Source organism: Balaenoptera acutorostrata, chromosome 20, assembly GCF_949987535.1.
Source record: "Balaenoptera acutorostrata chromosome 20, mBalAcu1.1, whole genome shotgun sequence".
Lineage (NCBI taxonomy): Eukaryota > Metazoa > Chordata > Mammalia > Artiodactyla > Balaenopteridae > Balaenoptera > Balaenoptera acutorostrata.
Window position 1 is genome coordinate 42,148,048 of NC_080083.1, and position 136,835 is coordinate 42,284,882.

The window sequence follows — 136,835 nt, forward strand, 5'->3', positions numbered from 1 at the left end:
GACCGGAAGGGAGTCTCTTCCTGCACGTTTCCTGGAGCTGGGTTTGGATAGACGCAGGAAAGGCCTGGCCTTGGGAGAAGGAAGTATAGGGGTGTGGCCTTCGGGTGGGGGAAGGGGTGGTGGGGGGCAGGTAAGTGAACAAAACAGTGGGCCTATCCAGATTCTTCCAGCTCTGCTGCTCAGAACGGAGGGCCTGTGGGAATGGCAGAGACTCTGGGAAGGACACAGACCCCACTGGGATGGGGAGAGGAACAGTGTACAAAAAAACAGTTTTATTTTGAAGATTACAGAACTTGAGCCTTGACCCCACCCAGCTTCCATTTCCACCGATCTAAGGATCTGCAGTTGGGGTAGGAGTGAGACAAGGAAGTAGGGAGGGGAGAGACCTGCAGAAGAAAGGAGTAAGATGGCGGCTGAAGAGCTCACGCCACCCTAGGTCTGGGCTTCACTGTCTTTACTCCTCCACACCACAAGGGTGACGAGGAAGGGGATGAGGCAGATGGGGGCTATGATCATGGCCAAGAGCACATCCTCTGGGGGGTCTGAGAAGGGGGGCTGCCCCAGGGAGCAGTTGGCAAAGTGGATCTGGTGAGTCTCAAAGATGATCTGTTCCGCCCAGGGATTGGGGAAGCCCAGGCCAAACTCTTCTGCATTCCTTTCCAAGCAGTCTCGAAGGATGCTGTAAGGCCTGCGGACAGGAGAGGACTAGAGTGAGGGAAGGGTTGGGCCCAAAAAGAGGACTGTCCCACACTCACTCAAGGCCCACAAGGAGCAAGCCCCAGCCCTGGCCCAAGCCGCCCTCCAGCACTGCCCCTACCTGCTAATGAGGGCCCAGTCACACCAATCCTTTTCGATAGAGTCCATTTGAACTTTATAATCATCCCAGCAACGTAGGACATTTGTCTCATACTTCTCCTCCACTGTTTTTCCTGTGGGCAGAGATGCTGCACATTGACCACACCCCTACGCCACCTTCCAAGCCCTCTGGTCCAGGTACTTCCATTGAGGAACCATTGTTCCTGTCTTCAAATATGGGAACTACCCGGACAGCCTCAGAAACCTTCCCAAGCAAGACAGTCCTGGCTGAGAAGAGAGTCTCAGCTCAGGAAAAACTTAATGTCTTCCATGTGCCCAGCACTACCCAGCCTGGCAAGAACTTCCACATACACTTTTTCTGGGATCTTCTAGTCCACCTGTGAGGTGGGCCAGCTCAGAGTTGGCTGGAGGCTTTGTGGGATGAGAGGTAGACCACAAGGAACCTCAAGAGAGAACAGAGCAGAACTTAGGGGCACCAGTTGGGTTTGGGGCCTGGCTTGTGAGAAAGGGACACTCCCCACTGACCTCTCTTCTCCTTGCCTTGGGCCACCCTCCCACAGCTGCTGGGTACTCACCTTCTGACTTGAAGCCGTCTGGGGTGGGAAGTTGAGCCAGGGACTCCTGGGGCTTCAGGACAGCTGTGGGCAGAAAAGGGGCAGGGAGATGGGATGATGGGGATCTGGAGACTGGAGGAAGGGGTGTGTGGGTTGGGGGCTGAGACCCTTGGAAGTCAGGGCTACTCTCAGAAGAAAAAGAGAAGCAATCCAGGCCCCCACGGGATGCCTCAGCGCCCGGAAGAGAGGGGCTGCACCAATTCATTCCCACTCACATCCAAACCCCTCCCTCCTCGCCAACTCCAGACCTCCCAAGACCTCTCTGTGGGACCCGGGAACGCCAGCTTTTCCCCAGTGGGAAGCAGCTCGCGCTGCGCCCTCACCGTGGTGGGGCCAGGGACCGTCCAAAGAGCAGCGCTGTCCGCACCCGCACCCCGGGGCCCGTTCCGGTCTTGGCCGTCCAGCCCCTCTCCCCTCCAGGGCCTCCCGCGCCTCCCGCCCGGGCCTCGGAGCGCTGCGCTTACCGCCCAGCAGCAGGAGGAGGCGGAGCGCTGCCGGTCGCCCGGCGCCGGTCGCGGGGAGCCGCGGGCCGCCGGCAGCGCGCTCCGCCCGGAGCGAGGCCATCGCGCGGCGAACAGGCGAGGAGGAGCGGCGGCGCTGAGCCGGGCCCGGGCGGGGGCGCCTATATCCCCGTCCCAAGCCGCAGGAAGCCGCGCCGCTTCCTCGCAGGGGCTGGGACGGCTGCGGCCACGTGGGGGGCGGGGGCGACGCCCGGGGCCGGCGGGCTGAAGGGGGAGTCGCTGCCCCACCCGGCCCTGGCGCCCGCCGCTCCCTCCGCCTGGCCGACGTTGGCTCACCCTTTCTGCTAGCTCACCCTGCGGGGCTGGACAGCTCCCCTCGTAACCCCAGAACCGGGATCCATTTCCTGGGCTCGGCTGCGTGGCGCCCAGGACTCGTCGGGGTCTCTGAGCCTCCGCTCCCCGGACTCTAGCAGCCCCTTCTCTTCCTCCGCGAGGGGGCGGGGGCATGGGGGGGCGGGTAGCGAAAAGGGGGAGGGGTTTGGGAGCTCAGAGGGCCTCTGAACGCTGCCGTATCTAAGGCTGGGGGTTGTGGCTGGCCGGGGCCGTGGGGGAAGGGGCCCGTGGAGCTGGGCTCAGAGTTCCCTTTCCTTGGGAACACCCACTGATGTCAGCCCGCCTGCCAAAATCGAGGAGGAGGAGGAGAAGAGGGAGCCAGACCTTCGGAGTCTGGAGAAGGCCTGAGGATAGAGGTAGAGGGGAAAGCAAAGTCCGAATACCCTGCCTTCGAGGCACCCTCTGGGGCCTAGACCCACAAACCAGATTGAGTGCAGGGGCAAAAGTAAGACTGCTCCATTCCCAAGAAGAAGGTGGCCACAACTCCTCAGGGCCAAGATTGTGAAAAGGAAAGGTTTAGAACCTACAATGTGTGACTTCATTCATGAGGTGGGTACATTATTTACAGAGGAAGAAGCTAAAGCTCAGGGGAAAAAGCCCAGGACTTGAGCTCAGAAGCTCTGAGTCCTAATTCTGCCTTCCCATTTTCCAGCTATATAGCCTGGAATGACCTCAGTTACCTTCATGAATTCTCAGATTCCTCCCATGTGAAAGAGGGACGTTACCCTCCTCACTAATCTGTAGTGAGAGTGACACTTGTGAAAGGGCACTGCACTCACTAGGCAGATGCTGGTTTCCTTTCCTCCTTTCCTAAGGACTTGCCTAAAGCCACACAGCTGAGAAACAGCGAGGCTGAGCCTGGGGCCCCAGCGGCCCTGACTTCTGCCACACCACAGCTGTCTCTGTGTCCTGAGCCAAAGCTTCGTAGGCCTGAAGCAGCCGAGGATCCCAGGAGCTGATTTGGCCATGACGTTCAACTCCAGACACAGCTGTCAGCACCGAACTTTCCTAAATTACTCCCAGACACTGACCCTTGGACTCAGCTGCTGCTGTTGTCCCAGTTTACGGATTCCTTCCCACCACAAATTATCTTGCACCATCTCTCTTCAAATCTTCATCTCGAGGTCTTAGGCTCTTAAATCATGGCCACTGATAACCTGTTGTTCCTCCATAGCTAGGATCAAGAGGTTGCTTTAGCAAGGCATCCAGAGGGAGAAGGGAATTGGCCCACTTGGCATGAACCCCAAAGCCCTCCTGGTGAGGGTCATCTTCTGCAATGGGCAGAAAAGAGCCAGGCTGCCTTGGAGTCACTTCAGGCCAGGGACAAACTCCGTTCCTTCCCTCCCACATGTGATTGCCCTTTTCAAGAAGGAAACATGGTCAAGAGGGAGATTTCTAGGTGATAATATGGGAGGAGGAAGCAAGGAGGGGCAGAAAGCAAAATAGCCATTTCCACTGGCCAGAGGCACCTGAGCCCGCTGTGGGTAAAGGCACAGAAACGAAGACCCAACACAGCCAAAAATAATAAAAAATAAATAAATTAATAAACGCTTGACATATTAAAAAAAAAAAAGACTAGGGTTGGGATCAAGATTAAAGTTGACAAAAACAAATGTTGGGTTTTAAATAAGGCAGTATGGTATAATGGATAAAAACAAACAAACATTGGTTAGGATTCTGAAGGCAGGTTTTTTGTGTTTTTTTTTTAAATTAATTAATTTATTTTTGGCTGTGTTGGGTCTTCGTTTCTGCGCGAGGGCTTTCTCCAGTTGCGGCGAGCGGGGGCCACTCTTCATCGTGGTGTGCGGGCCTCTCACTATCGCGGCTTCTCTTGTTGTGGAGCACAGGCTCCAGACGCACAGGCTCAGTAGTTGTGGCTCACGGGCCTAGTTGCTCCGCGGCATGTGGGATCTTCCCAGACCAGGGCTCGAACCCGTGTCCCCTGCATTGGCAGGCAGATTCTCAACCACTGTGCCACCAGGGAAGCCCCCTGAAGGCAGGTTTTGCCTCTGTCTTGCTGTGTAACCTTAGGTAGGCCATTTCACATCTTTGGAGCTCAACATTTTCATATATAAAATGACCTTAGTAGCAAAAGGGAAAATACAAGTGACTTGGTAGAAAGCGGTATTTTAGCCTAGAGTTGGAGTTAAGCTTGCATCATGATGTGGAGACCTCCAAAGGAGAGCTTGTTGTAGTCCTCCCTGAACTTGGGAGTTCAAACCTGTTGGAGAATCTGGAAATTTCCTCTCCTCCTGATTTTCCTCTTCTCATTTTTCCTAGCCAGTTGGATGTTTGGCTGTTTTCATTTGACCCCTGGGGGCATCCTGGTAACTGGGAGTCTGCTGCTATGGGGGTCCTTTGGGACTGAATGGGGACTAGAGACCTCACCTTTTCCAAGTTGTCATAGGAAATAGTCCCATGATCTGCAGCAAGGGGCCAGAGAAGGGCTTCATTAGGGACAGAGGCTGGCTTTTCCATGGGAAGTCGTATTTTCCACCCCTAGGGGCCCTTACCTTTCCTTTCTAAGCCCATTTCTGCTTTAAAATATATACTTTTTGCTATAAAGACATACTTTTTAATTGCAAGTAATACATAAGTATATACTCATTGCAGAATACTTAAACACAGAAAACGTTATAACCCCATTCCTTTCTCACCTCCCCCAGGTATTTTGGACCTAAAAAAAGCATAAATGGGAATTAATATCCTTGTTGTTCAGCGACTTTTTAAAAATTAGTAATATGTCTTGGGTCATCTTTCCATGATACCATATACAGATGTGCCTCTTTCCTTTTTTTTTTTAATTTTATAGCTACTTTATTTATTTATTTATTTATTTTTGGCTGTGTTGGGTCTTCGGTTCGTGCGAGGGCTTTCTCCGGCTACGGCAAGCGGGGGCCACTCTTCATCGCGGTGCGGGGACCGCTCTTCATCGCGGTGCGCGGGCCTTTCACTATCGCGGCCCCTCCCGTTGCGGGGCACAGGCTCCAGACGCGCAGGCTCAGTAGTTGTGGCTCACGGGCCCAGCTGCTCCGCGGCATGTGGGATCTTCCCAGACCAGGGCTCGAACCCGTGTCCCCCGCATTAGCAGGCAGATTCTCAACCACTGCGCCACCAGGGAAGCCCCGCCTCTTTCCTTTTAACTGCAGTGTAGTATTGTCTTCAGTCTTTTTTAGTTATATCTAATAGAGTCTAGGCTTTGAGTTCCCTACACAATCCCTTATTCCTCTGTCCCTACCGCACTCCCACCCCCAGTGCTTGGGAAGAGAGGGATCTGGTTCTGATCCAGCTGGACATTGACCTGAGATTTCTGGCCTCAACCTATATTGACTTCTCCTGGGCAGGGATCTTACTGCCATGTAAGTTTCCCTTCTTATTAGGGGCCAAGGGTCATCCTGCCTGGAGCAGGGGGAGAGGTAACTTGATCCTAAGAAGGAGTGCCATTTCTAAACCTCAGCCTTACCCCTACGCACACAGACAAGTCCAGAACAACATAGGGGGAGTCAAAAGCACTGGGGGCCTCCTACACAATGAAATTACATGCAGAACATCCAGGAATTAGCTTTTCTACTGCATAGAGACAATCATACATGCTGGCCTCTTCCCCAGCTGTCTGCAAAATAAAGAGCAGAGCACAGGAGAAGGTGTGGGGGAGAGCCAGGGTCAGGGAAGCCCGAAGTTCTGGCTGGGGGGAGCTAATCTTTCCAAGCTGGAGAGAGGAGACAGGCTTCTTCAGAGGGCAGGGAGGCAGCAGGGAGAACCAGAAGAGCTACAGCCAGGGAGCCAGCTGGCTAAGGGAGGGAAGACAAAGGGGTAGGGACACAACTACTCCGTCTCTCCCCCGCCTCCTCATCTCCAGGGTACTGGCGTGAGGAGCATGACCACCTCTCACAGGGAAGAATGGTTATTGGAGAAAACGCTGGCTCTCTTATAATATCTATAAGTTATACGTAAAAAGCAGAGAAAATTGTCAAGCCATATTCCTCATCAACTGCTGGGGACTTAATAGTAGCTACATTTATTGAACAATTACTATGTGCTGCAGAGTGTGTTTCCTGACACATATGCTGAGTGATTTCCAAGCATTTCTTAAAACTTCACCACCATAACATCAGAATTATCTTGTCTGTGGGTGAAACGGGGAAAACAGGAGTGATTTGCTCAAGGTCCCAGAGGAAGTAATTGGCAAAGCCAGAATATGAACCCAGGACCGTTTGATGCTAAGCTTCATGTCTTAACCATTAGATTTATCATCTCCCTCTCACTCCAGATCAGAATATTGATTCTTTACTGAGTCTTGAGGGGAGGGGAGAAGGGTAGAGAGTTTCTTCCAGGACCAGATGGTCCCCTCCAGAAATAAGAAGATCCTGTTTCACCCAACTGTGTACGCACAACCTCCTCCCTGCTTCCTTCCCTCACCAAGGCTGGACCATGACGTCACATGGTGGAGGCTGTTTTTCTGAAAAAAACCCAGGCCAGATTTATAAGAACGACGTTCAGACAGTGTGACTGAAGAGGACCATGGCCAAGAGACCACGGCACACACCCAGCAGTGCTGAGAACACTGCTGGTCCCTCGGCACCTGGGGCTGACTCATGGTTGCTGTCAGGACCCAATGCCAGATGCCAGGATTGCTTTCACCCTTCTTCCATTCCTTAGGACTGTCCTCTGAAACCATCCCCAGGAATCCTTCTACCCCTTCCCAGCACCCCAGAAGTCTAGGTGTTGTATAACACGGGGATGCCCTGAGGGAGCCAAGCAGCGTGCTCAGTGCTTCATACAAATTGTTTCACTTAAAAATCACAACTCAGGGAATTCCCTGGTGGTCCAGTGGTTAAGGCTACGCGTTTCCACCGCAGGGGGCACGGGTTCGATCCCTGGTTGGGGAGCTAAGATCTCCCATGCCTCGTGGCGTGGCCAAAACAAACAAACAAATAACAACAAAAACCACCACCACCACCATCAAAAAAAACCCTCACAACTCCATTATAGTAGGTACCATAGCAACCCACTTTACAAAGGAGGAAACTGAGGCTAAGAAAGGTTAACACCTGATGGAAGTCAACCTGTTATCCAAACTGTAGACAGAAGGTCACTTATGTGACCTTGTGCAAGTTACTTAACTCCTTTGAGCTTGCTTGTTTTCTTATCTGCAGAAATGGGGTTACTAGCATGTATCTCACTGAGCAGTAGCGATGAAGCGTGTTAAAGCATTTGGCCCGATGCCCGGCACTAGTAAGCATGCAATAAATGGTAGTTACTATCATAATGTGTACCACATATAGTTATGAAACTCTATTTCCAAGATATTCTGGGATCCTTCCCATTTCATAATTTTGGTTGTTTTCATGACACAACACTCTTTATTGAAAAGAATACAGGCTTTGGAGTCAGATAGTCCTAGCCTGGTTTTGAATTCCAGCCCTCCTACTTACCAGTCATGTGGCCATGGCCAATGTTGTTAGTCTCCCTGAGCCTCAATATTCTTCTCTGTAAAACAGGGATAAAAGTACCTACCCCCAGGCATCTTGCAAGGATTGTACGAGATGATGTAGGTTCACCTACAATCCAATAGCTAGTGAATATGTGAATGCTAAAAGCAATTTGTTAAATGTATAAAGAAATGTGATTTGGGGCTTCCCTGGTGGCGCAGTGGTTGAGAATCTGCCTGCCAATGCAGGGGACACGGGTTCTAGCCCTGGTCTGGGAAGATCCCACATGCCGCGGAGCAACTAGGCCCGTGAGCCACAATTACTGAGCCTGCGTGTCTGGAGCCTGTGCTCCGCAATAAGAGAGGCCGCAATGATGAAAGGCCCGCGCACCGCGATGAAGAGTGGCCCCCACTTGCCGCAACTAGAGAAAGCCCTCGCACAGAAACGAAGACCCAACACAGCCATAAATAAATAAATAAATAAATAAATAAATAAAAGAAATGTGATTTATTTTTGGTTCTTTCCATACAGTGTCATGCATGGAATCTGTAGATTATGTATTATACTTTTCTTTCTCCAAAAGAGTTTCCATAGCCTTGTATCTCATCCTAGCTGCAGTGGGGTGCAAAGGGCCGTAGTATCAGCAGCATAGGACCCTGCGGATAAGCCAGGGAAGAAAGAAGGGGGAGTCACAGAACAAAGGGGAACTCCCCTTTCCTGTCTGGCTAGGATTTGTTTGTCTTTCACACAGGCTGTGCCCTGCTGATATGGGGGTCTGTCCAGTGTCCAGCTTTGATTGGCATCTCTAGTACAGAGGAAGTAAGGAGCCCCTTGTCTATTAGGAACTGTTTTCCTCTGAACTTGCAGAGGAGAGTCCCAAACACATTTCTCTTCCTGGCGCCACCAGTGAAAGGAAAAAGCCATGGAGAAAATCCAGACTGGTGATTCAGAGCTAGAAGACCTCAGAGAAAAGAGGAGGTAGAGTGGAATGGTTTAGAGGGTAGGTTTGGAGTCAGAATGATGGGGCCCAAATCCTGGCCCCGCCATTTACCAGCTGGCTGACCCTGGCCAAGTTCCAGAATCTCTTTAAGCCCTGGTTTCCTCAGTTGTAAAATGAGTGTAAGAATATTGCTGACTTCATATGGAACAAGATGACCTACTGTAAAGCACTTAGCACAATGCCAGGCACATACTGAGTGGTCAGTATTTGAAGGCTATTATTGTCTTTCTACTTCTGCAGTTTTACAGCTGAGGACCCTGATGGCCAGGAAGGAAGCACAGCTCATTAGCTGTCCACCTGATCAGAGCTACTTTCCAGGCAGCGCCGTGCCAAAAGCGTGTCCCGTGGGATCAAGGCCCTGCATTAACTGTGCCAAGAGAGTGAGAATGGGTAGCACCACCCTAGCTGTGGGGTTGGAGCTTTCCGAGTATGTGCAAAGCAAGGCCTGAATCCCCCCAAATAATCCCCCAAAGTAATTCTCCTTCCTGCTGGAATTATTTATTTTGTAATTAACAAAAGCTAAGGAGGCCCTTTCTAATATTTTGGCTTGGAGGTTCAGAGTTTAAACTTCTAAGAGCCATGGACAAGGGTTTATTGTGGGCCTGTTCTTACTTGCTGAATTGAATGCATTATTATGATCCCTAAGCAACTAGGGGTCAGGAGATAAGTACCTGAGGCGGAAAGCTGGGTTTTTGAGATTAGAGGACAAAATGTCCAGGAGTAGGGAGGTTTCAAAAATCGAGCCATGTTTCCAGGCTCAATAATGTCCAGACCTCAACTTGCTTTGGAGCTGCCTTTGCTCTAAGTGTTCAGGGAGGGGTCTGGCACTTCAGCTGGCCCCATCAAGGCCTGGGCAGCAGCTTGTTTCTGGTGACCTTCATGCAGGCTTTTAGGCTGTGCTTTGTTTTGTTTGCTTGTTTGTTTCTCCACAGCAGGGTGGCCTTTCCCTGCTTCTGGGTGGGAAATGGGAGAGGAGGGAGGATGGGTTGCTCCCATCTCCACAGCTGTGTTTACATTTCCCTGTCAGGGACTGTCTGGGGCCCAACCGTTCCTCAATCCTCTGTGTCCCCTCAGAGAAACGCTATTTGATATCCCTGTGGGCTTTACAAGGGAGGGGCAGAATGAGCAGAGGGGTTACCGTGGAAGGGAGGAAAGTTGGAAGGGAGGAAGGAATAGTGCAGAAAGTCCTGTTTGAATTCTGGGAAGCATCAGCTCCCTCCCTTTCTACCAGTGGCCTGAAGACCAGCAGGGGACAAAAGTACACTTAGAACTTGCGTGCCCCAGAAGAAACAGAACATGTGACATGTCATTTCTAATCACTGGGTGGAACAAAATCTTGCTTGTGATGGGGTTGTGAGTGCACAGAGCAGAACAGTCTTCCCTGAGGCTTCTTTGGGGCCAGTGGTCAGAGATACAGCATGTTAAAGCCAATAAGATCATGCTAAAGTACATGCAAATTAAAAAGGATTTAAGAAAATGGTCAAGTAAATAATGCTCTTCTTCTCCAGGGAACAAGTTGAGCTGGTATTCATCAGTATATTAGTGTTGCTGGACTCTCGGCCAAGCCCAGGAGAATGGCTGCCAAGGCAAATCAGGCATCAGGTTTCAGAAATTAAACACATTATTTTATTTTTCCACAATAGGGAACTTTCAGGGAAAAAAAAGCCCTATTAGGCTACTCAGCACACTTTGTCCAGTTTCTTTCAGCCCCAGAGGCCTCCAATTTAAGAGCAAGATGAGCAACTGGAAGCCAGGAGTGACACAGTTATTCCTTTCTCCTATTAACTGCCTAGGGGTGGGGCTGGGAGGAGTGGGGCAGGGGTGATGGTACTGTTTTTCAAAGGTCCAGTAGCTGACCACTTGCCAACAGTTTTTCTACGAATTTATAGGGCAAAGACCTAAAGGGTTGGAAAAGAAAAAGTTAGAGGAAGAGCTGGCCAAAGATTGGCTGATAGCGTCTCATGGACCATGGTCAGCTAAGAAGGAGCCTGGTCTCAGGAAAATCTCTCTCCCATCAGAGAGGGAGAGAAGAACCAGTTGGCAGACAAATTTTCCCCAAGAACCCCACACTTGCTGGTGATGTGGAAAGTTGTTTTTATAATCCTCTAGTGAACCAGGATTACTAAACCCTGGGTTTAGTCCTATGCCAAACGTTGTGATGGATATGAGAGAGGTAGACAGCCTGGTAGCGAGTGTAAAGTGGTAATGGAGTTGAAGCTGGGGGAGATCCTGGCGGGCTGGCAGGTTTAATGAGGAGGTGGAGCTTGAGCTGCGTTGTACACTCTGATATGTACAGATATATCCCCGCTCCTTCCTTCCTTTCCACCTCAAAATATTTTTGTAACCATATTTTCTCTGTTATCACAAAATGTCTTTGTATCTCTCCTCTTGTCACTTGGCATACTTCCTGAAAACCAAGTGGTCCACTTCCATGGTGTTAGTTAACAACAATAAGTTGATGGTTCTCAAACTGCTCTCCAGTCTCAGTCCTGACATTCAGATCTTCTGAACATCTCTCCTTAGATAACCCAGATTCATTTTTTTTAACCTGCTGCCTGTCCCCTTCCCCCCCTTTTAAACCCATATTCTTTATTTCAACAATTATTTATGTAGTGTAATGGTTCTCAAACTTGGTTACATAGTGGAGTCACCTGGGATGCTCTGAGAATTCTTGAAGCCCAAGCCAAATCCCAGACCAATGTATCAGGCTCTCTGAAGGTGGGAGGAAGAAATCAGTAGTTATTAAAACTCCCCAGGTGATTTCAATGTGAACCAAATTTGAGAACCACTGGTCTAGAAAGCATTTGGAATGGAAAGGAACATCATTGCAAATTGCCAAGTATTAAGGAATATTTGCCTTGATTTGCTTGTGAATTGGATATAAGCAAGAGGAAAACAGCGAAGTCAAAGCTTCTGATATAAGGAAAAGAACACTAAATCTGCAATCCAGAGACCCGAGTTTAAGATCTGACAGAGCAGTTTTTCATCTGTGTGAGGCAAGTCTTTTAACTCCTTTACACCAGAAGAGCCTCGTGTGTAAAACTGAAATCCTTCCTACCTACTTCATAGAGTTGTTATGAAGATTATTTGAAAAAAAAAAGATTATAGGCTTTTAAATTATGTCTGTGGAGACAAATTTAAGGTAATGTTATTTTGTATTTTAAGTTTTAATTTGTAACTTTATATTTTGAAATAATTTCAGTTTTACAAAAGAGTTACAAGTGGTAGAGAGTTCCTCTATGCCCTGGAGCCAACTTCCTCAAATGTTGAAAAAGTGTGATTGCCGAAACCAATAATTAAGATGGACAAAATACTATTAACTAATCTACAGACCTTATTCTAATGTCATCAGTTATCCCACTGGTGTGCTTTTTCTGGACGAGGATCCAAGCCAGGATCACACATTACGTTTAGTTGTCATGTCTGCTCAGTCTCCTCTAATCTGGACAGTTCCTCACCCTTTGTCTTTTTTAACCTTGGCATTTTTGAAGATACTGGCTAGTTATTGTGTAAACTGCCCCTTATTTTGGATTTGTCTGATGCTTCCTCATGATTAATTCAGCTTATGCATTTTTTTCAAGACAACTATGTAAGTGATTTTGTGCCCTTCTCATTGCATCATCTTGAGAGGTACCTAGTAAGAATATCTCTCAGCACTAGTGACGTTAACTTTGATCACTTGGTTGAGGTGATGTCTGCCAGATTTCTCTCCTGTGAAGTTACTCTTTTTCCTTTGGTAACTTATAGGTATCTTGTGAGAAGATACTTTGACTCAAGGCAACTGATTTGAATCTAAGTGACTGAGAAAACTATTGACGGAAATAGGGAAGTCCGGTGTAAATAAAGCAAGAATGATAACTTAGAGCCCACAGACGGGTGTTTGGGGGTATTTGTAGATGTGAAGGATCCGTATGAAGGGGTTCCAGGTTGGTTTCAAATTATGAAGTGAGACATGGCACTAGCGTGTGGGGATGATGCAACTACTGGATAAAGTCTTAAAGAAGATATTAGTGGCTCCGGGAGGTTTCCCAAGAGCCCTTCCTGTCCCCTGACAGCGCCGCCTTGGAAACCGTCGGGCTCGGGTTGCACCACCTCGGACTCCCGAGTTTGGGGTATTGGCGCCAAACCGCAGAAGTGCGAAGAAGGAAGCCCAGGGAGCCTGACCAGCGGGGCGCGGGCGACGCAGTGCGCACGCGCCGGGAGGAGGCGCGGGGCGGGGCCGCGGCGTGGGGGCGGGGCCGCGGCGCGCAGGCGCCCTAGCGGCAGGTCCCTGCGGCTCAGGATGGAGGATGAGTGAGTAAACAATCCTGGGCCCGGCGGTGGGGTCGGGCCTCCGCACCTTGCTACCCGGGGCCTGAGGGAAGGGGAGTCGAAGGGGTCAGAGAACTGGAAGGAAGCGGAGGAGCACACTATCTGCCTGGCGGGGGGTAGCGGGGCGCCCACTCCCCGTTCCGAAGGCTGGGGGAAAAGGGGTAGCGGGGCGAGAGAGCCCCCGGCGAGGACCGCGTCTGCGGCGGGGAGGGCGGTGTGTCGGGGAGGAGGAGCGGCGGGGGCGGGCCCGGGGACGGGGAATCCCGTTGGAGGGCGGGGTGGGGTGGGCGGGAGCCCCAGCGCCGGGAGGGCGTGGGTGGGCGGTGGCACCTGCGGGGGCCCTTAGCGAGGTGGACTCCCGGGGACCTAGGGCAGTGCACGGGGAGGACCAGACAAGGGGGCGCAGCTTGCGATGACTTTGGGGGTGTTGAGGAAGCGGTGGCAATAAAAACAGGGTGAGGCGAGTGAGGCTTCTAAGGAGCAAAATGGAAAGGGGCGCTCACTGTTGGGGTCGAGCCGGTGCCGCGTGCCTCCTTCGGGTTTGCGCGCTAGGCGCCCAGCTAGCCTCCCCCTAGTCCCAGCCCTGAGTAAGAGGCTTCTCTCCAAATTTGGTCTCGCGCCAATCCCTGCCCACCCCAGAATTCTCTTGGGGATCAAATAATGTAAGTGAAAGAGCTTTGAAGCAAAGGCAAGGTGGTGTATTTGGGACATGCCTGTTAGGAAATGTGGAACAAACTTATTTCGGTAAAAAGCGACTACTGAGAAATTGTTTCGGGGGCGGGGAGGGGAAGGGAGGTGGAAGGATGTTCGTGCCGCCGATGGAAATATTGAGAGTGGGCTTTTCATAGGTGAAATATGGGATTGTTAATAGAGTCGCCTAGGTATCGAGTCTAGGGCTAGAGGGGTGAGGATGGGGGCTAAGAGCCGAGGTAGCCGGACCACTGGGTGCGTGCGAAGATGGCCTTGAAAGTGTGGGTCTTTTCTTCCGCTTTTGCTGCCATGACGCCTTTGAAGAGAAAAATCCCCCACCCGGTGCTTTTAAGTTTAGGAAACTTGAAAGACGTTTCCAGCCGGAGAAGGTGCTAACTCCATCAGAGGTTTCTGTGAGAGCTTGTCTATTTTAAGCCTTGGAAACCCCAGGGCTGGGATGTGTGGCATTGATAAAGGAGATTACTTAATTGCGTAGAAGAAATTATTAGGAGATAAAGTACTTAAAAACACACGCAAACATTTATAATAGAGGAAAGGATCATCTGTAAAGATGTAATAATACTGTTATTGTCAGGGTGTATGCTGAGTGTGTACAGACAGCGTGAATTAATTCTCCCAGGGCAGAGATGTTGGTTTGTTTTATTCACTGATGCACTTTAAGCACTAAAACACTGCGAGGCACAGAGTAGGTGCTCAGTACATGTTTGTGGAATAAATAAGTAGTGGGACGATCTCTGGAACTGGGAGTTGGGAGATCTGGATCCTAGTTCTTCCACTAACTGGCAGAGTACTTATAGGCCAATCACGGAGCTTGATGCCAAGGCACAGCTTTAAAACTTACTGAGGTGGAAATGACTTTTTCATTATGTTGTTACTTTATTTATTATTATTTTTAAAATAAATTTATTTATTTATTATTTATTTTTGGCTGCGTTGGGTCTTCGTTGCTGCGTGCCGGCTTTCTCTAGTTGCGGCGAGCGGGGGCTACTCTTTGTTGCGGTGCTCGGGCTTCTCATTGCGGTGGCTTCTCTTGTTGCAGAACACCAGCTCTAGGCACGCAGGCTTCAGTAGTTGTGGCACGTGGGCTCAGTAGTTGTGGCTCGCGGGCTCTAGAGCGCAGGCTCAGTAGTTGTGACACCTGGGCTTAGTTGCTCCGTGGCATGTGGGATCTTCCCGGACCAGGGCTCGAACCCGTGTCCCATGCTTTAGCAGGCGGATTCTTTTTTCTTTAATTTTTAAAAAATTAATTTATTTTATTTTTGGCTGCCTTGGGTCTTCATTGCTGCGCGCAGGCTTTCTCTAGTTGTGGTGAGCGGGGGCTACTCTTCATTGTGGTGCGCAGGCTTCTCATTGCGGTGGCTTCTCTTGTTGCGGATCACAGGCTCTAGGTGAACAGGCTTCAGTAGTTGTGGCTCACGGGTTCTAGAGAGCAGGCTCAGAAGTTGTGGTGCACGGGCTTAGTTGCTCCGCGGCATGTGAGATCTTCCCCGACCAGGGCTCAAACCCGTGTCCCCTGCATTGGCAGGTGGATTCTTAACCACTGCACCACCAGAGAAGTCCGGTGTTACTTTAATTCTCTTTGAAACAGCACTAGAATAAGGAGCCTAGGATTAAAAATGAAATTTTATTCCCAAGAAGACTTTCGTGAGAAGGGAAAAGGGGAGAAAATGTAGTTGGACTTGTTTCTCTTATACTTGCCTTTGAATTAGCATGCCTTTTAAAACTATTTAAAATATTATTTATGTCTCTTTAATTCTTGAGATCTGAAACCTGGCTTCCTTAGTTCTCCAGGTAACAATTCCTGCCCTTGATTTGTGCCTAATGTGAAAATTGTAACAATTTATTTTGCTAAGTATATCTTTTTCCTGTCTTGTAGTAAGTTTAAAAGTTTCTACTTTGTTGACTAGCTACTTCCCAAAGAAGGTTTGAGGCAGCAATACTAAAAACACATTATATCTCTACAAAGGATAGTTAACTACAGAGAAAAGAGAAAAAAACAGGACAGAGGAGCTGAATAGGCATTTTCCCAATGGAGACATACTGATGGCCAACAGGCACGTGAAAAGATGCTGGTCATCACTAATCATCAGGGAAATGCAAGTCAAAACCACAGTGAGGTATCACCTCACACCTGTTAGAATGACTATTACCAAAAAAGACAAGAGATAACAAATGCTGGTGAGAATGTGGAGAAAAGGGAACCTTGGTGCACTGTTGGTGGGAATGTACATTGGTACAGTCACTATGGAAAATAGTATGGAGGTTCCTCAAAAAATTAAAAATAAAACTGCCATACAATCCATCAATTCCGCTTCTGGGTATTTATCCGAAGAAAATGAAAACACTTCAAGAAGATATTTGCCTCCAATGTTCAAAGCAGCATTATTTACAATAGCCAAGATATAGGAACAACCTAAGTGTCCATCAACAGATGAATGGATAACATATGAGATACACACACACTCACACACACATACACAGAAGAATATTACTCAGCCATAAAATTTTTGCCATTTGGGGACTTCCCTGGTGGTCCAGTGGTTAAGAATTCACCTTCCAGGGGCTTCCCTGGTGGTGCAGTGGTTGAGAATCTGCCTGCTAATGCAGGGGACACGGGTTCGAGCCCTGGTCTGGGAAGATCCCACATGCCACGGAGCAGCTGGGCCCGTGAGCCACAATTGCTGAGCCTGCGCGTCTGGAGCCTGTGCCCCGCGACGGGAGGGGCCGCGATAGAGAAAGGCCCGCGCACCGCGATGAAGAGCGGTCCCCGCACCGCAATGAAGAGTGGCCCCCGCTTGCCGCAACTGGAGAAAGCCCTCGCACGAACCGAAGACCCAACACAGCCAAAAATAAATAAATAAATAAATTAATAAATAAATAAATAAGAAAATCCTTTAAAAAAAAAAAAAAAAAAAAAGAATCCGCCTGCCAATGCAGGGGACACGGGTTCGAGCCCTGGCCCGGGAAGATCCCACATGCCGTGGAGCAACTAAACCTGTGCGCCACAACTACTGAGCCTGCGCCTAGAGCCCCTGCTCTGCAACAAGACAAGAAACCACAGTGAGAAGCCCGCGCACCACAACGAAGAGTAGCTCCCGCTCGCCGCAACTAGAGAAAGCCCGCTCACAGCAACGAAGACCCAACACAGGCAAAAATAAAAACAAATAAGTAAATTTAAAAAAAAAAAGAATCCTCATTCCAATGCAGGGGACGTAGGTTTGATCCCTGGTCAGGGAACTAAGATCCCACATGCTGAGGAGCAGCTAAGTACACACGCCGCAGCTACTGAGCCCTCGTGCCACAACTAGAGAGAAGCCCATGCACTGCAATAAAAGATCCCACGTTCTGCAACTAAGACCTGACACAGCCATAAATAAATAAATAAATAAATATTTTTAAAAAATATTTTTTTTTTGCCATTTGCAACAACATGGATGGACCTGGAGGACATTATGCTTCTTGAAGTCAGACAGAAAAAGACAAATACTATATGTTTTCTTTTATATGTGAAATCTAAAAGATAAAAGAACAAAATTTTTAAAAATAAAAATATGTTGAGAAAAGTGAAGAGAATTATATCAGATTAAGATTGAGGGAGAGGGTTTTAAAGGAAAAACTGCTTTTAGAGAACACCTCCATTCCAGAAAGTCCCTAGTTTTGTTTGTTTGTTTTTAATTTGTCCAAACTGTGTATTGGGCTCTTTCCTGGCCTCTTTAGTCTAACAGACTATCAGTGGGGACTTCAGTGCTCCAAAACTTAAAGCCATGAGTTCCTTAATGGGTAGAGTTTAGTGCCTCTGATGTGTTGTGTTCTCTGACACACTTGCCCTAATATTTTGATTCAAAATGGAATAACTAAAAAGTCTTGTTTTACTGAATGATAATGAGCAGTCTCTCTCTCCCTCTCCCTCTCTCTCTCTCTCTCTCTCTCTCTCTATATATATATATATATATATATATATACACATATGTATATGTGTATATATATATATATTTTGTTGTTGTTGTTTTGGCCAAGCCATGCGGCTTATGGGATTTTAGTTCCCCAACCAGGGATCGAACCCGGGCCCTCGGCAGTGAGAGCATGGAGTCCTAACCACTGGAATTCCCAGCAGTCAGTAAATATTAAGCTTTATGCTAGTGTAATGCAGAACCAGCCAAGGTAGGACTCTAGCCTATTAGGAAGTTCCTTTAACTCTTCTGAATCAGTGTTGTACATCCTAAGAGCCAACATTTGGGTCTCATAAAAACTAATCCTGCTTTGATTTTTATCACCATTGTCTCCAGTGCACGTGACCTGATTCTTTTAATAAAGCAACACTGGAAAATATTAATGCTATAATTTTATTTTAAATAAGAATTCAGTGTCACAACTTCTTGTTAGTAAGGTTCTTTCTACGTGTATAGTGCCCAGAAACTCAGTGAGTTTTCATAAAAGTACATAATCATACAACCTTCACCACAACCAAGGTATAGAACATTTTCATCATCTCAAAAATCTCCTTTATGCTTCTTTCCATTTAATCCCTTTCAAGAAACATTCTAGTAGAATGTCATATAAGTGGAATCATGAAGTATGAAGTTTTTTGTGTCTGAATTCTTTCACTTAGCATAATGCTTTTGCGATATGTTTTGCATATACAGGAACTATTTGTTCCATTTTATTGCTGAGTAGTATTCCATTGTATGTATACACTGCACTTTGTATACATTCACCAATCCATAGATATTTGTGTTATTTCCACTTTTTGGCTATTATGAATAAAGAAGCTCTGAACATTTGTGTACAGGTCTTTATGTACATATGTTTTCATTTCCCTTGGATAAATAATTAGAAATTGTGTGCCAGGTTTTACGGTAAGTATATATTTAACTTTATTAAAAAAAAAACAACTGGCGGGACTTCCCTGGTGGTCCAGTGGTTAAGAATCCACCTTCCGGGGCTTCCCTGGTGGCACAGTGGTTGAGAATCTGCCTGCCAATGCAGGGGACACGGGTTCGAGCCCTGGTCTGGGAAGATCCCACATGCCGTGGAACAACTAGGCCCGTGAGCCACAATTACTGAGCCTGCGCGTCTGGAGCCTGTGCTCCGCAACAAGAGAGGCCGCGATAGTGAGAGGCCTGCGCACCGCGATGAAGAGTGGCCCCCACTTGCCGCAACTAGAGAAAGCCCTCGCACAGAAACGAAGACCCAACACAGCCATAAATAAATAAATAAAATTAAAAGTATGTGTCACATTTAAAAAAAAAAAAAATCCACCTTCCAACGCAGGGGATGCGGGTTCGATCCCTGGTCGGGGAACTAAGATCCCACATGCCACGGGGCAACTAAGCCCACATGCTGCAACTACTGAGCCCATGCAACAATAATACTAGAGAGGCCATGCACTCTGGAGCCTGCGCACCACAACTAGAGAGAAACTGGAGAGAAGCCCGCGTGCTGCAACAAAAGATCCCGCATGCCGCAACTAAGACCCGACGCAGCCAAAAAAATTAAAAATAATAATAATAATAAAAAAAAACTGGCAAACTTTTCCAAAGAGGCTGTACCAGGGAATTCCCCAGTACAGCCAAGTCCAGTCGTTAAGACTCTGTGCTTTCATTGCTGAGGATGCGGGTTTGATCCCTGGTCTGGGAACTAAGATCCCACAAGCCACGCGGTATGGCCAAAAAAATCATAATAATAAAAATAAAGTAAAAAAAATAATGTTGCAAAGTAAAAAAAATAATGTTGCAAAGTGGCTGTACCACTTTGCATTCCCACCAGCAATGTATGAGGATTCCAGTTGTTCCACATCCTTACCAGCAATTGGTATTATAACTCTTTTTAATATTAGCCATTCTTGTTGTTGTATAATAGTTATGTCAATGTGGTTTTAATTTGCATTTCCCTAATGACTAATGATATTGAGCATCTTTTTGTGTGCTTATCTGCCATTTCTGTATCTTTTTTTGGTGAAGTATCTGTTCAAATTTTAATTTTTTATTATTTTTTAAATTTATGGCTGTGTTGGGTCTTCGTTGCTGTGCGCAAGCTTTCTCTAGTTGGTGCGAGTGGGGGCTACTCTTCGTTGCGGCGCACGGGCTTCTCATTGCGGTGGCTTCTCTTGTTGCGGAGCACCGGCTCTAGGCGCATGGGCTTCAGTAGTTGTGGCTCGTGGGCTTTAGAGCGCAGGCTCAGTAGTTGTGGCACACGGGCTTAGTTGCTCCACGGCATGTGGGATCTTCCCAGACCAGGGCTCGAACCTGTGTCCCCTGCATTGGCAGGCAGATTCTTAACCACTGCGCAACCAGGGAAGCCCTCTGTTCAAATTTTTTGCCCACTTTTTATTGGGTTCTTTATTTTATTGAGTTGCAGAAGTTATTTAGATAAAGACTTATTTTTAAACTTCTTGACCATAATAGCATATTTTGGAGTTTATTCTCAATGCATAGGTGAATGTAATGAAAAGCTCTTAGCTTAGTACTTAACTGGAATATAAATAGTGTTTTGTGTATATAAGTAACTAAATAACAGATCTAGTAAAATTTAAAGTATTTTTTGTGTGCCACTTCCTTTGCCTAAGATGAATGGACCCACTTCTCCAAATCTGTTCTAGTGAATGCTGAGTTTTTTGTTTGTTTGCTTTTTTTTTATATGTAATCTTTTTTTAAAAAATTAATTAATTTATTTTATTTATGGCTGTGTTGGGTCTTCATTTCTGTGCGAGGGCTTTCTCTAGTTGTGGTGAGCGGGGGCCACTCTTCATCGCGGTGCGCAGGCCTCTCACTATCGCGGCCTCTCTTGCTGCGGAGCACAGGCTCCAGACATGCAGGCTCAGTAATTGTGGCTCACGGGCCCAGCTGCTCCGCAGCATGTGGGATCCTCCCAGACCAGGGCTCGAACCCGTGTCCCCTGCATTGGCAGGCAGATTCTCAACCACTGCGCCACCAGGGAAGCCCCTATATGTAATCTTTGAAGTGATAGTTGTTGTTAATGTCCAGATGCTATGAAAACCCATCTTATGGCTGTGTTTCAGGTGTTTATTTTAATCAAACCTATGTGTTCCAAACAGTATGTTTCATCTTCCTCATTCACTTTGTGGGGATTGGCCAACTGCCAAATAAACTTTTTGAGACACGGAAAACCCATTAAAAAGCCAAGCAAAATAAATATTGGCTCATGGTCACATGAGATTCAAATATCACTTTAATTGTAAAAGGAGGAAGCATGGCTTATTATACATTATGATTGGTTAAAACTCAGTGACATTTTCATGTACATGTGTGTACTGCTCTGGCCAAATAAAGCACTTGAGTAAAATTAGAAATAGTGGGGCTTCCCTGGTGGCGCAGTGGTTAAGAATCCACCTGCTAATGCAGGGACATGAGTTCAAGTCCTGGTCCGGGAAGATCCCACATGCCACGGAGCAACTAAGCCCGTGTGCCACAACTACTGAGCCTGCGCTCTGGAGCCCGCAAGCCACAACTACTGAGTCCACGTGCCACAACTACTGAAGCCCGCGTGCCTAGAGCCCGTGCTCCGCACCAAGAAGCCACCGCAATGAGAAGCCCGCGCACCGCAACGAAGAGTAGCCCCCGCTCGACGCAACTAAAGAAAGCCTGCGTGCAGCAACGAAGACCCAATGCAGCCAAATTAATAAATAAATAAACAAAGAAATAAATAAATAGAAATAGTGCCATTAATTATTAGACTGTTGTGGTGTGCTTACAGTCATCTCTTTTGGCAGACTGTAGGAGATCACATTTCAGCTCTAACTCCTTTTTTTTTTTTTTTTTTTTTAAAGGATTTTCTTATTTATTTATTTATTTATTTATTTTTTTGGCTGTGTTGGGTCTTCGGTTCGTGCGAGGGCTTTCTCCAGTTGCGGCAAGCGGGGGCCACTCTTCATCGCGGTGCGGGGACCGCTCTTCATCGCGGTGCGCGGGGCTTTCTCTATCGCGGCCCCTCCCGTCGCGGGGCACAGGCTCCAGACGCGCAGGCTCAGCAATTGTGGCTCACGGGCCCAGCTGCTCCGTGGCATGTGGGATCCTCCCAGACCAGGGCTCGAACCCGTGTCCCCTGCATTAGCAGGCAGATTCTCAACCACTGCGCCACCAGGGAAGCCCCTCTAACTCCTTTTTTAATAAAAATAGTGATGTTTTTCTGTGGCCATCTCCTCTAGGAAATCTACACACACACACACACACAGCCACACCCACCCACCCACCCACCCTAGCAGCTGTGGATTCTTTTCTTTTCCATTACTTGGCCTCCATTTTTACCTCTTTTCTTTGTTTTTCTTTTTTTATTGTTTCTGAAAAGTTTTATTTAAATACATTACATAACATTAAAACTGAAGAAAAAAAACCAGTTTGTTACTTCACATGGCATTGGGCAGCTGTTTCTAGTAAGTTGTGAGCTCTACAGCTACATGACTAATACATCGGTTCGAAATTTGTTCCCTTGTCAAAAGTTTAACTCTGATAGAAGGTTGGCCTCACATTCTAGCTTGGCCATCGATCAGCTAGGATATGTCTGGGCAAAAAGACGTTGGTGGCAAGCCAGCTGTCCTGTCACCTCAATAGAAGGAAGGTGGCTGCTCTAAGCTCTGCCCACCTGGTCGCGTTGGAGATACCAGGGGATCTTTCCCCTGATGATCAAAGACTCCCTCTAGCAGTACAGCTGCCGTCGCTGCCTCACCCCATCCTCCACTCTCAGCTTCACCGAGGGCTGTTCAGGTGGCGACATTCTCTTAGGGCAGGGAACTCTGTAGAGGGATTGCTGAGGAGCTTTGGGCCAGACATAGCCGTCTGTGATCTTGGGGCTCTGGACTTGGCTGAAACATCACTGTTACTGCTTTGTTTTGGGCTGGACACTGCCAGGTGCCTACTGCTTGACCTCTGTTTAAATGAAGGACTTCAAGACTAGACAGCATGGCTCTTTTCAGTTATTACATGAAGGAGTTACACTAGTCCAAGTTAAAAGCTGACCCCAAATGGTTACATTACACAAGCTGTGACATTTTTAAACTTGTGACAAGGGACAGAAGGAAAATTCTACTCATTGCAAGGAAATCCTCACTTAAGCTTCAGTGAGCCAGGAGCACTAAAACCCATGAACCTTCAGCTGATCGTCCTTAGCCAGTCTAATCTCTACGAGGAACTGGCATATGTTCTTGTGCTCATCACCCTGTAGCTGAATTACTTCTCCATATTCTGGACGCTCAATTACAGTTCCATTGCAGGCAAATTTCTTCAGAAATGCCTTCACTAGTTTCTTTTTATCGTAATCATCAGCCATCCCTGGACAGTAGTAAGGGTCTTCCTGCCGTTTCTCTGTTGAATTCTTAGATGGCTGTAATCCTCAGCGACAGCAGGAAGCAGATCATCACCCGTACTGGCATCAGCAAAGGGATCGAAAGAGTGGAGGTTCTGGATAGTGGACGTACCATACGATTCCTTTTCCTTGGTGGAAACGGCCTGCGCCTGCGGAAGACGGAAGACGGCGGGTGGGGGGGACCGGAAGATGGCGGGTTGGGGGGACAGAGCGTCAGGAAGCGAGGGTTCGAGGGGGAGGCTGCTGAGTCCTCGGCTGCGGCTCAGTGACTGGGGCCCTTCCTTCCTTCCTTCCTTTCTTTCTTTTTCTTTCTTTCTCTCTCTCTCCCTCTCTCTCTCTTTCCTTTTCTTTTCTTTTTTTTGGCTGTGCTGCATGGCTTGCAGGATCTTAGCTCCCTGACCAGGGATTGAACCCCAGGCCCTTGGCAGTGAAAATGCAGAGTCCTAACCACTGACCACCTGGGAATTCCTGGTCTCCAGTTTTAAATGGATGGAGCAACCTACCTTAAGCTTACTGTTTCAAAAAGGGAAATGAGTGGGACTTCCCTGGTGGTCCAGCGGTTAAGACTCCACGCACCCAGTGCAGGGGACCTGGGTTCGATCTCTGGTTAGGGAACTAGATCCCGCATGCCTCAGCTAAGGCCCGGCACAGCCAAACAAACAAATAAATAAATTTTTTTTTTTTTAAAAAAAGGGGAAAATGAGTTCCAAAAGGAATGGGAGAGGGATTGCAGTTCAAAACCAATTTTTTGGGTCATTTGGGTCTCGATAAGGGTAACCTAAGGTTTCTTAGGGAGGCAGTTTTGTCCTAGATTTGAATCATTTTTTCATTTCCTAAAGCAGATTATTATTAAGCTTGTTCTGGGCAGAAATTATGTGAGCAACTACTTAATATTACATGTGAGCAGGGTGTTCTTAAATGGTTTTTTCATTCTAAAAAAGAGCCCCTCTTTTGGCCCCCATTCCATAGAGGAGTGAGAAGTACTTAAAAGATGTAGGGAAAAAAAAGGAAAAAAAAAAAGATGTAGGAAGAAGAGAGATGCTGTAATTTATAGGAAAGAAATTCAGAGCTGCTTAATTTTTGTTATAACCCAGTACCGTAGTACCTTAGCTTCTGGGATTCAAATTCTTAGGTTATGGTATTGTCGTTTCATTCCCTTCCCCCAGAGAGATAATATTTAACTCACAGAGAATTCTGTTTTTAAGAGCTTGAATCGCTTGATTGCTTTAACAGTAAACACAGTGAGTCTGTCTGCTTCTTTGCTATTCTGTCCTTACTTTATTTATCCTTTAAGCTTAACATAGCATTACACCAATCTGTTTGGTTCTTCAAATGAAACATTCAGATATAGTCCTCTTAAAGCCCAGTAGCATGAGATATTATAACTATGATCTGATCGTGGCATATGTGTGACAGTGGGTTAAATTTTGCTGTTTTCTTGTCTGTGCTGTCATTTCTTATGGGTGAAAACAGGTAATTTAAAAATGCTTCTAGGGGACTTCCCTGGCGGTCCAGTGGTTAAACCTCTGCACTTCCACTGCAAGGGACACAAGTTCAATCCCTGCTCGGGGAACTAACATCCCACATGCAGCATGATGCGGCCAAATAAATAAATAAATAAAATGCTTCTAAACTTTAATTTCTCTTTCAAATTTTGGCTCTTCATAGCTCCTTGTAATGTTTTTAGAAATGTAGAAGGTTAGGTGAAATAAATAGACTTAGTTCTCCAGGAAACCTAAGTAGTTGATATAGAATAAAAACATAACCTTGCAGATTTTATTGAATTTTTATATGCACTTAATATTTGTTCTTTCTCTAAAATATTAATTGATGGGCCTGCTGGCTGAGCCTAGAAATTGGTGCAGAAAAGCAGAAAGTGCACTTGGTAATTGTGAGAATATATTTGTATGTATGACTGGAAGGACAGAATTCAATAAAATAAAGCACGCTTCTCAAATGGCATCAAGTATTATTAGGACCTGACTTATATGCAGATATAGTGTTAGCAGAGACCTCAAAGTCTTCGTAGTTCTTAGGGAGCATCCTACTGAGGGAATCAGGGTCTAAATATGCTCCACTGACTTGAAACCACTGTCTGTTCTCTTTTGAAAAGCTGAACATTTGTTTGGCCTTTGTGTCTTGCCATTCCTCTGAAGAACAGAAGACACCTGTAAAACTATACCCTTTGCCTTGCATTCTACGAGGTAGGTAGAGTGTGGTACAATAAGTACTTCTTTAAAACTGTGAACCTTAATTCAAACACCACCCCCCCCCCCCAAAAAAAGTGATTTGCAATGTTATATATTTCCATGTGTCTTGATTTGGAGATAAGATTATGCTGTTGTCATATCCAACCTCTATTGCTAGGCATGTGGTAGATTTAGGCAGTTTGGCAGGTGTAGTTTTATCCTGTGGGTGGATCTTTCCACGAAGCTCTTTGATATTAACTTAGTTCTTGCTAAACATTTCTCTTAATAAGGTAGTGGGTAGGCTTCCAAATTTCCAAGTAATCCAAGTTCCTAAATATCTGTGAAAGAACTTCTTGAGAGCTAAATTAAAAACAAGGTACTACAGGAGGACAGAGGCTAAGCTTGTGGGTAATCAGACCAGAAATTGCTGGTATGAAATCTTTTCTTAATTGGAACTTTCTGTTGAACTCATAGATTTGGGTTCTTTAAGCTTATGTTTTCATGAATAAATGTAACGGGAATGAAAGCATAACTGACCATGTTTATTTGAATTTGAGGAATGCTTCATTTCCAGGCAGTTGAATGCTATTTGTCATCTCTGCCTCTCTTTGATTACAGCAAAATGGATATACCAAACCCCCCAACTTCCAAATGTATCACTTACTGGAAGAGGAAGGTTAAATCTGAATACATGCGACTTCGGCAACTTAAACGGCTTCAGGCGAATATGGGTGCAAAGGTAAAAAATACTTTCCAAGTGAAAGGTTATGTATTTTAACATATTGATCCAATATGGAGGGGTTGGATTTCTTTTTTCTTACTCTTCTCTTGAAATCCTAACAGTTTTTTATTCGGCTCTGCTAGGCTCTGTATGTAGCAAATTTTGCAAAAGTTCAAGAAAAAACCCAGATCCTCAATGAAGAATGGAAGAAGCTTCGTGTCCAGCCTGTTCAGTTGATGAAGCCTGTGAGTGGGCATCCTTTTCTCAAAAAGGTACTTCCAGTGTCTAAGCTCAGCCTTCCTCTCTTCCTTGAACTTAAGGGTTTTTTTCTGTATTTGTGATATTAGAAAGTAAGGATAATGGATACAGCTACTGTAGTCATCTTTGAATAACTAGGATGGTAATTGTTCTCCTCAGTTAATGAGTATAATCATGAGTTTTTCATAGAAAAATAAGACATTTACTGTCTACCTTCCTGGGCTCTGTATACAAGCTTCAAAGCAACCTTTTTTGTGCCTTGTTTGGCACCTCCGCTACTTTGAAATTGGGAAAGGAATGCCATGGATAATGGATAGGAGTATATTGATCAAAGGGACATCCCTTTCTGTAAACTAAAAAATCATCCTAGTTTCTTATAGAGATAATATTTTTAAAATATAAAAAGCAGATAGTTTATTGAGAGCAACTTTCTTTCCCAAAGCAGAATGTGACTGTAATCTCTATACTACTTTGCTTCCCCCTGTACTGTCCCCATCAGCTATGCAGCTAAGTTGATGTCCACTGTCTTAAAGATTAAGTCTTCAGGAAATCTTCCTTGTCTTCCTCCATATCTCCTAGGACTCTCAGAGGCCCTTTGCTGTTGGGTTCAGCCTAAGGAGACCAGCAGTTTTAGATTGAGATAAACATCAGTTGAGTGTGGGAGGCACTGTGCTGGACTCTGTAGAGGATGCACAGGTGAATAAGAGAGAGTTCCTGCTTTCCACAGGTTTACACTTGAGTGGTTCCTTTTAGGAGCTGATTGTTACAAAACCCTCAGCTTATTAATTTGTAAGAATTAGAAGGCTACTGGGATCATTTTGGAAGGAAACTCCAGTTCTCTCTTGGGTTGTGTGCTTGCCCTTCCCTTTCCATGTCATTGCTTATATTTCAGTGTACCATAGAGAGCATTTTCCCGGGATTTGCAAGCCAGCATATGTTAATGAGGTCTCTGAACACGGTTGCGTTGGTTCCCATCATGTATTCCTGGTCCCCTCTCCAGCAGAACTTTATGGTACGTATTGAAAGCACCGTGGTGATTGTTTAAACTTAATGATTTTTTTTTTTTAAATGTTGATATGCTGGCACTTCTCTCAGGGTAAAGATTGTCAGAATATACTTAACAAGGCTTGGACCTGCAGAGCAGAACGTTTTTGTAATTTATTGACTCCAAAAAACACATATTGCAAGTTGTTCTAACTTGTTAGATTTTGTGCTCTCTGAAGTGTACCTCAGAATTGATGCTCGTTCTTTTTTGAATGAAAGAGACTGGGCAAGAGTCCAATTTTCCTTTACTACCTTGGCCCAATTTTATAACGTTATGTGCAGTTAAATGCAGTATAAATCAGATACTTCATTCAGCAGGTTGACAACTCCCTGCTGATGGAGCAAATCCTTTCTTTCTTTTTTTTTTTTTATTATTTGTGGCTGTGTTGGATCTTCGTTTCTGTGCGAGGGCTTTCTCTAGTTGCAACAAGTGGGGGCCACTCTTCATCGCGGTGCGCGGGCCTTTCACTATCGCGGCCTCTCTTGTTGCGGGGCACAGGCTCCAGACGCACAGGCTCAGTAGTTGTGGCTCACGGCCCTAGTTGCTCCGCGGCATGTGGGATCTTCCCAGACCAGGGCTCGAACCCGTGTCCCCTGCATTGGCAGGCAGATTCTTAACCACTGCGCCACCAGGGAAGCCCCGGAGCAATCCTTTCTTAATCCCCTAAAGGCAAGATGCTATAAAAGCAACTAAGATAACAGAGGTTCACATGGATCTACAATCCTTTAATCTGGGTCTTTATGCTGACTCCTACTAGGATTATTTGTGGTTCTGATAATCAGTCCTCTCTAAATATGATGGCAATCGCTTATCATGCCTGGTGACAGATAGCAGTTCTGCTGACTGGAATAGTGTATAGGTTTACAGAAGGAAATAATCTCTTAGAAGAAAACTTCAGAGTAATTTTACTTGATAGTTGGAGAACTAAGAATGACCGTTCTCTGCTGAACCAAAAAATAAAATAAGATGAAATAAAATAAAATAGAATAAAATAAAAATGATCCATTAGTATTGTTTATTGCCAGAAAATATACATAGCTTGTACTGCAATTGACTTTAGATTCCCACTGAGTGTGAGTAATATGAATTGTAATCATAATTTTTTATTATGTTTATCCGAGGTTGGTCTTAGTCTATATAATAGAATACACAAATACTTTATGGTTGCCAGTTTCTGTTATAAACATTCCAGTTATACTGCAGATTATACTCTTGGAAGCCTTCCTTTCATCTGCCTCTCTACTTATGAGAAGAATTAGAATTGAAGACCTTTTAGACTTTTGTTTATGTGATATTTGTACCTATTTCACAGTGATGTTTAGTGGATAAAATGAAGTAATAGATGGAATCACTGTGAAAAAGAAATGTGCTGTCAAATTCTAGGTGTTGGTGGAAATATCATTGTTAATATCCAGCTTAACATTTGGTAGTTAATATTCTCAAAGAGTAAAACTGACTTCTTTTTTTCTTCCAAGAGTAGCATTACCCCCTTCCATTTGAGGTTTTGTTGGCAAAACAAAATGGCCAGTCTTTAAAATGTAGTTAACTTTGTAACCAAAGGCATTTTCAGGGGCTTTAAAGCAGCAAAAAACGTTTGGCAAAGGTTCCTTTAAACAGGAAAGAGGAGCTTCACAGTGGATTCATGGAATGAATCACATCTGGTTTGATTTCAGGTAGAAGATGAGACGGTTTTGTGCAATATTCCCTACATGGGAGATGAGGTGAAAGAAGAAGATGAGACTTTCATTGAGGAGCTGATCAATAACTACGATGGCAAAGTCCATGGTGAAGAAGGTAGTGGTACTGGGCTCCTGGACTTTGTTAGGATGGTGCCTCTTATTTGGTGCATCATTGTCTTGCTTTTATCTGCTGCCTCATGGTGTATACACTGAAGATATTTCAATGTCACCACATGGCTGGGAGTAAACATTTTATACTACAAACACCCCTGTTAAATTTTAAAAGGAGTTGGGGGAATTCCCTTTTGGTCCAGTGGTTAGGACTCCGAGCTCTCACTGCCAGGGGCCCGGGTTCAATCCCTGGTTGGAGAACTAAGATCCCGCAAGACACGTGGCACGGCCAAAAAAAAAAAAAAAAGGAGTTGGGACATATAAAAGGATTGTATAGTAATCAGTGGCTAGAGAGAAAGTTTAGCGAACAAATAAGTTTGATCTTAGGAGTTTTCCATAAATCCATCCAAGGCTATGTTGTTCTTTGTTTCCCTTTCTGTGAGACTGGCAATGAGTATAACCTCTCTTCTTAGATCCAGATACCCCCTGGATCTCCCAGAAGTTGGTTATAATATTCTGACTTTCCTAAAAGTGTTACCAAACCAAACTTGGGTCTGCTCGCCCACGTGTAGTAAAGCCAATCTTCTGACACCAGGTTGGGGTGAAGGAAAGTACAGCATTTATTGTAGGGTGCCAAGCAAGGAGAAAAGACAGGTCATGCTCAAAGGACTGGAACTCCCTGATGGCTTTCACGGAAGGGGTTTTAAAGGCAGTGTGAGGAAGGGGGCCACGGGGTGCATGATCAGCTTGTGCCCAATTCTTGGATTGGTTGGCATCAGGGTGAAATTTCAAGCGTCATCAACTTTCTGGTTTCAACCAGTCTAGGGTCCACATACTTGTGGTCAGCAGTTTTCCTCTGGTGGGGGTCTGCTTCTTGTAAGACAACTTAGGAACATGTGTCAGGCCTGTATCTGTATCTTTCAGGGAACTGGGAGTACGGTGATTCTCCTACGTTGTAGGTTTATAGTCTAAACTGTTACCAGTTTCCCGGCCCAACAGCTATTCTTTGTTTCTACATCTTCACATTTCCTAATCGTTACCTCTTGAGCCAGCCTTTTGGTGACTCAGGGAAGACCTGGGAGACTAAAGCAAAAGCCTTTTACTTCAAAGGACAGGGACACAGTGGCTTGTATACGATTTCAAAAGCAAGTCATTCGTATTTAGTTGTAGTTCTAGAAAAGGCTGTTAGTGTGTAAGAAGGGGAGATAGGGAGAGACTCTCCATGGATTTGCAAACCAATAGCCTCACCTGCTCTTTTGACAGTTGTGGGTGCTGCTGTGATGCTGTTGAAATGCATTATTTATACACAGTGCCCCCTAGTGTTCAGAGGCTTTATTCTAAGTTGTAGTATAACGCCATATATTGATAGTATGATTTTTTTTAAAAATATGCTGTCTTTTGATTCAAAGAAGTCACTACCGACCCATCAGCAGCAAAACCAAGTACATTTTCATTTTATCATTCCTTCTCTGTCCCATTTGTATTGTTGGAACACTTTTGTGATATTTTGGACCATAAATACAGGTTGATATTACTGAGGAAGTGAAGACCCCAGTAAAAAGAAAGCCCATAACTGGAGTTCCCACTCTAGCTAGCTGAACTGTTGCAGTTGTATGAGCCAATCCAATTATTGTAATTCCCTGGTCGTCCACATAAAAATGTACATATATTATCCATCTGGGCCTCAGGAGTGAACACAGGAAAATCTTCCTAGGAGGACTAATGGAGTATAAAATGACCACTGCTCATCCATCTAAATCTTATATTTCAGAGATGATTCCCGGGTCTGTCCTGATTAGTGATGCTGTTTTCTTGGAGTTGGTAGATGCTCTGAATCAATACTCAGATGAGGAGGAAGAAGGGCACAATGACACCTCAGATGGAAAGCAAGATGACAGCAAAGAGGATCTGCCAGTAACAAGAAAGAGAAAACGACATGCTATTGAAGGTGAATAGCACGACTTCCTGATTCCACTCTGAAAGTGACAGTGAGAGGGAGGAAGGCAAAAACAGAAGTTTATTGCTTATTAAAGGCTGTTGGTGCTTCTCACTGGTCCACTTAAAAGGAAAATGTGTTCACTGACTAATGGTTTAAGATAGCTGTGATCTAGCTGAAGAAGAAAGTAGGAGAACTTAGTAATCATTGTGCATTTCTAATTACAAAAATAGTGTGTTTGGAAAATACAGAAAATTATAAAGAAAATAAAATTACCCTGTTATACTGCTACCTAGAAATAACCAGTATTAATATTTCCTTCTAGACTTAAAAAATGTATATATATAAATATACATATGTACACCTAAAATGGGTACTGTATTATATATCAATTATACCTCAATTTTTAAAAAATACATATGTAAATTAGCATGCATATATGGTATGTGAAATTGGTGTCACGCCACATATGTGTGTATTCACATACATAATTTTATACCCCTTTTTTAATCTTATACATCATGAGCATTTCCCCATGTTATTCAATATTTAATTATTTAATTTCACATTTAATTATACTTTATGTTATCTACTTATACTGTATGTCTAGACACGTAGTGTCTCTCTCTTGTTATAACGAAGTTATAGTATCCATCTTGTTCTTCAGCATCAGTATTATGGTAGAGTTCTTCTGTACTCAGGTCTCTCCACAGACACTTCTGTTTTCACCTCCAGATTCTGTCTGGGACTGTGGATTTTTTTTTTTTTGGCCACACCACACAGCTTGTGGGTTATTAGTTCCCCGACCAGGCCCTCGGCGTGAAAGCTCAGAGTCGTAACCACTAGAGCGCCAGGGAATTCCCCTGGACTGTGGATTTTGTTGTTAACATGTAGGTGAACCTGATTTCCTTATTTACTGGTGGCCTATTAGATAGGTCCAGGTAACATTGACCTTCTTTATTCCTAAACCATCAATGGTTAGGTTAACAGAGCAACTCTAATCAAAATGCTGTGACAAAAGGAAAAACGATTGAATAGCTTTGTTTGCATATTCTGATTATGGCACTCAGGAACTTTTTGTCATTTCTAATTCAGGCAACAAAAAGAGTTCCAAGAAACAGTTCCCAAATGACATGATCTTCAGTGCGATTGCCTCAATGTTCCCTGAGAATGGTGTCCCAGATGACATGAAGGAGAGGTAGGGAAAGCTGCCCCCTGCAGGCCATGTAGAGCACTTGGGAAAAACTTTCATACAGGCTTGTTTTTGGTTAATAAAAAGCCCCATTTCTGGTAAGTGCATTATGATTTGCCTACACTTCTGATTACCTCTGAATGCCCATTCCATATTAAGGGACATCGTTTGCTGGCTTTTCAGTAAGTCTGGGCAGAGAAGTTTAAAGATCTTGCCACTTTTCTGGAGAGTTACTCCAGCACCATATTTATCAAATCTTTCCCTCCCCTTACTTTCAGACACACGCCGAGCCCAGCATAATTACAGTGGTGAACCCACTTGGTTATACATCAAGACCTATAAAAAAAACGCCCGTTCTCCCTTGGCGGACCACTCGCGGATGACTCAGTACTCAGTCTGCATTTTCTCAGTGCAAACATTCCCTTGGAAGGAACTCTCACCTCTCTTTTCTTAACTAGGTATCGCGAGCTCACAGAGATGTCAGACCCCAATGCGCTCCCCCCTCAGTGCACACCCAACATCGATGGCCCCAATGCTAAGTCTGTGCAACGGGAACAGTCCCTGCACTCCTTCCACACGCTCTTCTGCCGGCGCTGCTTTAAATACGACTGCTTCCTTCACCGTGAGTGGGGCGGCCCTGAAATGCTCTCCTGTTTTCCATCCCCAGCCACCATTTATTTCAGTTTATCCGATAGAGTTCCCGGCTTCTGATCTGATGATGGTTTTACAAAGGGCCCATTCTCTTTTCTCTGGTTCAGTTATAGTGCAGTGCGCTTTGCATGGTCAGGACAGAACAACCAGCAACACAGTTGTCCCCAAGTACCCCCTAGCTTTGGAAGAAGTGTGTTGATGTCAGAAATGATTTGGTTTTGTGCACCTTGATGATAGCTGTTTATATCTAAATTCTCCTGCAGTAGCTCCCGAATTCAATTTTGTTCCTCCCCCTCCTGTCAAGTGGATGAACCATTGGCAACAGGACAGTTTTGTGTTTTCCAGCTTTTCATGCCACCCCTAATGTATATAAACGCAAGAACAAAGAAATCAAGATTGAGCCAGAACCATGTGGCACAGACTGCTTCCTTTTGCTGGTACGTTTTTAAGCTGTTCTGCCATTGTTAAACTTTGTTGAAAACTGAGCAGGAAATGGTCCTTGGGCTTTCCATCCCAGGAAACACAAACCAAGTGAGCTGGTACATAGCACCCTGGGGGTCACACAGTACAGATGAAACATGGCTTCTGCTCTTAAGGAGCTCCCAGTTACTGTAGCAGTAGGACTGTGAAGTTAGTCTTATGGAGTGAGGTTTGAAGAACATTGAAGGCTTTCTTGCTCTAGATATCAGCTACTCAGATTTCAGAGTCTGAAACTGTGTTGTTTGAATTGGAGCTGTATGTGTGTGTGAGACACCATTTTCTTTGCTGTCTCCCTTTAAATGCGTATAAATGTAGGAGGAATAAGACGTGAAGGTGCTGATGTCTCATGTGAGTTAATCAACCAGATGGACCCTTCCCCGATGGACAGACCTCATGCAGCGGCATAAAGTCTCCTGCATTCATGTGGGGAGGCAGTACACTGAGAGCTCGAAGGGAATAGGTTCAGTTGGACTTGCCAAAGACACAGTTCTGCTTTCTACACAACAGGGTGAGCTTAGGTAAAGAATAAAATACCTTGATAAAATTTCTGCTACCAATTAAAATGAGGTTATACAGCCAAGTGCCTCTGGGACCATCTTTAGTGGGATAATAGAAGGAAAGATGGTAGAGAGTGCCACTGGATAAAAATCTGGAAAATGTCCCATATGGTAATAGCAAAAGAATAAACAGACTTTATCTGATTTATTTTTTCCATAATATGTATTAATGCTTTCCTATGTGTCAAGCAGTATGCTGGCCCTTAACATATATTATCTTATTGTCATGCTTATAACAACATCTTGAGGTGGAGAAACTATAGGTTATAAAAGTTACATATTTTGCCTAAAGAGTGTTACTATGTCAGGGGTGTGGCAGTGAGGAAATTCAAGCTCTGGTCTAACTCCACAGTCCATGCTTTTTTTTTTTAACACCATGTCAACATACCAGCATTTATATAACTCAGAAGGGCATTGCCCTCTCCACAGTAGTTTTCCTGGAATCCTGTGTATGTCACATTGTAGCATAGGCCCATAATATCAGATTCAATTAAATTCAAAACTTCTCTCTTGGAATTTCTTTTAGGGCCTTCTGAATATCCTTAGTAATGGTAAACCTGTATCCTTTACTTGTAGATTTAGTTTTCAGAAACAGCTAGAAATCTTTGGAAACCAAGTCTGGTGAGAAGATAGATGATCAAGCTGAATGATGTTATTTGGTCTTTAAAAAAAACAAACAAAAAAACCAAAATAAACATAGCTATAAAGTAATGAAACAGTATTCTTCCAAGTTTAAAATACTGACTTGGAGGGAAGTTCCAAAATTAAGTAGTAATATTATACAAATTCAGGGATTATACATTTTCTTATTGAAACAGAGACAGTGTGGTAAAATGTAAAGAACAGTGAGGCCTGGAGACCAAGAGCCCTGATTCTTGTACCTACTCTGGAATAATTAACTACATGGTCTCAGCAGGTCCCTTCCCCTCTCTGAACCTCATTTTCTTTCTTTCTTTCTTTTTTTTTGGTTGCTTTGGGTCTTTGTTGCTGCACGCGGGCTTTTCTCTAGTTGCAGCGAGCGGGGGCTACTCTTCTTTGTTGCAGTGCCCGGGCTTCTCATTGCGGTGGCTTCCCTTGTTGCAGAGCATGGGCTCTAGGCACGTGCTTCAGTAGTTGCAGCACGGGGGCTCAGTAGTTGCGGCATGCGGGCCCTAAAGAGCGCGGGCTTCAGTATCTGCGGCGCGTGGGCTCAGTAGTTGTGGTGCACGGGCTTAGTTGCTCCGCGGCATGTGAGATCTTCCCGGACCAGGGATCGAACCCATATCCCCTGCATTGGCAGGCGGATTCTCAACCACTGCACCACCAGGGAAGTCCCTGAACCTCATTTTCTCATCTACAGGAGAATGTGTTCTCAAATTCCAGACAGCTAGCATGCAAATGAACGTAAGATACAACTCACTGGACAGTTGAAGATGCATAGATGCATCGATTATATCTTTATAAAGGTTATTTTATAGGGCAGCTCTTTTGTGAAGAGGTATAAGTTTGTAAGCTTTGGAATGTTTGTTAAGAACCTATCATGTGTTCATACTTATATGGTACAGAGAAAAGAAGGAAAAAGAAAAAGCATTGTTGCAAGTAAGCCCAGATATCGAAGATGGTTTGTGATGACGGGACCAATGTGGTGGCTCTGGGCCTGGTCCTGTTTCCTAACTGTGACACGGCCATTTCAGGAAGGAGCAAAGGAGTATGCCATGCTCCACAACCCTCGCTCCAAGTGCTCCGGGCGTCGCCGGCGAAGGCACCACGTGGTCAGTGCTTCCTGTTCCAACACTTCAGCCTCTGCTGTGGCTGAGACCAAAGAAGGGGACAGTGACAGGGACACTGGCAATGACTGGGCCTCCAGTTCTTCAGGTACAGTGAACAGAAAATGATCTCTTCTCTCCACACAAGGTAAACCCAGGATCATTGCCTAACGCCTAACATCACTACCTTTCTAAATTGTTCATTCTTTCCACATGTTCACCTGGAAGCAGCAAGGACAGGGAACATTTTTGTTCCTAACGATTCTGCCTTTAGAATGCAGTACTGAGTCTGTGGCGTACCACCGGTGACAGCTGCACTCCACCTTCTTCTGTTTCTCTTATTTCTTCCTCTCTTAGAGGCTAACTCTCGCTGTCAGACCCCCACGAAACAGAAGGCTAGTCCGGCCCCACCTCAGCTCTGTGTAGTGGAAGCACCCTCGGAGCCCGTGGAGTGGACCGGGGCTGAAGAATCTCTTTTTCGAGTCTTTCATGGCACCTACTTCAACAACTTCTGTTCAATAGCCAGGCTTCTGGGGACTAAGACGTGCAAGCAGGTACTGTCTGAAAGGAACAAGAACAAGCCACTCCTCTGGTGGCCCTTTTGCCTTTTTTTTTTTTTTTTTTTTGGCTGCCTTGGGTCTTCGTTGCTGTGCGCGGGCTTCTCATTGCGGTAGCTTCCCTTGTTGCGGAGCGTGGACTCTAGGCACGCAGGCTTCAGCAGCTGTGGCGTGTGGGCTCAGTAGTTTGTAGCTTGTGGGCTCTAGAGCGCAGGCTCAGCAGTTGTGGCGCACGGTGTTAGTTGCTCTGCGGCATGTGGGATCTTCCTGGACCAGGGATCGAACCTGTGTCCCCTGCATTGGCAAGTGGATTCTTAACCACTGCGACACCAGGGAAGTCCCCTTTTTGCCATTTTGTAAGACTGCCTGTCTGGACAAAAGCTGTCTAAGGCTCAGTCCTTCATGAGCCTGTGCTTCTGGGCCATGAGGTGGGTTTCCCAAACATGGGGCCTCCTGCAAATGCCAGGCCTAGCAAGGTTTGGGGATCTGCTCTCCTTGCTGAATTCTTATTTCTGTCTCTAGCCACTCTCTATGTCTTCTGGATGTTTCTACCCTCTTCAGCTTTTTTTTTTTTGGTTCTTGACTTTCTTTCTAAATGTGGACCCATTTCCTAGAAGGGACTCCTGGGTCTTTCTGGGGATCTTATCTTGCACTTCCGCTCCTGCTCCTGCTTCTGTAGCTGCAGCTGCCATTGCCCCCACCCCACCCCCCATCAGTCTTCTCAGTTGCTTTATTCTTCAAATGTTGAATCATCAGATTTTCTAATTATGACCCCTAATAGCTGGGCCTGGAACTTGTCCATCTCACTCACATCATCACTAGAATCACAATTTGATAGCAGCTACTGATACTCTGGAGGCAGGAAAAGCCTGCAGTGAGAAGACAGACTGAAGCACCGGGACAGGGAGTCAGGTGTTAGGGCCAAACTATCCAAAAAGAGAGGAACACCAGAGCTTGAGCCCTGCTCGCTTAGCTAGCTCCCTACCATCTGAAAGTGTCTCTGTGACGTGTTCTTCATGCTCCCTCTACTTAGAACAAATAGAATCATGAGCTGAAGTGCCGTTTGCTTTCATTTTGGAGCTCATATCTATTTCCCCAAGGCACAGGTTTTCTTGACCTAAAAATCTGCAGAAATGTGTGCAACACAATTTTAATGTGTATTTTCCCGAGAAGAAGATTCATAGTTTTCATGGAATCTCAAGAGGGCCTATAACCAAAAAGGAGAAGAAAAAGCTGAAAACGAATGCTCTAAGGGAAGCAGCACATTGAAAGGGAACCAGCCTTCCTGAAATGCTGTCCTACTGAAATAGTCAAGGCTCTGATATCTTTACGCCAACAGAGGGAGCTAGTGCTTAGCCGGGTGGTACCTCTGGTCACGTCGGACTCAGTCACACAAGGTACACAGTGCTGCCCTTCCTAAGAAGAGGCAGATACTGTTGGTAAGAATCGGCCCACTCAGGGCTTGGTAGGCAGAGCAGTAGATGAAAGCTACTGACCAGGAAAGCTGTACCTGTACTCAGTATTTCTCCTTCTCGAATCAGGATAAACACTTAAGAATTAACTTCAGAGCCAGTAACCCAATGTCCCAGGGCCACTCTATCTCTCGCTACTGAAGACGCTCAGTCATCTGCCTGTGAGCTCTCCAGAACTCTACCAAGCCCAGCACCTGGCTGGATCACTTATCTGACCGCTCAGGTCAAGGAGAAGTGACAGGTCCTGTTGGATTTCTCTTCCAGGTCTTCCAGTTCGCCGTCAAAGAATCACTTATCCTGAAGCTGCCAACAGATGAGCTCATGAACCCGTCACAGAAGAAGAAGAGAAAGCACAGGCAAGGGTCGGACGGGGGGCTTTCTGTGGCCGGGCTGTCCCTGTGCTCTGACCTCCCCTGGGACTTCCCTGCTGCCTCCCTCTTCAGCCACTGCCCATCAGTTCAGCGTCACCCAGCAGGGGGCCAGCCTTCTCAATGCTCCCTGTGGGTCTGTGCCTTGGACCAGCCCTTTCCTTGTCCCTCGATGCTGTGGATCATGAAATAACTGGTTTTCCATCTAAGCTCCCAGCCAGTAGGACGTGAGCTGGGCTCGTGGCTGAGGCCATTTCTTCTCACCGGGCTGTTAGTTACCACTGTGCCCACTTCTCAGCTCTGACCAGAGTTTTTTTTTGTCTTTGGTTTTTTTGTTTTTGGCATTTGTGTTGTTTTTCTAAGTTGCATAACAGCACTGTCTTCTAGCTAGTCTTTGCTTAGGGTTGGAAGGTTTTATTTGTCTTTTGGTTTTTTGTGTGTGTGTCTGGCACTCTGCCTGGCTTTATTCCCCGAGGAACTGACACCAGTTCTAGATGTAGAAGGAAATCCCTGTGGCTTCTCCCTTTCAACCTCCCCATCCAGAAATGCCCCCACATCTCCACCTCCCCAAAGAGAGGGAGGGCAGGGGAGAGGAGACAGGGAGAAACAATAGCATTTTAATAGACATAGAGGGTTGGGTTTTGTTTTGCATCTGGTTTTTGTTCTTTTACGTATGTTTGTTTATTGAGAGGGGTGTTGTTCGTGTCTAAATCTTGAGGCAGAGGCCAGCTGCAGGTAGGATGCACCCCAGCTTCCATGGACCAACGTCCAGGCCTCCTGTGAAGGGATTTGGGGAAGATCCCCAGTCATCAGACCGCAGTCCCTCAGAGCAGGTCATGTTATCACTTACCCGAATCTGCAGAGTTCCCCAGGGCCATGACCCTGAGCCGTACCATCTCTTGCAGGCTATGGGCTGCGCACTGCAGGAAAATTCAGCTGAAGAAAGGTAAGTTCCACCAGGGCGATCCGCTCAGGTCGCAGCCTGTGGCCGCCCCTCCCGCTGCCCCACCCATGGCTGCACTTGTTTACCCGGCACGGCCTCCGCGCACATTGCAGGTCCCCCTGCAGCAGCTGAGAGCAGCTCAGCTCCTCACTGCAGCCGAGAAGACCGCTTAGGAGGTAGAGTCACAGGCCTGTGGTCTCTGACTTTCATCGTGGGCCATTTGCCAGGTTCTAGGCTTCGTTTAGTGTTTCAAATAGCTGCCCTGTGATTGGACCATTTCCACACTCCCCACAAGGCAGATCACCCCATTGTAGCTTATGAACCATCACCTGTGATTGCTTCTCACTTCAGGTGCTAAATGTGTGTCCAAGGTTATGGTCAGAACAAGCCTCCTTTGAATGGGGGCAACTGGACCCTTGGGAGGGAGGGCAGCTCGGGAGTACGGGCACAGCAGTGTCCCGTCTGTTCTTTTCTCTCCTAGATAACTCCTCCACCCAAGTGTACAACTACCAGCCCTGTGACCACCCGGACCGCCCCTGTGACAGCACCTGCCCCTGCATCATGACTCAGAATTTCTGTGAGAAGTTCTGCCAGTGCAACCCCGACTGTAAGAGTTCTCTGTTTGCTGCAGTAGTCGGCCTCAGCATCCTAGGTTTCCCTCCCCTCTGGCCCCCACCCCCCAGGCCCTTTGCTGCTTACGGGCCTTCTCATATTCTCCTTGCTGTGTTTGAAGCATTCTCCAGGGGAAACAAGATACTTAAGATCTGGAAAAACCATTTTTTAAAAACCCTGATGTGTATGATTTAAAAAGCAACAATTACACAGAAATCAGCTGCTTTTCCAACTTCACCTTTCAGGGCAACATTAAGAAACATGGGAATCTTTTCCCTTAAAGTGCAAAAACACAGCCTCCCTTTCCAGGATCTTGTTTTACAGCATATACAGGTTACAATTCCATGTGTGTCTGTTTTAGTCTCATATCTGGAGTTTTAGCATCAGGTCAGTCTGGATGTCAGCAGAGCGTGGAACAGAGGCTCAGAGTGCTTCTCTCTCACGTCTTATCCCCGCGTGCCCTCCTCCACTCAAGGCTGAGCAGTATGACGGCAGCCCCCAGAGCTTGCAGACCTTGGTGCCCAGGCAGTGGTGCTGGAAGCACCTCCTAACCCAGAGCAGATATCAGTCTTAACCACAGTGGAGGGGTGGGTGTTCATGCTGGGAGGGCAGTGGGTGGAGGAGGATGATATAGAACGGATGCATTCTGAAATGATTCTTGTTTTGTTAGTGAGGATTTACCAGTGAAAAGCACTGATTTCTTCTTCTCTGGGGCACTCTCCACCTCCCTTCCAAATTCTACTAACAAAGCAGGGGAGAGCATTGTTAGGGAATCTCTAGGAAACGCATCTCCAGAGTTAAAGCTGCTTTTCTGACTTTCAGGCATGAATGTTGGTAGGCACTCCATTTTCTCTGAAAAACGCTTGAGTATGTGATTATTGGGAAGGCAGCTTCTCTCCTCTGTTGCCACATACCCTTGAACCCGTAACATGGACTTCCCCGCTGTCCCTTGAGTCAAACCCGAGCCCCAGCACTAGTCTGCTTCTCTCTCTACCCTTCCCTGCACCCCGCACAGGTCAGAATCGCTTTCCCGGCTGTCGCTGTAAGACCCAGTGCAACACCAAGCAGTGCCCGTGCTACCTGGCGGTGCGAGAGTGCGACCCCGACCTGTGTCTCACCTGTGGGGCCTCGGAGCACTGGGACTGCAAGGTGGTCTCTTGTAAGAACTGCAGCATCCAGCGTGGCCTCAAGAAGGTGAGGGCTTTTCCCAGGACTCGGGGCCAGATGGAGTGGGAAGGACCAACGATCCAAGTGACCCCTTTCTACTGGTTCCTTAGGCAGTTTTTACACCAGTGTCGGTAAATCCTAACAGACACACGCTTTCTGAGTTAACCAAGCGTTTGGTCCCCTTGAAGGATTAGAAAAATGATCCCCTGACCTGGCCAGGCTGAGAGGAGCAGAGAGGAGGGCCATGTCGTTGACATTGTCTGTTTTTACTGGACACCCACCGTGGGTTCCACAGGCTCAGGCCCAGGAGGTCCCCAGGGCTAGAGGAAGGGGTGTCACATCTCCTTTCACCACCTCCCACCAGAACACAATGGCTTAGACCCTTTTCTGTTTTCAGATCCTCTTACAGTTACTAGCTCTTTCCACCCTGCTCCCCGCAGCACACGTGCACGTCCAGCACACATCCCCCACTGGTTCGCACACGCCCTGTAGTCTGAGGTTTGACTCCCTCTTCCCCAGCACCTGCTGCTGGCCCCCTCAGATGTGGCCGGATGGGGTACCTTCATTAAGGAGTCTGTGCAGAAGAACGAATTCATTTCTGAATACTGTGGTGAGGTGAGTGCTATCGGTTTGGCCCACATTCTTATCTGGGGAGATACTGATGAGAAACCCTGATTTTCTGTGGGCCAGACTTCTGTGAATTAATCTCTAAATAACTCAGCTGAGTTCTCATGTGGCCTCTCGGGGGATGCCACAGAACGGTTTGCAGTCCTGAAACAAACCACTCTTTCTTGGACTTTTTGGCAAGTCAGGCTACACAAGGGGTACGGGCAGGAGATGCTGGTCAGCCTTAGTGCTGGTCAGCCTGGGCGGGTAGGGATTGGGAGGAAAGAAGCCGAGCTGTCCGTCCGACGATTCTCATCGTGGTCCTCAGTAAGCCCCCTCCCAGCCCTTTCTAGAGGCGGGGTGCGGTGCCCTGAGCAGACAGCCACTTCCGCTGTTTGTTCCTTGTCTGTCTCTGCAGCTCATCTCTCAGGATGAGGCTGATCGACGAGGGAAGGTCTATGACAAGTACATGTCCAGCTTCCTCTTCAATCTCAACAACGGTAGGGAGGCTCTCTCTCGTCCCCAGGTGGTCTCGGGCAGGTCTTCCTACCAGATTCCCCTGGTCGTAGTACAGGTTCAGGTCAGCTCTGAGTCTTCCAGCAGATGCTCAGAGCACAGTGGTGAGACTGAACTCAGAGACTCCATGAGCCACAGTTCACTTGCTTTGGGGGAACCTCCGTTTTCCGGGTTGTGTTTGTATTCAGAGCACCGAGCACTTACACCTCAGAAATCTCCCTCCCCGGTAGATGGGAGGGGAGGTATGTGCTTCCAGCAAGAAGAGGGGTACCCGTGGGGAGTGCTTCCACACGAGGCTGGTTTCTAGCTCCTGTGGGTGTTCTGGCTTCAGAGGCCCCCCTGCATTGTATTGTTTCTGTTACAGTTTAGTTGATTTCAGATTCAGGCTCAGGAAGCTGTAGAGTTGCCTGGTGAGCTCATGGTCTTCCTTGGTTTTACTTTATACAGATTTTGTAGTGGATGCTACCCGGAAAGGAAACAAAATTCGATTTGCAAACCATTCAGTGAACCCCAACTGTTACGCCAAAGGTGAGTTCCCAGTAACCTGGGAGGTGGGGTGGGAGTTGGATGCTTCATTTACTATGATTTCTATCCATTATTCAGTTTTTTTGATAGCTGAGTTATTTCTTTGTCCAAAGATAATCATGATTAACGTCTGGTATCATTCTGAGCCCCTCTCTCTCAGTTTTTTAATCTTTTTTCACTGAATACCTTATAAACATTTTCCCCAAAACATGAGTCTTTTAAAGATAATTCTTTCCCCCTGTCGCTAGCCAGAATAACAGATCTAAAAGCATGGAGACAACTACCTTCATGGAGTACTTTCTAATTCCACTTCATTTATGTTTTCACTGGGAATTTGGAGAAAATCAGCCCAGACTCACTACTGACTGTTGACTTGGAGTTAAGTAGGAATCTAGCCTTGGGTTTATCCTGTTTCAGTGGTCATGGTGAATGGGGATCATCGGATTGGGATCTTCGCCAAGAGGGCAATTCAAGCTGGCGAAGAGCTCTTCTTTGATTACAGGTGAGGCAGCCAGGAATAGTCCTAGGGAAGTGACCCTAGAGGTATAAGGGGTGGCTGTTGAAATTGATTTGGGGGCTTAAGGTGAGTGATATGGCTGAAGGAGAAGATCTCATGGTGGGCAAGGCTTTTTCTTTGTTCTGATCTCTGATGCCTTGCCTCAGAAGTGGGAGCCTTGTAAACTGCTGGTAGGGAGTGGGAGGGGAAGTGAAACGGGAGGGGACTCCATATTTTCAATCACAAAAGCCTTGGTAGTAACCTGGTTCCTCCTCCTGCTTTGGGACAGGTACAGCCAAGCTGATGCCCTCAAGTACGTGGGGATCGAGAGGGAGACCGATGTCCTTTAGGCCTCCTGGGCCCCTCGCCAGCACTTATGGTAGCGGCACTGTCCTGCTTTCATGCACACACCACTGCTGCCCCAGTTTCCTGCACTATGTGTCTCCCACACCGAGAAACCCCTACCCGCTCCCTCTGTAGTGAGGCCTCAGCTGTGTCCAGCGGGCACAAAACTGTCTCAGTGAGAGGAGAGACAGAGGCAGCTAGGGCTTGAGCTCCCAGGAGAGAGTTGCACAAGTGGGAGACTGATCTCAGGCCTCGGAGGAAGGAGAGCACAGGCTGGGGGCGGGTGACTTACGCTTGAGTTCTTATCAGCTACCCAGGCTGTGGGCCTCGGGAGTCAACTTGGATGGTTCCTAACAAGCATTAGCCTAACTTTCCAAATCAAGGGTCCTTCTGTAGTTGGGTTGCCAGCATATCTCTCTGTGGTCCTAAGACCTGGAGAGGACAGGCTAAGTGAAGTTTGGTACCTGGAATTTATGAGTGGTCAGGGTTAAAGGCGAGCCTGGCGGGCAGCACAGACCGAACTCAGAGGGGAGATGGGTCACCTTACTACCTCTTTCCTCCTGACAGGCTTCAAACTGAAAGAGTGTGGGTTCTAAGTAAAGATATTCAATGCTGGGAGAAGGAAAGCTGAGTGCCATCCTTCCACAGGCAGAGAGTGAGAACCAGCCTGACGACAGTAATTAAACTGCTAAGCTTGGGGCCCAGCAGGCTTTGAGAAGCCTTCTGTGTATACTCTGGAGATGGATAGACACGTTTTCAGATTCCCGGGAGCAGGTACCAGTGCCCTGTCAGCCCCTTCCAAAGTTCTGGCTTAGCGACTGCAGGCAGGCATTACGCCACCATTGAAGAACTGGAGGGGGTCGTGCAGCCTGGGTGTGATGCTCTGGTTCCCTGCAGATGTAGTTGTTTTCAGGCCTTTCATTCCCCTTAGAGGCTGGGCCCACAGGGTACTCTTCCGGGTACAGGGGTGCAGGCCTGGACTAGAGAGGGGGGAGGTTACTGGTTGATTACTTTCCTGTCTGTAGCCCCTGCTGTTGGAAAGGATGAGTCGACAGTATGTGTTTGGAGGTGGGCAAGGAGCTCCCAAATTGCGCGTGTTTGGGATGGCATCACGCATGCGGTGCAGACTGGCAGAGGGTATTTGAAGTGTCGAGAAGCAGGCCGGCCACCTGTGCCAGTTCGTGGTGCCCTTCTTTCTGGGATTCATGCAAAGCACTTTATTTCCTTAGATGGTCTGTAGATTGAGGTGGAGTTTGAGCTAAGGTCTCGGGGGTCCCTGCCCAAATCTCGTTCCTGAGGGAGGAGGGGGAAGGAGACAGTGGAAGACTCTCCTTCAGTTCCGTCTCATGTCGTGGTGGAGGCAGGAGGAGCTGCCTTGAAACAGAAGAACTGAGTGAGGATGGCACCGGCTCTAAGAGCTGCCCCTGTGTCTACGGCTGGTGCTGAGCTGCAGGGAATAAGGAGCATTGTGCTGGGGAAAAAGACATGGGCAGGTACAGACCGGCCTAGGGAGTGTTAGGTAAGGGAGCGGGCCTCTCCCTTCTCTCTGGGGAATTAGAGCCTCTCTTCCCCAGTCTGTGCTGACCACCCCCTTCCTGTAACCCCACTGGCTGTCCCGTGAAGCAAGGAGTAGGGTTCCCTCTGGCCAAACTGTCACCTAGGGATTTTTGTGGGACGTGCATGCGCGCACGCGCGTGCACACACACACACACACACACTCACATCCTCTCACTCACCACACTTGTGGGCACACATGCACTCAGCACTGAGCACACGCCTAGCTAGTTCCTGACAGAAGCCTCTTCCCACCAGACTGGGCCAGCCCCCACTCTGATTCTGAAATCTACATCTGCTGTGGTTTGTATGCATTGTGTATAGGGGACACCCTCTAGCTGGACTGTGGGCTCCAAATTACTCATAAATTATAGGGAAAAACCAGAGACAGATGAAGGAGGAAGAGTTAGGGCTGTCTGAAATGCCGGGGGCTGGCTATAAGGAGCAGATGGGGGAAAAATTACATCCAGCCTTTGAGAGGCTAGGCTGACCCCACCCTTCCCCCGGTGTACAGAATCACTGTGGTTGATCCCCTCCTTCCCCAGTGTCAGACCACTACTACTGCTGTTCCTCCAGCATTCCCATCCTTATCCCCTGCTATCCCCCACCTTTGAATGACGGGTCTTAACCCCTCCCCCTCAGACATGTAATGATGGATGGAGCAAGGTGGTGGGGACCGGCGGGGGAGGCTGGTATATGTGCGGCTCTATTGCCAGTGAATTTCACGCACTTTAAAGTCCTGTGGCTTGTGACCTCTTATCTGAATAAAGTGGTAGAATCCATTCTGGCAAGTTGTGTACTGTGTGCTTTGGGGTCCAGGGATGGACCCTGGAGGGATCCAGCGATGGTGGTACAGGGGCAGCTCGGGCTAAAGCTGTAGCATTCTGATCTCCACTTGTCCACGGAGATCTGGGGTTGGGGGAGATCTGGGGTAGGGGGTTGGCAAGAGCCAAGCAGGCTTCCAGTAGGTGATGCAAGGATTTTGAGTGCTCCCCATAGAGTTTCTGGAGCCGTCAGATTAGCTCCCTTAAAATCATCCCACTGTGCCCTAACCACGACGCCAGCTACCACACACAGCACTTAGGCTCTGTCACTCTGCTTTATTAGAACAGCTCCGAGTCTGAGAGCACAGCTTCAGAGTGGAGGCCGGATCAGGCTTGGGTGAATGACCAGCCGACCTCATGAGACTTCCAGCACAGGAGAAGCACAGTACAGACCGTGGGCACAGCACAGGACAGGACAGTCGATTGATTTTTTCTTTTATATATAAACTGATAATTTAAAAAATTAGAGTAATATATAGAGTTTCTCTAGAGAGAGACTTTGCAACAAAAAATATATATAAAGAACATGACCTCCTGGGCAAACGAAGCAGCATCTCTGAGCGGAGGAAAGAGGGCTCCTCATGCATTGGAGAGGGGGGCCAAGCCTTTGGACAGGCACCAGGGCTACTGCATATCTTGGAAGAGGGAGGAAGAGTAGAGGGCTGGCTAGTCAGTGTGTCTGCGTTATTCTCTCTACATTGCAAGTTTCTTATGGCTTTGGCTAAAGCATGTAAAGCAGTGGAGGTACTAAGGTGCTAAACTGAGGCCTCTCGGTCTCTGTAAAAAACAAAAAACCGGGGGTGGGAGACATCAGTGAAGCCCTCCCTAATCCCCAGTTGAGTGGAAGCAGATGGAAGATGTTCTGCAGGGGAGGGGGAAGGCTGGGGGGTATGATTTAGCAGCCTCCTCCCCCCATACCCCGTGCATCCCTGCAATCCCACACATCTGTCCCTGCTGAGATTGAATATTTGAAGGGAGGCAGTTAATCTCCCCTGCACGCTGTTGTTAATCCCTGGCAGCAGCTGGGACAGGGATGGTAGGAAGGGCCTGTCTCAACCCCATGAGGCTTCTTTGGGGCAGGCAAACAACCAGGAGCCTGGGGAGATGGGGATGGGCAGGGCATTGGTTTAGGCAGTGAGGCTCAGCCACTCCCTTTGGTCCCATCTGTAGCTCTGCCCACCAAACTTGGCAGGAGGGAAATCCTCTGGATGAGCAGAGCCAGCTAAGAGGAGCCAAATGTCCCTGACAGGGTGGGGTAGAGGCAGGAATTGGGGAATTTGGAGGAGATGGACTTGGTCCCTGAAACCCTTCTCCTGATTCATTCAGACCTGGACTCCTCCAGGATCTGGGGTAGGTTTTGGTCCCGGGGGCCAGGGGCTGGGGCTGGAACTTGGGTAGAAGCTGGTGTTGGGGCCGGGGCTGGGGCTTGGGCTGGGCCTGAAGTAGGTAGGGGAGGTTTGCTGCCAGGGTGGTAATCGTGAGTGGCCTTGGGCTCATTGGTGTGGTAGGAGCCCTTGTAGCGATGATTTTGCAGATAGAAGAGCACCAACATTCCCACCAACCCCAGCAGCAAGAAGGCCACCAAAACTGAAAGAGAAAAAAAGGAACAATTCAGGGCAGATCTTTGGGGCTTCACCTATATACATACACATGTGTATGCTTTTGGCCTAAAGTATACGTGTACAAGAGCATCAGCTGTATGGCCACATCAAGCCATTCTTAAGTATCTGGTAGGTCTAAATTCCTGGCTTATCCCCTGCCGTCTTCTGTTTCTAACATTCTCTTTCCACATCCCTGGTACTTACCCCAATTTCTCATCTCTCTGGATGTTACTGCACCCCCATTTCCTCATCCCTTAGCTTTAGCCTCATTTATAACAGTTTTATTGAGATACAGTTGACGTACCATAAAATTTACCTTTTTATAGTGCGGTAAAGCTCCTTTTAATAAACAGTTCCTGCCTAATTCTGGGACCTTTTAGATATTGAACACCTGACTTTGGTGGAACATAATGACCATGATCCAACAGATAAGCATGTGACTTAAGCTGCTCATCAGAAAGTGGAGATTATCTGATCCACAAAGTCATAAAGTCAAATGTGACCAGCAATGGACTACCACTGAGAAGTATGTGGGATCAGGCATTGATGGGCACAATCACTGTAAAAGCTTGAGCCCCATTTTGATATTTCATTTCAATTAAAAGTCTATAGCATCCTCAAACATTTAAAAATCTCCAACCTGATTATCAGCTACCTTCAGCATAGCCTGTCTCATCCTTCTGGGCACCACCATGCACCTAGTGCCTTCACCACCCCTCAGCCCTGAGGATACGGGGCAGGGAGGCAACGCTGACAGCCAGAGGGTAGAATGAGGAGGTCAGGGTAGTGACTGTGCTACTCACAGCCCAGAAGTATGGCAACCCATCCGTCATCGTGGTAGTATGGGAAGTCTGAAAAAGAGAAAGCACCAGTTAGGAGAAGCCGCCTCCAGGTTAAGAGTCATTTCCTTTCCCTGTTGTCCCTCTCTTCCCTTCCTTTACTGTGTCCCAGGGATGTACCTGGGGGCAGATACCAGGGGTCCAACTCAGGTGGCACCTCTGAGACAAGACGTGGCATGGCTCCGCAGTTAGACTCAGACAGTTCTCCCTGAACGCGGAGGGCCTCAGCCAGCTCCGAGGTCATGGGTCGAGGTGTTCGGAAGTGGCTCTTGAGGGGAGCCACATTGTTGAATCGGACACCAGACAGGCAGCCCGAGAAACCTGGTGTGTTGTAGCGCTGGATCTCCGGGTCAATCACTCCCGTCTCTGAGGGAGAGGCAGCCCAGAAAGAAACGGGCTTGGACCACCAATAGCCCTGCCCCCTCTCACCATCGCTAGGTTCCCACTCCTCTTTATCAGCACCTTCAGTGCCACTCCCCGTCCTTCACTCCCCTCTGGGCTCCAGGGACTTCACCCACAGCTCCTTACCCCAAACGCCCTCTGAGCCCCAGCTTACCCATAACGCGCCCCAGATACAAGGCCTTGGGTGAGTCCAGCTGGCTGTCCACCAACAGTGAGAACTTCTGTTCTGTCAGGGGGAAGTAGTCCACCTGAGAGTGGGGAGGGGAAAGGAGATGAGGGAGGGAGAACCGGGGGCAGACGTAGCCCAGACCAGGCTGGGACTCTCCTCTCCCAGTTGGTGGTGAGTCCTAGCTCAGTCCCAGGTGGGCAACCCCTGGACCCAGACATAGGATTTGGTATTAAAAACCCAACAACCTGGTTTTGAGCCCTGTCTTCGCAGCTTACGGTGGTTTGACTTTGGGAACACCACTTTACTGTCTGAGCCCCTTTAGTGATTTGTCAAACGAAGATAAGAAGAGCTGCCTACCTGAACTCCCTCACAGAGCGGTTGTGAGGTCCCATGAGATAACACACATGAACATCCTCTGTAAGTTGGAACGTGCTCTACAAATGCTAAACGTTTGGCATTTCCCACTGCTGCAACCTAGATGGCGAGGTTACGGTCTGAACCGGCCCGCCTCCCTTGTCCCCCTCCCCCTGCACGCACCTGGATGAAGAGGTTGCGGTAGACCCGGGTGAGGTTGACGCTGTGGGGCTGGCCGTCAGTTACGGGGCGCGTGGTTAGTTGGTAGACGTAGGGGCTGGTGCCCAGCTGATAGCGCAGCTGCAGGGTCCCTGTAGGGTGGGGAGGAGGAAGAGGGGGTCTCCTCTCAGCTCCTGAAGTCCCCATCTTGTGAGAGCGCTTGAGCCCTTGTATTGGTCAATCGATGGTTACGAGAACGGAGGGCACCCAGAGGCAGCTGGAATTGAGCGCGAGAGCCTCGGGGGGCTTACCATCTTCCTTGATGAGCACGGCCATGTAGTCACGCACAAAGGAGCTGACGTAGAGCAGGACGGCGGGGGCGGAGTGGGTGCTGAAGCTGAAGGACACCTCCTCTCCAGTGACATTATAGACAGGTCCACGGTAGCCCGGCACCGGCCGGCCAGGCCGCGGGTAGTCTGGCAGGCGGTAGCCAGGGCCGTGGTAGCCGGGCGCGTAGCCGGGAGTGTCGTAGCCGGGGATGTAGCCGGGCTCGTAGCCCGGCACTGGCCGGCTCAGCATGTGGGAGAACTCGCGGGCTGCGGAGCGCAGCGCTGACTGGAGGTTATAGCGCATCCAGGTGCCCGGCTCAAAGAAACCGCCAATGTCTGAAGGCAGAGGTAGTGAGGTCAGGGCCCCCGTTCCCACATTCAGACGCTGTATATGTCATCCACACACACCCTCTGGCACGTGTCCCCAGTTTCAGCCACCACCACAACCCGTCTCCATTCACTTTTAGGTCCTCTGCCACCCCTGTGTCACGGAATGGAATCTTAAAATCATGGGAAATGTAAAAGGTCATCCCTGCGTTTTACAGCTGGGGAAAGTGAGGCTCAGAAGTGGGTAGCTACTTGCCTAGGGATACACAGTAAGTGGACAGTCAAGATTAGAATCGAGACACCATACGCCCATCTGGTACACCTGCCACTACTCACACTTCCGAACCAAAACCAAAGGTCTTCTGTCAGTCCCTTAGTCCCTGTATCTCCCTACTTCACCAGACTTCTCCCACCCAGTGACCTCCCTGCTCACGCATCCTCCTAGACCAGCCTTAGGGAGGCTGCGGTCTGGGTATATGTGCAGAATCTTGCTATGGTGAATGTCAAGGCTTGCCTTAACCAAGAACCAGGTTGTAGACATGTTTTAGGAGTGCAGCGATTGTCAAATAGGAAATGGCATAGGAGGGCATCGTGCAGCCTGAGGGGGATATTCTTGCAAGAGGGGTGACCTGTGTTCCCTTGGTGACAGTGGGAAGATGGGGAAGTTATTTGCTTGTTGCTTTTGATCTTTTTAGTGCCAGCTAGCTGTACCATCCCTTCCTTGCCCCACTTTATGCCTTTGGAGTCACCCAACATCTTCAACTGCCTGACTGCCCCAGCTCAGAGCTCAGGAGCCCAGGACGACCACAGTTTTCCCCGATGCTGACTTTGTGCCCTCCTTCCTTTCCTGCCCTCTCTACATCCCATTATGCCCTATGGCTCCCTGTCCTCCCATAACCAGCAGCACTAACCGTGGTTGCAGTATGGCCCATCAAAAGCCGTGAGGTCACAGTCACAGGTGTAGTAGCTGTAGCGCTCCACGCAGCGGCCTCCATGGAAACAGGGGAACCGGGGGTGGGCGCAGTGGCCCGTGCAGTTGGGTGAGGTACCCTCAGAGGCATTGGCACGGCCCTCCAGGTTCAGAGTCACTCCATTCAGACGCATAGCCCTCAAGCAACCCACGAAGGGCCGCCTCTTAAGCTCTGCAGATCCTGGGGAAGGTGGGCAGGTCAAGAAATGGGTGTTAGAGCCAGAGACAGGGATAAGCATTGGGGTTCAGAAGGGAGCCAAGGGGGCTAGAAGAACGGAATAGATGCCAGGGACTGGAGAGGAAAGGTGAGCCTTTGGCTCACTCTGAGGTCGAGGCGATCGGGACCTAAGACACAGGGTTCCTGGAAACAAGGAGAGTGGCCTTGAGAGGGGGGAAGGTGTCAGAGGCTTCAGCCCTGCCTCTGGGCTGCTGCTCACCAACATAGAGGGGCTGGTCGTACTCCAGCCAGAGGTAGGTCTGCAGGGGCATCGGCCGCAGCACCCAAGGCCGGTGATCCACGCGGAGCCGGGCCTGCTTTACATTGATTTCAGCCCGGACCAGGTGCCACTCGTCATCGTTGAACTCAAAGTCATCTGAGTGCACTGTCAGGTTCTCATCCCCATTCCCCACGTCGAAGGCGAAGACCACATCCCGGGATGCTGGACAACGTTGGGGGTGAGGGGGAGAGGACTCAGACCTCCAAGATCCCTCACAGGTTCACCTGATACAACCCCTCTTCTTCACCCTTTGGAGCTCCTTGACTGTCCCTCCAATCTGTCTACAGCCTGGGACAAAACCCATAAACTGCTTAAAACCTCATACCCCGGACTTCCTTGGTGACGCAGTGGTTAAGGATCCGCCTGCCAACGCAGGGCAGACGGGTTCAAGCCCTGGTCCGGGAAGATCCCACATGCCGCGGAGCAACTAAGCCCGTGTGCCACAACTACTGAGCCTGCGCTCTAGAGCCTGCGAGCCACAACTACTGAGCCCGCGTGCCTAGAGCCCATGCTCCACAACAAAGAGAAGCCCCCGCGATGAGAAGCCCACGCACCGCAACGATGAACAGCCCCCGCTCACTGCAACTAGAGAAAGCCCGCGTGAAGCAACGAAGACCCAACGCAGCCAAAAATAAATAAATGTATAAAAAAAGAAAAAAACCTCATATCCCTGGTCTCTCCCAAATCTCAGATCCCTGGAGCCAGCTTCCCAGCCCCACTTCTCAGGTTAGAAGCATAGCTCATCAGGTAGAAGGCCCCACCCCCCGAGGAGTCCAGCTTCCCTACAAGTCAGGGACCTAAGGCCCAGAGAGGCTAAGTGGGCGCTCAGGGTCACGAAGCCAGCTATCAGGACAGAGCTGGGTGTAGAAGCCAGCGCCCTCTGAAGCCCTTTCCATGCTGCCTCGCAGAGGGGCGTCTTACCCCTTGTCGCTTGCCCCAGCCTCCACCCACCCCACACCTCCCCAGGGATCGTCTTCCCCCGCCAACGTCTGCCCGCTCACTGTTGAGTTCCACCCGCACGTAAGGTCGGCGCCACTGGCAGTAAGGGCCCCCTGTATTCTCTAGGAAGACTCCTGAGGGAGCCGAGGTCCTGAAGTAGAAGGAGACATCAAGGCTGTGGTTGGCCTGGATTGGGGGAAAGCGCAGTGCAGCCCCAGTGTGGAAGGCGATGGTGTTCCAGGAATTTCCTACAAAACCAGATGGAGGAAGGCCTTGTCAGCGAGGTAGGAGGGGAGAGGAGTAAGGCAGCCTCAGGTCAGGGGGAGACAGGGCAAAAAGGGACAGCTAGGGGTCCCCAGGGAAACTTAAGGCACGTAATGAAAGAGAGGAAGGTGCCGAGGAAGGTGCCAAGGAACAACACAGGTGTGGGCATATCACACCAGGAGCTGGGGTGTCTGGCAGTGTGTCCTAGAGACTCCCAGTGGATCAGGTAGCCTAGATTTTGGAAACTGGAGAGCTGACCCTGGGAGGGTACACAAAAAGGGTCTGTCACTCACGATCACCATAGCAGCGCAGAGGCCTCAGGAAGAACTGGGCCTCAGAACTGGAACGGTTCGTGTCCCCCACCACCACCTGAGTGACAGGCAAATGGTCCACAAAAGTCAGCAGGCCCTTGTCGGTTCTCCTGTGGGGACAGGATGCGGTGGGTCAGCCTCTGTCGCTCAGCTGTCCCTGGCGTCCTGAAAGCCCTGTCCCTCTGCCCCCCTTACCACTGGGGCTGGTCGGCATCACAGTTACAGTGTAGAGCAGGGTCCACACAGCTCCGGTCCAGACCACAGGCACAGCGCTGGATGCCGGGCTGCGAGCCACCCCAGTAGAAGTGCTGCTCCTCATTTCGGCCAATCCAGAAGCTATAGGGGTAGCCTCCTGGGGAAGAGGTGCAGGCAGTTTCCAGGCCCTGCTCTCCATTAGCCTCCGGGCTCCTCTCTCACCCTTCCAACCAGCCCAGACCCTTTCTTGAATCCTGTAGCCCAGGGCTCCCTTCAACCCTCTCATCCTCTTCTCCCAGACCCCACTGGTCTCTCCTCCAGCTCTCCCCCTTGCCCTCCCCACCCCCACCCTAACCTGCAGTGTTGAGCAGCCGGGAATTGTAGCAGGAGAACTCAATCCACTGTTCACAGTGCTGGGAAGCATTGGCCAGGGCACTGACTTCCTCCCAGGATGCATTCCAATACTGGACGGCCCCGAGGAATGGCCGCTCCATGCTAGAACCTGTCACCCGCGTTGTCCACAGCCTGTCATGCCTCACAACTGTCCAGGCCCGGTTCTCTGGGGGAGGGGAAGAGGCAGAGCTGTGGCTGGAGACGGGCATTCCCTACCCATCTCCCTACCCATCTCCCTGCCCACCCCCCCCAGCACCACTACTGCAATCCAGAGCCAATAAACGTGGCCAGCAGCTCCATTCCAGCCCAGCTCTAGGCGCCCAACGTCATAGGCCGGAGATGAGACAGCTGGAATGGACCAGGAAGCTGGAATCTACCTGCAAGGCTAGATTACAAATCCCTGAGTGTCCCCTTCCCCCTTCTGTCCTCCTTTACCCCCACCACCATTTAATCTTACTGACCCCTGTCCTCCCTTCCATCCTTCCATTTCCCCCACACTCCCGCATTGCCTTGTCAGCTGCCCCTCCACCACCCATCAGAGCCACTTACCTCGGATATCACAGTACACTACAAATGGCTTCAGGGGGCCACTCCCATCAGGATCAATGGTGAAGTTGCCAGAAGTTTTCCCACTGAGCCGATAAGCCTCACAGGATTCCTTATACAAAGCTGGTCGGTGGTGAGGTGGGGAAAAGGCAATTATAGGGTCAGGAGGCTAGGAGGGCCAGCCCCACCATCTCTGGCAGCCTCATGATTGCCAGAAACCTCCTGACCTCCCCTGTCTCTGACTCTCCCCCACACCCCAGCTGGCTTACGTTGGTGGCAGGTCTCCCCCTTGTAGCCTGTCAGTTCACAGTAGCAGATGAAGTCATCCCAAGACTGGTAGCAGCGTCCGTCATGCTCACACATATTAGGGCTGCACCTAGGTGAGGGGGTCAGCACCGAGGGAAGGAGCCTTATGGGGAGCTTGAGAGTAGGGTCTGATCCTTACAAGCTTCACTCCCAGCTCCTGGGAGCACCAAAACCCAGTGAAACATACTCCATCTAACAAGCTTAAATGCTGCGGCATTAGGCAGGCCTCAGGGCTCAAGTACGACTGTTTCCCCTTCCCCAAAGGAATAAATAATGCCTTACTTCCCCCCCTCCCCAAATAAAACCCTCTAGGACCAAAAACAGATGCTTCATTTCCATTCTGAGCATGTGTCACTTTAAGGGAAGAAATAGGAGGTGAGAGGTCAAGGAGGAATCATCCCCAGGTGGGAGACTTAGCAGCTGGGACCAGGAGAAGGGAGATCATTGAGAAAGGCCATTCTCATCACTGGGAAACCATGGAAGAGGGCTTTGGAGGGGTCACCTCTTGTAGGGAGAGGGGCTTCTGGATACCTATCAGTGATGCCACATGTGTCAAAGAGGACCTCAGCATAGTATCCAAGCCGCCGGCCCTCCACCAGAGTCAGGTTGACCAGTTGACCATCCACCTTGAGCAGCTCCATGCAGCCATGGAATGCCGTCTGGTTGGAGTGGCAGCCCGATCGACTGGCTGGCTTGGGACAACCTGGAGCAACCACCCCTGTGAGGCCCTCCCCAGGGGAGACTCCAGCGACCCTCCCCCAGGGAGATGCCAAGGGAGAGCCAGACATGAAGGAAGGAAGGGGGCTAGTAGACAATGACAGTGACCTTCCAGTCCCCAAGGCCCCAGAGGGACAAGAAGGATTTACTGCTACAGAACTCTCCATGTAGCCCTGTCTGGGTGGACTTAGATGGGGCCTTCCCACCCAGAGACAGGGGTCTAGCCAGGTCGGCCTCCACTTACCTCCAAAGAAGTATGAGGTTCCTGTACGGATCAGCAGTGGGTATGAGACCCTGACCTCTGCCCCCTCCACATCATCAATGCTGATGACTGCATGGTTTTCCTGTGCCACAAAATTCACCTCGTGCCAAAAGCCATCATTCAGGCGGAACCCTGGACGGGACAGGAGGATGGTGTGGTGGGGGTGGGGAGGAGGGGGGCACCATGTTCTAGAAGAGAACCTAGAGTGGGGAGGCAGCGACCCCACTCTGTGTCCTAACAGTAGCCTATGTGCCTCCCATTTTTACACTCATCAACCTGAGTGGTGACATCTCTGAATGTCTCTCTTCACTGTGTGGAACCCCAGTGGCTGACACAAAAGTCATAACTGAATGACACCTCCAGAGACCCTCCGGAACTGGAGAGTACCAGGATTCTCAGCCTTCCTGCTTCTCCTGGCACCCTTAGCTCCTCAGATCTGCCCCGCCCTCCCAACTCCCAGCAGCCTCCATCCACTCCCACCTTTTCCCAGGGCCCTGGGACCTCCTGCCCTGCTCCCTCCCTTCACTCCCTCACCCCTCTCCAGTGTGCAAAGGCCTCAGTCCAGGCCTACAGACTCCTCTGCTCTTTGCCCTTCTCTGGCCTCCCTGTGCCTCCCCCTTCCCTCCACCCCTTACCAGCAGCAAACTGAAGTTTCTTTCGGCCAGTCTGCACGATGGACACATTGACCTGCCCTTCACTGAGCATCAGCTCCACATGGCCCAGCCCATCCCCCAGGCGGGAGAAAAGTAGCAGCCCGGTGAGATCCCAGGTACGGAAGCGAAAAGAGACTGCGAGGCGGCCTCGGCGAGGGAAGCCAGGCACTTGCACGAAGTTGTGAGGACCTCCAAAGTTGATGGGGTGAGGAACCGGGTCCAGGCAACGGAATGCCACCTTACCCTAGGGACGAAAGTGAGGATCCCTCAGCACCCGAGCCGATGCCCCGCCCCACCTCTGTGAGGAGTGAGGTTCCCTGGGTGCACCTCCCCAACTCCCCCAGAAATATGTCCAGCTGTGGAGGAGGTCTCCAGCCACCAAGTCGGCCTTCAGGACTCTATCCTGATCTACATCGTCTCCAGGGGCGACCGCTCCGTCCCTTCCTTCCAGCGTGGAGAGGCAATTTCCCGCCCGCTTCCCGGCAGCAGTGCCTGATTACGCTCCTGAGTTGGGGTGGGGGGAGCACCCACACCCACACACCAAAACAGCCCTGGGTTCAAGTCCCTCCTCAGCCCCTGTGCAGCTGCGGGACCCCTGGCGGAGCCACTCAGGGTCGCTACACCTTATTTTCCTCAGTTATAATTGAGGAGATGCTTAGACCGGACCACAGCTTTTAACTGGGGGGTTGGGAGCTGGCCTTTTGCACCTCCTGTGAGTCAGTGATGACATCATCACCCCCACTTGAGCATCTGGCTGGGGAGAGGGGTCCTCGGCTTTTACATGATTCGCAATATCTCTTCCCACTCCACCTCTTGGCTCCAAGCGGCTTTGACGCCCCGTCCTCCCAGATCCCCCTGCCCACTGGCCTCGAAGGTGATCCGCGAATGGCGCCGCACGGCCAGGTCCGCGATGTTGACTCGGTTGAAGATTACGTTTTCCATGCAGCCGCGGAAATTATGCCGATAGGCAAGGTTCTTCTGCGCGGCGCCCACCAGACCCCCGATGAACATCTGCGGGCGGAGTGAGCAGTGAGTACGCTACAAATGGCTTCAGGGGGCCACTCCCATCAGGATCAATAGTGAAGTTTCCAGAAGTTTTTCCACTGAGCCGATAAGCGCGGCAGCGCGCGCGCCTTTCTCGCGCTCCCCCGCTGTACACTTTCCCACGCTCCAGGCAGATTGAGTTTTATAAGACTTGAGACACACATTGCCCCAGTATCGGTATTGAAGCTGGAAGCTCGCTGGGCCTCCCCAGGCTTGGGTTCTAGCCCTGACTCCACCACAAATTGGCTGCATGCCCTTAGGTAAGTCAATGAACCTGTCTGAGATTCTTTATCTGTAGATCAGGGCCTGAAGGGGCCAATTTTCTCATCTTGCCCGATCCCCCAAGTCCAGATTTCCAGACTCCATCTCAGTAGTTCTGGGGTGGAGCCCGGGAATCTGCGTGCTAATAGCAGCAGCAACAACAAAAACCCAGGCCTTTCTGGGAGTTTCCCAAGAGCTGCTAGCATATTCAGAAACCCGAAAGCAGAGTCTTACCTTTGGTAGAGAAAAGTGCTGTCCCCCACCGGCCCACCCAGCACCCCACTTAACCAAATGGCTCCTCCCCTCTCCGCTCACCTCGGTGTCCAGGTTCAGTCTCTCAAAGTCGCCATTGAGCACGAAGCGCTGCTCGTAGCCGTCCAGGGTGAGATTTGCTTCGCGGCCAAATCGGTCCACACGTACGTAATGCCAGTGCTGGTCATTGAGGACGCCACCAGCGCTCACAGTTGTGTGACCGGGCCTTGGCTGGATGGGGCTGCTGCCTGAGGGTGGGGAGGGGTGGGGTCAGACCTGGAACCTGGAGAACCCAAGCGAGCCCTACTGCCCAGCTAGCCCCCAGGCAGAGCAGCAGCCGGCAGCACAGAGGAGGGACTGCCCAGGGCCCAGGGCAGCCAGGGAAGGTGGGCATATAGAGACTGGACCACCCTCAGCCTGGGATGGAGCAGTGGCCATTGGCAAGTATGGACTTAGAGTAAGCCATTTAACCTCTCTGAGCCTCTGTTTTCCTATCAGTAAAACTTGAGACACGATAGTTGCTTCTACCTCATCATGTGGATATTATGAAAAGCGATTGAGATACAAAATAATAACGCTTTAGGCGTGTGTGTATACGTATATACAATGTTTTTACAATGAGGAAACAGACTGGGGAAGTGCTTGTCCCGCTGGTAGGTGGTAGAGCTGAGACTGGAATCCGCTTCTCCTGATCCCGAGTCCAGTGTTTTGCTAGCACCAAATTTTACACGAAAAAGGCGGGTTGGTCCAAACACTAAGGAAGGGAAGGATAAGGAGTGGTGTGCGGCTTCGCGGAGGAGGTGCAACAAGAGACATGGGAGGAGAGCCTCAGGCTTTACGCCGGGATCTCTGAGCTCACCCAGGCTCATGTGCAGCAGCAAGTGCGCCCCCTGCAGCTCGAGTGTCACGTAGTCGCCCTGGGCGCCCTCGGCGTGCAACAGGAGCCCGTCCTTCTCTTCGGTCTTGAAGCTGAAGGCGAACACGTCCCACAGACTCCGGCTGACCCCTCGCGGGAAGCGGTACGAGATGGCATCATCGCCATCGAAATAGAGCACGTCGGACTCTGCGCGAGGGGCAGTAGGTGGGTTGGGGACCGGAGAGACTCTTTGTCTCCCGGGCACCACCCCCCCCCGCCCGCCCCTTACTGTAAGGACAGCCGTAGAGGCCGAGCCTCAGGCCGATCTTGCCGCGCGGGTTCCAAGCCAAGGGCACGATGCGGATGTAGCGCGCCGTGAAGTGGTAGTGCAGGTCGTGGCGAACCACCGCCGACTCGTTCATGTTACCGAAGAAGGTCTGAGGGGCAAGGGAAGAGGAGTGACCACGTCCCCACCCTCTACTTGTTTCTCCACAGCCTCCCAGCCCACAGTTGTCGCATCTAGCCAATCTCGACTTCTGGAAGGCAAACACTCCTTATCTCCCCTGCCTTCATGGCTTTACACAAACACAGTTTCCCTAGCCTAGAGCGTCCCATTATATCCTCAAAGGTCAACTCAGATGTCACCACCTTCATGAAGCTCTCCCAGATTTTACCTTGAAGTATGTTAAACCCTGTCACTGGGAATATCTTGCACACATGGCGAGCCGACAGTCCCTCTGGACTGAGTCCTTGGGGAGGAAGTCACTGCTCCTCATCTGTGCCCTCACCACCGCCTCCTGCCCTTCCCCCAAGATTGTGCCCAGCCCAGCCCAGGTCACAGAGCTGAAAAGGTTCCCCAGGTGTGTGCGCAGGGAGCCTGGAGTACCGCGTTGTGCCCTCGCTGATAGAACGGTGTCCAGCTGTCCACTCGGTCGCCATAGAGCAGCATGTAATGTGTGACCCAGTCCCAAGAGTTAAAGGAGCCCTGCGTGGCCACAGCCCTGATCCGGTGCTTCTTCATTAGGTCGATCTGGAGCCAGGGATTTGGGTCCCCAATCCGGGGAGACCATCCACTTATGCCTATAGAAGGGGCAAGGGCTTTCACCACTGGCTCCCCATTTACCTCCAGCCCTCCAGAGTCCCCCACCCCACCATGGGGCGCCACCACGCTCACCGTGCAGCCGGGCAAAACGGGGCGCAGTGAAGAGCCCATAGTAGGAGGAGGCGCCCAGGGATCGTGCATATAGGGGCCCAACCAGCTCCTCGTCACAGCCGTCTGGGTTGGGGGAACAGACATGTTGATCAGGGTGGCCCCTCCCAGTCTTCCCAAAGGCCCAGCACGCTGAGCAACCGGAGCTCTTTCTTCTCTCTCCCCCACTGCAGACCCAGCCCTAACTTAAACCATCTCCTCAACCTGGGCTGCAGCAACAGCTGCACACTTCGGGGAGGCTGCCTTCTTCTTCTGGAAGAACCCATAGGCCAGACCCTGCCTAGTACCAGTTGCGGTTCAGTACACCCACAAACACAATCCGAAACCTCAGCATCTTTTAGAACCTGAGTCACCCCAAGACACCAATCCAGCCCCAGCCTTAGCCTCAATCCCAGTCAGCAGCACCCACAGACCTGCACCAACTCCAAATCCAGGCCTTGGTCCCAACCCCAGCCAGTCCAAGCACCATCACCAGTTCCACGTCCAACCTTAGCATCATAAAGGGTCACCAAATACTGCATGGATCCCAACCCCAAAATCCAGCCCCAGCCTCAGCCCCAAACCCTGGTCCCTGGGCCAGCTCCAAGCCCAGCCCCAGCCCCTGGCAAAACCTTAACCCTAGCGCGGTCACTGGCACCACCCTTATTCCCAACCCTCAAACCCAGGCACTAGCTCCCGCTTGGTTCCCAGTCCCAAATCCCCGCCCGGGCCGACTCTATCTTCAGCTCTGAGCCCAGCCCCAGCGCCGGGCGCGCGCGCCAGCCTCGGAGCTGCATTGCGGAGCGCGGGGGAGAGGCAGGAAAGGATGAAAGCACACGAGCGCGCGCCAGCCGGGAAGGGAGCCGCGACCACCCAGCCGCAATGCGGTGAGGGACCCGCCCTGCAGACCTTAAACTCCCAGGCCCAACCCCGCCTGCCTGCGAGCCCCGCACTCACAGTAGCCCCAGCCCCGGGCTCCCGAGACCGCGGCGAGCAGGATGCAGAAGAGCCGGAGACGCATCGTGCAGGGCTGACGGATCCCGGCGGCCGCCTCCCAGTGCCCGTCTCCGGCTAGGGCTCCAGTTCCAGCTCGGGCTTTCCTCCTGGGGTTCGCAGCGGATGGCTCTCTCCCCCTTACCCACCCCTCCCTCTTCCCTCTCTAACCCTAACCCTTCTCCCTTGTCTCTCTCTGTGCTGTTCCTGGTTCTCCGCTGTTCTCGCCTCTCCTTCAACCCTCTCTCTTCTCACCTCTCCCCTCCCCCAGCCTCCCTCTCCTGGCACGCGCCGCTTTCCCGGACCCCGCGCAAGCGCGCGCCTGAGCCCTGCTGCGAATGGGCGGGGGTAGAGAGCCTCCCGTCGCCGGGAAATACCCTGAATAACCCGAGGCCGACGGGGACGGTGGCCTCAGGGATGGGGGAAGAGAGGCTAGGGCCGGTTAGGGGGTCCTGAAAAATCCAAGAAAAGGGAGATGGAAGAGGAGGGTGCTTGGAGATGGAGAGAAGAGTAAGTAAAAGAATCTAACATTTTCTGACAGCAAATTATGCTCCAGGCACCCGTGCTAGGCACCCTCAGCACCCTGTGAATTCTGCATTTTTACCTCACTCCACTTTGCAGATGAAAAACCTGAGGCTCAGAGAGGTCAGAAAACCTACTTAAGATCACACAGGTGGCTAGCAAACGATGATATTCCAAAAGCCATTCTTTTTCTACTGGCACGGTAAAGAGAAATTATTTTTTAGGACGTAGAATAGGAAAGTTAGGTAAAGAGGGCCCACGGACCCTAATCCCCACCGCCCTCTTGGCCCTTCTCCCCGCCCCTTCCTTCCTGTCCCACTAGTTTAACTTCTGTCCCCAGTGGCTTTACCTCAGAAACCCGAGTAGCCAGAGATGGGGACTGAGCCCGCAGAGCAGGTGGGAGTGGGGGCAGGGGGGGAACGGTTACAGAGAGGGAGGGTAAGGTGAAGGTATGGGATTCCCTACCTGGCACCAGGCCTCTGCCATGCTATGACCTACCTAGGATGCCTGGAGCCCTCTGGGACCAGGGGCCCTCCAGATAGATAGGGCTGGTAATGAGACGCTGCGGTTGGGGGACGGGACTGGGGTTGAGAGGGAGGATGAGCTGAACCTAGAGATCTAAGGTCCCAACTGAGCCCAGAAAACCTGAGCTCCAACCCTTACGACCCCCTTGTCATGAGTAGTTCAGTGCACCTGTACTGGAGGCTTAGAGGTGGGGGTGAGAAGGGGAGAAGGGAAAGGAGACACAGAAAACCTCTCCAGACCAAGCATGGAGTCCAGGGACCAGGTCTCAGGCAAAGTCTGCATGTGGGTGTTCTTCCAGGAGAGGGCGCTGCAGAGGAACTGAAGCGCTAAGATTTACTAATAATACAGACACCTGGCCTATGGAGAGCACAGATGCTTCACATTCATTATCTTCCTTATTTCAAACAACCCTGCCGGGTGGGCTGGTCAGGATTTCTAATCTCGACATTATGTATTAGGCAACTGGAGAGCCAGAAAGAGCAAGTGATTCACTCAAGGTCACCGAGGAAGCTGGATGTAGAGGCAGCAGGGGTGCAAGGGAAGCCAAGGCCTGTCTGAGGGTGTGCTAAGAAGAGTGTGGAGAAGAGTTTATGTCTTCTCCCCGGGTACTGTACCATTGTACCTGGTCACACAGGAGCCCCCAGCTTGGAACGCATGTGTGGGAGGGGGAGGTGTGTGGTGGAGGCATGTCTCATAAGATCTCTCTTCTCATTTTGGCCTCCCCAGGTCTCCTGGGGCCCCTACTCCGGGGACGATGAGGAGGCATACTCGGCTGAGCCGCTGCCAGAACTCTGCTACAAGGCCGATGTCCAGGCCTTCAGTCGGGCCTTCCAACCCAGTGTCTCCCTGACTGTGGCTGCGCTGGGTCTGGCCGGCAATGGCCTGGTCCTGGCCACGCACCTGGCGGCCCGACGCGCTGCCCGCTCGCCCACCTCCGCGCACCTGCTCCAGCTGGCCCTGGCCGACCTTCTGCTGGCTCTGACCCTGCCCTTTGCCGCAGCCGGGGCTCTGCAGGGCTGGAGTCTGGGAAGTGTCACCTGCCGCGCCATCTCGGGCCTCTATTCGGCCTCCTTCCACGCCGGCTTCCTCTTCCTGGCCTGTATCAGCGCCGACCGCTACGTGGCCATCGCGCGGGCCCTCCCAACTGGACCGAGGCCCCCGGTGCCGGGCCGCGCACACTTGGTCTCAGTCATCGTGTGGTTGTTGTCGCTGCTCCTGGCGCTGCCTGCTCTCCTTTTCAGCCAGGATGGGCAGCGAGAAGGCCAGCGGCGCTGCCGTCTCATCTTCCCCGAGGGCCTCACGCAGACGGTGAAGGGGGTGAGCGCCGTGGCGCAGGTGGTCCTGGGCTTCGCGCTGCCGCTGGGCGTCATGGCGGCCTGCTACGCGCTCCTGGGCCGCACGCTGCTGGCCACCAGGGGGCCCGAGCGCCGGCGCGCGCTGCGCGTCGTGGTGGCCCTGGTGGCGGCCTTCGTGGTGCTGCAGCTGCCCTACAGTCTCGCCCTGCTATTGGATACTGCCGACCTCCTGGCGGCCCGCGAGCGGAGCTGCCCCGCCAGCAAGCGCAAGGATCTGGCACTGCTGGTGACCGGGGGCTTGGCCCTCGCCCGCTGCGGCCTCAACCCCGTGCTCTACGCCTTTCTGGGCCTGCGCTTCCGCCAGGACCTGCGGAGGCTGCTACGGGGTCGACGCTGCAGTCCAGGGCCTCACCACCGCGGCCGCTGCCCCCGCCGGCCCCGCCTTTCTTCCTGCTCGGCTCCCACGGAGACCAACAGTATCTCCTTCTGGGACTACTAGGGCTGCGAATCAAGAGGAGGGGGGCGGGCTAAGGAAATGATTCCAGGGAGGGTAGTGGGAAGGGGGAGTAGGTGGGGGACACTGAGAAAGAGGTAGGGACCTCAGGAATTGCTTCTGTACTTTGGCACATTAAACTGACAACATGGAAATGAGGGGCAACCCAACAACTGTTACTATTTTTGAGTCACCGGCTTGGAAGTGATTTGTAGCAGGGCAGAGCTGGTGGGTCCCCCCCGGCCCCGCCCCTTCGCACTCCGCCGCGCTTGGCTCTAAGTGGAAGGCGCTGAGAGCCTGGGTGGGGGTGAGGGGCTGCTAAGCCTGCTAAAGCTCTAGGCACTGACACCCCCTCCACCTTCACCCGGTCTCTGCCAACAGAGGTGAGGTGGGGAAGCTGCCAGGCGCCGAGGGGCGAGCGTTCCTCCTGAAATAGTGTAAGAAAGAGCTTTCTAACAACCAGAGTGCAATCCAGTAATGGCTGCCTTAGCAAGTACCGAGTTCCCGGCCTCTGGAATGTTCCGGCTGAGGCTGTCGGGGACTGTGTGTGTGCCTATGCCTGGTGTGGGGGTAGGAACGGGGCCAGGAGATTCCCGTTTTGGGTTGGATTCGATTACCACTCTACAGTCCCGTCTAAGGTTCGCTGGTGGAGAGAAAAAAGTTATTTGAAAAGTTGAGTCGCAGTTTTTCACCTTGGAGAAAATCCAAGGAGAGAATTCCAATTTGCAAATATCCAAAGAGTGGTTATCACGGGCGGGGTGGGGGTGGGGTGACAGCCATTCTCCATCTTCCTTGGGGACGGGGTCAGAGGGAATGTACTGAGCCTGCCGGAAAGAGAGAGGTTAGACAACGGAAAGAACTTCCCTGCAGGCAAGGGCCTGGGATCCAGAGAGGGAAGAGAGTATATGGTGTGGTGTTTCCATCCCTAGGAAGTCTCAGCGCAGGCCACTCTCATCTGGGTCGAGGGCAAGGCTGGGATGGCCTCTAAAGACATTGATTCCTGGTCTTTGTTTTACACAGTCACGACAGGCAGGATGGTGTCCACGTGCGACAACTCTCGCAGTTTAATATCCGGTCAGCCAAGCTGCCCCGACCACTCCAGCCTGGAGTCTGGGGACCCAGGGCAAGAGGGGCGGAGCGTGGCGGGGATGTCTCCAGGGAGGCGCTGGCCTGTCGTCCCCGCCCTGTCCCGCCGCGCCCAGCTCGGGCTAGCCTTCCTTCTCGGAGTCTCCGGCGGCTGAGACCAAGAACCACGGGCTCCAGGGGTCAGGATCCAGGGAAGTCCCGGACATAGCGCCGATCTTCAAAGGGTCCCACACGCCAGTCACTGGGGGCCAACCTGGAACCCTCCACCAGTGATCTCAGGAATCGCCGCTGAGTCAGCAACGCACGCGCGCGCCCGCGGTCGCCCTGGCCCCGCCCCTCCTCTGGCCCCGCCCCGTCCTCTTAGAGCCTTGGTTAACCCCTTCCTACACAGAACCGCAGGATAGTCACCCTGAGAAGCCTCCACTCCATTCGAAGACCACGGAATTCCCTAGAATCCGAAGTCACTCTCCCAACTGGAGTTCAGTGAGCTGTGCGCTCTACATTAGATTTTATTTCCGGCCTTGGTCTGCACTCTCCCAGAGTCTCTGCCTCAGCTTCTTCACCTCAAAAGGAGGTGACTCAGATCGCGGAACTGGACTCCTTCATCCAGGGGCGGAGGGCTACCTCTAGGGCTGTGCTTGGCGCAGGTAGCTAAGGCTCTTTCCTTTCTCTGGAACCCTGAGACGAGACAGGGGTGCAGAGGGCAGCAGTCGGAGCCTTTCTCTATGCGCTATGGGCACTTTGTTCTCCAAAGCTCCTGCTCGAGTGCTTTTAATTTGTTGGTTGGTGAGCCAAGAGTTAAAACAAGATCCTGAAGGCGGGCTTCCGTGACGTCCCTAGCAGTCCGTGTCCGACCTCGGAAGCGGGGGCGTGGCTAACATCGCATTGCCCCCTCCCTCCTTATTCCCCTGCCCCTCCCCGCTGTCACCAAGCCAGGGACACATGATGCAACCCGCCGCGGTTTCAGTAGCTTGATTGGTGGCCGCGCCCGGCGCCAGGCACAGGGATTGGACAAAGGAGGCTGTGACGAAAACTGGACACAGCCCTGTAAAGAAGGGAGGAGAGAAAGAAGGGGGAGGCCGAAGGGGAGGGGGTTGGGGAGGCGGGGTCCCGGCACTGTGCTCGCGCCCCTAGCGCGCCAGTCCCGGGGCTGCAGGGAGCGCAGCGCGCTCGGCCCGGGCCCCGGCCACCGGACGCCCTACCGGACACGACCCTCCCTGGAGCTTGGACAACTGCCCACCTCGGACACTGCACCGGACACTGCCCCCCACAGGGCTGGACACTACAACGGACACTACTTCCCAGCTCCGGACATTGCTCCCTCCTCCCCCACCCCCGCTTCCCCCCTCCCCCTCCGGGGGCCCAGACTCTGAGCCCCCCGCAGGCTCTAGCTAGCGACCCCTTGCACCCCAGAGCCAGACACCGCCTCCTCCCAGTCCCCCTCTCCCTTTCCCTCCTCCCTCCTCATCTTTCCCCCCGCCCGGGTCGGAACCCCGCCAGTTTCTCCGACCCCCTGCAGCTCGGCCCCGGCTGCCCGCACCCCCATCCCCCGGCTGCTCGCCCGGATGCCTCTCCCCGGGGGATTGTGGTGGCTCCTCTGCTGCCGTCGAGGCTTTACTCTTCTGCACCGGGACTACGGGGACGGCGAGCTTAGCGGGGACGGGGACGAAGACGAGGACGAGGAGACCTTTGAGCTACGGACCCCGAGTCCAGCGGGCGGCGGGAGGGTAAGTCCCGGGGGGTTTGAAGCCTTGTCTCAATCCCTCTCACTACAACCGGCCGTCACGCCTGATCCTGCTCCAGACTCCAGCCAAACGCCGTGCTCTTGTGGACTGGGGGCTCGGGAGACGTTTTTGCCTGGGGGCCAGAAGCCCCCGAGAGCTCAAGCAGCAGCCCGCCTCGGGATGTGCCTGTGGGCCTCGCGCAGCACGCTGGGCGCTGTCCACCTGCTGGGGGCCCTGAGGCAGGGGAGGCGTCACGCCTGGCCCGACCTGGCCCAGCCTCTCCCTTCCCCGCTGGGCCCGCGTCCCATCCCGTCTCCTTCCGCCTCCGCCAGCGCCGAGGAATGTGGCGAGGCCGGCTGGGCGGCTCGGACACCTGGGTCCGCTCCGCTTCCAATTCTTGAGCGCTGAGCGCTGGGGCCAGATGCGGGAGTTCCCGCCGCGGGGACCTGGGCAAGGGGAAGCAGGCATCCTCAGACTGGGGTCCGTGGCGGGGACCCCATGGAGAGGGAGCTGGGGGCCACAGCTCTCCGAGGACCCCTCATCATTACCCTGACACTCAGGGCCTCCCTGGTGAGGCTCCTGGGGAATCCCTGAGGGAATGGTGAGGGACACTCGGCTCCCGGGTTTTGTCGAATCTCCCCGTGGCGAAACTGAGGCTCTATTGGTGTGGGAGACCATCATCCCCTGACGTCCCCTCTCTGATGCCCCTGCACGCCAGCAAGCAAACTCCGGGCAACCAGACTCGCGTGTGCTGTGGCCTGGGTCAGGCTCCCTTCCCCCGCTCAGGGGTCCCCAGCAGGCCCGGTGGCTCAGTGCCCGGGTGGGGCGGGCTGCGCCGCTGGGGCCGGCGCCAGCACCTGGCGGAGGCGGAGGGCGGATAAATATAGAGGGGGGGGCGGGGAGGGAGGGAATCAGGGGACTGCGATTAGGGGAGTTGGTCTAAGAGAGGGGTCAGCACCTGCCCTTATGGTGGTGTGGCCGAGAGCCCCTCTCAGACCCTCCAGAAGATAAGAGGATCTGCGCCCCCCGAAGGCACAGGACCCAGGCGTCCCCAAGGTTCCAGCCTGAGCAGGGTCAGCTTTGTGAACCACTGCCATTGCCTCCCTCATGCTCCACCTCCACCACCACCCCCCCTCCTCAGAGCTTGGGGACAGGTGTCCCTGGCCCCCTTCCCCCACCTCCCCCTCCTGACTTTAGCTGCCTGGATGCAATGGGACTATGGCACAGTTCCCGCCTGACCTGGCTCCCGGTTGGGTTTTAGGCCTTTCTTAGACCCCAGTCTACAGTAGAAGTTCCAGGGCACAGGGGGTGGTAGAGGGAGGGCAAAATCCTGGACTGTACCTCCCATGGAGAGTATTCTTCAGCCTGGCCTGAGCCCCAGCAAAAGGACAGGGTCTTTACTTCCTACTGAGTTTCAGGGGTCCCTGTGGGAGGGTGTAAGAAGCTCTTGGAGAAAGCCCTATACCGAAAGGGTCCCTCTTCCCTTCATTCACCTCCGTGCCTACCGCCTGCCTGCCAGCCTGAACGACCGCCAGCCAATGAAGGGAAAATGAGGAGGAGGGGGTGACTTCGACTGCCAGAGCAAGAAAGGACTTCATCCACCTCTCCCTCTTCACAGATTGGGAACCTAAGGCCCAAAGACTCGAAGGGGCTTGCCAGGGTTCCTCAGCAAGTTTGTAGATCCGAGTTAGCGGTTGAGCCGGTATTAGAACCCAGGTCTCCTGACTCTCTGCCCAGTGCTTTTTCTACTGTACCCCAACACCTGATTGCCTCTTTAAAGAATCACAGAGACCAGGCGAGAGTCTTGGCTTCTTAGCTTGGGCTGTTCTGTAGAGACTGGTGGAAGGGGCGAGCCCAGTGGCTTCAGCTCGCTCAGTCGCAGTCACAGTCACCATCCCACTCCTTGATTCCCCAATCCCCTGAGCAGCGCTGTCCTGGGCCAAAAGCCACTGGCATCCTGGGAGGAGGGTTCTTAGCCTGAGGGCCACCCTGCCTGTTTCCCCAGGGCCCCCTGGATGTGACGCTGACTCAGCCTGTGAGGAGCGGGCCAGTCTCAGACAGGTGAACTCAGCCCCTGCGTCCCATGGTCTGGGACCCCCATCTTCACCGTCTTCCCTCCCGCGGTTGTGCAATAAGGGAAAGGCCTTACGCCGGACGCTGTGGTTTGGCCGGGGTCCCGGGGGGCGGTCCGGCTGGGGGCGCGGGGAGGAAGGGGGGGGTCCGGGCTATTTCTGGTACGAGGTCAGAACGGCCCAGCGGTTCCCACAGCCTGGGGGAGGGGTGCCCAGCCCGGGGAGTAGGCACCCCTCGCGGTCTGGGGAGCCCTTAGAGAGGAGCCTCCTGGAGGCGGGGTGCAGGACCGGCAGGCTTGCCCAACCCTCGCTCCCCTCTTGCCCAGGCTGCAAAGCTGGGAGGAGACACGGAGCCTCATCCCGGAGAAGGGGCCGTCAGAAGACGACCCAGACGTCGTCGTGAAAGGTGGGGATCCACCTCATGCGCTCTAGAGGCCCCAATCCCAACCCTCCACGGGATAATGTCTTCTCCTGCTGATCCCCTTTCCCTCCTTCTCCCTGCAGGTTGGCTGTACCGCGAGCCCCGCGGAGGAGGGGCGCGGCCCTGGTTGCCTCCGCGCCGAGCCTGGTTCGTGCTCACCCGGGACTCCTTGGACCAGTTCAGCAGCAGCGGGAAGGGGGCGCGGCGCCTCGGGAGCCTCGTGCTCACCAGCCTGTGCTCGGTGACCGGCCCTGAGCGCAGGCCCAAGGAGACCGGTGAGACCTCATGGGGATTCTCCTACCTCCCTAGGTAGCTGCCCCAGCCAGCCCTGATTGACCTCCGCGGCCTCTCTTTCCCCCAGGTCTGTGGTCAGTGACCGTGTCTGGCCGGAAGCATAGCGTCCGGCTCTGCTCGCCCCGCCAGGCTGAGGCAGAGCGCTGGGGGGTGGCGCTGCGCGAAGTGATAGCCTCCAAGGCGCCGCTGGAGACCCCCACCCAGCTGCTGCTCAGGGACATTCAGGTGCGAGGGAGGGAACTCCATGGAGAAAGAGGAGGGTGGTGGACCCATAAACTTTCTGGGTTCATGGTGAGCCCCCTTCTCCATCACTTTGATCATTTCCATGGCCTCTAGGAGAGTTGTGGGGACCCGGAAGCTGTGGCCCTTATTTACAGACGGAACCCAATTCTGAGGCACACTAGTGGGGCCCTGTATGCCCCACTTCTGCCCCTGCCCTACGGAGTCAGTGCCCCAGGTGAGTGGTGTCATGGCCCAAGACCCTTGGATGGGGAATCTGAATGCCTCACCTGATAGGGATCTAGGAGTCCTCAGGGGGCCTACCCAGCCCCTCATTTTTCAAAGGATGAAGATGAAACCAGAAGCTGAGCAGACTAATACCCAAGGTAGAGGGGGAGGAAAGCCAGCACAGAAAGTAAAGGCTCCCTTTGACCACCTTCTCTGGATCTCATTCTGACTACTGATGTTCCTTCATGAGTTTTTACACCCTCTATTTTGTTCTTTCATTATACACTCAACACCATGGCATACTGCCTTTACAAGTGGTGGGAAAGCCACCACCTTGGGAGAATGTGCTGACCTCATCTAGTTATACTTCTCCCCAAAAGGGAATAGTGACAGGCCCAGGTCCTCAAGCTAGAGGATAAAGGGGAGCTGGGAGAAGAACCCTGGTTTTCTGACTCGCGGTCCAACCTGTTTTCTGGCCCATGGTGATAGCTGTCAGTACCCAAATACAGAATCTGAAGGTTGACCCTGTGTCCTTATAGCCCATCCCTCCAAGTTACTAACTCAAAGTGCAGCCTTAGGGGATCTGGAGGGGGAGATTCCCGGGTGGCAGGGGTTGAATTTGGCTCTGTGGGGACGATTGCTTTCCCTTCACTCTTCCTGTCCTTCGCACTCTCCCCTCCTTGCCACCCCTGTCCCCTTACACTCCCTCTGACCTTCCCCTGGTTCACGCCTACCTCCCAGGGCCCAGCTCTGTGTCCCCTCTCCAAACCGTCCCTCCGCCCCCGCCATCCCGCAGGTCCGGGCTACGCTCCCTTGCGCGAGGAGGCGGTGCGGCTGTTCCTGGCGCTGCAGGCCCTGGAGGGGGCGCGGCGCCCCGGGCCCCTGATGCAGGGTGTGCTCCAGACCTGCCGGGACCTGCCCGCGCTCCGAGACGAGCTCTTCCTGCAGCTGGCTAAGCAGACCTCGGGCCCCGCAGGCCCCCCCGGGCCTCCAGCTACCCAAGACCCTGCGGCCCTGCGGTACTGGCAGCTCCTCACTTGCATGAGCTGTACCTTCCGGCCTGGCGGACCTGTACGGGGGCACCTCCTGGGGCATCTGGAGAGGTGAGAGGGGAGGCGTGGGGGTAAGGCCAAGGCAAGGGAGCTAAGGGGCTGGGAAAGAAGGGCAGGTCTTTCCAAAGGGTTTGGCAGATGGAGAACTTGGACCCAGACAAGGGAAGGGACTTGCTCCAAGGTCAGGGCTCTGCTAATATGCATAGTGCCTTTGTGGGAATTACAAGATCATACACCACTTGCGAGCGGAGGAATTACAAAAAGGCTCCCCACTTTGGGCAGCGGAATTATTAAAAGGCTGTTTTTCTCGGAGCTGATGCAGTCCAGCGTCAGGGCTTTTAGGTTGGAAAGAGGAATGCGGCTGGAGTTTGGATTTCAACCCGAAGGAGGATCATGGAAACTCTGGGAAGTGGGAGGGGGCAGTAAAGAGAAAGCTGCCAGGGGCCTTAGAAAGTAATTCTGCTCCATACAGAGCATCGGGGTAGATTCAGAAGATCTGGCCGCGCTGCCTTCAAGGAACTTAGAGTTGGAGGGGAGGGAATCGGCGAGGCGAAATAAACTATAAAGTAAGAAGGCAATAGGGAGGAGGTGAAGGAAAGCCCTCGGAGCACTGACTCTCCAGTTCTCCCTAACCCAGGACTGAGCAGGCGCTCCCGGACTCGGAACTGGCGGAATACGCGCGCTTCATACGAAAAGCGCTGGGCCGGACGCGCGGCCGGGAGCTGGTGCCCTCGCTGGCAGAGATTTCTGCGCTGAGCCGACGGCAGGAGTTGTTGTGCACCGTGCACTGTCCGGGGGCTGGTGCCTGCCCTGTGGCCATAGACTCCCACACCACGGCGGGAGACGTAAGACCACAGAGAAAACCCCTGAAACCTCAACCTTCCTCCCAGCTTCCCATGCCTGGCTCTCCTAGTGCCTGGGCCCTAGGTTTGCCCGAGTCTGAGAGTCATCAGTTGGGTAACGGCTGTATGTGGCGGGACTAAGAGACCTGAAAGACCCCTCCAGTTAGACCCCTCCAGAAGTACTGGCAAGACCCCTGCGCGGTCTGGGTCTGACTTTCCTCTTATGTTCTCACCCCTCCAGGTTGCTCGAGAGCTGGTGGGGCGGCTGGGCTTGACCCGGAGCCGCAATGCATTCGCGCTGTACGAGCAGCGAGGGGCCCAGGAGCGAGCCCTGGCCGGGGGGACTCTCGTGGCCGACGTGCTCACCAGGTTTGAGAAGTAAATGTCCAGCCCCAGCCCTGCTCTCCGTTAGCCCATTCGCCTCTCGGCTTCGGTTAATCCCTAAGCAAACGTTTACCGAGCGCCTGCCACTTGCCCGGAACAGTAAATTTCACTGGTTCACAGATGGATTCTTGTCCGCCGGCGGTTTGCAGTCAGGCTTCAAGGCTCGCCTGCTCTGTTCATTCCGCCCGGGCCCCTCCCCGAACATCTGGCCCCGCCTCTTTCCCCTGGGCCCGCGCCTTAGGGGCCCCTGCTTCCCGGAAGCATCGCGGCCTTCTTTATTCTGCAGCTTGGCGGCGGAGGAAGCCGGGCTGGAGGACCCGCCGGACTCCAGCTGGAGACTGTGTCTGCGTCTTCACGGACCACTGCACCCTGAGGGGCTGTCCCCAGACGGTCACGAACTGCCCTTCCTCTTTGAGCAGGTGAGGATCTCCGGTATTCACGCCCAGCGAAGACCCGCGAGCCTGAACCCCTCCCTTTCTGGGCCATCGCATTTCGCCGTTATGGCAACCCCTGGGGAGGCGGTGCTCGAACCCAGACCTCAGGTTCCACACCCCGAGGTGTCTTCGCGACGGTACCCCGCCGCTCCCGCGCTGACGCCCCCTGCCTCCCCGTAGGCTCACGCTCTGCTGCTGCGCGGCCGGCCAGCCCTGCCCGACGACACGCTGCGCGCCCAGGCGGCGCTGCGCCTGCGGAGTCTGCACCGAGACTTCTCCCCGCGGGCGCCCCTGCCGCGCCTGGACCGCTTGCTGCCCACCCCGGCCCCGCCGCGTGAAGACCCTCCCCGCCCGGTGCCCAGGCCTCCCCGCTCCGCCGCCCTGCTGGCCGGGGCAATCTGGAGCCCGGGCCTGGCCAAGAGGCGGGCGGAGCGGGCCCGGCGCGGCGGGGCCGGCCGCCCGGCGGGAAGCGTGGCCCGCGAGGGAGGAGGTGGCGCCGGCACGGCGGCTGCTGTGCTGGGAGGCTGGAAGCGGCTACGGGGCATGGGCCGAGCTGAGGCCATGGCTGCCTACCTGGCTCTGGCGGCGCAGTGTCCAGGGTTCGGCGCTGCTCGGTATGACGTTCTGGAGCTGAGCACGGTGAGGGGGAGAAGGGAGAGGGGGACTCTGGCGGCCCGAGCCCCACACCTTTGCCCCAGAGCCACAGGCCCCCATTGTGGGTCACTTCACTCCCTACACCCAGCACAGCTGCCCATCTCAAACCCCAGGAGTCACTGGCCCTGGGGCCCTCACCTCTGTGGAGCTGTGGATTATAGGGGCGGACCAGGAAACTTCTTGCTCACAGCCATCTCCCCACACCAAAAATAATGCTGCAGGGTCCCCTCCTTCCACCCTGACTCTGCCTGTCTGTCCGCAGGAGCCTGGTGGGGGCGCTCCACAGAAGCTATGCCTGGGCCTGGGAGCCAAGGCCATGTCCCTCTCCCGACCGGGTGAGACACAGCCCGTTCACAGTGTCAGCTATGGCCGTGTGGCCGCCTGCCAACTAATGGGCCCCCATACCCTGGCATTGAGGGTGGGAGAGAGCCAGCTCCTCCTGCAGAGTCCCCAGGTGAGTGGGAAGAGGCTGTAGAAGGAGGAAGGAAGGGAAAGGATGTCAAGAAACATTTATTAAGCATTGAGCATGGGCCAGGTACAGCTCTACACCCTGGAGATCCAACAGTGATCAAAGACAAACAAGGAGCTTACATCAGAGCCAGCAATCAGACACTAAACAAGGAATCAAGCACTTTTTTTTTTTTTTTTTCTAATTTTTTTGGCCACACCAGGCGGCATGCGGGATCTTAGTTCCCTGACCAGGGATGGAACCCATGCCCCCTGCAGTGGAAGTGTGGAGTCTCAGCCACTGGACAGCCAGGGAAGTCCCCTCAAAGACTATTTAAGACAGTGACAAATGCTATGAAGGAAAGGGTAGTGAGACAGGAAGTGATTGGAGGGGGCCATAGCATTAGGTAGGATGGTCAGGAAAAGATACGCAACAACAGTGACACTTAAGCTAGCCAAAGGAAGATCTGGGGGCACAGCATTCCAGGTGGAGGGACTTGCAAGTGCAAAGGCCCTGAGTTGAGAATAACCTTAGGATATTAGAGGAGCAGAAAGAAGCAAGTGTGATTGGCACATTGTGAGTGAGGGAGAGCGATGAGGAGGAAGGAAAGATTGTAAGGGGCAGCTCATGTAAGGCCTTGGGAAGGAGCCTGGGTGGAGGATGAGAAAAAGGAGAACCCAGTGGCCCTTTGTGTACTCTGACCTCTGCCCTCCCTTAGGTGGAAGAGATCATGCAGCTGGTGAATGCCTACTTGGCCAACCCCTCCCCTGAGAGGCCCAGCAGTAGTCCTCCTCCATGCCAAGACCTGCCAGACACCTCCCCTCCCAGCCAGCACCCGGGCCTGGACGAGCCCCAGGGACAGTCTGGCTGTTTGGGGCAGCTGCAGGACTGAGCTTGCCAAGAGGTCACGACCTCCCTCTTGCCTCCATCCTGGACTTGGACTGCTCTGCGATTTCAGGGAACCATGGACCCTTTTGGCCCTGCAGGGACAGGGCACACCCCACACCCAAGGGCTGCAATGGGTGCAGACAATTTTCTAGTTTGTTTCTTAATTTATTTGTAGAAGAGAAGACACACACAAAAAAATTCCTTATTTACACAAACCCTTCCTGTGGGAGTGTTGTCAGTGGGATAAGTTGGAGCCCCAGAGCTCAGAGCTCCACCTCCGGGGACGCCCACACTCTGGGCTTTTACCAGCACTGAGGGGAGCCTGAACACCACAGGGCTCCACCCTCCGTGACCTTCTGGATTTAACCTCCTCCTGGCCCATATGCTGCCCTAGGGTGGTGGGTGGGGCAGGCAAGAGGACAGTTTTGGAAGCTGGCAATTACTCATCCTTCTTCCACTGAGTGGCATAGGGGTGGCCTCTTGGCATCCCTGAGGCCCGAGGACAGTGAGTCATCAGGACTGGCACTACCCAGTCCTACCCTGGTGTCCAGCTTCTGGGTCTTGGTTGGGTCCATCTTTAGTGTGCCTACTGCTTTGGGACTGGAACAGAAGAAGCCTGGGGCAGGATCAGACCCAAGAACTTCTCTGGCACAGATAAAGAATTTATCAGGATGGGCTCAGCCCTACTTTTATCAGATTGGGCTGAATTGGGATTGATTCCTGAGGATCTAATCGCCTTGTGCCTGGGAATATAGTCTTGGCTTTCTTGACCTGCTCAGAATGCTGCAGGCTGTCCTTCAGTAGCCTCTACAGCCTCTGCCCTGAGTGGAGGAGGCTGGGGCAATATGGGCAATACTGATCCACCCTGGGGCAGGAGCTTAGGCACTGAGGAGACGGCAGACATCAGTAATCCTCTGTAGTCTTGAGAGTAGGACCGGCTCCAGTAGAACAGCTTGGTTCTAGGCAAGGGATGCTCATGGAAACAGTGGACACAAAAAGACCGGGACTAAGCTAGAGCAGGTAAAGGCCACCCTACCAACACATGCCTGGGAACTGTGAGGCACCATGGAGATCCTTTTATCATCCCCCATATTCATAGACCAAGGCCTGACTATATTCACGATGAAGCTTTATTACTTTATTAGAGCTAAATAAGCATACCAAGGGTCAGGCATGGAAGGGAGGAAGCAGGGCCAACTCCTGGGCTGGAGAAGAACCTAGAAAGGTTGTTGGTGAGGGGAATTTGGACCAGAGGGACCAGGCATGATGGGGGCTGTGCTTACTGTCCAGGGGGTGCAGTGGGGAGGAAGTCACTGCTCCTGGGTGCCCCAGGAGATGTAGTCTGGCCGCGTGGCTGCATGGTACTCGTCAATAAGCTCCTGCACGACCTCCCTGGACCTGTCCAGCTCGTCAAAGTTCTCCTTGAAGATGTCCTCCTTGCGGAACTGCTCCAGGAAGGCCTCCCGCTTCCGCAGCTTGTCGTACTGCTGGCAGGAACTTTCAAAGAGCTGCAAGAGGTAGAAATCTCCAGGAGCCAGTGCAAGACAAGGGGTTGGAATGGATCTGGGGGAGAATGAGGAAGGTGGCTAGTGGAAGAGAGTGGCCAAAGAAGACCAGGAGGCTAGGCTCACCGAGGAGATGCTGGTGTGGTTGGCCATCATGAGCCCGCTGACCCTGTGGGCAGAAGGCAGGTAGGGCGACTTCCTGGACAGGGCCACCTGGATGCTGGCTGGGCCCCAGGGGATGAAGTTGGCCAACTTCCGTTCCCGGATCCTCTGCAGGCTCTTATGGACCTGGGGTGGGCACAGGAGTGGTGGTGGTAGCCTCTCCTCTACCCCTGTGGGCTCTGGGGGTAGAACGAAGGGGCCTCACCTACCTGGGTGGGGTCCACCTCCCCCTGGATGATGTTGAGGATGGCGATGTAGCAGTGGTTGGTCTGGCGATCCCGGCCCGTGGACACCATCACGTTCTTGGGCTGCAGCAGCCTCCTCATGACGTCCAGGACCGTGGTCTTCCTCACGCTGGCCACCTGAGGGGAGAGTGGCCACAGGGCAGGCCAGCACTCAGGGCACAGTCGAGACACGCACGGACAGAGAGCAGTAGGCAACACACGTCCCCATCAGACTCGGGGTAGTTTGGCCTCTCTGGGGAGTGTCCTTAGATTCAGGTCCACCCTGAGCCTCTGCTGTGGGACCGGGGATCTCAGCCCTCCCGAGCTCAGCAAGCTCACGCCCTTGTGCAGGAGCATCAGCAGACCCCGTACAGCCCGGGCCCTGCAGGGAGCCACAGGCAGAGGGAAGAGGAGAGCAAGTCAGCCAGGAAGTCGCCCAGCCTGTGCCAGTCCCTGAGCGCAGGGCCTCTGGGGGCTGCACGGGGCAGCTCCGGGTGCAGCAGGGAAAAGAGAAAGGCTAGGCAGGGCCTGCTGGGCCTGAGGGCTGCTCTTACCGACTGGTCCGTGGTGAGGGGTGTGTAGCCAGTCATGAGGAAGTGGAGCCGTGGTGTGGGAATGAGCGAGGCGATGAGGCCGATGAGGTCGTTGTTCATGTAGCCGGGGTAGCGCAGGGTGGTGGTGCTGGCCGACATGATGGTGGACACCTGGGGACAGGGGTGCTGTGTCAAGGGCCTTGTCCTGGGAGGCCTCCCTTCCCCAGATGGCACTCCGGCAAGGCGGGGTTCCAGTCCAAAGGAGTCTAGGAGTGAGGGCTCACCAGCTGGTTGATCTGAGAGAAGGATGGGTTCTGGATGTGCAGGCGGTCTGTGGCGATCCGGTTCAGGGCTGTGTTGTCCAGCACCACCTGGGGGGACAGAAGAGGGTCACGGCACCTTTTTGAGGAGAAAGGGGGCAGAGAAATAAGTAATTTGTTTAGTCCCCCTCTAAACTCCAAAACTAGGAAGAACTCCAAAACTAGGAAGTAGGTGTGCTAATTTAAAGGGCAAGTACTGTCTCTGGGGCATCAGGAGACACGTTTCTACCACCCAGTGCATTAAACAAATATTTGATTGTCCAACATGTGCCAGGCATGGTGCCTAGAGAAACTATGGAGAGTAAAACAGGCATGGTCTTCCCCCTCACCACATCTATAGTCTAGAGGAGGGAGACCGACATTAAATATAAAACAACAGCAAAGTATAGTTATAGCCTGAAATATGCAAAGGAATTTGACCTTGTCTCGGTGGTCAGGGAAGGTTTTGCTAAGAAAGTGACCCTTGGGCTGAGAATGTAAGCAGGAGTAGGCATTAAACAGGCTAAGTGGAGTGGCTTCCCTGGTGGCACAGTGGTTAAGAATCCGCCTGCCAATGCAGGGGACACGGGTTTGAGCCCTGGTCCAGGAAGATCCCACATGCCGTGGAGCAACTAAGCCCGTAAGCCACAGCTACTGAGCCCGCGTGCCACAACTACTGAAGCTCGCACGCCTAGAGCCTGTGCTCTGCAACAAGAGAAGCCACCACAATAAGAAGCCCACACACCACAACGAAGAGTAGCCCCGCTCGCTGCAACTAGAGAAAGCCCGTGCGCAGCAATGAAGACTCAACGCAGCCAAAAATAAAATTAATTAATTAATTAATTTTTTAAAAAAAGAGGCTAAGTGGAGACACGTGGGGTGGCGGGGTGTTATTCACTTTGCTGAGAGTCTTGCTGCCTAAAGGGACTATAAGAAACTTGGGATCAGGTCCTTATTTCATAATTTGGTCCACCAGGTATGGCTTTGTTGGTCCTCTGTTCTCTGGGCAAGGGCTTGGGAAGGGCAGGGTGTAGGTGTCTCTCTGGTTTGGGGAGGTCGACCAAAGCCCCAACTCCCTCCTCGCATGCTCACCACACAGTCTGCGTTCTGGGTCAGCCTTTTGAGCGTGAGCAGTGAGTTGTAGGGCTGGACCACCACATCGCTCATCTCATCCTGGTTGGGAAACACTGAGTATGTCTGCACCAGCTTCTTGGGGTACCTGGGGGTGAGGAAGAGGGAAAGGGGAAGGTGACATAGTAAATTGGAAGGACTCCCATCACTGCCCATCTCTATCTTCTCTAGGGACAACAGGGGCCATTCCTTTCCAAGTGTCACCAACATCTTATACAAAAGGGGTGAGGGCAGAACTGAGTCTTCAGAGCCCAGAAGCCAAAAAAGATAAGCCTAAAGCATCAAACCTCGTAGGTCCCCTTCTCCCCCTAGGCAAACCCCCCTCCTGGGAGTTACTGCTTCCAAGATGTTCCCTGGGTGGCCAGGCTCTGTTCCTACCTATGACTCAAAGGTGGTGGTGGTAGGCCTTCCAGTCCGAAAGAAAAAAGCGATAAAAAGGAAAGACATTACCCAGGGAAACAGGGCTAATGCCCTCTCCCCAAACACAGGCTTACCTGTCATTCAGTCGCTCTAAGAGGTAGGAACCCAGGCCAGAACCGGTGCCCCCAGCGATGGAATGACACAGCACGAAGCCCTGCAAGGGAGGGATGGAGAGGCAGTCTCCAGGGATCTGGCGGAGAGGCTTCAGGCTTGTGTCATTCCCCACTCCCAACACGCTCACGCGTCAAGGCTTCCTCTATGTCCATCCAGAGTGAGGCTCCTTGAGAAGGAAGGAGCTGATGCCATCCAGATTAGGATCTCCTTGAGGACAAGGACTGTACCTTATTTACCTCACTATCTCACATCTGATACTCAATGGAAGAGTTTTGAATTGAATTGCCCCCATCACACATCTGATCAGGCTATCTCCTGACCTTTCCCCAGCACTTTTCAGCTTCCTCCCCACCCCCACCCCCCAGGGGGGCAGCCTCACCTCTAGGCTGTCACTTCCATCTGCTTCTCGGTCTATGATGTCAAAGATGTCTTCATGGATTTTCTCACCCTGTATAGAGACATGAGGAGGGAGGATGAGGATGAAGTTTCTGGAGAGCATCTCTTTTCAGCACCAATAATTCTAACTCTCGGACACTGCTGCCACCTCAAACAGAGGGCTATGGCCCTCCCCCCAGAAATGCTACTTTGCAAATGGTTTGCACAAAGTTTGCATAAACCTCTCTCTGGCTGTCCCTCTTATCAGGGTAATCCCCTTGTCTCTTATTTATTGTCAGTGTGGGCAAATCCCCAGACTGCTTGTTCCTGCGTTGCCCCAGGAAGGGATCATCAAGAATCTCTGGGATGGCCACCTGGATACCTGGGAGAATCCGCTGGCCCAGTTGTTGCCAGCTCCTCCTCCATGCTCTGACAGGTAGATGTTCTCTGGGTTGTAGAGCTTGGCGTAGGGGGAATTGAGGATGGAATGGATCACCCGCGGCTCCAGGTCCAGCAGCACCGCCCTGGGGATGTAGTGCTCATCGTCTGCCTGTCAAGGGGAGTCCAGGATTGGGCCCAATAAGCTCGGGCCCACCCAGTCCTCCAGTCCTCGCAACTCTGGCTCCTGCCTGCCCTCCCTCTTCAAGCCAGCCGCCCTGGCTCCTTTGCCCAGCAGGTTTCCCAGTACCAAGCCCTTCGTTTCAGGCCCCATGGGCCATTGCCAACCCTGGCTAAGTCGCGGGGGGCACCTGGTAGAAAAAGACGTCCTTGCGGTCAGTGCCTTCGGTGGCGAACTCCTCCACGATGCCCTCGGGGCTGATACCATGCTCGGCGCACAGCTGTTTCCAGAACTCGAACCCAACTGGGGGGGGGGGGGAGAGGAGAGACGCCTGGATCTGCTAGAGCCGTAAGGCCTCAGGAGCCCAGGGTGAGGCTCAGAGGCTGTCACACTCAGAGGGTGGGCCCAAGAGTCTGGGAGCCGTGACAGCCGGGGGCTGGAGGCAGGGCTCTCGGTCTGGGGTCCGGGACTTGGTTCATCATGCGCAGTAGGGCAGAGGGTTCATGGAAGGGAAAGGGGGCGCTGGAGGATGCGAAGCACTCGGGTGGGACCCGAAGGGGCAGAACCGGAGACTGGCTGGGCCCGGCGATCTTTCGCTCACTCTGGTTGCCGCACTGGCCCAGTTGCAGGGTGATGATCTCCCGGGGCATCGCTTTTCAGACGAGGGCGCGCCAGCCCGTCCGGGCCAAGCGGGAGTCACGGCAGGGACTAATGCCTGGCAGCCGGACACGCAGGACGTGAGGAGCGCGCGCTCTCTTCGGCTTTTGACGCGGATGCTCAGACTGCGCGTGTGCAGTGCGGGCCTCCCCTCGGCCGGCGGCCGCGGAGCCCAACCTGGGCATCTTCTCCCCCACAGCAGTTGCAGCTGGAATTCCGCACAGGCGCAGAGTGAGGCCACGCCCCCTCCTGCCCACCCACCCCAGCTCCGCGTCTGCGTAGTGAGACTTGCCAGGCCGCGGGGTAGCGACTCGGTGTGGGGGAGGGGAGGGGAGGGGCGGGCGATCCAGGTGTCTGGAGTCAGCCGCGCTTTACAGGTAGGTGAGCGGCTATGCCCGCTCTGCTAGATAGAGGGGCTGGATTCAAGCCAATTTTCTGCTTTTAAGTTTCTATTTTTAAATTAAATGTACCTAACAAAATTTACCATTTTAACCATTTCTAACTACAATTCTGTGGGATTAAGTACATACACATTCTGCAACTGTCACCACCATTCATCTCGAGAACTGTCACCTTCCCAAGCTGAAACTGTACCCCGTGAACAGTAACCCCGCCCCCATCGCCATTCTACTTTCTGTCTCTATGAATTTGACTAAGTAACTCATATAAGTGGAATCACACCGTTTTGTGCTTTTGTGTCTGTCTAATTTCATTTAGCATAATGTCATCAAGGTTAGTCCATGTTACAGAATTTTATTCCTTGTTAAGGCTGTATAATATTCTGTTGTATGCATATACCACATTTTTAAAAAACATCTTTATTGGAGTATAATTGCTTTACAATGGTGTGTTAGTTTCTGCTTTATAACAAAGTGAATCAGTTATACATATACATATGTTCCCATATCTCTTCCCTCTTGCATCTCCCTCCCTCCCACCCTCCCTATCCCACCCCTCTAGGTGGTCACAAAGCACAGAGCTGATCTCCCTGTGCTATGCAGTTGCTTCCCACTAGCTATCTATTTTACGTTTGGTAGTGTATATATGTCCATGCCACTCTCTCACTTTGTCACATCTTACCCTTCCCCCTCCACATATCCTCAAGTCCATTCTCTAGTAGGTCTGTGTCTTTATTCCCGTCTTGCCACTAGGTTCTTCATGACCTTTTTTTTTTTTTTCCCTTAGATTCCATATATATGTGTTAGCATACTGTATTTGTTTTTCTCTTTCTGACTTACTTCACTCTGTATGACAGACTCTAACTCCATCCACCTCACTACAAATAACTCAAATTCGTTTCTTTTTATGGCTGAGTAATATTCCATTGTATATATGTGCCACATCTTCTTTATCCATTCATTCGATGATGGACACTTAGGTTGCTTCCATGTCCTGGCTACTGTAAATAGAGCTGCAATGAACATTTTGGTACATGACTCTTTTTGAATTATGGTTTTCTCAGGGTATATGCCCAGTAGTGGGATTACTGGGTCGTATGGTAGTTCTATTTTTAGTTTTTTAAGGAACCTCCATACTGTTCTCCATAGTGGCTGTATCAATTTACATTCCCACTAACGGTGCAAGAGTGTTCCCTTTTCTCCACACCCTCTCCAGCATTTATTGTTTCTAGATTTTTTGATGATGGCCATTCTGACCAGTGTGAGATGATATCTCACTGTAGTTTTGATTTGTATTTCTCTAATGATTAATGATGTTGAGCATTCTTTCATGTGCTTGTTGGCAATCTGTATATCTTCTTTGGAGAAATGTCTGTTTAGGTCTTCTGCCCATTTTTGGATTGGGTTGTTTGTTTTTTTGTTATTGAGCTGCATGAGCTGCTTGTAAATTTTGGAGATTAATCCTTTGTCAGTTGCTTCATTTGCAAATATTTTCTCCCATTCTGAGGGTTGTCTTTTGGTCTTGTTTATGGTTTCCTTTGCTGTGCAAAAGCTTTTAAGTTTCATTAGGTCCCATTTGTTTATTTTTGTTTTTATTTCCATTTCTCTAGGAGCTGGATCAAAAAGGATCTTGCTGTGATTTATGTCATAGAGTGTTCTGCCTATGTTTTCCTCTAAGAGTTTGATAGTGTCTGGCCTTACATTTAGGTCTTTAATCCATTTTGAGTTTATTTTTGTGTATGGTGTTAGGGAGTGTTCTAATTTCATACTTTTACATGTAACTGTCCAGTTTTCCCAGCACCACTTATTGAAGAGACTGTCTTTTCTCCACTGTATATGCTTGCCTCCTTTATCAAAGATAAGGTGACCATATGTGCGTGGGTTTATCTCTGGGCTTTCTATCCTGTTCCATTGATCTATGTTTCTGTTTTTGTGCCAGTACCATACTGTCTTGATTACTGTTGCTTTGTAGTATAGTCTGAAGTCAGGGAGCCTGATTCCTCCAGCTCCATATCCATCCATCCATGGACATTGGAGTTGCTTCCACCTATTGGCTATTGTGAATAATGCTGCTATGAACATGGGTGTACAAATATCTGTTTGACTGCCTACTTTCAATTCTTCTGGGTATATGCCCAGAAGCGGAATTGCTGGATCATAGGATAATTCTGTGTTTACTTTTTTTGAGGAATTGCCATACCATTTTCCACAGTGGCTGCACCATTTTACATTCCCACCAGCAATGCACAAGAGTTCCAAATTCTCCACATCCTTGCCAACACTTGTTACTTTAAAAAGTAGACATCTTAATGAATGTGAAGTGGTATCTCATTGTGGTTTCTATTTTATTTTAAATTAAATTTTTAAACATACAAGCATGATTTTGTATTTTTACTATATATTTTTTTGTTTTGAAATTTTACATAAATGGTATCAGAGTGTGATATCCTTTTGTAACCTGGTTTTTTTCACCCTACATTAGATTTTGTGATTTAGCCATGTTGACACATGTAGATTTATTTCATTCCTTTTAACTGCTTCAAAGTATTTCATTGGATGAATAAAACCAGTCTATTCTATTTCCACACAGGGCCAGTTAGACTGTTTCCACTATTCTCTCTTACATCAAGTGAGCACAGGACTCGTCCACTTGTGAATGTGAAGGAAAATATCTCTACCAAGAGCTTGTGCAGCTTCAACTTTACAAGGTTTGGCATATTTTTTCCTAGATGGTTGTACCAATTTACACTTTTACTAGCAACATAATTCTCATTTCTCTATACTCAGTTCCACACGGGTTATCAGATCTTAATTTTTGTGAATCCCACAGATGCTCAATGGGATCTCATGGTTGTAACTTCCAGTTATGATCACAAGTAAAGTTGATTCAATTTTCTTTTGTAACTGACCTTCTGGAATTGCCTGTTCATTTCCTTTGCCCATTATTTTTTCTTTCTATTGAGCTGTTTCTCTTAGACATTTTAAGATATTCTACGAATTTTTTCTTGGTTGTATGGGTTGCAAATATTATGGGGTCTATGGCTTGTCTTTACATTTTGCGTGTGATGTCTTTTGCCTTAGAGACGATTTTCATTTTAATGTAGACAAAGTTATCCATCTCTTCATTTATATTTTGCACGTTTTAGACCTTGTTAAAGGAGCTGTCCCTTCTCCCACTATTATAAAGCTGTTCTTCTGTGTTTTCTTCCCAAAGCCCCATAGTAGTTTTGTTTTTTCCCTGTAGGCCTTTAGTGCATCTGGAACTTATTTGGAGGCCTGCTGTAAGATAGGGATCTACTTTATCTTTTCCATATGGATGGCCAATTGTCTCTGAACCAATTATGGCAGCGTCGGTGCAGTCCGCCCTCACCCCCACCCCAAACTTCCAAGCACCCGCTCCAACCTGGGCCGGTTTCTGGCCGCTCTTCCGCTCAGTTGGGCTGTCGGTCTGTCCCCGTCCGGCGAGCTTTCTCTGGGAGCCGTTGCAGAGGCGCTGGTGAAAGCACCACGGCCAAGAGTCATGCTCAGACGAGGTGTTTTTTTGGTTTTGTTGTTGTTGTTGTTTTCTCTGTCTCTCTTTTTTCAAAAGAGAACTCGGCCGCCTTCCAGCTCCGGCCGCCAAGAACCTTCAGGGCTTCTTTAGAAGGTTCTGGCTCGCCCCACGCCTGCCCCCTCCTGGGCTCAGTTTTCCTCCCCTCACCCCTCACCCCACCGGGCCTCCCCGCCCGCTCCCTCCAGCTCCCGCCGGGCTGTCGGAAGAGCTCGAGCGACCTCCAGGAGTATCGGCAGCCCAGCCTTTTCAGGGAGGATCTGGCTGCTCCCTTTGACGTTTGAGGGTGGGGTCGGAGCTCCTCCTTCAGCCCCGAAGCTCCCCTCCCCCGACAGATCCGCTCCTTGGGGCTGCCTGTCTTCAGAGACTTAGCCAGGCCCCTCTCCGAGTCTGCCCAGGTGAAGTGGAAGGCTTCGGAGGTGGGAGTGAACTTGCCAGCCCTCCCCTCCTTGTGACTCTGGAACAGCTGTTTGCTTCCTTTAAAATAATAAGCTGAAAGCAGTTTATGAACACTTGTGAAACGCGAGACTTTAATTTCAGCCTTTTCTTGATTAATAACAGTGCCTTGCTCCTCCTTCTACTCTCCCAGAAGTGGGAAAGCTTCCTTCAAATCTTAGTTTATAGGCAAACAGGTTAGAACGTGTGAATTTCTCTGAGTTGGAGAAGTTGCAGTGTAAGTTTTCTCTAAGAAGCCATCTCTGACAAGCTAGAGGCTCCTCCAAGTCTGTAGAAATGGGTTGGAAACTGAGATGCTTGTGTACATTAGCAGAACTGAACATAAATCCTCTCAGTTATTAGCAGGCTGTGCTTTCCATTTCTGCTGAGAACTGACCTGTCTATCTGGGTTAAGTGAGGTGACGCATGAGCACTTAGCACAGTGCCTGACATAGTCAACGCTCAACAAATATTAGCTGCTGTTATTATCACGAGATGCAATTGGAACTGAGGTATAGCTTGGCGGCTGCTGCTACAGATGAAGATCTTATTCAGAGTAAAACCAAAATGAGTGATTGCTTTAAATACATTTGAAAAAAATTAAAACCTAATTACTTTGTGATGATCCTACAGATTCAGTTTCAGATCTGACTTCTGTTGAGGTTGAACAGAAGGCCCAGGTTCATGGTCCTTCTCATATGGTCTCAAGTTCATTACCCATGGCTTGATTATTGAGTGCTGAGTTTAATTTGCTTGGCTCCATATTCTCTGATCCAGGTTATGATAATGTAATGGGATGTGGCATTCCTTTGTCTGAGGCCTTGGTTTGTGTCTGATAATAAATGTAGCATTTGTCAACTAACAAGTTTGTGTATGTCCTAAGCATTTATTGAACATTCCAGGTTGAATAAGACATAATTTTGACTTTTTTTTTTTGCCTCACCTTGCGGCATGAGGGATCTTAGTTCTACAACCAGGGATTGAACCTGGGCCCTCGGCAGTGAAAGCACGGGGTCCTAACCACTGGACCGCCAGGGAATTCCCAATAAGACATTATTTTGGATGTACCTTCGTCTCTGGCCTTTCCTGGATGCCTGGCCCGCAGTATGCCAGGAGCATGGGTATCTTGGGAAGTAAGCAGGCAGAGGTGTGAGGTTTGGAAATGAGGGTGTGTCTCAGGGACTGGGAGATTTCGGGTCTTGAGACTGGAATCCTAGGACCCCAGGGACTTTAACTTTCAAAACGAAGCCAAGGAAAAAAATTAAACAATGAAGGCAGAGAGCTGAAGCTCTTTATGTGAAAGGAGTTATGCTAAATTCATATTTGGTTATGAAATAGAACAAAACTGGCTATTTTGTTCTGTCTTGTTTTCTCAAGGAATAGGAAAAAGAAAATAAGACTGAAGGTAATCCTATTTGCCAATTATTTGCTCATTCTTTTATTATGCACCTATACTACGCAGGGCACACTAATACAAGCTGGGGAAATAGAGGTAACAGACCCAAGCGCTCATGAACTTGTGGAGGAGATAAACTCACAGCAAGGTTGGTATGTAGATAGTGCAGAGTTGGGGGCTTAACTTGGGGGTTGAGGCAGGGAGAGGCCAGAGAACTGGCAAAGACTTTTTGGAAGAGGTGGTACCTGGCCTATCTTGAATGTCTGGTAGGAATTAGGCAGGTGGAGAAAGTGGGGGTGGGGGAGTGGGGGGATGGATACAAATCAATAAGAAGAAAACAAACACTCAGAAAAAAATTGATAAAAGGAATAAATGGTTCATGATAAGTAAAAAATATACAAAAAGATGCTCAGTCTCACTACTAATCAGAAAAACACACATTTAGGGACTTCCCTGGTGGTGCAGTGGTTAAGAATCCTCCCTGGTCCGGGGAGGGTCTGGGAAGATCCCACATGCCGCAGAGCAACTAAGCCCATGTGCCACAACTACTGAGCCTGTGCTCTAGAGCCCGCAAGCTACAACTACTGAGCCCACGCACTGCAACTACTGAAGCCCACGCGCCTAGAGCCTGTGCTCTGCAACAAGAGAAGCCACCGTAATGAGAAGCCCGTGCACCGCAACGAAGAGTAGCCCCTGCTTGCTGCAACTAGAGAAAGCCTGTGCACAGCAACGAAGACCCAACACAGCCAAAAAATAAATAAATAAATTTATTTAAAAAAAAAAGAAAAACACACATTTAAGGCAAAAAATTATATGAGCAAAAATTTTAAAAATTGACAATATCTAGTGTTGATGAAGATTCTGAGAAATGGGTGCTTTTTTTTTTTAAAGGTTTTTTTGGGTTTTTTTGGTAAACATTTTTTTTAATTTATTTATTTTTATTTATTTTTGGGTGTGTTGGGTCTTCGTTTCTGTGCGAGGGCTTTCTCTAGTTGCAGCGAGTGGGGGCCACTCTTCATCGCGGTGCGCGGGCCTCGCACTGTCGTGGCCTCTCTTGTTGCGGAGCACAGGCTCCAGACGCGCAGGCTCAGTAGTTGTGGCTCACGGGCCTAGTTGCTCCGCGGCATGTGGAATCTTCCCAGACCAGGGCACGAACCCGTGTCCCCTGCATTGGCAGGCAGATTCTCAACCACTGCGCCACCAGGGAAGCCTGAAATGGGTGCTTTTATACACTATTTCTATACACTATTAGTGGTAGTATAAATGGATACATTCTGGAGGTAAACTGGCAGAATTATCGATATGTCCATCAATAGAGGTATAGTTAAATAAACTACTCTTATAAGGAATATAAAGGAGCCATTTGTAAGAAAGATAAGGTAGGGACTTCCCTGGTGGTCCAGTGGGTAAGACTCCACACTTCCAATGCAGGGGGCCTGGGTTCGATCCCTGGTCGGGGAACTAGATCACACATGCATACCACAACTAAGAAGCCCACATGCCACAACTAAGAAGCCCGCATGCCGCAACTAAAGATCTCACACACCCGCCACAACCAAGATCCCTCGTGTGCAACTAAGACCCGGGGCAGCCAAAATAAACAAATATTAAAAAAAAAAGAAAGAAAGATAAAGTAGAGCTATCATTGGTGTGGAAAAGTGGCCAACCATGGTAGCTGACAAAAACAAGTTACAGAACAATATGCACGGTCTCTCATTCCTTATGACAAATCAGAAACAAAAGTATTTTTTGAGTGCATGTGGAAGGAAAAAAAAGGTGTGTGTGTGTATGCGTGTGTTGAGGGAGTTTATGGTGTGGAAGAAACAGCATGTGTACAGTCCAGATGTGGGAGATGGCATGTTGAGTTTAGGGGGAATGAGGGAAATTTCATGTAGTGAACTGGAGAAGTCAGCAGGCACCAGACCTGGATGTGCCTTGAGGACTAGGAAGCCACTGAAGGATCCTGAACAGGGCTGGGACAGACTCAGATTTGCCTTTTAGAAAGATGCTTCTGGTATCAGCGAGACAGGCATGGAATGGAGCAAGAGGCAAGGTTACCAGCCAGGCCTGAAATGAGGAGGGCCCTGCCCAAGGGACGGAGTTTAGAGATACTGAGTGGAGAGAATCTACAGCAGTTCAAGATGACTGAACATGTCATGGGGGTAAGGGAGAGGGAAGAGTCTGAGTGGACAGACTTCAATCTTGGGATGTTGGGTGAAGGTAGGGCCATGTACTGAGACACAGGGAATTCAGGAGTGTGTTTGCACAGGTTGAGTTCGAGAGGCCTGAAGAATATACAGATGGAAGTCAGGGGCCAGTACGCAACAGGGAATACACAGGCCTAGAGCTAAGGAGCAATGTCTAGGTGGAGAGTCGGCTGTACCCAAGTGGCAGTTAAAGCCATAGGCCTGAATAGGGTCACTCAGGGAGACTGCATGGTGTGGGATGGTCCTAGCTTGGAAGAGGACTGGAATAGAACCTGATAGAATACAACACCTAAGGGGTAGGAAGACTGTATTGCAAAGAAAAATGAAGGAGCAAGCAAAAAAGGCAGAAGAAAAACTAGTGCATATCAGTGAGGTTTGATTGCCTACCCTCTTCATTCCTGACAGAGCCCTGATTTTGTTCTGCATTCCACCTTTCCTCCAAGCAGCAGTAAATCCTGATTAATCCAAGCCAACTATGGTTATCACAATTTCCTTGCCAGCGACTGATTTAGGAAGGGACATGTGATGCAGTTCAGGTCAGTGAGATGTAAGGAAAGACTTCTGGGGTCTTCTGGGGAATGTCTCCTCACTGGATAAAAATAGATAGGGAGAGGGAATTCCCTGGTGGTCCAGTGGTTAGCTTTCGGCGCTTTCACTGCTGAGGCCCAAGTTGAATCCCTGGTCGGGGAACTAAGATCCTGCAAGGTGTGAGGCGTGACTAAAAAGAAAAGAAAGGAAGAGACACACTCTCTTCTTCCATTGCATGTTGGGGGGCTTCCCTGGTGGTGCAGTGGTTAAGAATCCACCTGCCAATGCAGGGAACACGGGTTCGAGCCCTGGTCCGGGAAGATCCCACATGCCACGGAGCAACTAAGCCCGTGCTCCACAACTACTGAGCCTGCACTCTAGAGCCTGTGAGCCACAACTGGTGAGCCCTCGTGCTACAACTACTGAAGCCTGTACACCTAGAGCCCGTGCTCCGCAAGAGAAGCCCCCGCTTGCTGCAACTAGAGAAAGCCCGGGTGCAGCAATGAAGACACAACGCAGCCAAAAATAAATAAATTTAAAAAAAAAAGGAACACAGGTTTGAGCCCTGCTCCAGGAAAATCCCACATGCTGCGGAGCAACTAAAGCCCGTGCACCACAACTACTGAGCCTGCGCTTTAGAGCCCGCGAGCCACAACTACTGAAGCCCACGTGCCACAACTACTGAAGCCCACGCACCTAGAGCCCATGCTGCCAACAAGAGAAGCCACCGCAATGAGAAGCCCACGCACCGCGACGAAGAGTAGCCCCCGCTCAACTAGAGAAAGCCCGCGTGTGCAGCAATGAAGACCTGATGCAGCCAAAAATAAGCAAATAAAATAAATAAATTTATTTTAAAAATTGCATGTTGGCACCTGGAACTGCAACAGTCATCTTTTAACTGTGCAGAGAGCATCTTGAGGATAAGCCGTCGTGCTGAGGGTGGTAGAGCAGAAAGATGGAAGGCACCTGGGTCCCTGATGATGCTGTTGAGCCATCAAATTAATCAGCCCTGGAGCTGCCTCATATCTGGACCTCTTAAAATGTGGGATATTTCCTTATAGTTTAAATCTTTTTTTTAAATTATTTTTTTTACTTGCAGCTGGAGGCATGGCCATAGAGAAGGATACTGCAGAAGCCTAGGAAGGAGAAATTTCCAAGGAGGAAATGGTTTGACATCTGAGGCTGCAGGGAGATGGAGTAATATGGAGATAGAAAAGAGTCCTTCTAGTGTGGGGGGACACTGGTGACTTTGGTGAGGATAGTGACCCTGGGTTACAAGAATAAAAGCTAGATTGCAAAAGGTTACTTACCCTTATACATAGTTGGCACTAATGAATCCTAAAATTAAGACATGAATGAAAGATAAGGAGGTGGGCAGGGAGTATAGACTTTAAAACAGGGGCTTTAATCTGGGGCTCACAGATCCCCTCCAAGGGGTCTATGAATAGAATTCAAGGGAATCCATGAACTTGGATGAGAAGAAAATTACATTTTGATTTTTCACTCACCTCTAATTAAAATTTAGCCTTCCCTTCCATTATAACTGTAGGCATCACACTTCACTAGTATTAGCAGTGACTGTGACTTTGTCACCTGTAAAAATCACAGCTATTTTTAGATCACATGACAGTTGAGGCAGATGTTGCAAAATATTGTTTATAATCATCACTGCTTGTGAATATGGGAGTTATTAGACTCACTTCAAGATCTTATGTATTTATTTTCTTTTTAAAAAATATTTATTTATTTATTTGGCTGCGTCGAGTCTCAGTTGCAGCATGTGGGATCTTCGTCGCTGTGTGCCGGATCTTTTAGTTGTGGCATGCAGGATCTTTAGTTGCGGCATGCTAACTCTTAGTTGCGGCATGTGGGATCTAGTTCCCTGACCAGGGATCGAACCTGGGCCCCCTGCATTGGGAGCTCGGAGTCTTAGCCACTGGACCACCAGGTAAGTCCCAGTATCTCATTATTTAATGCATTCATGGATGACACAAAGATAAAATGAAAGAAGCACATGTATTACTGTGTCACAAATTTTAATCTATTTTAACAACTGTATTTCAATATAATTGGTTTCCATGGTAATTCTATGTATATTGTTGTATGCATTCAGAAACATTATCTACCAGACTGCCAGAAGCACCCGTGGTGTGAAAAAGTTTAAGAATTCCAGCTTTAAAGGGGAAAAGAGAGAAAGGGAGACTTTTACAGAGGAGGTGGGAATGTAGCGTCTGGGGAACACTGCTTTTTAGAACATGGGAGAAGCTTGCAAAAGCCTCTGTATTTCAACATCATGTTGAAATACTGAAGGGACAGAGACGATTTTAAGAACCAAGTCCCTGAGGAGACTGGAGCTATTGGGATGCAGGGCTCAGGTGGAGGGATTAACTACAGGAAGGAAACTTTTCCCACAATGAAAGGGAGGAAAGGATGAGTGTGGATAAAAATAAGTGTTTTAGTGGGGTGGGAGTGGGGGGCAGGAAGTTGAGGGGGATTCTGCCTGATGGCTTCTATTTTCACTGTCAAGTAGGAGTGAAGTTATCTGCTTCGAGTGAGAGTGAGAGGGGAGGTGACAAAGGTAGGGAGCAGAAGAGAGGGCTGACAAGGAAAAGTAGAAGGACCCCCAGCCCAGTGGCTGGAGAGGGCTGGGGCAGTTAGGGACCATCAGGATGTCAAGGCAATAGTCCGCCGGGGGGTACGCTGCCTCGGGCAGTGTTCAGCTGCCCAAATGTGGGTGTCAGAGGCAGATCAGTGAGAGCTAGGGCTGGGTTTTACCAGGAGGATGAGGTAAAGATCTGGGGAATAAAGGAGGGATGGATCAGATTATCCAGACTGCCTGGACCAGAATGTAAAGCTAGGAAGGGGCTGATTGCTTGGGAGAGTGAAATCAACATTAGAAAGAAGAATGGGACAAAGGGAATGAGAAGGTGGAGGTACAGGAAGCGGTGGTGCAAGAGTGAGCCAGTCAAGTTTGAAGTTAAGGAATAGTTTGTGGGATGGCAAGTGCTGAGGTCTGTCCATAGTGTGGGTGACAAGTAGAGAAGTGGTAAAGGGCATTGGAGGTGAGGAGGTCAGGGAACAACCAGTACAGTCAGGACCATCCATATGATGGTGAGGCTTGGAGTGGAGAGGAAAGTCTGGAGAATGTGGAAGAATGATTTGGAAGTAGGTAGGTCTTTGGAACAAGCAGTAGAAGAGTGTGGTGGTGGATAACAGGTGCCTCAAAGGAGGAGGAGGGGTGCTTCCCTGGTAGCACAGTGGTTAAGAATCCGCCTGCCAATGCAGGGGACACGGGTTCAAGCCCTGGTCTGCAAAGATCCCACATGCCACGGAGCAACTAAGTCCACGTGCCACAACTACTGAGACTGTGCTCTAGAGCCCGTGAGCCACAACTACTGAGCCCACGCACCGCTGTGTTCATAGCAGCACTATTTACAATAGCCAAGACATGGAAGCAACCTAAATGTCCGACAGATGAATGGATAAAGAAGATGTGGTATACATACACAATGGATTATTACTCAGCCATAAAAAAGAATGAAATAATGCCATTTGCAGCAACATGGATGGACCTAGAGACTAGCATACTAAGTGAAGTAAGTCAGAAAGAGAAAGACAATTACCATATGATTTCACTTATATGTGGAATCTAAAATATGGCACAAATGAACCTATCTACAAAATAGAAAGAGACTCACAGACACAGAGATCAGACTTGCGGTTGCCAAGGGGGAAGGAGGGAGAGGGATGGACTGGGAGTTTGGGGTTGGTAGATGCAAACTATTAACGTTTAGAATGGATAAGGTCCTACTGTATAGCACAGGGAACTATATTCAATATCTTACAATAAACTATGATAGAAAAGAATCTGAAAAACAATATACCTGTATATCTATATATATCTGAATCCCTTTGCTATACACCAGAAACTAACACAACATTGTAAATAAACTATACTTTAAAAAAAAAGTAATGTCTAAAATAGCAATAAGGAGATGAAAAATGCCTACCTACCATGAGGTGGAAAGTGGGGACCCATGCTCCTGCTGTGTAGCCAGGGCTTCAAACAAATAAACAAACGAACAAACAAAACAAAAAACCAAAAAAACACTAGCCTTTATCGAAGAGGCCAGGAAGAATCACATGATTTTGGACCAGACACCATATAGTACAATGGTTTCCAACCCCAGAAGATAGTCCCCTACCATGCTCCACCCCAACTGGAGGCATCAGCAGCAAAACAGCAGAGGCCTATTTGGTTTTATCACAAAGGTGGGGGTGGGCAATACTGAGTACCTAGAGTATAGTACCTAGAGATCAGAGATACTAAATGTCCTGCAGTGTACAGGACAGAACCACACTGCGGGTGAATTGTCCTGCCAAAATGCCAGTAGTGTATCTCATACACTTTACAAATGAGGAGACTGGGGATCAGAGAGCTGAGATGTGTACTTAGGTTTTGGAGCTTCTGTTTGTCTTGATGTTATATTAAGATCTGTGTCTGTGTCTTAGATCACTGTGGTAGACATTGTTGGTTGGCAAGTCCAATCCCCTCTGTCTAGTCACCTTCCAATGAGTGGTCTATGGTTGCCTCAGTTCTGGCCAGGGAGATGTAAGCAGAAGCCATGGAGCGAGACTCCTGGGAAAACATTTTCAGAGGGGCAAGTGCAGCCGGATGCCCCTTCCACCTTTGCTCTATTCCCTTCCTTCTGCTTGGAACTTGGTTCAGCAGCTGTCTTGTGTCCATGAGCACAAAAAGCCACACATTAGTGGTGGAAGAACACAAAGATAGAAAGGCCATGTGTCCTTGATGGCTTCCTAATAGGTACCTCAACCCCGGACTCCCCACCTCTGGATTTACCAAGTGAGAAAAACAAACTACTATTTATTTAAGCTACTCTTAATTGAATGCTCTTTTAATTGCAGCTGACTGCATTTCTACCTGATAGAGTCAGAGGGCCAGTTAGTAACAGAGCGGAGGTTAGACCCAGGTGTTCTCTCTCCCAATCTAATATTCTTTCCTTGAGAGCAGTGATTCTCAAAGTGTGGATCCCAGACAAGCAACATCAGCATTGCCTGGGAACTTGTTGGAAATGCAGGGAATTCCCTGGCAGTCCAGTGGTTAGGACTCGGTGCTTTCACTGCCCGGGTTCAATCCGTGTTCGGGGAACAAAGATCTCATAAGCCTTGCAACGCGGCCAAAAAAAAAAAAAAAAAAAGAATTTCATACCCCACCTCAGATCTGGGGGTGGGGCCAAACAATCTGGTTTAAGGAGCCCTCCCCATGATTCTCACGCACCTCAGTTTGAAAGCCATTGCTCTCTAGCTATGCTCCTCAGATATGGTTCTGGCCCAGCAGCATCAGCATCACTTAGAGACTTGTTAAAAAATGACAAGGTTGGGCTTCCCTGGTGGCGCAGTGGTTGAGAATCTGCCTGCCAATGCAGGGGACACGGGTTCAAGCCCTGGTCTGGGAAGATCCCATATGCCGCGGAGCAACTAGGCCACAACTACTGAGCCTGCACGTCTGGAGCCTGTGCTCCGCAACAAGAGAGGCCACGATAGTGAGAGGCCCGCGCACCACGATGAAGAGTGGCCCCCGCTTGCCGCAACTAGAGAAAGCCCTGGCACAGAAACGAAGACCCAACACAGCCAAAAATAAAATAAATAAATTAAAAAAAAAAACACAAGGTCCCACGCAAGATCTACTGGATCAGAATCTGCATTTTCAGGAGATCTCTGGGTTATTTGTATGTACATTGAACTTTAAGGAGCATTGCTCAACAGTATGCTCAACTGAGTCTTTTTATTTCTCTTACTGAAGCAAGAGTGCTGAAAACATGGATCACTGACCAGGCTGAAATAACACACTCAGGATTCAGTTATGCACATCACATAACAAAATCTAAACATTTTAAAATTAAAAAGATATAATCTATAATTAAACTTTCAGACTTTTGATTTTGGACATTTAAAAACATAAAAAGTAGCAAGGATCATATAATTGCACCCTATGTACTTCATACTTGATTTCAAGTGAAGAACTTATCCTAGGTATAAATTTGAGAAATTTCTTTTAGGAATCTCTTGGATGCTAAGGTAAATTTGTGTATGCCATCAGTGCCTCTGTAAAAGAAATCATGCACTATTTGAAGAATAAATGATTGGGGCTTCCCTGGTGACTCAGTGGTTAAGAATCTGCCTGCCAATGCAGGGGACACGGGTTTGAGCCCTGGTCCGGGAAGATCCCACATGCCGCGGAGCAACTAAGCCTATGCGCTGCAACTACTGAGCCTGAGCTCTAGAGCCCTTGAGCCACAACTACTGAGCCCTTGAGCCACAACTACTGAGCCCATGTGCCACAACTACTGAAGCACGTGCACCTACACCACGCGCACCTACAGCCCATGCTCCACAACAAGAGAAGCCACCGCAATGAGAAGCCTGCGCACTGCAACGAAGAGTAGCCCCCGCTCGCCGCAACTAAAGAGAAAGCCCCCTCGCAGCAACAAAGACCCAATGCAGCCAAAAATAAACAAATAAATAAATTTATAAAAAAAGAATAAATGATTGTGTTTTAATATCTTTATACCCACTAGAGAAAGGATAGGGGCAAATTTCATTTTTTTGATTTTATTATGTATTTTTTGCATCCTTTTTTTATACTCCTTATTGGAAATTATGTATTTCATGATGACAGTTTCAGGATTCTGTGTTTGTCCTTAGTTCATGTCCATGTTATCCCTGTAACTGTGGCTGGGGAGAATGTAATGGCTACATTCTCTTAGTTGGTAATAGCTACCGTTACAGCCATCAAATGGATGACCTTAGGCCCTCATTTCAGTCTGCCCTAAAACACATTTTGCTAGGAATGCCTGCTTTAAAATGTATTTAATTTTTTTAGTCTTGATATTCTTTAAATGTACTTTCCAGAAAAGTAGCTTTTAGAGAGATAGAAATGTTTGTCATTTTCATTATCTGTTATAACTTCTTTGTGTAGAACGGGGGTTCTGTCTATTCAAATTGTTGTCACTGTGCATTACGATGTTCATTTATTGGAGGCATAGTGACAGCATGCTAGAGCTGGATGGGACATACAGATCATTTATTAATTAAGCCTTCCCAACCTTTCCCCCACAGTGTTCACAGAGAAAATGACGACCACACCCTAAGGAAAGGGAAGGGTAGAGGCAGTTCTCCTCGGAAGGGGTTGCCTGGGGGCTCCTGTCACCCCTATAGCTCATTTACCATTATAACCATTTTTAAATGTACAATTCAGTGGCATTAAGTACATTCACACTGATGTGCAACCATCGAGACAGCTTCTTTTTTTCTTTTTTATTGAAGTATAGTTGATTTCTAATGTGTTAATTTCTGCTGTATAGCAAAGCGATTCAGTTATACATATATATACATTTTTTAATATTCTTTCCATTATGGTTTATCACAGGAATCTGAATATAGTTCCCTGTGCTATACAGTAGGACCTTGTTGTTTATCCATTCTATATACAATAGTTTGCATCTGCTAACGCCAAACTCCCAATCCATCCTTCCCTATCCCCCGAGATGGCTTGTTTTTTTGTTTTTTTGTTGTATAAATTTATTTATTTATTTATTTTTGGCTGCGCTGGGTCTTCATTGCTGCGTGCGGGCTTTCTCTAGTGGCGGCGAGTGGGGGCTACTCTTCGTTGTGGCCCGCGGGCTTCTCATTGCGGTGGCTTCTCTTTTTTGTGGAGCACGGGCTCTACACGCGCGGGCTTCAGTAGTTGTGGCGTACGGCCTTAGTTGCTCCGCGGCATGTGGGATCTTCCCGGATCAGGGTTCGAACCCACGTCCCCTGCATTGGCAGGCGGATTCTTAACGACTGCGCCACCAGGGAAGTCCGAGATAGCTTGTTAACGCATAAAAATTTTGATCACTAAATACTCAGTCTATTTCAACTTTTCATTTCATGAATGAGGAAACTGAGGCTTGTTTCTTTTTCAAAAAATATCTTTGCATGATCTACTAGTAATAATATTGTGCATGGTCTGTATTGTGAAAGTTGTATTTTTTTCTCCTTCTTACAGTAAAGATGATTTCTGTTTAAGTCATGATATATTTGTGTTGGTGCTCTTGTCAGAGTTCCTTTTTAAGATCCTATTTTCCCAGCCATGAAAAAATTTAATCAGATTTTTTTTTCTGATGAAATAAAAAAAAATATTTCCACTGTGGTAAGATGTAATATCTTCTGTTACTGCTTTAATATGTTATGTTTAATAATTTGATCTCCTCAAGTATCTGGGACTAAGTTATTATTTCTAGGGCTTCCACTGTTTTTATATGTATGTTGAAATTTGTAGTCCATTTTGACTCTACTGATGTTTATTATGCTATCAATGTCTCTCCAGCTATGCCGGGCTAGTATATTTGGCTAATTAAAACTATTGGGGAGATTATTAAAAATTAACTTTTGACATGGTTTTAGTTTCCTGCTCTCTATCATTTGGTTTGTTAAATCAGCCCAACAAATTTCTAAGAATAGTTATTTAACAGTCTCACTGAGAATTGGAAAATCCAGCCCTAGCACTTTTTATTAATGGTTTTTGTTTGTGTGTTTTGGAGCTCTTGTTTTCTTAGTCCTGGCCTGCCTGCCCCTCAGCCTCCTTACCTCTCCAGTTTAAGACTTTGGCGATTGAACCCCAGGGTCTGCTGGTCTCAGACAGTCCCTTTGTGCAGGCTCTCAGGGGGAATCTGCGTCTATTCTGAGGATTCCGAGTGAGAACTCTCAGAGTCCCTTCCCTTACTTACTTCAACCCCATCTGTAAATTTGTGATAGAAGCAAGTCATCGAGTGTGTCTTCTGGATGGATCAAGACCAAACAGTGCTCCCTGTTTGAATCACCCCGTGATCAAATAAGATGATAGTGCAAGGAACCCTGGAAAGCCTGTGTCCGCTTCCCTCTGCCATAGTTCCTCTGTGGCTCAGGAATGATACATGACTTAACGGTGTTTTTCTGTTAATCACATGTTGAAGCAAAGTCATTCTCAAATTGTTCTCACGTGTTGAATCAAAGTAGTTTTAATCTTATCTTCCCTAATCTGAGTTGACATCTGTTGTGTCATGGTTCTTCCTCTTTGGCATATCTTAAAAGCATTTTAGTGTACAGAAAAGAAGATTTTATATTTTGGTAGTCTTTGCTTTGTTAATGTAGAGATATCTTTTTTTTTTTTTTAAGAAAGTAATAAAACTGTATTTACAGAAGACATAAGACATGATTGTACATAGAAGATCCTAAGGACTATTCCTTCAAAAGCTACTGGAACTAATAAGGGAGTTTAGAAAGATTACAATACAAGGTCCATATACACAAGCCAATTGCATTTTTTAAAATAAAACATTTTAAATTATTTTTTTAATGTGGTAAAAGATACATCACATAAAATTTACTCTTTTAACCGTTTTTAAGTGTACGGTTCAGTGTAATTTTTTTTTTTTTGGCTGCGTTGGGTCTTCATTGCTGCGCGCGGGCTTTCTCTAGTTGCGGCAAGCGGGGGCTACTCTTCATTGTGGTGTGTGGGCTTCTCATTGCAGTGGCTTCTCTTGTTACGGAGCACGGGCTCTAGCCACACGGGTTCAGTAGTTGTGGCACACGGGCTCTAGAGCGCAGGCTCAGTAGTTGTGGTGCACGGGCTTAGTTGCCCCACGGCATGTGGGATCTTTCCGGACCAGGGCTCGAACCCGTGTCTCCTGCATTGGCAGGCGGATTCTTAACCACTGCGCCACCAGGGAAGCCCTCAGTGTAATTTTTAGTAAGTACAGGGAAGCAGTGTAATATTCAGTAAGTACATTCACATCGGTGTGCAACCATCAAGGTGTCTTCTTAACACATAAAATTTTTGATAAATATATATTTTTGATAAATATGTATCAAATATACATAGATATACTTTTATCAAAAAAATATATAACTGATGAAGAATTGAAAATGGGATGGGGAAGCCTTGTATTTTACCTGTATTCCTACTTCAAGATAGAACAAAATCTAAGCACTGAATTGTAGATATAACTGACTTACCAGTCATTTTGCATGTGGCAGTATCAGATTCCACACACTACCTTGGGAAGACAGGAAAAACTAATAAATATTTTAATGGGAGAGGACACACTTTATTCTATGTAAAATAATGACCTTACCAGGTTTAAATATTACAACATCAAAACATATTTATTGGGCTTCCCTGGTGGTGCAGTGGTTAAGAATCTGCCTGCCAATGCAGGGCACACGGGTTTGAGCCCTGGTCTGGGAAGATCCCACATGCCACGGAGCAACTAAGCCCATGTGCCACAACTACTGAAGCCCCTGCGCCACAATTACTGAAACCCGCATGCCCTAGAGCCCATGCTCTGCAACAAGAGAAGCCACCGCAATGAGAAGCCTGCGCACCACAACGAAGAGTAGTCCCCGCCTGCTGCAACTAGAGAAAGCCAGCGCACAGCAACAAAGACCCAATGCAGCCAGAAATAAATTAATTAATTAAAAAAAAATATTTATTGTAGAAAATATAGAAAAAACAGGTAAGCAGAAAAAGAAAATAAATTGGAAGGATTGATATTGACCTTTTAGGCATTCATAACTCTGTTCCTCTCAGTATTTGAGGATTTAAATTGTATTAACTAGTGCTTGTGAGTTAATTGTAAGCCACAATTAGCAGACTTTAGTTCAGTAGCATCTCAGGGTGAATGAGTTCCCAGCAATCACAGATCAATAGGTTTTATTTCTGGTTTTTATTTGAAAGAAAACCTTATGATAGATTCATTTTATGTGTGTCTGGGTTTGGTTTTTTCCCCCTCCTAAATGATGTGTTTGTTTCATCAACTGGTTAAGTGTATGTATGGCACAAGTATACCTAATGTGTTTTCTGACCTTTGAGTTGGAAGAGACTTGATTTTACCAAGTGTCATTTACACTCGTAGGTAATCATTAGAACTGGATAATGCAAAGGTCTGATAATGAGAATCTGGCTTCTATTCAATTTGAAAGAGGTATTGGTGCCAAATGGTAAACTGCCAATGGTAAATGCCTTATCTGCACTAGTGGAGAGTGGTTTGCACACATTTCCCTGAAGTGAAATATCCAAATGGCTGCTGGGCCCTTTTGGAATGCATCATGATCTTAGAATAACAGACTCTTTCATCTGGAAGTCCAACCCCCTTATTTTTACAGACCCCCCTGCCCCAGTCAGACACAGATGCTCCCCTCCCAGTTTTCCTCTAGTACCTTGTCTGGCTTCCATTATTGCCCTAGTGTGTTATTGCCCTAATTATGTGTTAATGTAAATAACTCATGCAGCCATGTGATGAGTTATTTACATTAACACATAAACAGTAGAGTGGGAAATTCTTCAGCCAGTCTATATCTTGCTCATCTTTGTTGTCATTAGCACTTAACACAGTGCCTGGAGCTTACTAGATTCTCAATAAATGTTTGTTGAGTGAATGAATGATGAAACAGAGGCCCAGGGATAGGAAGTGCCCTGCCCAAGATCAAAAATCTAGTTAGTAACAATGTTCTGAGATATAGGTATGATAACATTTTAAGTACATTGCACTGCTTGACAGCATGTCGGGAGAGGCCAGAATTGGACTGGATCTTGGAATAAAACTCTGGTGACACATTATTCACATGGATTTCTAATTCATGTGATGGTCCACAGCATCAAGAATTGACTCTGAGGTCCATCCTGAGAGATTTTTTTTGGTACCTTAAAGTTTTGTTTCTCTTGGCTGGACCTCAAGGATGAAATGCTCTACCAGTAGGAAAGATGGTATATGTGGGGAGGAGGAAGCTTTCCCACGATTGGGAAAGGCTAGAGTGGGAGAAGTCCCTAGTCTATGGAAGTGCAGGGAAATCTCTCCCCATCCCTGGGGTCCACAGACTCTAGATTATGTTCATGGTCAGTCTTTGTTAGAAATATGTAATCAGGGACTTCCCTGGTGGCACAGTGGTTAAGAATCTGCCTGCCAATGGAGAGGACATGGGTTCAAGCCCTGGTCTGGGCAGATACCACATTCTGCAGAGCAACTAAGCCCGTGTGCCACAACTACTGAAGCCCGTGCACCTAGAGCCCATGCTTCGCAACAAGAGAAGCCACCACAATGAGAACCTCGTGCACAGCAACGAAGAGTAGCCTCTGCTCGCCGCAACTAGAGAAAGCCCGCGCCCAGCAACGAAGACCCAACGCAGCCAAAAATAAATAAATTAATTAATTTAAAAAAATTATTTATAAAAAAAAGATATGTAATCATTTTGGGCATTGGTTGGGGAAGGTTGGTGGCAACCCTCTGTGTGTGTGATGACCACTTAGTTTTGTGCCAAGATCAAGGCTGTTTTGTTTTGTTTTAAGGCAGAGAGGGTTGGAGTAGGATGTCAGCATGAGAATACCAGCTCAGTGATGGCTCTGGCCTCTGAGGAGGTCACAGTGACCCAGGAAATGTAATCTGGACAGTGGCTGGGTGACAGTCATGACTGAGCTCAGCAGAGTCGTCCCTGAAGATGTGCTCCAGGAGAAGTGCTGCAAGGAGGCCTCCAGATGCTGACACTGGCTGTTCTCCTGAGTGACAGCTGGAATGTGTGTGTGTGTGTGTGTGAGAGAGAGAGAGAGAGAGATGAAGGTAGAAGAAGGAAATATAGAAAAGGTGTGGCCTGGCAGACCTAGAGGAAGTCCTTTTCATCCGCTATTTCAAGGTGACAAGGTAGCACCAGAGTCACCTGGCTTGCCTGGATGGCCATAGGGGAAAGGTGTGTAAGGTCTGGGCTAGCCCCATAGGTGGGAGTGTGTTGGTGTGGGCAAGGGCAGGGGCCTGTGTCTGCCAGCCTCAACGAGGAGTTGCTGCCTCGGTTGGTCATTATGAGCCTGCTGCCTGAGCTCGGTAGACAGCTGAGCACAGCACCTGGCTGGACCTCAAGGATGAGATCGACAAACTTTTGTCCCCAAATCCTCTGAAGGCTTTTATGCATATGGAGAGCAAGTAGGTTAAGCTGTTGCTCTTTTTTATTTTTTTTTGGCCGAGCTGCGTGGCTTGTGAGATCTTAGTTCCCTGACCAGGGATTGAACCCAGGCCCAGCAGTGAGAGCGCTGAGTCCCAACCACTGGACCGCCAGGGAATTCCCCAGCGCTCTCGCTCTTCTGACTGCCTGTCTCTTTAGAAGGGTCATCATTTCTTGCCATCAGGAATTGTTAGCATTGGGCTGGAGTCCAAAGGATGGGCTTTAGGAGTCAAGAACCCCTTAACATTATTTTCAAATTCATATGTTTACTTTTTTCTGGGGAAAGGTTCATAACAGATTCTCAAAGTGATCCATGCACCAGCAAAGGTTAAGAACTCTTGGTGTAGGGGAAGCAGAAGGAGTGCTTGCATTTATAGGGGGCCTTGCTGTTCACATGGCAAGGATATAAGTGAATGGAGTATGGCAGGGTAGGAGAATCAGTTTAGTGGCTCAGGGCCTACGGATTAACAGCTGCTGCATCTCCTGATAACAGAACTTACCTGAAGGCATGCACTCACATGTGGGTTAGGGGCAGTGGTCAGAAACTTACTGAATGAGCAAGGGACAACTGCAGTGTATACAGAGAAATAAATAGTGTAAGGCCCAGGGACCATAGCTGGTTGGAAGAGAAGAGTCACTATGGGGAGATCCCTGAACACAACTGGACACCAGAGCAGAGTATCACAGTGCTCTCAGGAGTCCATTTACAATCCACGAGAGAGTGAGGTCACAAGGATTTACAGGGGCCACACTAGACTTCAGTTAAGGTTGTCCCCGGGCTTTGGGTGGGGGGCCCTCTTAAGCTGTATCGTCTGTAGTTACGTCCTAGAAGCAGAGGTAGTAGTCTGACCTTCATTAGCTCCTTGACATAAACCCTAGTATGCTCATCGCTACTTGATCCTTTTCATGAACCTCAGGTGACTTGGTGTGTTTTTCACACCATCTCTGTGGCCAGTGCCCTGTGTGATTCCTTTCTGCCCTTGGGGTCCTCCCCGCTGATAGGATACTCAGAATAGTACCATTTCCAGAACTGGAATCTAAGTGGGCAAGAGAAAAGTTTTGGGGAGCGGTTCTCTCTAGGTTCTGGAATCCTAAGGAAGAATGGGACATGGTGGGAGTAGGGCCTCTCAGGGAGGACTGTAGGTTGGGGAAAGGAAAATGGATCTTTTTCAAGTCTCTGGGCAAGGTTTGGGGCTGTTTGGCCCAGTGTTTTTCTCATTGGCCCGACCAGCTGTAGTTGGGTGTCGATGAGGCTTGCTCTCACCCCTCACCTCCTCCTTTCTGTCATCTCTTGGCTGCGGCTGTGCTCCTTGAGAAAGGCAAGCCACTGCAAAGTTGTTTCAAAGGAACACATCCAGTTGGCAACTTTGTTTTACCCTGTGGGTGACCTTCCCGCTGTGCCAGTTCTGACGCCCCCTTTCCCAACTGACTTTGCAGGGAGGGCCTTGGAACTGCCATACCGTCCACTGATTTTCTGTTTTGGTGCAGCCGTCTACAGATCTAGTTCATGATTCATGACTATTATTTGATCTTGTAGGAAGTAAAATACTCCTAGTCACTAGTTTGTTTCCATTCAGGCGCTAATGGCACATTGTATAATGTATCCATTGGGAAGATTTCCAAAGGATCAAATATCAGAAATTCAGCTACAACAAGCCACTTGGTTCCTGATACCATAAAGCTATTCAGTGTAAGAATCTGGGGATATCTTTTCTTATGTCATGCATAAAAGGAATTGAAAAAAATTTGTCTCTGTAAGTTGCAGAAATGACGTCTCTTGCCCCCTTTTCCCTCCTTTTTGAAAATGGTCTGCGATTAAAGTCACAATGTTCTTGATCTGAAGGCCAACGTGGTGAACACACGAATTTATCCTGGGGTACACTATTATGTGATTATGTGGCAAGTCTTTTAATGTCTCCTTGTTAAAGGAAAGACAGTAGAAGCTATGGCCTTGACACTGTTCTTTCACTTATTTAACAGATGTTTGTTGAACGGTTACAATGTGCTAGGCCTGAGGTAGATATCAGGGCTACAGAGATAAAAGACCCTCTCCCAGCCCACAAGAAATGCATAGGCCAGCGGGGGAGACAGAGAAGTGAATCATTAATTGAAATGTAGTGGAGTAATTGCCAGGAGAGTAGTGAACAGGGGGCTGGTATCCCAGAGGAGAGATACTACCTCTTTCAGTGGAAAATCAGTAGTCCCTCACTGTTTAACAGGAAAAAAAAGAAAAAAAATTTTCCATGTAGATAAGTAGATTTTCCAGATAACCAGGCTTATCTCTTTAGGTCCCAGAACTTAAAACATTAAAAAATATATATATTTTTTGATGGGAGTATATGTAAAATGTACTCTTCTCTTTCTTCTTAAATGGAATATACTGAATGAAATTCAATCTTCTCTCGTTGACTCGAGGCACTGCATGAATGCTAGGCTTTGAGTTTGGCTGTGCTGCCCAAAGACTCTTAGGTTCTCCCCTAAGCCAAATGGCCCTTCCTTATGGCTTTTGGTAATATTTCTGTTTCTTCTCTCCTTATCAGGATGATTGTGCTGGTCCTGACTGCTTTTTACTTGACAGTCCCTAGTAGCTCTCTCCTTTCTCCTTTCAAATTTGTGTTGGTCTAGGAATTCATGCATCTAAACAGGTCAGACTTTTTTTTTTTTCCTAAAGGATTAAAAAAATTTTTTAATCTATTTATGGCTGCACTGGGTCTTTGTTGCTGTGCGTGGGCTTTCTCTAGTTGCAGCGAGCGGGGGCTACTCTTCGTTGTGGTATGCGGGCTTCTCATTACGGTGGCTTCTCTTGTTGCGGAGCCCGGGCTCTAGGCGTGCGGGCTTCAGTAGTTGAAGCACACAGGCTCAGCAGTTGTGGCTCATGGGCTCTAGAGTGCAGGCTCAGTAGTCGTGGCGCATGGACTTAGTTGCTCCAAGGCATGTGGGATCTTCCCGGAGCAGGGTTCGAACCTGTGTCCCCTGCATTGGCAGGCAGATTCTTAACCACTGTGCCACCAGGGAAGCCCTAAACTGGTCAGACTTTTGTTTAAAGTAAGAGTAAGTAGACTATGGGTCAACACTTGACAGTACAGGGACTTCCCTGCTGGCCCAGTGGTTAAGAATCTGCCTTCCAATGTAGGGATGTGGGTTTGATCCCTGGTTGGGGAACTAAGATCCCACATGCCGTGGGGCAACTAAGCCCACCCCCGTGAACTTGGCTATCCAGAGTGCCTTTCTTTAGTTTTCTTTCTGCCTCGTATTTACATTCACTTGAGGGACATTTCTTTTCTTCTTTTCTTTTTTTTTTTTTTTCTGCACTGCTCAGCATGTGGGACCCTAGTTCCCCAACCAGGGCTCGAACCCGTGTCCCCTGCATTGGCAGGCGGATTCTTAACCACTGCGCCACCAAGGAAGTCCCAACATATCCATTTTTATATTTCCTGTATTTGTAGAAATTAGTTCTGAGGCAAAAGTTGATTTAATGTATAACTCTTAGGAATTAGAGTTTTCACAAATACTTGTTTTTAAACAATAAATCTTTTTTTAAAATTTATTTTTATTTTTTTTGCCGCTCTGCAAGGCTTGTAGGATTTTAGATCCCCTACCAGGGATTGAACCCGGGTCCTCGGCAGTGAGAGCACAGAGTCCTAACCACTGGACTGCCAGGGAATTCCAACAAGTCTTTTTTAAAATAAAGAGCTAAATTATGGGGACTTCCCTGGCGGTCTGGTGGTTAAGACTCCGTGCTTCTACTGCAGGGGCTCGGGTGACCGATCCCTGGTTTGGGAACTAAGATCCCACGTGCCTTGGCGTGGCCAAAATAACAAAAAAACAAAAAAACAAAAAAAACCTAAATTATGTTTGGTGAATGTTAAGAAAAGAGAATTTCTTATCTATATTACTTTCTACTATGGAAATAGATATAGGAATGTAACATCTAGTTGATTATGTAACTGTATTATTCAACTCACTTAATAAGGCACTAGTTCTTAAGTTAGCCATGGGGAAATTGGCCTTTTCTATTATCTTGATTGAATCATGGTTATATGACGATTAGAAATTGCCTTATAATTGCCTTCTTCAACCTTAACCCTGGACCCAAAGCAATATTTTATTTTGCCCATATTTACATTCTTATAAAGGGGCAAGCCTTCATATCTATGGTAGATTGTTGCATTTGGTGGCCCCTAATGAACCTGACTTCCAGTATTCCTGCCTTTGTGTAGCTCCCTCCCTAATCAACTTCGGGCTTGACCAAGAGACTCATGAATCACACAAGCACGGGAGGGTACGCGCTTGTGCACTGGGGCTTGCCCTCTTGGAACACTGTCCTGGACCAGTGTCTAGTCTACTGGAGGTTGGGAGGTCACAAGAAGAACTGAGACTCCCTGCCCAGCACCAACTGCCAGACTTGTGAATGAGGCCAACTTGGAATAAATTTCCAGCTGTTCCAACCATCTGTAGTAGCCCAAGTGAGCCAGAAAAAGAACTTTGCAATCAACTAACAGAATCAAGAGAAACAATAAATCAATATTTTTTGCCTCTACGTTTTGCGATGAATTTTTATGCAATCAGTAAATAACTGAAACAATGTCCTTTTACTGTGTTCAAGTTTAACCTTATAAAGGCGGGCTAAGATAGAATTATGAACAACGCTTAGATGTTTTACTTTGTAAATTGCTCTGTGGGAGATAGAAAAAATTTTACACCTGGAAAGGAAGGGCTTATTTTGATCTATTGGTAAAGTAAACTTCAATACAAGTTAAAATCTACCAGAATTTTTTCCAATTTGAAAATTGTTGGATCATGCTATTATAAATACTATGGTATATGTTATAAATTTCTTCAAGATATTATCCTCATAAAAGTAATGGATTCTCACTGAAGAAAAATGGAAAAGACTGGAAATTGTAAAAATAAAAAGTAAAATAAAAAATAAATCAAGCATTATCCCACAATCCAGACATCTATTGACAATCGTTTTGCTGTATTTTCTCTCAGCAATTTTTTTTTTAAAGATTGATTGATTGATTGATTGCTATGTTGGGTCTTCGTTTCTGTGCGAGGGCTTTCTCTAGTTGTGGCAAGCAGGGGCCACTCTTCATCGCGGTGCGCGGGCCTCTCACTATCGTGGCCTCTCTTGTTGCGGAGCACAGGCTCCGGACGCGCAGGCTCAGCAGTTGTGGCTCACGGGCCTAGTTGCTCCGCGGCATGTGGGATCTTCCCAGACCAGGGCTCGAACCCTTGTTCCCTGCATTAGGGGGCAGATTCTCAACCACTGCGCCACCAGGGAAGCCCATCTCTCAGCAATTTTTCTGTGCTCCATTTAACATTTTTTCATATTTAAATCAGGCTGAGGGGAGGGGTGAGTGTGGATATAAAAGGATGGCATGAAAGAGTCGTGGGATGTTGTCACAATGAAGTATCATGTTTATTGTGGTGGTTACATGAAAGTACACATGTGATAAAATTGCATAGGGCTGCACACACAAATGAACGAACTATATGTAACAGGTGAAGTCTGTTTATGCTCTGTGGATTGTGCCAATGTCAGTTTCCTAGTTTTGCTATTGTACTATAGCTATGCAAGATGTTAACATCGGGGGAGGCTGGGTGAAGGGTGTCAAAGACCTCCCTGTATATTTCATTGCACTTTCCTGTGAATCTATCATTTCAAACTAAAAAAAACAAAACAAAAATCAGTCTGTAGCTAGAGTTTTGTACCCTGCCCTTCCCTTTATATTTTCATTTTTAGTGAAAAAAGAGAATGTCCATGTTTCATATCCATGTCTTGATTACTTTTAAAAATGAACTGGGCTTCCCTGGTGGCGCAGTGGTTGAGAATCTGCCTGCTAATGCAGGAGACACGGGTTCGAGCCCTGGTCTGGGAGGATCCCACATGCCGCGGAGCGGCTGGGCCCGTGAGCCACGGCTGCTGAGCCTGCGCCCCGCGACGGGAGGGGCCGCGATAATGAAAGGCCCGCGCACCGCGATGAAGAGCGGTCCCCGCACCGCGATGAAGAGTGGCCCCCACTTGCCGCAACTGGAGAAAGCCCTCGCACGAACCAAAGACCCAGCACAGCCAAAAATAAAATAAATAAATAAATAAATAAATAAATAAAAATTAAAAAAAAAAAAAAAAAAAATGAACTGAAGAAACTGTCTTAATTATAGAGTTAACTGCTAAGGAAGGGGGTACATTTCAAAAACAACTTTATTTGTTGGAACTTAATTATTGCAAGAATGCCAAAGCATTTTATGGACTACATGGGGTTGTGTTTGAGAGTTTAGAAAAGGAAATTACATGACAAAAATATAATTATAACACTAACAAAATATTGTGAAATTATGCATCTGGTGGACTGCAGACAGAAAGGGGAATGTTGTGGTTGAGCTCCGGGGAGGAGGCCCGGCTGAGCTTGTCAGGAATGATTTGAGGGCTTTGGGGGAGGGAAGGAAGCAGGGCACGGCTGCTGAGCAGAACTGGTCTGGGGCAGCTCAGGGCAGGGCAGGCCATGGCTCCTCAGAAAAAAATGGTAAAGAGCAGGCCGTCAGCGTGCTGGCAACAGCATCTAGAATCCACCTTCAGAAAGGAGTGGCAGGGCATAGACAAGAGTTTTGATATCAGATTTGCCAAATATTGGTTGCAGAAAAAGGGAACAGGAGGCCAAAATGTTAGGCCTCGAATTAGGTCACAGGAGGGAATAGAAAGCAGGGGATGAGCAAGGCAATAGAAATAAAAGCAAAAATAAACAAATGGGACCTAATCAAACTTTGCACAGCAAAGGAAACCATAAACAAAACCAAAAGACAACCTACAGGACTGGGAGAAAATATTTGCAAATGATGTGACCGACAAGGGCTTAATTTCCAAAATATACAAACAGCTCATATAGCTCAATAACAAAAAAAACAAACAACCCAATCAAACAGTGGGCAGAAGACCTAAATAGACGTTTCTCCAAAGAAGACATCCAGATAGCCAATAGGCACGTGAAAAGATGCTCAACATCTCTAATTATTAGAGAAATGTAAATCAAAACTACAATGAAGTACCACCTCACACTGGTCAGAATGGCCATCATTAAAAAGTCTACAATGGGGCTTCCCTGGTGGCGCAGCGGTTAAGAATCCGCCTGCCAATGCAGGGGACATGGGTTTGAGCCCTGGTCCGGGAAGATCCCACATGCCGCGGAGCAGCGAAGCCAGTGTGCCACAACTACTGAGCCTCTGCTCTAGAGGCCTCGAGCCACAACTACTGAGCCTGCATGCCACAACTACTGAACCCTGCGTGCCTAGAGCCCGTGCTCCACAGCAAGAGAGGCCACCACAATGAGAAGCCCATGCACTGCAACAAGGAGTAGCCCCTGCTCGCCACAACTAGAGAAAGCCCACGTGCAGCAACTAAGACCCAATGCAGCCAAATAAATAAATAAATAAGTAAATAAACTTTAAAAAAAAAGTCTGCAAATAACAAATGCTGGGGAGGATGTGGAGAAAAACGAACCCTCCTACACTGTTGGTGGGAATGTAAATTGGTGCAGCCACTATGGAAAACAGTATGGAGGTTCCTTAAAAAACTAAAAATAGAGTTGCCATATGACCCAGCAATCCCACTCCTGGGCATATATCTGGGGAAAACTCTAATTCGAAAAAATACATGCACCCCAGTGTTCATAGCAGCACTATTTACAATAGCCAAGACATGGAAGCAACCTAACTGTCCATCGATAGATGAATGAATAAAGAAGATATGGTATATATAAACAATGGAATACTACTCAGCCATAAAAAAGAATGAAATAATGCAACTTGCAGCAACATGGATGGACCTAGAGATTATCATACTAAGTGAAGTAAGTCAGAAAAAGACAAATACCATATGATATCACTTATATGTGGAATCTAAAATATGACACAAATGAACTTATTTATGAAACAGAAACAGACTCACAGACATAGAAAACAAACTTATGGTTACCCAAGAGGACAGGGGGTGGGGGAGGAATAAATTAGGAGTTCAGTATTAGCAGATACAAACTACTATATATAAAATAGATAAACAACAAGGTCCTACTGTATAAGACAGGGAACTATATTCAATATCCTGTAATAAACCATAATGGAAGAGTAAAAAAAAAAGAAACAAAGAAAGCAGGAGGGGGCGTGGGGGTCATTTGGGAGGAAAAGTCCAGAAAGGGCAGGCTGGTGACTGGAGCTTCCCAGGTGGCCTTCAGGGGTTCCCCTTTGCTCCGAGAATAAAGTCCAAACTCTACATGGCATAAAAGGCCCTACATGACCTGTCTGGTCTTGGAATATGTCCCTGACCTGGTCTCCTGTTGCTCCCCCAAATGCACCTCTGAGCCTCTGCAGCTTCCAGAACCCTGTCCTGTTTTGGGGCCTCCCTCCTCTCTCAGGTGCTCTTCCCTGTGCCTACCATGCTCTTCCCTCTGGATGTCAGTGCGTTAACTGCTCCCCGGCATACAAGGCCCTGCTGGTTTCTCTCTGTGAAGCCTACTATCATACCTGGGTTGGGCCACAACCCCCTTTCTCTGCCTTTGGTCTCCCCTCAGCCCCTGGGGGCCTCATTTGCCTGGTGTGAGCTTCCCTTCGCAGCCACTGATGGGAAGGGAGTGGTTGAGCTTCAGAAGAGAGGTGAGCTGCAACTCGCACTCCCCTGCCCAGCCTGGGCCTTTGCACATGCCAGCCCTCCTACCCTCTTGTACATCTCCACTTGGAAAGCTTTCCCTCAGAATTCAAGACCCTGTCAAATGATTGTTCCTCTCTGTGACTCCCACACTGGCCTCTCACAGCCTTTCGTTCTTGCAAATATGCAACAAATTATATATATTTTTTTAGCTCCTTTTTTTAAAAAAAATTATTTATTTATTTATTTTTGGCTGCGTTGGGTCTTCATTGCTGCGCACGGGCTTTCTCTGGTTGCGGCGAGCGGGGGCTACTCTTCGTTGTGGTGTGTGGGCTTCTCATTGCAGTGGCTTCTCTTGTTGTGGAGCACGGGCTCTAGGCACATGGAGTTCAATAATTGCGGCACGCGGGCTTCAGTAGCTGTGGCTCGTGGGCTCTAGAGCACAGTCTCAGTAGTTGTGGCGCACGGGCTTAGTTGCTCCACGGCATGTGAGATCTTCCTGGACCAGGGCTTGAACCCGTGTCCCCTGCATTGGCAGGAGGATTCTTAACCACTGCGCCACCAGGGAAATCCTCAACAAATATTTATTGAGCACACACTGTTGTGATCCTGCTGATATTTGCTTACCACCTTGACTGTCACTTTCTGTGTAGATGTCTTGGGCTATGACTTTTTTGAGATTCAGCACCTTAGTTTATTCATTTAGGTATCCCCAATTCCCAGAAAAGTTCAGGCACGTGGTAAGCCCTTAACATATTTGTTTTGAAAATGAATAAGCTTTGCTATAAAAGAAAGTGGTTTTCAAGAAATTCCTAACAGTCCTTAAGGCTGGAAGGCACATTAAAGGTCACCTCATCTGGGAATTCCCTGGTGGTCCAGCGGTTAGGACTCTGCGCTTCCGCTGCAGGGAGCACGGGTTCGATCCCTGGTCGGGGAACAAAGATCCCGCATGCTGCGAAAAAAAAAAAGGTCACTTCATCCGTCTCCTGGGATCCGTCCATTCCAGGCAAGTCGTCATGCAGAGTCTGCTTGACCGAGTTCAGTGGAGGGGGACTCACGGTCCATGTGGCCACTCATTGCACCTGGTAGACAGTATTGATCATGGGGAAGTTCTTCCTGCTGCAGAGCTGGACCCTGCCCCCGCCCCCCCATAGTTCCCTCCACTGGTCCTCATCCTGCTCCCTGGAGTGTCACAGAATGAGTCCCCTCCCTCTTGCAGCTGACAGCCCATCATATATTTGGCAGTTACCACATCTCCTCCTAAGTCTTTTCTTTCCAGGTGGGGAAAGACTACTTACTAGCCGTGTGACCCTGAGCTTCACTTTCCTTGTTTGTAAAAACTGGGCTAAAACAGTACCTATCTATATGGTTGTTGTCAAAATTAAATGAGCTCATATATGTAAAGTGCTTAGAACAGTGCTTAGTGTATATGAAATGCTCAATAATGATTCCAAAATTATTTTGTGTTATATTTTACATATAGCACTTAAAATTGGACAACATAGTTTGAGACATTTAATTGAGAAAAACAATATATGATCACAGGCAAAAATATTATTAATATTTTATAAATACATAATATAAATTACATTATATGTTATATTACCCACTCCCAATAAAATTGGAAACCCCCTTAGGTAGGGTCCATTGTGAAGCTTAATGGGCAACTTGGTCTCTATTTTTAATAAATGCTTGCTTAATTAGTGAACAAATGAACTGATGTCTACTTGGCCTTAATTCAGCCCTGATCACTCACTTGTACTGCCTTGAGATTTTCCAATCATTCTCTATGGTGTTCTTTAATTTAGGGTGACCAACTGTCCTGGTTTTCCCAGGAATGAGGGAGTATGGGAATTTTAGTTTTAAAACCGAATCTGAGGGGGTTCTTGGGACTCAAGACATTCAGTACTAAAACCAGGATGAGTTGGTCACCCAGGTGATAATTCAGTACCACTGGATTTGAGGGTTGAGGGTTATCTAGAAGAACTGCCTACCTCTGGATTCCATGGCCAAGGTTACCACTATAGCAATGCCACAGATATGCAGATGGTGTTTCCAACTGGGTCTCATGGGGGTGTTAGACCCTGATTGATGGGGCCTGCAGCTTTGCAAGGAACTCCGTTTTACCAATTCACACTTAGTGATCAGGCCCTAGGGAATTTAATTTAAACTTATACATGATGGATTAGTAAATCAGAATGTCAAGTTAAATGTTCCTGTGACTTTTCTAGGGCAGCCCCTTACCTGCTTCAGATCCTCAAGTGGGACTGGAAAGGGAGCAAGTGGTAGAGGGGCGGGCATTGCTGGAGGGGGGACTGTATGCTGGATTTTAACATACAGTCTGGGCACTCTGACTGTCCACTGCAGAGTGCCCATTTCCAGGGATTTCTAGAATACTTGTGTCCGGTGGAGACCATGGATAAGGCTTGCTAGACGATTCACCAACTCGGTGCAGCGGCTGTGCTCACCCTGAGCCCCCTACCCTTGTGCTCATTACCTCTTGCCTTCATCTCCACACACTTTCCAAGATTACAATCCTGAAATTTCAGATTGGTTTATACCACTCTATTTTTAAAGTGCTTCCTGCTGCTAGATCTCTGTCTCATGCACGTTTGAGTGTCCCTGGGGTCACATCACACTGGAGTGTTCTAGGAACATTACCTTTAAATGGCTCATTTTCTCTGATTTGTTTAGTCAAGAGAGGTTCCTGTTCCGGGCTTGGGCATTCTGCTCTCTCCAGCTCTTGTGCAGCAGCCCTCGTCTCACTGTTACTTCTGTGGCTGGCAGGCTCTCAGACTGCAGGGGTTTTTCACCACCAGCACCACCTGCTGCCCTGATTCCCAGAGGCCTCCCTCCCTTTCCACCTGGCCTCCTCGCTGCCCTCTGGTTGACATACTTTGGGGTGTGCTGCTGGCCAAGAACAGGGAGGGGCTGCGCTGGTGTGGGGTGATGCGTGATCTGGAAATAGCCTTGGGGGAGGGGCCTGGCTCTGAAGCTGGCATTGAGGTGTTTGTCTGCGCTTAGACGCTCAGCGGTCCGAAAAAGGAGGCATCTTTGTTAAGTCCAGTTCTCCCTCCCAGGGATGGTATTCACCCCTCTGGGTTGGTGACTGTAGTAATATCCACACACAACTTTACTCCGGACTACCTAGGTGTTCCCTCCTGCTGGGCTCCACACTCTTTAACTAGGTCTTGCAAAGGAGGGCCCTGGGATGGCTTGTGGCCTGGAGGGGGACCAGCTGCTATTCACATATAGCAGCCTCACCCCATCTGCCAGCTCATGATCCCCTACTCAGCACCAGCCACTCGTACAGATGCCCCAAGTGATGAAAGGCTGGTCATCAGGGGCAGGAACAGGAGCCAGGCAAGGTACCCAGTGGTGCAGGGGTCACAGGTAGAGCTGAGAAGGGACACGGTGCCCATAGGTTTTCCCTGAAGTCCTCTTCCTCCCTACTGGATGAAGGGAGGAAGCTGGCTGACACCAACCAGTTTGGCTCTCTCGAGTCAGCCACCTACAGACCCTGGCAACCAAAAGTGACAGGCTCGTGCTTTGACGGTGGTGGTGACAGGCTTGTGGCCTCCCTGCCACCCCTGAGGCAGCCCAGGGCCTGGCTTGTGACTGTGCATTCTCTGCGCATCAGTCCTGTGTCCCCCTTTGTTCATGAAGGTCTGGCCTGTATGTTGCTCACTTTGTTCACATCCAGAGCTTTATAAAAGATAAATTGGTTCATGGAAGGAAAAGTGTGTCCCCAGGCTAACAGGGAGCAAGAAGGAAAAAAGTCTTAGTTCACCCAAAGCTCCTGTGTACTCTTCAGCCTCCATAGAGAGTTGCAGGAACTTTCTTGGGCTGGTGCTTCATCTGCTTGCTGAGCCCGGCCAGCCCCAATCCTTTGCCCTTTTGATCCTGAAGATTTAGGCCACTGTGTATTGACTACTTCCCTGCAATCTTGCACCACAAGTGGAAGGCTCTGGCCTTTGAAATAACTGGAGACCACCTGAGAACACAATTATGGTGCCCCAGATATGGGCCCATTTTGGCCCTGCTTACAGTCTAGGATTTGGATTTGGTCTCCTGATTTGATTGTCCTAGACTCCAGCTGCCTGACCAGGGCTCTCCCGGACTGGCTTTCTGTCACCGCTCTGCCTGCAGAAAGATTAAAGGCACTTGGGCTGACTCTATTGCTTGTCCAGGGCTTGGGGGTGAGGGTGGTGGCCACAGGCCTGCTGCTGTGATGACCAACAGAACACTCTGATGTGGGAATGTGAACCTGACGGAATGGTCACCATACAGGGAGGGGTGGGAGGGAACTGGGACGTGGAGTGTCAGACAGAGAGCAAGGCAGTATTTGTGGACCTTTTTGCCCTGGAAAGGAACGTCTCAGGTGGGTCAACCTCATCCATGTTCTCCAATACTGGGCGGGAGGAGGAAAAGCTAGGGGAGGCCGTTTGCTTAGAGTTGAAGGTGTAGGAAGTAGAGGAAGACCCTGTCAGAATGATGGAGAAAGAATAGGCATCCCCCTCCCCCAGTTCTCCAAGGCTTCAAAGAGACCAGTGACTTGATTTATAGCCAGTGCTTTATTAAACATAAATAGTCTCAAAAGAGAAGTACATGTGTCTCCTGGCCAACAGAGAGTAGACGTGTGTGCGTTTATAAGAAAGAGGTGCGAGGTCCCTGATCTGTGCTCTGAGGGGGTGGTCAGGCAGGTGGGGCCTGGGCCAACCAGTAAGGCAGATGAGGGTCCCCATCCTGAGGACTCACTGCTCCTGGGTGCCCCAGGAGATGTAGTCTGGCCGCGTGGCTGCATGATACTCATCGATGAGCTGCTGCACAATCTCCCTGGACGTGTCCAGCTCGTCAAAGTTCTCCTTGAAGATGTCCTCCTTGCGGAACTGCTCCAGGAAGGCCTCCCGCTTCCGCAGCTTGTCATACTGGCGACAGGTCCGCTCGAAGAGCTTGGGGTGTGCAGAAAGCAGAGGTCACAAAGAACTTCAAGGAACAACATGGCCCAGAGAGCCAGGGAACCAAGGCTGGGCTACCTCCACAGTAAAAAAGCCAGAAGCAGGGGCAGCAGGGGTGCAGAGAGATGAGGCACAACCAGGACAATAATTACGTGCCAACTGTGAGACTCACCGAGGAGATGCTGGTGTGGTTGGCCATCATGAGCCCGCTGACCCTGTGGGCAGAAGGCAGGTAGGGCGACTTCCTGGACAGGGCCACCTGGATGCTGGCTGGGCCCCAGGGGATGAAGTTGGCCAACTTCCGTTCCCGGATCCTCTGCAGGCTCTTATGGACCTGGGGTGGGCACAGGAGTGGTGGTGGTAGCCTCTCCTCTACCCCTGTGGGCTCTGGGGGTAGAACGAAGGGGCCTCACCTACCTGGGTGGGGTCCACCTCCCCCTGGATGATGTTGAGGATGGCGATGTAGCAGTGGTTGGTCTGGCGATCCCGGCCCGTGGACACCATCACGTTCTTGGGCTGCAGCAGCCTCCTCATGACGTCCAGGACCGTGGTCTTCCTCACGCTGGCCACCTGAGGGGAGAGTGGCCACAGGGCAGGCCAGCACTCAGGGCACAGTCGAGACACGCACGGACAGAGAGCAGTAGGCAACACACGTCCCCATCAGACTCGGGGTAGTTTGGCCTCTCTGGGGAGTGTCCTTAGATTCAGGTCCACCCTGAGCCTCTGCTGTGGGACCGGGGATCTCAGCCCTCCCGAGCTCAGCAAGCTCACGCCCTTGTGCAGGAGCATCAGCAGACCCCGTACAGCCCGGGCCCTGCAGGGAGCCACAGGCAGAGGGAAGAGGAGAGCAAGTCAGCCAGGAAGTCGCCCAGCCTGTGCCAGTCCCTGAGCGCAGGGCCTCTGGGGGCTGCACGGGGCAGCTCCGGGTGCAGCAGGGAAAAGAGAAAGGCTAGGCAGGGCCTGCTGGGCCTGAGGGCTGCTCTTACCGACTGGTCCGTGGTGAGGGGTGTGTAGCCAGTCATGAGGAAGTGGAGCCGTGGTGTGGGAATGAGCGAGGCGATGAGGCCGATGAGGTCGTTGTTCATGTAGCCGGGGTAGCGCAGGGTGGTGGTGCTGGCCGACATGATGGTGGACACCTGGGGACAGGGGTGCTGTGTCAAGGGCCTTGTCCTGGGAGGCCTCCCTTCCCCAGATGGCACTCCGGCAAGGCGGGGTTCCAGTCCAAAGGAGTCTAGGAGTGAGGGCTCACCAGCTGGTTGATCTGAGAGAAGGATGGGTTCTGGATGTGCAGGCGGTCTGTGGCGATCCGGTTCAGGGCTGTGTTGTCCAGCACCACCTGGGGGGACAGAAGAGGGTGACCGATTTATGGGGACAGAAAGGACAGGAGCTCTGCCTGATTCTGGGCTCTGAAGCTTAATTTCCTTGGGGTCAGAAAGACCCATCCAAAAGGGACTTGAACAGGACTGGGGCACAGGAAGGTTCCAAATGGATTTTTAAAAACGCATGAAAATGATAAAATAGGAAGGTTGGGAGTGGAGAAGGGAGAATCCAGGCCTCACCACACAGTCTGCGTTCTGGGTCAGCCTCTTGAGCGTGAGCAGTGAGTTGTAGGGCTGGACCACCACATCGCTCATCTCGTCCTGGTTGGGAAACACCGAGTATGTCTGCACCAACTTTTTGGGGTACCTAGCGGCGTTTGAGAGAGGATGGTCAAGGGCAACAGACGGGAGGCTTGGTAAACCTGGGGCTTCCAATGACTGTCAGGGTGGGGAAATTGGGGTGGGGTCACAGGACAGCAGAGAAGGGAGACTTGACTTTTGGAAGTCTGTAACCCAAAAGTGGGGAAGGGTAGAGAGACATCTTAGGACCTAGGATTCTAACTCCAAATCGGCCATACTGCTTGAATTTTAATCTAAGGCTGAGATGCTAGACTCCACTTCCAACCACTGGGAGTGTGATTGGGTTCTTGGTCATTGTACCTTGTCTTTCCTCAATACAGGAGAGAATAGAAGGGCCCTTTCCTGCTCCAGCAAATAGGAAGGTTTATCTGGAGGGCCTCCCAGTCACCTGGGAAACCAAATCCTCCCAGCCCCTCAAAACACAGACTTACCTGTCGTTGAGCCGTTCTAACAGGTAGGAGCCCAGGCCAGAGCCTGTTCCCCCAGCGATGGAGTGACATAGCACGAAGCCCTGCATGGGGAAGGGGCCGACAGTGTCTACGTATCTAGTGGCAAGATTTCAAACTGGACCCATCTCATTTCTTGGACTCCTATCTTCCCAGGCCCTCTCCTCCACTTCCCTCCCCCCGACACATATGCAGCTTAGGAGATTCTGCCTTGTTTCCAGCAAGGCCCTGTGGCTTCTGACCAATGCAAAGGGTACATGGGAGGGTCTCGTACCTAACAGGTGGCTTCTAAAGGGTGTTGCTGAGCCTTCCCCATGTTGGCTCCCACCAGCATTCCTGAGACACTCACCTCTAGACTGTCACTGCCATCTGCCTCCCGGTCTATGATGTCAAAAATGTCCTCGTGGATCTTCTCTCCCTGTACAGACATGGGGGGTGTCAGAGTGGGACAGGACTAAGGGACAAGGACTCTGACCTCAGAATAGCCACCCTCGATTCTCCTTATAGCACCTAAGAGTCCTTTTTTGGAGCACAGTGGTCCTGCTTTTTATTTGCACTGAGAGGTAGTACAGCCTAGTGGTTACGAGCAGGCCCTTTACATCCAGACTGCCTGGGTTCCTATATTAGCTCTAGTTCTAGTTGGCTGGGTGACTCTGGGCAGGTTACTTCATCTCTCTATACCTCAGTCTACTCATCTGTATAATGAAGGTACTAATACAGGTCCACAGTTCCTTATCTAAAATTCTTGGGGCCAGTTATGTTTTGGAATTCAAGTATTTCAGATCTAGGAAGGCAATATAGAATGTACAATACATGCCAAGTAAAATGCCAGTGGGGGTCTGAGGGGTGCTAATCAAATACATTAATATTTCTGCAATGAAAGTTATGAGTAGTGACAATAAGTTGCAAAGAAACTATAAAATAACTTGTCTCCATTGAGATTTGGTTTTGCTGCTAAATGAGTAGTTATAAATCGTCTTTTGGTTTCAGAGTTTTTTTTTAAATTCTGGAAACCCACAGAGCCTGTGGACCTGTAGTACCTACCTATAGGGTTGTTGGGAGGTTTAAATAAGTTAATATATGTAAAGCACTTAGTATGGCCTGACACACAGCACTAGCTAGTACAGTCTCTTAACAATATTACATAGTTGGCTTAGAACTCCCCTCAGTCATGTCTCTCTCTCTCTACAGTCACACATCCTCCATCTGGTTCATCTCTCTCTAGGAAGTCATAGGGCCTGTCCCCACACGGGAATGGAGTTGTTCTGCCCGGGAACAGCAAATGACCTGGGAGAATCCGCTGGCCCAGTTGTTGCCAGCTCCTCCTCCATGCTCTGACAGGTAGATGTTCTCTGGGTTGTAGAGCTTGGCGTAGGGGGAATTGAGGATGGAATGGATCACCCGCGGCTCCAGGTCCAGCAGCACCGCCCTGGGGATGTAGTGCTCATCGTCTGCCTGTCAAGGGAAGTCCAGGATCGGGCCCAATAAGCTCGGGCCCACCCAGTCCTCCAGTCCTCGCAACTCTGGCTCCTGCCTGCCCTCCCTCTTCAAGCCAGCCGCCCTGGCTCCTCTGCCCAGCGGGTTCCCAGTACCAAGCCACTGCCCTGCCCTTCAGGCCCCCTGGGCCACTACTGGCCCTGGCCATGTCGCTGGGGGCACCTGGTAGAAAAAGACGTCCTTGCGGTCAGTGCCTTCGGTGGCGAACTCCTCCACGATGCCCTCGGGGCTGATACCATGCTCGGCGCACAGCTGTTTCCAGAACTCGAACCCAACTGAGGGGAGGGACGGGAGGGAGAGAAAGAGGATATCTAGGTCTGGGCAGGTTCCAGCTAGGAGCGGGGACTGAGCGCCTGGGTCCAGGGATAGGAAGTCAAGCTTCGGGAGTCTCCCGTGTCAGAGGAAAGGGCTGTATGTCAGCGACTGGGCAGGGGACGGCCCCTCGGGGTTGGGCAACTGGACACTGGGTCAGGCATGTCCTGCCTTTCGGAGAACTACGATTCTGGGAAGGGCCGATGGAGTCCAGGATCCCACAGCGAGATCCCATAGAACCTAAGAAACCTGGCTAGTGGAGGGGCCGGAGGTTCGCTCACTCTGATTGCCGCACTGGCCCAATTGTAGGGTGATGATCTCCCTCGGCATCGCTCCTCAGGAACCTGCGTTGCAGCCGCTCCCGCCAGCCAAGCCGCGGCTCGCTAGCCCGCTAGCCGGACGACGCAGGCGCCAAACAACTCGCTCCGCCCACGAACATTCTTCGCTCCAATGAGAACTGAGTTCTGCCGACGGCACTTCCTTAATCACTTGGTTTCAGTCTTGCAGACTGCGCGTGCGCGGCTCTTGATAGGGGCGCCGGGGGACGTACTTTGACGCAGCGTTCTTCTCTCTGGGTGGACGGGAGTTAGAGTCTATGCGCAGGCGCGCTGTGGAGGGAAGGGGCCTTCCCGCCGAATCTTGCAGCTGCGCAGTTGGTGTTATTGTGACTGTCGGGCCGGGGCCCCGGATGTTGTGGCTGCCGGGGGGAGATGGCGGAGGCTGAGGGGGTGGCCGTGGCCCCAGGCCCAGCTTCGGGGCAGACTTTCAGGGGCCGCCGCAGTATGTCAGGCTCCTGGGAGCGTGACCAGCAGGTTGAGGCGGCGCAGCGGGCCCTGGTGGAGGTGCTGGGGCCTTACGAGCCTCTGCTGAGCCGTGTGCAGGCAGCCCTGGTGTGGGAGCGGCCAGCCAGGAGCGCCCTGTGGTGCCTGGGGCTGAACGCGGCTTTCTGGTGAGAGAACTGGATCCTCGGAAACCCTCCGAGGCGCGAATTCGTCAGGTTTCTCTAAGGCTCTCTCTCTCGCCCCCCTTATTTTCTTCGCTGCACTGGCTCCTTCCTGTACCTGCCTAATTTTGCCTCACCTCCTTCCACTCGTTCCCGCCTGCGGCTTTGGCACCGCAGTTCTCCCCAGGGCCTTCCAGTTGTTTCCCGTGCTTTACCTGCTCCCGCACCCTCGCCCCGCACATCTGGCAGGAGCTTCTAGTAACATCTTGAGCCGCTCGCAGTGAGCGAGGGCGCCTCATTTTAGCCAGGGGAAGCTGCGTCCCGTTAAAGCCATCACCTCCCTTCTCTTGTCTGCTCAACAGTGGTTTGAAGACTGTCTCCAGAGATTTTAGTAATTATTATTGGGGTAGATGTGTGCGGCGTGAGATCTTCAAAAGGTATACATAGGTGTGATAAGAAAACAAACTTGAACGATCTGAATTATCATGTTAGATAGATATCCTTTCGCCCACTCGGGAAGTTTGCGAAGTCTCAGCGTCCGAGAGCCTCCATAGCTGCAACTTGAAAGAAAATTGTAAACTTTTAAAGAACAGTTATGAAATAGTGATTGTGAGATTTCACCCGTTTCAAAGTCACGTATGACGGCAAGTCCTCCCTGTTCCAGGGAATTAGAGAGGCATCCTTAGCCACGGTTTATAGCCAGGGAAATTGAGGGTGTCTAATAGTGTGTGTTTTCCTGAGCTGGAAAAGTGGGGCTACAAGTATGCTTTAAGAATCTGTCTGTGTCATGCTCTGTGAGAATGGAACTGCTGCTTCTCTGAGTTGTCATCACCTAAAGTGGACTTAGGTCTTCATAAGATCTGCCAAGCAGAGTTTGGATTTATTAATAACTAGGGAAGTATTATTGATCAAATTCCAAGGGAACTGAAGTGTAGGGTGGCGTCTACAGCTGAGTTGAAGTAAAGCTGTTCTGGATAAGTCTGAAACAGAACAAAGTGTGAGTTTCCAAAACAAAATTGTTTTTGCTAAAAACAGATTTCCTCTTGAAATTCTTGGTTTTAAAACCAAAACATTTATTATCCTTTGTATGAAAGAAGACTTTCAGTGAGCTGGAGCAAAACGAATAATTCCAAGTTCATTGACAGGAAGACACACTGGTGCTTATTACGTTAATCCTCTCACAGTTTGAAGGAGACTCAGGTTAGAGGTGTCACAGCAGTTGTTGCTTCTAGAGTCTTGAGCAAACTTGATGAGAAACTTCTACAGCATTCTTCATTCATTCATTCATTCATTTATTTATTTTTAAATTATTTTGTGTCCCTCATGACTTTTTTAAAGAGGGTTCTTTTTTTAAAAAATTAATTAAATTAATTTATTTTTGGCTGCTTTGGGTCTTCGTTGCTGGGCGTGGGCGTTCTCTAGTTGTGGCGAGCGGGGGCTACTCTTCGTTGTGGTGTGCGGGCTTCTCATTGCGGTGGCTTCTCTTGTTGTGGAGCACGGTCTCTTGGCACGTGGGCTCAGTAGTTGTGGCTCATGGGCTCTAGAGCACAGGCTCAGTAGTTGTGGTGCACGGGCTTAGTTGCTCCGCGGCATGTGGGATCTTCCCGGACCAGGGCTCAAACCCATGTCCCCTGCACTGGCAAGCGGATTCTTAACCACTGCGCCACAAGGGAAGTCCCTCATTTATTTTTGATAGTGCTTCTTCCTTGATCCCCACGTACCTACTTCTCTCCTTGGCTGTCTGTCAAAAACCTTAACTGTAGCACCTCATTCTGGAGCATTTTCCAAAATGCCCTTTTCTTCTTTTCCTCTCACCTCCCTGTCCCAACCTCTAACCCCAGACCATTTAGTCAGAACTTCATTTCCTACATTGGGTTTGTACTCCTAGGAAAAAAGTTGATCATAAACCAGTTTGTATCAGAGTGTGACTGATATATAAAAACTTTATCAGGATTTAAATGAATCCTGATAAACCAAGGGTTTATTAATGCAAATAGATCAGTAGCATGTATGTTGTTATTTTTGAGGAGAGGGCTTTCCACATCCCCCTTGCCTGAGAGAGTTTTCAAAGTAGAATGTGGGGTTGAGGTCTGCATATAAGGAGCCGCTCTGACAGAGACACATCTTTAAATGTTAGTTGTCTTTAATTTACTGGCTCCCAATAGTATTTACTTAAGTTTACTAATATGCTGTGTTTAGAATCTCACTCAGATCCCCTTTTCCTACTCTGAGTCTCTTAAAGCATCAGTGTGATTGGTCTTTATCTCTGGCATTTCCTGGTAGCTTGCCTGTTGTGTATCCAGAATGCAGTTACTCCTGTTACATTCCCATCAGGCTCTAAGTAGCTGAGGGAGAGGTGTAGCAAAATGAGGGTGTGACTCTTGAGAATGAAAGAGCAATTGGGTATGCCATTTTTGAAGAGGACTCATACCTGTGAAGGGTACAAAATGACTGACCCCAGAGGCTAGGGTAGTTTTAGCATTGGAGTTCACAGGATTGTTTGTTTTAGGAAATGAACTTCCTTGGAAGGTAGGGTGAGGTTCAAAATAAAAGTTAGACTTCACATTCCAGTAGCATCAAATTGAATATGGGTGTTGACGTTTTGCTTAGGAATGTCGAAGAGTAACTGCTTTGTTCTCACTTTATTTAAAAAAGCAATTTAGGAAACACAGGTGGATCCGTTAGCTCAGGTCAGAGAAAAATCAAATCTGAAACATTTTACTTTTCTTTCATTATTTGTTTTGAATAATGATACGTCATTAACTGAGGTGTTTTATACACTTTGAGGTATTAAAAGACTGGATAGGAATACAAACAAATCATCAGAATTCAGGTAGGTAGCTCTTAACTTTCAGTGTTCTGTCTTCTCATTTGAGGTTTTTCCGTACCTGTGAATGTGCCCTCTTACATATTAATAAAAAAACAACATAAAAGATAGGGATAGATGTGGATGCCTTGCTCCTATAGTATTTCAAGGCTTTCACTCTTATTTTCAGGTTCCAGAAAAATTATAGTGATCACATTAGAAATCTTCCAGCCTATATTGCTTCTGGTCACTTATATGTTATTTTCCCTAGTGTAATAACAGAAATGTCAGGCCTTCCTTATCAGTAGCCTATATTTTCATTAGCCTCAGCACCACCTGTAAATGAATGATTTGGGGGAAGAATATGAGTCAGCAAGAGTCTATCGTGACAGGATCAGAAAAGAAGAGTTTCAGTAACTTTTTAGTTTGACTCATAAGATGAGGGGAGGACAAAGGAGCCCTGGAAACGTGTGTGAACTCTGAGCCCTCGCACCGCCTCCTGTGAAGTACATATGGTTCAAGGAGGGCTAGATGACTGCTAGCTCCTTTTCAGTTTTTAGCATTCTGTGATTCTAGATGGTCTTTAAATTAGGAATATTGATTTAGAGCAATCCACAAGCTGGTTTTTTGTGAAGATCTCTGTTGGGATCTGCTTTTACAGTCACTAGTCTGAGTTAACCAATCCCCCCCATCCCCCCAAATAAAAAAAAAATGACCGGAGAAGTGATTAAAGGTATACCGCAATGCTGATCTAAAAGGTTAGAATTTGAGGGACTTCCCTGGTGGTCCAGTGGTTAAGACTCAGTGCTCCCAATGCAGGGGGCCAGGGTTTGATCCCTGGTCAGCGAACTACATCCCGCATGCCGCAACTAAGAGCCTACATGCTGCAACTAAAAGATCCCGCATGCAGCAACTAAAGATCCTGTGTGCCGCAACTAAGACCGGATGCAGCCAAATAAATAAATAAGTAAATATATTTTTTAAAAAGGTTAGAATTTGAGTAAAAAGTAATAGTGAGAGATAGGAGATGGAAGGGAGGGCCTATTTAAGTGGAAACATTTGTTCTGTGAAAAAAAAAAATCTACACGTCAAATTTCAGATGAAATCTATTGAGCAAGTGTTTCTGATGATAGTTTTTGGAGGGTTCTTGTTGCTTTTGATAGCAGGGAAGACTCCCAGAGATGCCTTGGCTTACTTTTTTTTTTTTTTTGCCTCTCTTTTGCCATCAGTTTTTATCTGTTCTGATTATAAGGTTGGGTGCTTTCTTTTTTTTTTTTTTTTTGAATTTTATTTTATTTATTTTTTTATAGGTTGGGTGCTTTCTGTCCATTAACATAAGGTAGGTCATTTGCAGCTAGCTGGTTTCATTTCTGGTTTTGTGCAAGCAACAACTATCACTACATGATATTGGTTGGGTTAATTTTTTTTCGTTCTAATTTACCAGTGACTGGCTCATTAACCAGACAGCCACAAGTGCTGTACAATAATGGGCTTTCTGTCCCTATAGGATGGGATGCTTTGTTCTGAAGTGCCACTGAGAGAAGCTTACTCCATAATAACAAAGGAGCCCAGAAATATTATCTTCTTTGATTGAAAATAGACTTGGGATCTTTCTTTTGTTTATGATTATGGCAAACTTTAATTTACCTGTACTAATGATGAGGCTCCATGGTATATTTGACCTCAAAAAAATTGTTTATTTTTGAAATTTCTCATGATTTTTCTGGACACCAGATTGTTTTTCCAAGGAGTATTCTATTTAGACTGGTAATTAATTGGATTTTAGCCCATAATAAAGGGGATGGACAGTTTATAAAAAGACAAAAAAAACCAAATAGTAATAAATCAATGGATATATACATTTTTATGTATTAGTAATAAAAAATTCTAATATAAGTGGCAGTGAGTTACTAATTTCTGCCTATTAGGTTTTTAAAAATGATAGTATTTAATTCTGGGCACAATATGGAAAAACTGGTTTATGGTTGATAGGAACATAAATTCAACAGCCTTTCTGGAAAGTAATTTAGCAACACGTATTAAGATACTTAAAAAGTTATTACCTTTTCAGGGGCTGGGAGAAATGGGGAGTGATTGCTAATGGGCATGGGTTTCTTTTTGGGGTGATGAAAATGTTCTAAATTAGGTAATGGTGATAGTCACACAACTCTGAATATACTAAAAAACATTGAATTAGTTTAAAAGGATATATTTTATGGTATGCAAACTGTATCTCAGTAATACTGTTACAAAAAAAAAAGTTAATGCTTTTTGACCTAGTACTTCCATTTAAAGTGGTTAATCATAAATAAGGTCAAAGATTTATGCTCAGTGATATGTAGTTCAGCTTTACTTTATTACATCAAAAATTGGAAACATCTCAGTTCAATTAGGGAAAGGTTTAAATAACTAATTGTAGGGACTTCCCTGGTGGCGCAGTGGTTAAGAATCCTCCTGCCAATGCAGGAGACAGAGGTTTGAGCCCTGGTCTGGGAAGATCCAACATGCCGCGGAGCAACTAAGCCCGTGTGCCACCACTACTGAGCCTGCGCTCTAGAGCTCACGAGCCACAACTACTGAGCCCGCGTGCCACAACTACTGAAGCCTGCACGCCTATAGCCTGTGCTCCACCACAAGAGAAGCCACTGCAATGAGAAGCCCACGTACCGCAACAAAGAGTAGCCCCTGCTCACTGCAACTAGAGAAAGCCTGCGTGCAGCAAGGAAGACCCAGTGCAGCCAAAACAAAAAACAAAAAACACCCCACCTAATTGTATCTGTGTATGATGTAATCATTTTCAAGTTGTGGACGCTTTTTCTGGTGATGAAGGAAAACATGCCTATGTATTTTTAAATGAAGGAGGAGGCTTTTAAACCAGATATTCTATATACTTCCATGGAGTTTTTATATTTGAATATTTTTTTAAATGAAGAACCTCTGTTGCCATTTTAGGGTATGTGTGTAAATAATAGGTTATTTTTTAAACTTTTTACTATGGAAAATTAAAAACATATATATAAGCAGACAGAATAATAGTATGTATTACAATTGTACCCAGCTTTAAAATTTTTCAATTCATGGCCAATTTTGTGTCTTCTATACCCCAGTTCTTTTCCGCCTCCTCCTTTCTTGTTTTGAGGGAAATCCTAGACGTCATGTCATTTAATCTCTTAAGTATTTCAGTATGTGACCCTGAAAAATAAAGATTTTTTAAAAAATCACTACCATTATCACATGTAAAAAATTAATGGTTCCAGTCAGTGTTCAAATTTTCTCATAAATGTCACTTTGTTTTTTAAACAGTTCTTTGGGGTTTGCATCCAAATGAAGTTCACATATTGTGACCGATTGTTCTGTTTTTTTTGTTTTTTTTTTTTGTTTTTTTTAATTTATTTTTTACAGATGAATGAAATGGATGGCTAAATGGGTTTTTATTTATTTATTTATTTATTTTTGGCTGTGCTGGGTCTTTGTTTCTTTGCGAGGGCTTTCTCTAGTTGTGGCGAGCCGGGGCCACTCTTCATCGCGGTGCGCAGGCCTCTTACTATCGTGGCCTCTCTTTTTGTGGAGCACAGGCTCCAGACGCGCAGGCTCAGTAGTTGTGGCTCACGGGCCCAGTTGCTCCGCGGCATGTGGGATCTTCCCAGACCAGGGCTCGAACCTGTGTCCCCTGCATTGGCAGGCAGATTCTCAACCACTGCGCCACCAGGGAAGCCCCGATTGTTCTGTTTTTAACATCTCTTTTACTCCGTTGGTTCCCTTTCAGTCTTTTCCTCTTTGCAATTTATTTGTTGAAGAAACCAGTTTGTCCTGTAAAGTGTCCTACAGATTGAATTTTGCTGATTGCATCCCTGTGGCATAACACGTTCCCCTGTGCTCCTCTGTGTATTTCCTGTAAATTGGTAGCTAAATCTAGAGTCTTGATCAGATTTAGTTTCAAAAAAAAATTTTTTTTGGCAAGACTGTTTCATACTGGTGATAGTGTACTAATTTTATTTTTATTTTCTTCCTTAATTAGTAATTATACTTTCTAAAATTTCTCCTGTAAACATGCTTGCCTTTAGAAATATGAAAAAAATAAATATCTTTAAGGAAAAATCTATTGTGAGCCTACAATGGGTAGAAGGAGTAATGGGCTATGGGCAGTAACCAAATTAAATAATTCACATGTGAATATCCAGAGTTGACTGCATTTATAGTTATTTTTGCTAAATTGGAAAGTTCTCATGCTGATTATAGTTGCTGAAAAATGTTTTGCATGTTGTCTTATCAAACTTGTACACTGTTATATCTGCATGTGAATTTTTTGGCCTGTATGAATAGAGATTGCAGGACTAAACTAATCCAGAGGAATCCTCCCTTATTTTTCCTCATTCCTTACCTATACCAATCTCACAAGTACTTTATCTTCAATGTTGTCTTGTCCTTGTACATAGTTGCAGAGTTTTTTTTACAGGTAGGCTTCCAAGTTACCTCCATAAAATAAAAGTGTAATGTGACTTCAGTATATCCCAAACACATGAATCTGAGATTGATATTTCCTTTTTGTTTAAGAATTTAGTATTGAGGGCTGAAGGAAAGGAGCACACACTTATCCATATTCTTTTATATTTGATAGACCCCCTAAGGGAATTAATAATGTTTGATATTAATTGTCTAGTTACCTTGGAGAGGTAACTCTAGTGGTTTGAGGTGGTCTTTCCATTAATTAAGATTTTATCTATATGGAAGAAGCTATTTTTCCAAGAATTGTTATTTTACACCACACAGAAAAACTCTTCTTCCTCTTAAGTTTCTGCATTGGCTTGTTCAAGGAAAGGTTATCTTATATCTGGCTCTAAAATTGAATTATGGACCAGGATTAATCTGGTTCAAGAAGATGCTCACAGTTTCAGCCTTCATGATCCAGAAAATACACCCTTTGTAAAACTCTTTGCTGATTCACCTTTATCTGCAGGATAAAATCCAGTACCCTTTGTCATGAAAGGCCCTTCATGATCTGACTTCTGCCTCTCTCCCCATACTCATCCCCTCCCTCTGTTCTTTAAGTTTCAGTTCTATCATACTACTTGTAGTTCCCTAATACGTCATTTCAGCTGGCTCTTCTTCCTATCTGAATGTCCTCTCTTTCCCTGCACCCTTTTGCCCTGTTGTCTTACCATTAATCTTTCAAATCCCAGCTTAGATGTCCTCTTTGTTATCGTTAACTTGTCATGCTATATTACAAACACGTACTGACATAAATACACTTGAGAGTATGGTCCATGTTTTACTCTTTTCTGTAATTGGCCTACTTACCACAAGGCCTCAGCATATAATAGGCAATTAATGAATGTTTGAACTGAGTTGAAGCATAGGTGGGGGCTCTAACTGGTTACTAAAATAGTCCAGCTCTTGGAGAAACAGTATTTTTATTGCCATCATCTCTGGAAAACTGACCTTTCTTAGGAGAGCTTAGTATCCTTTCCCTACCCCAATTTATATTTGTGTTAGTAATCATGATTTGGGAAGTAGAGGTTGCAGACAGTCTGGTTTGCCTCCGCAGAGAGCCCTTTCAAGTACTCCAGAGAAAACAGTCGTGCCACATCCTGCTGCTGGGACATGGAAGCAGCAGCACTGGGGAGCAAGATGCTCTCGAGCCCTTCTCCTTGGCCTTGTTAAATTTCCTTGTTTGTTGGGATGATGAACTGGCGTTGGAGAGAAGATTAATGGCCTGGGGCAGCTCTAGAGGCTTAAATCTATTAAACTGCTTTCATTCTGTAATCTCATATAATTACAATATCCTTTAAGTGATGGAGTGGAAATATTGGAATAGGGTTGTCATTGATGACTGGATTTCTAAGTTCTTGGTTTCTTCCATCCCTCATTCTTTGTATAGTTTAAAAAATTATGTGACATAGATTCATGTTTATTGAAAACAGTGCAGAAACGTCTACAGACCAAAATTAAAGTTCCTCTGACAATTCCTGCTTGCATATACGTATTCACAGATACAGATAAAGCTTTTTTTTTTTTAATGTAAGGATTATACTCTTAGTATGGTGTTCTGTGAATATGTCATTAGGTCATGTGTTGAGAGAAGAAGTCATTTATAACCAACTCTTGGTCATCCTTACTCTTGTTTGATCAGTTGCTGTGATGATAACAACACTTCTACATTGTAAAGCTGAATAGGACATACATTAGGCATATATTAGGTGCCTTGTATTTTCTTGTCCTTTTAGCAAGATCAACTATGATTTTTTTTTCTTTTTTTTTTAATTTTGTTAGTTGTTTTCTTGCTGCTTTTCTAGTTCTCTGTTCCTTTTTTTTAATAAATAAATTAATTTGTTTATTTATTTATTTATTTATGGCGGTGTTGGGTCTTTGTTGCTGTGCCTGGGCTCTCTTTAGTTGCGGTGAGCGGGGGCTACTCTTCGTTGTGGTGCGCGGGCTTCTCGGTGTCGTGGCTTCTCTTGTTGTGGAGCGTGGGCTCTAGGCACGCAGGCTTCAGTAGTTGTGGCACGTGGGCTCAGTAGTGGTGGCGCACGCTTATTAGTTCCTCCGCAGCATGTGGGATCTTCCCAGGCCAGGGCTCGAACCTGTGTCCCCTGTATTGGCAGGCAGATTCTTAACCACTGTGCCACCAGGGAAGCCCAACTATGCTATTTTTATAAGTGATTAAGTATGTTGTTTCTAATACCTACAAATAATCTTTCATGATTTGTTATTTTTTTTAAAATATTTATTTATTTATTTGTCTGCATTGGGTCTTAGTTGCGGCATGCGGGATCTTCATTGAGGCCTGCGGGGTCTTTCATTGCAGCGTGTGGGTTTCTCTCTAGTTGTGGCATGTGGGTTTTTCTCTCTCTAGTTGAGGCGCGCAAGGTTAGCAGTTGTGGCACGCAGGCTTAGTTGCCCCCGCGGCAAGAGGGATCTTAGTTCATCCCGCGGCAAGGGGGATATTAGTTCCCCGACCAGGGATCGAACCTGCGTCCCCTGCATTGGAAGGCAGATTCTTTACCACTGGACCACCAGGAAAGTCTCCTGATTTGTTATTGTTAACATCACATATAGATGAGGAAACTGAGGCTTAAAGAGGTCAAGCTAATTTATTCAAGGTCATCAACTCAGAGTGGCTGTTCAGAGAAATAAACTCAAGTCAGTCTAAAAGCCATGCCTCACTGCCCTGCTGAACTGCCTCTTGTGATGCATTTGGCTTCCCTCAAGATCTTAGAACAGTGTTTCTCAAACCATCTGCAGTGAAGGACTAGTGTTGTCATTTTCCCCAGTCTATTTCTGAGCAATACTTTTGTAAAATACAATATAAATGAGTTACTAGATAAGTTTAAAATGCATACAAAATACAAGCCCAAATATACCCTTAGATTCAAAATTACTTGGTCAAATTGCTATAAAAATTTCTAAATTCTTGGGCTTCCCTGGTGGCGCAGTGGTTGAGAATCTGCCTGCTAATGCAGGGGACACGGGTTCGAGCCCTGGTCTGGGAAGATCCCACATGCCGCGGAGCAGCTGGGCCCGTGAGCCACAATTACTGAGCCTGCGCGTCTGGAGCCTGTGCTCCGCAACAAGAGAGGCCGCGATAGTGAGAGGCCCGCGCACCGCGATGAAGAGTGGTCCCCACTTGCCACAACTGGAGAAAGCCCTCGCACAGAAACGAAGACCCAACACAGCCAAAAATAAATAAATAAATAAATTTAAAAAAAAAATTTCTAAATTCTTACTTTCAATTTCTATACTTACTTCCTCACAGTCTGGTAACGTCACTGGACTACAGAGACTCTACAGGGCGTTGCCCTAGAGGCTTTAGAGTTGGATCATAGAAAGACTCATAAAAACTAGCTTTTTTTGAAAAAATTTTTTTATTGTGAAAGATTTTAAATATATAGAGGTAGAGAGAATAGCATAAATAATCTCAAGTACTCATCATCCAGCTTCAGCAATTATCAACTCATAGTCAATCTTGTTTCCTCTTCTTTCACACCCTTTCCCTTGCCAAACTATTGTTTTGACACAAATCCCAGATATCATTTCATTCATAAATATTTTAGTATGTATTTCTAAAAGATAGGGACTCTTTAAAAGCATAACTTCCATAACATCATAGCCCCAAAATTACAATAATTCCTTAATATCTTCAGATGTACTGTCAGTGTTCAGATTTCCCAGATTTTTTTGTAAATTATCTCTTTATGGTTGATGCCTTCTAGTAAGAACTAGCTCTTCCTTTATTCTCTTAATGGGATACATTACAACTGTTGAGTTTTTGTATGTTGAACCACCCTTGCATTCCTGGAGTAAATCCCAGGAATTGGTCGTGGGTGTGTAGTCCTTTTAATATGCTGTTGAATTCATTTTGATAATATTTTATTGAGGATTTTTGCATCTATATTCACAGGTATCAATATACTTTAGTTTTCTTGTAGTGTTTTTGTCTGGCTTTGGTATCACAGTAATGTTGCCCTCATTAAATAAATCAAGAAATGTTCTCTCTTTTTCAATTTTTTGGGAAGAGTTTGAGAAGGGTTGGTGTTAATTCTGGAGAACTGGCTTTTAGATGTAGCTTCAGTGCTCACTTTCTGTGTGACCTTGACCAACTCATTTTACTTTTTTGAGCCTTAGTTTCTTCTTCTGTAAAAGGATATCTCATTGAATTAGGTGCTCTTTAGTGCATGTCTGTCAGTTTGTTGCCCTGAACCAGGGTCTAATTTGGTAGAAAGATGTTTGCTTTCATCAAAACAGCTTGGTCAGTACAAGAATGAATTTTGGGAATTCCCTGGCAGTCCAGTGGTTAGGATTCTGCGTTTTTCCCTGCTGAGGGCCCAGGTTCAATCCCTGGTCAGGGAACTAAGATCCCACAAGCCGTGCAGTGTGACAAAAACAAAAAAAATGAATTTCTCCTTGAAATTAATAGAATCACAGGCTTGAAAGTTGAAATGGGCTTTAAGAGGTTATTTGGTGTAGTCCTCTGCCTTTACAGAAGCAAATTATTATCTCTGCACCATAGGTAAAATAGCTGAAGTCCAGAAAGTTTAAGTGATTTTTCTCAAGGTGTATAACACTTAAGTCTGTTTACCACAGGACCAGTGGTGCACATATGGTCTTTTCTGAAATTAGCTTAATTGGATAATGATCTTCTGTTCTTCCTTCTCTTTAGGTTCTTTGCCCTGACATCCCTTCGTCTTGTGTTTTTACTTGCATTCAGCTCAATGATCATTGTGTGTATAGATCAATGGAAGAGCAAAATCTGGCCTGAAATAAAAGGTAAGTCTGGTAGCATTTAGAACAATCTGAACCGGAAATGGCTTTTCTGTCATTTTTACCTTTAGTTTTAGGGGGTTTTGGGAGAGTATGTGGAGCTGGGAATATCTTTTGAAGTCTGAATTATTTGCTTTAGAAGACGTTTGAAGGGCTAGTGCCCCATCTGTAGTTCCTTAGAGCTGAGTTCGGTCCTTCTCATTGTTTATTAAGCTTAGGAAATCTTTATCCGCCACGTGAGATATTCTTGCCCTCATAATTGGCCTGAGGAATAAATAGTCCTCAAGTTGTTAAAAAATAATTCTCCTCACTGGGTACTACATCATTACCAAGACAGTATCAATTTGCCTCTGAGGAATTTCTTTTAAATTGTTTATTTGCAAAGCACTAAGTTAGGTATTATGACTTAGATAAAGTCCTCTAAGATATGGTTCCTTTTATCCAAGATGATACATACGTAAACATAAGAAAAGTTACAGAACAGCACCAGAGATGTCGCAGTGCAGCATGTGATCAGTATGTTTGTCATGTATTTTGGCCCTAGCTCAAGCCTTGACTGAAACAAAAGATTTGGACAGGTAGAGAGATAAGTGTGTTTCTGTGGGGGTCAGAGGCTTGATTAGTCTGAGGAACCAGAAGCTGCAAAGCATCTCCTGAGGGCAGGGAACTGATCATTTTCACGGGAGTGGAGAGGTCATTACAGGGAGTGCTAGGAAATAAAGTATGTTGGGATTAGATTTTATAAGGGCCTTTAAGTTAGGCTTAGAAGTTTAGACTTTATCCTATAGATAGTGGGTGGTCCTTGATGATTCTTTTATTAGAGCTATATGCTGAGATGATATTAAAGATTAATTTGAAAGCATTTTACCCGACCACATGGAAAGAGAAAAGGACGAAGAAGGGAGACTGTGGCTGTATCTGTGTGAGAAGTAGTCAGAGAGGTGTCAGTGGAAACAAACGATGGATGGCTTGGAGAGCTGTGAAGAAGGAAGACCTGTCAAACTGATAAATAGAGGTTAGGAGAGTAAGGGATAACAGCAGCTTTGGGATTTCAAAGCTAGGAGAGTAGCAGTGGCATTACAGTTAGATGTAGGCAACGTCAGGCAGGGCAGTTGGTTTGGGTGGGGAGTGAGAGAGAGGAAAATTGATGTAGGTCGGACATGGTAATTTTGAAGGTTTGGCAGAATATTCAAACCAGAGTATACAGCTTTTAAATACATTCCCATCCTATTTTGCAGAGACTTCAAGGAATCAGGTAGTTCACCCACCTGTCTTATGGCTAGTGAATGTCAAAAGACTTTACATCATTGATTGTAGTTAATGGGTCTCTTTTTAAAGAGAATAGGCAGATTTCTAGAGTTGAAGTAGTCATATAATGCCTTCGTAACCTGGCACACATTGATACACGCAACCCAGACACACTTGAGGGGTGGGATGGACCTTTTTTTGTGTGCACCTTGGCTCTCAACTGTAGTAATTAGAAGGGGCCCTGATGCTCCATTTGGATCCCCACCCCATCCCACCAGAGAAAAGAGCAGGCATCAGCCACCATTCCCTTGTCTGCAGCTCCCTAACTCTGGCAGTATAACATGGTGTCTCCTTTTTATTGTCTGTTACTGTTTTCTTTTCCCCAAACCTATTAAAACTTGAGCTATCAGACCAACAGCCTAACATTTTCATGTTTAAGTTTTCCTTACGAACTAATGCTGGTGTTTGTTTTAATATTGTAGTGCCAAGACCCGACGCATTAGACAATGAGAGGTATGGAACACTAATTAAATCCCTTTTTGTTGCTCTGATTGATTCTCTTGTTGTAATATTCTGGTTATAGGTTGTTAACTCCATGTTCTAGATACAAAGTATAAGCTGAGAACCTAGTCTGTTGCAAATAATCATTTTAACAAATCCTCAAGTTCAGGAAGGAATATGTTAAGATGGCTAGTGTCCTCTGATATTTACAAAAGATGTTTCTGAGAAAGAAGCATTACAGTGCCCCATAACCTGACATAACCAAGTAATTGGCTGCATTATTCAGCTCTAGTGTGAAAACTTAGAGGCAACTTACTTCATTTGTCTCCTGGCTTTTATACCAGGTCATTTAGTGTTTTCTGTAACCTCTGGCTGTTTAAAGTTCCTGGTCAGAAAACACATTGGTTCCTGGCATCAGCAAGCCAAAGATTCCCCTTGTGGCTTACAGCTCCTGCTTTCATTTCTCAGTTCATTCATCTCATATATTTGACCCAAAGAATTTTCTTTGCCGTGGTTTATTTTGGTTTTGCTTTGTTTTCTCTCTGAGGGGCACATCCTTAGCCTCTCCCCTCTGCAGCAGTGGTATAAGACTGTGCTTTACTTTTTTCCCTGGATTGCAATCACAGTGAATTGCAATGGTCTGAGCCCAGGAAAGATGTTTTTAAGCACAAAGGGCCTTGGAGCTGGTGGCAGGTTTACACACGTGGATTGGGCTGCTTGCTCATAGGGTGGAGTTGTCAGAACAAGTTTGCCCTCCTAGTCCTTAAATTCCAGTTTCAACCTGGTGAGCCAAGAAGAAAGTCATGCTTCACCTCCAGAGCAACTAGGACTAGACACTTCCCAGCCCCTGTTTAAACCCGGAAGGATTGGCTGCCTTCACAGTGTGATGTGGGGGGAACCTTCAACACCCTCCTTTCACAGCTCCCCCTTCTCTCTCCCATAGCTGGGGCTTTGTGCACCCTCGGTTGCTCAGCGTGCCCGAGCTCTGCTACCACGTAGCTGAAGTCTGGGTTAGTGGGACCATTTTCATAAGGAACCTTTTGCTTTTCAAAAAGCAAAACCCAGGCAAGGTAAGACTCTTCCCTTTTTCACTCTCATTTCTGGCTCTCAGTTCAGTTCATGCTAAACTGAAACAGCCCTTTTACTACCTACCCTCCTTCAAGAAAGAAAAGACCATGGTGTTTGTATAGACAAGGGAAGTTGTAGGAAGGGGCTTCTGACTAAGACTAAGGCAAGAGCTTGATGATTCCTTCTTTGAGTGCTTGCCACTTAGATTAGGCCATCTTCCTGCCCCAAGATGGGAAAGAAAGCTTGCTTGTGTGCATTCTGTGTCATTAAACATGTGGTAGGTGGTTGAGTTTTTTATTTTATTTTACTTTGACTTAAAAAGCCCACCACCAACACTTGTTTTCAGAGAGAACTTTTGGCTGAGTCCTATTCAAACCAGTTTGCCAGCATGAAAGGTGCAGCCCTGTGGGGTTAGCCATGTGAGAAGAGTTTGAATAGAAGTGGACATCCTCCCTTTCCTCCCAAACAGAATCACCACTGGATGCAACAGTAGCTAGGTACATGTCATTCTGACATGTCCATGCTTTACTCAGAGGTCATAAAGAATCATTTCTATCACATCTCCATCTTACCCGCCCCCCATGCCCAACCCAGTCCCCTGCCATATAGCAGAAGCTTAATACTGTTTCCTGACACCCCCAGTTCTGCTTGCTGAGCTGTGGGATACTGACCTTTTTGGCTGTCTTGGGCCGCTACATCCCTGGGCTCCTGCTCTCCTACTTAATTCGTAAGTATGGTATATACCTCCCCCACAAGCTTACCCTACTCATAGCTTTTCCAGCCATAGCTAACTATGGGTTTAGGGAGAGGACTTTTATATTTTGGTTCTCCAGGAACTGACCTTTGTATATTTTCATGTTCTGTTTAGTGTCATGAAAATATCTTTCTTCTTACCTGTATCAGGCTCCCCACATATAAAGTCCTTTTCTTACCAAGTCAGCTTTAAAAACTGATGAGGGTCCACTAACATATATTGTATTACCAGCTATAAAGGACTGTCTGTCCCTATTTCAGGAGGGAATTTTTAGAGTCAGTGTATTGTATAACAGTAGAACATAACACTTAGGGGATCCTCTACTAGGTTCTGTTTACCCTGGAGCACTTTTTTTCCCCCTGGAGCACAGTTCTGTACATTTAGTTGCTTCATATTGGCATGAACTCTGTCTGCTTGAGACTGGAAGAACTGAGTAGTGATGGCCCTGGCCATTATATATCAGAAGCTCACATGATTTGTTGTGTATTTGCTGAGGCATTGTTACCATTTGGCCTTATTTATGGCTCAGCAACACCCATATGCAAGTGACAGCACTGCCTGGTTCTGCCCTCGATGTGTCAGCAGCGTACTCTGCTATGCGCAGCCCTGTAGGTGAATGCAGAAGTCTCTGCCCTCCGGAACCTTCACATCCGTGAAGATGACCAGCAGAATTAGAATTTATTGTGTTCAAGCCCTAAGGACACGATAGCAGAGGGACAGTCAGGACTGTGTCATGCAGCCCTTTCTCCATTCTGCCACTCTTTCCCACTCCTCTCAGTTGTCACCGTCATGATGTGGCCCCTTGCTGTGTACCACCGACTGTGGGATCGAGTGTGTGTACGGCTGAAGCCAGCTCTGCAGCGGCTGGACTTCAGTGTCCGTGGTTACATGATGTCCAAGCAGAGAGAGAGACAATGTAAGTGTCAAGGGGAAGCTTCCTTCCACTTGGGCAATTTGGGGAGGAGAAGGAGAAGCCCGTAGGTCTGACATAATAGGTCCTTGAACATGGAGAAGTGGGATGTGGTTGGTGTGTAGGGGGTTGGTGGTAAAAGTGACATTCTATTCCAGGGAAATCTATGCAGGCTTACTAGTTTTTCCCGTTTGGAATTCTAGACGCTCCCATTTTAAACGAATACGAGAAAAGTTCTCCCAAGTCAACTAAAAGACAGACAGTGAAGATATTCC

General features: G+C 48.7%; 8 protein-coding genes, 1 long non-coding RNA gene and 2 pseudogenes across 18 annotated transcripts in view; 6 read left to right on the plus strand and 5 right to left on the minus strand.

Moving 5' to 3' along the window:
- Nucleotides 1–250: 250 nt before the first annotated feature.
- Nucleotides 251–2,210, minus strand: RAMP2 (receptor activity modifying protein 2). Its single transcript, XM_007177837.2, has 4 exons — nt 1,895–2,210; nt 1,392–1,454; nt 818–929; nt 251–688 (listed from the first exon to the last, which is right to left on the minus strand). Exons 1-4 carry the CDS (start codon nt 1,992–1,994, stop codon nt 433–435), a joined length of 531 nt encoding a protein of 176 aa, XP_007177899.2. The 5' UTR covers nt 1,995–2,210; the 3' UTR covers nt 251–432.
- On the plus strand, nt 2,007–3,524 carry LOC130705830 (uncharacterized; annotated as a pseudogene).
- Nucleotides 3,525–12,945: 9,421 nt separating this feature from the next.
- Nucleotides 12,946–45,581, plus strand: EZH1 (enhancer of zeste 1 polycomb repressive complex 2 subunit). 3 transcript variants are annotated; one of them, XM_057536283.1, is made up of 21 exons: nt 12,946–13,009; nt 25,170–25,260; nt 25,864–25,984; nt 26,110–26,238; nt 27,117–27,236; nt 28,943–29,063; nt 30,831–31,007; nt 32,091–32,193; nt 32,646–32,809; nt 33,184–33,275; nt 35,549–35,729; nt 35,978–36,174; nt 37,914–38,005; nt 38,923–38,963; nt 39,442–39,567; nt 40,588–40,766; nt 41,259–41,354; nt 41,764–41,845; nt 42,309–42,389; nt 42,804–42,888; nt 43,172–45,581. In XM_057536283.1, exons 3-21 carry the CDS (start codon nt 25,868–25,870, stop codon nt 43,230–43,232), a joined length of 2,244 nt encoding a protein of 747 aa, XP_057392266.1. In that variant the 5' UTR covers nt 12,946–13,009; nt 25,170–25,260; nt 25,864–25,867; the 3' UTR covers nt 43,233–45,581. The 3 variants fall into 3 exon arrangements, with proteins under 3 accessions (XP_057392266.1, XP_057392267.1, XP_057392268.1); XM_057536284.1 differs by having other exon boundaries at nt 26,110–26,211; XM_057536285.1 differs by lacking the exons at nt 35,549–35,729; nt 35,978–36,174.
- Nucleotides 22,680–25,099, minus strand: LOC103015103 (eukaryotic translation initiation factor 1-like; annotated as a pseudogene).
- A 173-nt stretch (nt 45,582–45,754) lies between the features above and the next one.
- Nucleotides 45,755–60,531, minus strand: CNTNAP1 (contactin associated protein 1). Of its 2 annotated transcripts, XM_007177700.2 has the most exons (24): nt 60,398–60,531; nt 59,426–59,527; nt 59,138–59,331; nt 58,541–58,688; nt 58,255–58,458; nt 57,459–57,643; nt 56,706–56,849; nt 55,821–56,082; nt 55,168–55,317; nt 54,738–54,909; nt 54,170–54,276; nt 53,904–54,023; nt 53,317–53,520; nt 52,962–53,118; nt 52,749–52,876; nt 52,254–52,439; nt 51,193–51,414; nt 50,697–50,936; nt 49,441–49,794; nt 49,154–49,281; nt 48,602–48,695; nt 48,166–48,411; nt 48,010–48,057; nt 45,756–47,192 (listed from the first exon to the last, which is right to left on the minus strand). In XM_007177700.2, the coding sequence occupies exons 1-24, from the start codon at nt 60,459–60,461 to the stop codon at nt 46,924–46,926; spliced, it is 4,128 nt and encodes a 1,375-aa protein (XP_007177762.1). In that variant the 5' UTR covers nt 60,462–60,531; the 3' UTR covers nt 45,756–46,923. The 2 variants fall into 2 exon arrangements, with proteins under 2 accessions (XP_057392548.1, XP_007177762.1); XM_057536565.1 differs by lacking the exon at nt 48,166–48,411 and having other exon boundaries at nt 45,755–47,192.
- CCR10 (C-C motif chemokine receptor 10) lies at nt 60,183–63,315 on the plus strand. 3 transcript variants are annotated; one of them, XR_009006368.1, is made up of 2 exons: nt 60,183–60,327; nt 62,207–62,345. XR_009006368.1 is itself a non-coding variant. In XM_007177702.2 (2 exons), exons 1-2 carry the CDS (start codon nt 60,932–60,934, stop codon nt 63,272–63,274), a joined length of 1,080 nt encoding a protein of 359 aa, XP_007177764.1. In that variant the 5' UTR covers nt 60,812–60,931; the 3' UTR covers nt 63,275–63,315. The 3 variants fall into 3 exon arrangements, 2 of the variants coding, with proteins under 2 accessions (XP_007177764.1, XP_007177763.1); XM_007177702.2 differs by lacking the exon at nt 60,183–60,327 and adding an exon at nt 60,812–60,943 and having other exon boundaries at nt 62,207–63,315; XM_007177701.2 differs by lacking the exon at nt 60,183–60,327 and adding an exon at nt 61,944–62,085 and having other exon boundaries at nt 62,207–63,315.
- A 2,137-nt stretch (nt 63,316–65,452) lies between these two features.
- PLEKHH3 (pleckstrin homology, MyTH4 and FERM domain containing H3) lies at nt 65,453–74,229 on the plus strand. 4 transcript variants are annotated; one of them, XR_009006442.1, is made up of 13 exons: nt 65,453–66,081; nt 68,084–68,139; nt 68,477–68,556; nt 68,655–68,846; nt 68,933–69,090; nt 69,202–69,322; nt 70,109–70,415; nt 71,002–71,209; nt 71,448–71,584; nt 71,877–72,009; nt 72,205–72,638; nt 72,941–73,132; nt 73,845–73,983. XR_009006442.1 is itself a non-coding variant. In XM_057536986.1 (13 exons), the coding sequence occupies exons 1-13, from the start codon at nt 65,920–65,922 to the stop codon at nt 74,016–74,018; spliced, it is 2,379 nt and encodes a 792-aa protein (XP_057392969.1). In that variant the 5' UTR covers nt 65,453–65,919; the 3' UTR covers nt 74,019–74,229. The 4 variants fall into 4 exon arrangements, 2 of the variants coding, with proteins under 2 accessions (XP_057392969.1, XP_057392970.1); XR_009006443.1 differs by having other exon boundaries at nt 71,448–71,575; XM_057536986.1 differs by having other exon boundaries at nt 72,205–72,663; nt 73,845–74,229.
- An 897-nt stretch (nt 74,230–75,126) lies between these two features.
- Nucleotides 75,127–80,214, minus strand: TUBG2 (tubulin gamma 2). Its single transcript, XM_007177772.3, has 11 exons — nt 79,938–80,214; nt 79,527–79,639; nt 79,160–79,327; nt 78,782–78,850; nt 78,363–78,442; nt 77,830–77,956; nt 76,723–76,809; nt 76,460–76,609; nt 75,891–76,043; nt 75,646–75,807; nt 75,127–75,522 (listed from the first exon to the last, which is right to left on the minus strand). The coding sequence occupies exons 1-11, from the start codon at nt 79,984–79,986 to the stop codon at nt 75,325–75,327; spliced, it is 1,356 nt and encodes a 451-aa protein (XP_007177834.1). The 5' UTR covers nt 79,987–80,214; the 3' UTR covers nt 75,127–75,324.
- A 99-nt stretch (nt 80,215–80,313) lies between these two features.
- Nucleotides 80,314–106,465, plus strand: LOC130706014 (uncharacterized). The gene is made up of 3 exons (XR_009006428.1): nt 80,314–80,370; nt 82,982–83,099; nt 105,760–106,465. It is a non-coding gene; the product is annotated as an uncharacterized LOC130706014 (long non-coding RNA).
- Nucleotides 106,466–114,735: 8,270 nt separating this feature from the next.
- Nucleotides 114,736–119,511, minus strand: LOC103019937 (tubulin gamma-1 chain). Its single transcript, XM_007177699.2, has 11 exons — nt 119,354–119,511; nt 118,923–119,035; nt 118,551–118,718; nt 117,613–117,681; nt 117,249–117,328; nt 116,698–116,824; nt 116,388–116,474; nt 116,125–116,274; nt 115,556–115,708; nt 115,311–115,472; nt 114,736–115,132 (listed from the first exon to the last, which is right to left on the minus strand). The coding sequence occupies exons 1-11, from the start codon at nt 119,400–119,402 to the stop codon at nt 114,935–114,937; spliced, it is 1,356 nt and encodes a 451-aa protein (XP_007177761.1). The 5' UTR covers nt 119,403–119,511; the 3' UTR covers nt 114,736–114,934.
- A 205-nt stretch (nt 119,512–119,716) lies between these two features.
- Nucleotides 119,717–136,835, plus strand: part of RETREG3 (reticulophagy regulator family member 3) — a 21,321-nt gene continuing 4,202 nt past the window's right edge. Inside the window, exons 1-6 of one of the 2 annotated variants that reach the window (XM_007177698.2) lie at nt 119,717–120,021; nt 131,979–132,085; nt 133,810–133,840; nt 134,772–134,898; nt 135,539–135,623; nt 136,429–136,566. In XM_007177698.2, the coding sequence (XP_007177760.1) occupies nt 119,783–120,021; nt 131,979–132,085; nt 133,810–133,840; nt 134,772–134,898; nt 135,539–135,623; nt 136,429–136,566 (727 nt within the window). In that variant the 5' untranslated portion in view covers nt 119,717–119,782. Of the gene's footprint in view, nt 120,022–124,136; nt 124,161–131,978; nt 132,086–133,809; nt 133,841–134,771; nt 134,899–135,538; nt 135,624–136,428; nt 136,567–136,835 lie in introns of those variants that run through there. The other variant, XM_057536282.1, reaches the window with a different exon arrangement.

Excerpts from the sequence above, each read along its gene's own strand:
- EZH1 (XM_057536283.1), top strand. The coding sequence starts at position 25,868 with ATGGATATACCAAACCCCCCAACTTCCAAATGTATCACTTACTGGAAG. Across the intron at positions 26,239-27,116 it reads GGCATCCTTTTCTCAAAAAG|TGTACCATAGAGAGCATTTT; the intron begins GTACTTCCAGTG and ends CTTATATTTCAG. Across the intron at positions 35,730-35,977 it reads CTGGGCCTCCAGTTCTTCAG|AGGCTAACTCTCGCTGTCAG; the intron begins GTACAGTGAACA and ends TTCCTCTCTTAG.
- RAMP2 (XM_007177837.2), bottom strand. The coding sequence starts at position 1,994 with ATGGCCTCGCTCCGGGCGGAGCGCGCTGCCGGCGGCCCGCGGCTCCCC. Across the intron at positions 1,455-1,894 it reads CCTCCTCCTGCTGCTGGGCG|CTGTCCTGAAGCCCCAGGAG; the intron begins GTAAGCGCAGCG and ends TTCTGCCCACAG. Across the intron at positions 689-817 it reads GACTGGGCCCTCATTAGCAG|GCCTTACAGCATCCTTCGAG; the intron begins GTAGGGGCAGTG and ends TCCTGTCCGCAG.
- TUBG2 (XM_007177772.3), bottom strand. The coding sequence starts at position 79,986 with ATGCCCCGGGAGATCATCACCCTGCAACTGGGCCAGTGCGGCAACCAG. Across the intron at positions 78,443-78,781 it reads ATGGAAGTGACAGCCTAGAG|GGCTTCGTGCTGTGTCATTC; the intron begins GTGAGGCTGCCC and ends CCTCCCTTGCAG. Across the intron at positions 76,610-76,722 it reads TCTCTCAGATCAACCAGCTG|GTGTCCACCATCATGTCGGC; the intron begins GTGAGCCCTCAC and ends CCCTGTCCCCAG.
- PLEKHH3 (XM_057536986.1), top strand. The coding sequence starts at position 65,920 with ATGCCTCTCCCCGGGGGATTGTGGTGGCTCCTCTGCTGCCGTCGAGGC. Across the intron at positions 70,416-71,001 it reads CTCCTGGGGCATCTGGAGAG|GACTGAGCAGGCGCTCCCGG; the intron begins GTGAGAGGGGAG and ends TCCCTAACCCAG. Across the intron at positions 72,010-72,204 it reads TGCCCTTCCTCTTTGAGCAG|GCTCACGCTCTGCTGCTGCG; the intron begins GTGAGGATCTCC and ends GCCTCCCCGTAG.
- CNTNAP1 (XM_007177700.2), bottom strand. The coding sequence starts at position 60,461 with ATGCGTCTCCGGCTCTTCTGCATCCTGCTCGCCGCGGTCTCGGGAGCC. Across the intron at positions 50,937-51,192 it reads CGACCAGCCCCTCTATGTTG|GATCTGCAGAGCTTAAGAGG; the intron begins GTGAGCAGCAGC and ends CACCTTCCCCAG. Across the intron at positions 47,193-48,009 it reads GGTTGCCATACTTCTGGGCT|TTTTGGTGGCCTTCTTGCTG; the intron begins GTGAGTAGCACA and ends TTTCTCTTTCAG.
- LOC103019937 (XM_007177699.2), bottom strand. The coding sequence starts at position 119,402 with ATGCCGAGGGAGATCATCACCCTACAATTGGGCCAGTGCGGCAATCAG. Across the intron at positions 116,825-117,248 it reads TTAGAACGGCTCAACGACAG|GTACCCCAAAAAGTTGGTGC; the intron begins GTAAGTCTGTGT and ends AAACGCCGCTAG. Across the intron at positions 116,275-116,387 it reads TCTCTCAGATCAACCAGCTG|GTGTCCACCATCATGTCGGC; the intron begins GTGAGCCCTCAC and ends CCCTGTCCCCAG.